This window comes from Prinia subflava, chromosome 4, assembly GCF_021018805.1.
Source record: "Prinia subflava isolate CZ2003 ecotype Zambia chromosome 4, Cam_Psub_1.2, whole genome shotgun sequence".
Lineage (NCBI taxonomy): Eukaryota > Metazoa > Chordata > Aves > Passeriformes > Cisticolidae > Prinia > Prinia subflava.
In genome coordinates, this window is record NC_086250.1 from 1 (window position 1) to 113783 (window position 113783).

At 45.3% G+C, this 113783-nt stretch overlaps 5 protein-coding genes, 1 long non-coding RNA gene and 1 pseudogene across 16 annotated transcripts; 3 read left to right on the top strand and 4 right to left on the bottom strand.

Moving 5' to 3' along the window:
* Window positions 1-151: 151 nt before the first annotated feature.
* Window positions 152-3751, bottom strand: LOC134549294 (uncharacterized). Its single transcript, XR_010080051.1, has 3 exons — window positions 3601-3751; window positions 2956-3157; window positions 152-1405 (listed from the first exon to the last, which is right to left on the bottom strand). It is a non-coding gene; the product is annotated as an uncharacterized LOC134549294 (long non-coding RNA).
* A 14829-nt stretch (window positions 3752-18580) lies between these two features.
* Window positions 18581-29765, bottom strand: LOC134549480 (mutS protein homolog 4-like). Its single transcript, XM_063395022.1, has 10 exons — window positions 29291-29765; window positions 27849-27985; window positions 27337-27440; window positions 26393-26517; window positions 25357-25557; window positions 24063-24181; window positions 23423-23551; window positions 21767-21941; window positions 20053-20141; window positions 18581-19705 (listed from the first exon to the last, which is right to left on the bottom strand). The coding sequence occupies exons 1-10, from the start codon at window positions 29628-29630 to the stop codon at window positions 19520-19522; spliced, it is 1605 nt and encodes a 534-aa protein (XP_063251092.1). The 5' UTR covers window positions 29631-29765; the 3' UTR covers window positions 18581-19519.
* Window positions 29766-32438: 2673 nt separating this feature from the next.
* Window positions 32439-37402, bottom strand: LOC134549485 (uncharacterized). 3 transcript variants are annotated; one of them, XM_063395034.1, is made up of 4 exons: window positions 37328-37402; window positions 35695-35836; window positions 33032-33325; window positions 32439-32638 (listed from the first exon to the last, which is right to left on the bottom strand). In XM_063395034.1, exons 1-3 carry the CDS (start codon window positions 37385-37387, stop codon window positions 33033-33035), a joined length of 495 nt encoding a protein of 164 aa, XP_063251104.1. In that variant the 5' UTR covers window positions 37388-37402; the 3' UTR covers window positions 32439-32638; window position 33032. The 3 variants fall into 3 exon arrangements, with proteins under 3 accessions (XP_063251104.1, XP_063251103.1, XP_063251102.1); XM_063395033.1 differs by lacking the exons at window positions 35695-35836; window positions 37328-37402 and adding an exon at window positions 35311-35683; XM_063395032.1 differs by lacking the exons at window positions 35695-35836; window positions 37328-37402 and adding an exon at window positions 35299-35683.
* A 456-nt stretch (window positions 37403-37858) lies between these two features.
* On the top strand, window positions 37859-55011 carry LOC134549484 (zinc finger protein 501-like; annotated as a pseudogene).
* LOC134549254 (uncharacterized) lies at window positions 38104-47902 on the top strand. The gene is made up of 3 exons (XM_063394820.1): window positions 38104-38209; window positions 38359-38839; window positions 46671-47902. The coding sequence occupies exons 1-3, from the start codon at window positions 38104-38106 to the stop codon at window positions 46789-46791; spliced, it is 708 nt and encodes a 235-aa protein (XP_063250890.1). The 3' UTR covers window positions 46792-47902.
* Window positions 55012-55140: 129 nt separating the features above from the next.
* DDX11 (DEAD/H-box helicase 11) lies at window positions 55141-70873 on the top strand. Of its 5 annotated transcripts, none has more exons than XM_063395025.1 (26): window positions 55141-55363; window positions 55454-55678; window positions 56165-56251; window positions 56535-56692; window positions 57784-57826; window positions 58345-58452; window positions 58972-59059; window positions 59525-59727; window positions 60342-60494; window positions 60596-60642; window positions 61422-61501; window positions 62667-62711; window positions 62829-62896; window positions 63295-63333; window positions 63791-63914; window positions 64425-64562; window positions 65029-65141; window positions 65480-65552; window positions 65919-66022; window positions 66557-66706; window positions 68604-68672; window positions 68843-68943; window positions 69369-69453; window positions 69903-69939; window positions 70030-70105; window positions 70261-70399. In XM_063395025.1, exons 1-25 carry the CDS (start codon window positions 55202-55204, stop codon window positions 70068-70070), a joined length of 2541 nt encoding a protein of 846 aa, XP_063251095.1. In that variant the 5' UTR covers window positions 55141-55201; the 3' UTR covers window positions 70071-70105; window positions 70261-70399. The 5 variants fall into 5 exon arrangements, 3 of the variants coding, with proteins under 3 accessions (XP_063251095.1, XP_063251093.1, XP_063251094.1); XM_063395023.1 differs by lacking the exon at window positions 69903-69939 and adding an exon at window positions 70542-70873 and having other exon boundaries at window positions 55142-55363; window positions 70261-70415; XM_063395024.1 differs by lacking the exon at window positions 69903-69939 and adding an exon at window positions 70542-70873 and having other exon boundaries at window positions 55142-55363; window positions 64428-64562; window positions 70261-70415.
* WASHC1 (WASH complex subunit 1) lies at window positions 70829-109145 on the bottom strand. 5 transcript variants are annotated; one of them, XM_063395031.1, is made up of 11 exons: window positions 102230-102367; window positions 98056-98209; window positions 82084-82195; window positions 81244-81390; window positions 76534-76670; window positions 75472-75607; window positions 74188-74392; window positions 73545-73709; window positions 73213-73371; window positions 72540-72608; window positions 70831-71973 (listed from the first exon to the last, which is right to left on the bottom strand). In XM_063395031.1, the coding sequence occupies exons 2-11, from the start codon at window positions 98202-98204 to the stop codon at window positions 71822-71824; spliced, it is 1431 nt and encodes a 476-aa protein (XP_063251101.1). In that variant the 5' UTR covers window positions 98205-98209; window positions 102230-102367; the 3' UTR covers window positions 70831-71821. The 5 variants fall into 5 exon arrangements, with proteins under 5 accessions (XP_063251097.1, XP_063251101.1, XP_063251099.1 ...); XM_063395029.1 differs by lacking the exon at window positions 102230-102367 and adding an exon at window positions 109031-109145 and having other exon boundaries at window positions 70833-71973; XM_063395030.1 differs by lacking the exon at window positions 102230-102367 and adding an exon at window positions 108886-109017 and having other exon boundaries at window positions 70833-71973.
* Between the last annotated feature and the right edge of the window lie 4638 nt (window positions 109146-113783).

Below are 113783 nucleotides of genomic sequence, written 5' to 3' on the forward strand. Positions count from 1 at the left end.
AAACCAAACCAAACCAAACCACACCAACACAAAGAAAACATGAAGAAAAAAAAAAAGTTTTCAAATAAAATTTCAAGTAAAACACAGAAAAAAATAAAATTAAAAAGTTAAAAAGGAAAAATTAGAAAGAAAGAAAATAAAAAGCAAAAATTAAAAGGAAAAAAATAAAAAGGAAAAAAGTAAAAAGGAAAAAAAAAAAAGGAAAAAATAAAAAGGAAAAAATAAAAAGAAAAAAATTAAAAAGGAAAAAATTAAAAAGGAAAAAATTAAAAAGGAAAAAAAATAAAAAGGAAAAAATTAAAAAGGAAAAAATTAAAAAGGAAAAAATTAAAAAGGAAAAAAATAAAAAGGAAAAAATTAAAAAGGAAAAAGTTAAAGAGAGAAAAAAAGAGGAAAAAATAAAAAGGAAAAAAATAAAAAGGAAAAAATAAAAAGGAAAAAAATAAAAAGGAAAAAATAAAATAGGAAAATTACAAAGGAAAAATTACAAAGGAAAAATTAAAATAGAAAATTTTTTAAAAGAAAAAATTTAAAAATACAAAAAGACATCACTTATTAAAAAAAAACCCTACATAAAAAATTCAAAGTAATTAAAAATAAAGAAAAAGTATAATCAACTTTACAAAGAGATTCATTATGGCAATTCAACACTTAGCAAGTTTCCCTGGAAATTTACAGACTTGTGGGCATATGGTGCTGAACAATGCCTGATTTACCAACATGAAATTGGTACATTTCCTTGGCAATGTGCCCTGAGCAGTACAAAAATTCCAATCAGCATGGAAAATATGAAAAAAAAAAATCCTTTACTAAAATGAGAGAGAGGAAAACCAGCAAATCCAAGGAACAAAGAACATCTAAATCCCAGCTTGCCTGGAAAACAAGCTCAGGAATTTCTAACAAGGAAAACTTTTGCAGCTTTGGAGGAATTTGGTGCAAGTTCATGGAATGATGATTTCAAATCTGCTTCCCCTGCTCTGATTTTAAAGGGAAGCGGCATTAAACACGTCAAGTTACTCCTGTCCAAGAAGGATCCCTATTTTGTGTGAGTAACAATCCCAAGAAACTCCAGTCTTACTTGTATTTGACATCTCAAAGTCTCAGCAGAGTTGGGAAGTTTCAATGAAACAAAAGAGCCACAATGCCTGGAACAACAAAATTCTACTTGGCCAAAATCAGGACATTTATTTACAAATCCAGGGAGGAGGAGGAGGAGGATAACACCAGGAACACACTCCAGCTGAAAGTCACCGTTTATTGGAAAAGGCAGGAAATAAAATGGACACTCTCTGGTTCTGCTCCAGCAATTCTCCGGGAGTCGGAGATAAAAGTGGGAACCTCAGACCGGGACAGGGCATTCCAGGGGCTCTGCCTCGCAGGGGCTCTCTCCTCTTTTGCCAGCTGCCTGCAAGAGGAAAAACAACGGGAGTCAAGTGTCAAACCTGGGCAGGATGTCCTCGGTTGAGGCAGATGGAACAGGCCCCCCCACAGAGTGAGTCCAGGCCGGGTGCCGGGGAGCTCCGGCAATCGGGGGCCGCCCGTGGCACCAAAGGGCTGGAAAAGCAGCCCCGGCTGCCCGGGTTTGGTGCCGGCACACGGCAAGGTCTGGCCACAGGGGCAGCACTCAGTGCTGGGACCGCAGGAGAACGGCCCAAAGCCGGGTCCAACATCCAGCAGTGCAGGCAGCACACCCCGGGAGAAACTCAGGGGGGAGAAGCCCCCCGGATGCTCCCTGCACACTCCACGTTCCCGGCCTTTGGCAGCTGTGCCAGGGCCTCCCTCAGAACACCGACCTCACCGTGCAGCTCCTGCTAAATAGGAGAACCTGGGGAAACCACGCAGAAATCCAGGCATTTCCAGTTCTTGAGAGCCAAAGCGGCAGCAAAATGCGTGCAGACTTCGTGCTGCCGCACGAAGGGAAAACAAACCCAGTGCCTCCCACAAATTCAGGTTTATTAAAATAATCCCGGTATATTTTCTCTTTCTTTGTTCTCTTAGGCAGTGGGTTTTGGGGCTTTTTAGTGGTTTTTATGGTTGTTTTGTTTTGTTTTCGGACCCTGAGTCTGAAGGTACTGGTTCTGCTCAGAACAGTTCATTTCCAAAAAGCAGTGAAACTAGGAAAGGTGCTTCCAAGAAAAACGTGGCCTAGGAGACACATGCAGCTGGGTTCCACAGTCCCAGTCCCCCTCCCAAAGGCTCAAGATATTTCTGTACTTGCAGCACAGGACTAGGAATCGGGGTGAACGCAAACTGGTTTGCTGGCTTTTCTTCTGCCAGAGATACAGAGCGGAGCTTTCCTGTTCCTCGGTTTCTTTTGTGTGGTAGCAGGGGTAATTGCAAGTGCTAAGAAAGTGATCAAAAATATCCATAAGCCTTCTTATAGTGATTAAAAATATCCATAAGCCTTACCATAAGGTAAACTCAAGACAATTGCTGCTGCCTCTATTTATCTGTCTTTTGAGTTGCTCACAAGGTGATCCTTCGCAAATGCTGGCGCTGACAAATCCAGCAGATAGATACAGCAGCCCCAGAAGTATGTGTGGGCATTTGTGAGGAGTGATGTGGGCACTTGCCCCCCAGATTCTCATCCGCACGGGAAATAGATGGTTTGACAGGAACAGATCCTGTCTCAGCTTGGCCAGTCCCAGCTGTCTCTTACTAAAGAGTCACAGAGACCAGGAATGCTCAGGCAAGAGGTAATTCCTCAGATTTGCTGGATGTAAATTTGGGAGAAACATGGTAACTCATAGCTTGTACTGCTGGAACTCCCTCAAGATCCAAACCACAGGCTCTGTTCTCCTGTGTGCTGCTACCAGTGGGGCAGAGTGGGGAAATTCATTCTGAGTTTTTGGAGAAAACTTCAAATCTCACAGTAAGTAAGTAAGTAAGTGCTAGGTAGTGTTAGGTAACAAAAAAACCACAAACAAATCCCAAACCCAAAGAAAGGGCTCAAACCTGATCTCAGCAATTCTTTCCATTCGATTCTCTCCTCGCTTCTTTCATCCTGTGAAAGCTCACCCGGCTCTAACATTCTCTGTCCACACAGTAACTCTTTCCAGCCTTGGTCAGTGTCAGAGCCACACACTCAGCTTTGGCTGGACAACCTTCAGCTTCCACAGTCCACTTCCTCAGACTGTTCGCTCCCAACTCTTCCTACCTGCAGTCACAAGATTTTAGTAGAGCAAAACATCAACCTGATTTACCATGATTCATTTATGATTACTATTTCAAGATAAAGTTACAGCAAAAGCATTAAGTCCATTTCCACAGGAGGCAGAAGAAACATGGCTAAAAGTTAAATGAAGATCTGGAGAAGTGAATCAGAACGAACTAGAAACAACTGATCCAATTTCTGAGACAGCCAGAGGAACCTAATGCTGTGCTTGATAAACAGAAAATGCTAACTACCAAGAAAACTGAAGGAAAAGTGGCTAAAAGTCTTGCAGAGCACAAGACAGCAATTACAGGAAGCAGTCCAGTACATGTTACAATGCACTGAATTGCTCTGAGTGGAATAAGCTGTTCTGCAGAAACCATTGAAGCATATTAAGACTTCTCAGAGGTGATTTCAACAAAGAATGATGTAAGGTTAAATCTCACCCTGTGCGGCACCTCTTGCAAGACAGCTGGGCTTTCAAGAGTAAGCGGCTCCTCGTGAATGCGAGCTTGCTTTTCCAGGGTTCCTGGCCTACAGCTGAGATGCCACAGGTTACATCAGGTTACAGAGCACTTCCCACTCTGAAGCCAAAAATCCAAATACAGCACTCCTTCAGAACCCTGAGAGATAGCCCTGGATTCTGGGAATACGGGATACAGTGAAAAATGGCACCAAGACACCAAGAACAGTGCAGTGCTGGCAGGCAGAAGCAGCATCCCTTTGCCAGAAAATGCCATTCTGCAGCCAAGTTAGTGCATGAGAGAATTTTACTGCCATGCAATAAAAAAAGTACTCTAGCAGTGGAATGAAGAAAAAAATCTCCAAACCCTGTCCAGAGTACCAAGGGGAATATCCACAGCAATACAGCAAAATAAATGGGAACTTCAGAAAAAAAAAGAGACATTAAAACCAGTCCAGATGAACAACCACTGTCTATTAGGACAATGCCTGCACAAAAGGACTCTGGTGCGGAGCCTTAATTGAGGATACAGTTTTTAATAACCCCTTTGAAGTGCTATAAACCAACTAAACCCAAGCACACTTTCATTTTCTGGACAGATTTTAAGACAGCTGAGTGAGAGTCTCAAGCACGTACTCAGTTGTCAGAGTTGCCTTTGCCCATCTTAGCAAGGACAGAGCAGATGTGGCCAGCACAGGGCAGAGCCACCCCAAGTCCTGCCCGAGCCCCTCTGGCCACACTCCCTGCTGATCATGCGGACCCCTAACAGGCTCCAGCCAGGCCTCTTTGGTGCTTGGTTTGTGAACTCTTCCAATCAAATGCGAAGGAACCCTCCAGTGCCCTGGACCTGGTGATATTTTCTGGGCTGGAATGCAACTTCCCACACAAAAGGCAGGCCAGGTTGGTTTGTTTTGGTTCTTTTTCTAGGATGTGCCTTACACAGGTGATGTTCCCTACAGCTGAGCACTGGGATGCCAACAGCACCAATACAGAAAACCACCGTGGGACAGAGCAGCAGAGGACGCTCCCTCCAGCCTTGCCAGAGATGTAACAGGAGCACCCTCAGTGCCATGCCTGGTGAGTGCAGTGGAGCTGGCAGGCTGACCCATAAACATTCTGCACTTACCTTTCAACAGAGTCAGTACGGACACAGAACAAATCCCTCTTGCAGTCGAGATGCCTTGAGGCGTGCATGTATCTGCTGCCAAGGGTCCTGGAGCAGCCAGAGCAGAGTAGGGTTTCTACCATGCTGCAAGCAAGGAATAACATTTATTCAGAAGAAAATAAAAGGAGGCACCTCTCCCCATCCCTTTTCTTAAAAATAAAAAAAAAATTTTAAATCATGCATTAGAACTTTTTAAACCTTTCATTCATGCTTTACACAGTATAAATGATGAGCACTCATCTTTTAGCCTGAATTTGCATCAGCTCCTCAGGCTGGCTAACCTCAGCAAGACCAAGACCATCAGAATCGCTGAATTGTGGAAGGGGCCTTCAAGCTCACCCCATTCCACCCCCGGCCCTGGGCAGGGACAGCTTCCACTATCCCAGGGTGTTCCAAGCCCCGTCCAACCTGGCCTTGGGCACTTCCAGGGACACAGGGGCAGCCACAGCTTCTCTGGGGAACCTGTACCACGGCCTCACCACCCTCGCAGGGAAAAATTTCTTCCCGACATTTAATCTAAAGCTGCCTCCCTTGTCCATCACTACATGTCCTTGTGAGAAATCCCTCTCCCTTAGGCCATACGCGGCTTGTACAGCCCACCCCAGATAAGTGCTCCAGGGGCTCTCGGGCCACACGAGCGCTCCGGGCCCTTTGCCGGGCTTGTCCCGAGCGCCGGGAACCCCCGACTCCCCCGGGACTGTGTCCAGCCAGGCCCGGCCCTCACCATCCGCACTCTCCGGGGAGCTCGGAGCCCTTCCGCCCCGGGTCCGCGGCGACGCTGGCGGCCGCAGCTGCGGCGGGAGGCAGGGCAGGAGGCACGGCGGCAGCGACCGCGGCGGCACGGGGGTGGCAGCGCTGGTACTCACTGCGCAGCAGGATGGGACCGCTGTCCTCGACACTGAACCCCAGGTGCGGGTGTCGCCCACGGGGCGCCCGCAGCCGGCGCACATGAACACCATGGGCGTGGGGGCCGCGTCCGCCCGCCGCTCCTGCTGCTGCCGGGCCCGGCCGGCGCCCGGCTGCAGCAGCGACAGCGAGCGCTCCAGCTCCGGGCACAGCGCCATCGCGTCCCGGCCGCCCGCCCGCCGACCGGCCGGCAGAGAGCCCGACAGCGCCTTGGAATCGCCCGCCGAGAAGGCGGCAGTGACGGCGCACACCGCCCCGGGACCGCCCCGGGACCGCCCCGGAACTGCTCCCGTTTTTTCTTCCTCTTTTTTTTTTTTTTTTTTTTTTTTTTTTTCCCTCTTCCTTCTGTCAAACAAAGAGGAAAGATGTCTCGAATACACCTGCAGCAGAGCCTTGGTTCGGCCGCGGCTATAGGGTCCAAACCGGGCGAACTCGGCGAGGTTCGGCGGGGCTTGTTCGGTTCGACTCCGTTCCAGTCGGCTAAACGCGGTTGGGTTCGGCTGTTATCGGTTGCACTCGGCCATTTTCGGCCGTTCAGCTTAACTCGGCCGATCTCGGCAATGCTCGGCTCTTTTCGGCTGTTCGGAAATCCTCGGGTGTTTTCGGCTCTTCGGCTACACTCGGATCTAACCGGCACAGCTCGGCTATTACTGGATGCAGTGCCTTAGATTCCGCTCTTCGGGACAGCTCGACACGGTCGAACCGCACTCGGTGCCGCTCCCCGCGCTCCCGCAGCTCTGCTCGGCTCCCTGAGGGCGGCGCGGGCCGGGCCGAGGCGCCGCACGGGCAAGCGGGGCCGGCTCCCTTTAAACACGCAGCGCTCGGTGTTTTCCTGCTGCCGAGTCCCGCGGGCGGCCCGGCCATCGCACGGACACGGCCGGGAGCGCGGAATCGAACAGGAGCTCCCGGGCAGTGACTGCACTCGGGCACTAAGAACCAGCTTCCAGCCCGGGGCCCCTTGGGGCCGGGCACGGGGCAGAGCTGCAGTACCGCGCTGTGTCCACAGGGCGGCAGCACCGCGGCCCGGCCCGGGGCTCCCCGCCCGTCGGGGACACGCAGAAAGGGACCCCCCAAAGAGAACGTGCACAGAAATCCCCTAAAGAAACGCCCCGAAAGACACCCGGCCACCGCTTCAAAGACAACCCCTGCCACCAAGCCAATTCAAACCAAAAAAACCCCCTCTGTTTTAAGCTCTATTCCATGATTTCTTTACATTTATTATTTTAATATTGATAATTACCATGTCTTTTTTCTAGTCATATCTATGGATATAATATATAGACTACTGTATATAATATAAGTAATGAGAAATATTATAGATTGCATTTACTTACGATATTATTTTTCATATTTATATTTGTTTTATTATATATATTCATATTTTTGTACTTAGTTTTTAAAATTCGTGTTTATTGCTGTATGTTTTAAACTCTATTAATTCAGTAACCTAAACACGACAGCACCCCAATTAAGCAGAATTACATTAGCCTGGTTTTCTAAGGGAGAAAGTGGTTTTAAATTAAAATAATATTGGTATAATTTCTCTTTCTCTGTTCTTTTGTGGGGTCGGTGGATTTTTTTTTTTTTTTTTTTTTTTTTTTTTGTTGTTGTTTGTTTTGTTTTGGATTTCTTTGTTACTAAACAATGAGAGTTACAAGATCAAGTCTACTTTGTTTTCTCGCTACCTGTGAAATACACCTCGACTTCAAGGTAATGTTCCTGATCCTGTAAATGGCTACAATGAGAATTGTTCGGGGGAAAAAGGAAAAAGAAAAAAGAAGGCCCCTTGGTCTTTAGAGCTTTCTCTGTTCAGGATTTCTAATTTAGCAGAAAATACAGAGATTTCTCTAGCTGCACTCTCAATTCTATCCGGACGTGGAGTGGACATGGATTTCATTTGTCACCTCCTCTGTTCCCACCAGCCAAACTTCTACATACTTGGGCTATAAAAAAGTAGATAAAAGAGTAGAGAGAGAGGAAAAAACCAAACCAAACCAAACCAAACCAAACCAAACCAAACCAAACCAAACCAAACCAAACCAAAACACACCAACACAAAGAAAACATGAAGAAAAAAAAAAAAGTTTTCAAATAAAATTTCAAGTAAAACACAGAAAAAAATAAAATTAAAAAGTTAAAAAGGAAAAATTAGAAAGAAAGAAAATAAAAAGCAAAAATTAAAAGGAAAAAAATAAAAAGGAAAAAAGTAAAAAGGAAAAAAATAAAAAGGAAAAAATAAAAAGGAAAAAATAAAAAGAAAAAAATTAAAAAGGAAAAAATTAAAAAGGAAAAAATTAAAAAGGAAAAAAAATAAAAAGGAAAAAATTAAAAAGGAAAAAATTAAAAAGGAAAAAAATAAAAAGGAAAAAATTAAAAAGGAAAAAGTTAAAGAGAGAAAAAAAGAGGAAAAAATAAAAAGGAAAAAAATAAAAAGGAAAAAATAAAAAGGAAAAAAATAAAAAGGAAAAAATAAAATAGGAAAATTACAAAGGAAAAATTACAAAGGAAAAATTACAAAGGAAAAATTAAAATAGAAAATTTTTTAAAAGAAAAAATTTAAAAATACAAAAAGACATCACTTATTAAAAAAAAAACCCTACATAAAAAATTCAAAGTAATTAAAAATAAAGAAAAAAGTATAATCAACTTTACAAAGAGATTCATTATGGCAATTCAACACTTAGCAAGTTTCCCTGGAAATTTACAGACTTGTGGGCATATGGTGCTGAACAATGCCTGATTTACCAACATGAAATTGGTACATTTCCTTGGCAATGTGCCCTGAGCAGTACAAAAATTCCAATCAGCATGGAAAATATGAAAAAAAAAAAATTCTTTACTAAAATGAGAGAGAGGAAAACCAGCAAATCCAAGGAACAAAGAACATCTAAATCCCAGCTTGCCTGGAAAACAAGCTCAGGAATTTCTAACAAGGAAAACTTTTGCAGCTTTGGAGGAATTTGGTGCAAGTTCATGGAATGATGATTTCAAATCTGCTTCCCCTGCTCTGATTTTAAAGGGAAGCGGCATTAAACACGTCAAGTTACTCCTGTCCAAGAAGGATCCCTATTTTGTGTGAGTAACAATCCCAAGAAACTCCAGTCTTACTTGTATTTGACATCTCAAAGTCTCAGCAGAGTTGGGAAGTTTCAATGAAACAAAAGAGCCACAATGCCTGGAACAACAAAATTCTACTTGGCCAAAATCAGGACATTTATTTACAAATCCAGGGAGGAGGAGGAGGAGGATAACACCAGGAACACACTCCAGCTGAAAGTCACCGTTTATTGGAAAAGGCAGGAAATAAAATGGACACTCTCTGGTTCTGCTCCAGCAATTCTCCGGGAGTCGGAGATAAAAGTGGGAACCTCAGACCGGGACAGGGCATTCCAGGGGCTCTGCCTCGCAGGGGCTCTCTCCTCTTTTGCCAGCTGCCTGCAAGAGGAAAAACAACGGGAGTCAAGTGTCAAACCTGGGCAGGATGTCCTCGGTTGAGGCAGATGGAACAGGCCCCCCCACAGAGTGAGTCCAGGCCGGGTGCCGGGGAGCTCCGGCAATCGGGGGCCGCCCGTGGCACCAAAGGGCTGGAAAAGCAGCCCCGGCTGCCCGGGTTTGGTGCCGGCACACGGCAAGGTCTGGCCACAGGGGCAGCACTCAGTGCTGGGACCGCAGGAGAACGGCCCAAAGCCGGGTCCAACATCCAGCAGTGCAGGCAGCACACCCCGGGAGAAACTCAGGGGGGAGAAGCCCCCCGGATGCTCCCTGCACACTCCACGTTCCCGGCCTTTGGCAGCTGTGCCAGGGCCTCCCTCAGAACACCGACCTCACCGTGCAGCTCCTGCTAAATAGGAGAACCTGGGGAAACCACGCAGAAATCCAGGCATTTCCAGTTCTTGAGAGCCAAAGCGGCAGCAAAATGCGTGCAGACTTCGTGCTGCCGCACGAAGGGAAAACAAACCCAGTGCCTCCCACAAATTCAGGTTTATTAAAATAATCCCGGTATATTTTCTCTTTCTTTGTTCTCTTAGGCAGTGGGTTTGGGGGCTTTTTAGTGGTTTTTCTGGTTGTTTTGTTTTGTTTTCAGACCCTGAGTCTGAAGGTACTGGTTCTGCTCAGAACAGTTCATTTCCAAAAAGCAGTGAAACTAGGAAAGGTGCTTCCAAGAAAAACGTGGCCTAGGAGACACATGCAGCTGGGTTCCACAGTCCCAGTCCCCCTCCCAAAGGCTCAAGATATTTCTGTACTTGCAGCACAGGACTAGGAATCGGGGTGAACGCAAACTGGTTTGCTGGCTTTTCTTCTGCCAGAGATACAGAGCGGAGCTTTCCTGTTCCTCGGTTTCTTTTGTGTGGTAGCAGGGGTAATTGCAAGTGCTAAGAAAGTGATCAAAAATATCCATAAGCCTTCTTATAGTGATTAAAAATATCCATAAGCCTTACCATAAGGTAAACTCAAGACAATTGCTGCTGCCTCTATTTATCTGTCTTTTGAGTTGCTCACAAGGTGATCCTTCGCAAATGCTGGCGCTGACAAATCCAGCAGATAGATACAGCAGCCCCAGAAGTATGTGTGGGCATTTGTGAGGAGTGATGTGGGCACTTGCCCCCCAGATTCTCATCCGCATGGGAAATAGATGGTTTGACAGGAACAGATCCTGTCTCAGCTTGGCCAGTCCCAGCTGTCTCTTACTAAAGAGTCACAGAGACCAGGAATGCTCAGGCAAGAGGTAATTCCTCAGATTTGCTGGATGTAAATTTGGGAGAAACATGGTAACTCATAGCTTGTACTGCTGGAACTCCCTCAAGATCCAAACCACAGGCTCTGTTCTCCTGTGTGCTGCTACCAGTGGGGCAGAGTGGGGAAATTCATTCTGAGTTTTTGGAGAAAACTTCAAATCTCACAGTAAGTAAGTAAGTAAGTGCTAGGTAGTGTTAGGTAACAAAAAAACCCACAAACAAATCCCAAACCCAAAGAAAGGGCTCAAACCTGATCTCAGCAATTCTTTCCATTCGATTCTCTCCTCGCTTCTTTCATCCTGTGAAAGCTCACCCGGCTCTAACATTCTCTGTCCACACAGTAACTCTTTCCAGCCTTGGTCAGTGTCAGAGCCACACACTCAGCTTTGGCTGGACAACCTTCAGCTTCCACAGTCCACTTCCTCAGACTGTTCGCTCCCAACTCTTCCTACCTGCAGTCACAAGATTTTAGTAGAGCAAAACATCAACCCGATTTACCATGATTCATTTATGATTACTATTTCAAGATAAAGTTACAGCAAAAGCATTAAGTCCATTTCCACAGGAGGCAGAAGAAACATGGCTAAAAGTTAAATGAAGATCTGGAGAAGTGAATCAGAACGAACTAGAAACAACTGATCCAATTTCTGAGACAGCCAGAGGAACCTAATGCTGTGCTTGATAAACAGAAAATGCTAACTACCAAGAAAACTGAAGGAAAAGTGGCTAAAAGTCTTGCAGAGCACAAGACAGCAATTACAAGAAGCAGTCCAGTACATGTTACAATGCACTGAATTGCTCTGAGTGGAATAAGCTGTTCTGCAGAAACCATTGAAGCATATTAAGACTTCTCAGAGGTGATTTCAACAAAGAATGATGTAAGGTTAAAACTCACCCTGTGCGGCACCTCTTGCAAGACAGCTGGGCTTTCAAGAGTAAGCGGCTCCTCGTGAATGCGAGCTTGCTTTTCCAGGGTTCCTGGCCTACAGCTGAGATGCCACAGGTTACATCAGGTTACAGAGCACTTCCCACTCTGAAGCCAAAAATCCAAACACAGCACTCCTTTAGAACCCTGAGAGACAGCCGTGGATTCTGGGGATACGGGATACAGTGGAAAATGGCACCAAGACACCAAGAACAGTGCAGTGCTGGCAGGCAGAAGCAGCATCCCTTTGCCAGAAAATGCCATTCTGCAGCCAAGTTAGTGCATGAGAGAATTTTACTGCCATGCAATAAAAAAAGTACTCTAGCAGTGGAATGAAGAAAAAAATCTCCAAACCCTGTCCAGAGTACCAAGGGGAATATCCACAGCAATACAGCAAAATAAATGGGAACTTCAGAAAAAAAAAGAGACATTAAAACCAGTCCAGATGAACAACCACTGTCTATTAGGACAATGCCTGCACAAAAGGACTCTGGTGCGGAGCCTTAATTGAGGATACAGTTTTTAATAACCCCTTTGAAGTGCTATAAACCAACTAAACCCAAGCACACTTTCATTTTCTAGACAGATTTTAAGACAGCTGAGTGAGAGTCTCAAGCACGTACTCAGTTGTCAGAGTTGCCTTTGCCCATCTTAGCAAGGACAGAGCAGATGTGGCCAGCACAGGGCAGAGCCACCCCAAGTCCTGCCCGAGCCCCTCTGGCCACACTCCCTGCTGATCATGCGGACCCCTAACAGGCTCCAGCCAGGCCTCTTTGGTGCTTGGTTTGTGAACTCTTCCAATCAAATGCGAAGGAACCCTCTAGTGCCCTGGACCTGGTGATATTTTCTGGGCTGGAATGCAACTTCCCACACAAAAGGCAGGCCAGGTTGGTTTGTTTTGGTTCTTTTTCTAGGATGTGCCTTACACAGGTGATGTTCCCTACAGCTGAGCACTGGGATGCCAACAGCACCAATACAGAAAACCACCGTGGGACAGAGCAGCAGAAGACGCTCCCTCCAGCCTTGCCAGAGATGTAACAGGAGCACCCTCAGTGCCATGCCTGGTGAGTGCAGTGGAGCTGGCAGGCTGACCCATAAACATTCTGCACTTACCTTTCAACAGAGTCAGTACGGACACAGAACAAATCCCTCTTGCAGTCGAGATGCCTTGAGGCGTGCATGGATCTGCTGCCAAGGGTCCTGGAGCAGCCAGAGCAGAGTAGGGTTTCTACCATGCTGCAAGCAAGGAATAACATTTATTCAGAAGAAAATAAAAGGAGGCACCTCTCCCCATCCCTTTTCTTAAAAATAAAAAAAAATTTTAAATCATGCATTAGAACTTTTTTAACCTTTCATTCATGCTTTACACAGTATAAATGATGAGCACTCATCTTTTAGCCTGAATTTGCATCAGCTCCTCAGGCTGGCTAACCTCAGCAAGACCAAGACCATCAGAATCGCTGAATTGTGGAAGGGGCCTTCAAGCTCACCCCATTCCACCCCCGGCCCTGGGCAGGGACAGCTTCCACTATCCCAGGGTGTTCCAAGCCCCGTCCAACCTGGCCTTGGGCACTTCCAGGGACACAGGGGCAGCCACAGCTTCTCTGGGGAACCTGTGCCACGGCCTCACCACCCTCGCAGGGAAAAATTTCTTCCCGACATTTAATCTAAAGCTGCCTCCCTTGTCCATCACTACATGTCCTTGTGAGAAATCCCTCTCCCTTAGGCCATACGCGGCTTGTACAGCCCACCCCAGATAAGTGCTCCAGGGGCTCTCGGGCCACACGAGCGCTCCGGGCCCTTTGCCGGTCCCCAGCGCCGGGAACCCCGACACCCCGGGACTGTGTCCAGCCAGGCCCGGCCCTCACCATCCGCACTCTCCGGGGAGCTCGGAGCCCTTCCGCCCCGGGTCCGCGGCGACGCTGGCGGCCGCAGCTGCGGCGGGAGGCAGGGCAGGAGGCACGGCGGCAGCGACCGCGGCGGCACGGGGGTGGCAGCGCTGGTACTCACTGCGCAGCAGGATGGGACCGCTGTCCTCGACACTGAACCCCAGGTGCGGGTGTCGCCCACGGGGCGCCCGCAGCCGGCGCACATGAACACCATGGGCGTGGGGGCCGCGTCCGCCCGCCGCTCCTGCTGCTGCTGGGCCCGGCCGGCGCCCGGCTGCAGCAGCGACAGCGAGCGCTCCAGCTCCGGGCACAGCGCCATCGCGTCCCGGCCGCCCGCCCGCCGACCGGCCGGCAGAGAGCCCGACAGCGCCTTGGAATCGCCCGCCGAGAAGGCGGCAGTGACGGCGCACACCGCCCCGGGACCGCCCCGGGACCGCCCCGGAACTGCTCCCGTTTTTTCTTCCTCTTTTTTTTTTTTTTTTTTTTTTTTTTTTCCCTCTTCCTTCTGTCAAACAAAGAGGAAAGATGTCTCGAATACACCTGCAGCAGAGCCTTGGTTCGGCCGCGGCTATAGGGTCCAAACCGGGCGAACTCGGCGAGGTTCGGCGGGGCTTGTTCGGTTCGACTCCGTTCCAGTCGGCTAAACGCGGTTGGGTTCGGCTGTTATCGGTTGCACTCGGCCATTTTCGGCCCTTCAGCTTAACTCGGCCGATCTCGGCAATGCTCGGCTCTTTTCGGCTGTTCGGAAATCCTCGGGTGTTTTCGGCTCTTCGGCTACACTCGGATCTAACCGGCACAGCTCGGCTATTACTGGATGCAGTGCCTTAGATTCCGCTCTTCGGGACAGCTCGACACGGTCGAACCGCACTCGGTGCCGCTCCCCGCGCTCCCGCAGCTCCGCTCGGCTCCCTGAGGGCGGCGCGGGCCGGGCCGAGGCGTCGCACGGGCAAGCGGGGCCGGCTCCCTTTAAACACGCAGCGCTCGGTGTTTTCCTGCTGCCGAGTCCCGCGGGCGGCCCGGCCATCGCACGGACACGGCCGGGAGCGCGGAATCGAACAGGAGCTCCCGGGCAGTGACTGCACTCGGGCACTAAGAACCAGCTTCCAGCCCGGGGCCCCTTGGGGCCGGGCACGGGGCAGAGCTGCAGTACCGCGCTGTGTCCACAGGGCGGCAGCACCGCGGCCCGGCCCGGGGCTCCCCGCCCGTCGGGGACACGCAGAAAGGGACCCCCCAAAGAGAACGTGCACAGAAATCCCCTAAGAGAAACGCCCCGAAAGACACCCGGCCACCGCTTCAAAGACAACCCCTGCCACCAAGCCAATTCAAACCAAAAAAACCCCCTCTGTTTTAAGCTCTATTCCATGATTTCTTTACATTCATTAGTTTTATATTGATCATTACCCTGTCTTTTTTCTAGTCATATCTATGGATATAATATATAGACTACTGTATATAATATAAGTAATGAGAAATATTATAGATTGTATTTATGTCTATTCATGATATCATTTTTCATATTTATATTTCTGCTGTTATTATATCTATTCATATTTTTATATTTCTGTACTTATTTTTCAAAATTCGTGTCTATTTCTGTATGTTTAAAACTCTGCTAATTCATTAACCTAACACGTCAGCACCACAATTAAGCAGAATTACATTAGCCTGGTTTTCTAAGGGGGAAAGTGGTTTGAAATTAAAATAATATTGGTCTATTTTCTCTTTCTCTGTTATTTAGGGTGGGTTTTTTAATAATATTATTTGTTTTGTTTTGGATTTCTTTGTTACTAAACAATGAGAGCTACAAAATCAAAAGTCTACTTTGTTTTCTTGCTACCTGTGAAATACACCTCGACTTCAAGTTACTGCTGCTGATCCTGTAAATGTCTACAATGAGAATTGTTAGGGGGTAAAAAAGGAAAAAAAAAAAAAAAAAAAAAGAAGGCATTTTGGTCTTCAGAGCTTTCTCTGTTCAGGATTTCTAATTTAGCAGAAAATACAGAGGTTTCTCTAGCTGCACTCTCAATTCTATCCAGACTTGCAGTGGACATGGATTTCATTTGTCACCTCCTCTGCTCTCACCAGCCAAACTTCCACATACTTGGGCTATAAATAAGTAATGAAAAAAAAAGGGGCACAAAGAAAACATGAAAAAAAAAATTTTGAAATAAAATTTCAAGTAAGACACAAAAAGAAAAATAAAAGGAAAAGTGAAGAAAAAGGAAACGTGAAGAAAAAGGAAATGTGAAGAAAAAGGTAAAATTTACAAAGGAAAAATTTACAAAGGAAAAATTAAAATAAAAAAAATAGAAAGAAAAAATAGACCACATCCCTTATAACATCTACATACAAAATAAAAGTACACAGTAAATTATTAAAAACCACCTTAAAGCCACTAAACAGAAAAAAATTTTAAAAATTAAAAACTGCATCTAACAAAACACCCAAAGCTCCACCAGGCAAGCTGGCCTTACCAATCTGAACCCTTACATACAATAAACAAAAACAAAATCCCAATAATACCTTTCAGAAGTCTATTTTAAAAAGCTACTTAACTTAATTCTACCTCAAATACAAACAAATCCATCTTCTCTCCAAACCCAAATGACACAAAATAAATACCAAAAAATAAAACAAAACACTACATAGCACCAAAGAATGTAATATTATATGAAAACCACATATATATCTTCATTTAGGAAATAGCATAGCCATTTATATTCTCTACATTTAACTGTACCTATATATAAGTGCATATTTTTGTTTATAATATATGATTTTGAGCATTAAGCTGATGCTACAAAAGAAAATACAAAATGCCCTAAAATGATATTAGAATACGGTATCCTCTATCATCCTCCCCCGAGTTCTCTCTCGACTATATTGTCTAACACAAAGAAACCATTTTTTTACTTTTTTAAACGAGCATCCCATTTGTTTGCCAGAACCGCTGCTCCTCCTGAAACGATCGCGCTCCTCCCCCGGCGGGCAGGGGCGGCCCCGCGCTGGGCGGGGAGCGCCGGGCCGGGCAGAGAGCTCCGAGCCGCGGCTCCCGCCCGCCGGCCCGGCACGGCCCGGCTCGGCTCGCTTGGCTCCGCACGGCTCGCCTGGCTCAGCACGGCCCGATTTAAACCCTTCAAATGCTGCCAAAGCTGAGCTTTCCTTCAATTTAAGCCCTGAAACTGAGGCAACAGCAAGTACTCACCTCACCCTAAACCAATACAATGGCAAATAAATGTATTCTCCTCTTCAATTTAATCCCCGACAAGAACAGAAAAGGAGCTTGTTTCCTCAAATTAAATCTCTCCAATGATGGGAAAAGGGAGATTTTTACCTCAATTCAAACCCTTTAAAAAGAACAACAACAGGGCTTTGCACCCACTTTAGACCTTAGCATGATAAAAAAAGCGGGGGGGGGGGTTTCTCTGGGTTGTTGTTTCCCTGAGATTCTCCTTGGGGTTGCTGGCCTCCAAGGTACTAAGGGTTCCCCCAAGGTTGCTGTCCCCTGGGAGTTTCCCCTGGGTTGCTGTTCCCAGAGGTAATAAGGTTTTCAGTCTTCTCTTCGCCCTGGGTGTTTCACACCGAAGCCAGAGACGACAAGTTGAGTCCAGCAGTTTGTGTTATCAAGCTGTTTATTCTTAATTATCTATCAGTTCTTGTCCAGCTTTGCAAGGCGTCCCCAGCAAAGCAAGACACGCGGCTGGACCACCCCAGGTCAGAGAGCCCTGCACCTTAAGTACAGTATCTTCAACCCAACCACTGTCCGAGACGTATTTTTTATTTACAAAATTTTACCAATACCTACTACCTTTACTAACATGTCAGTTCTACTCTAAGCCAATCTCTAAAACCCAACTCAGCACAAGATGGGGGACGAGAATAAGAACAAGGAGGACAAGGGACCACTCCCCAATTCCTCCATCTTGCCTCTTCAGCCCCATATACTAAGAATCCTAATTTCTATATTTATATTCTATAATAAACCATCCACTACTTATTTTAAATTCTTAGCATTTGTGATTCTTCCTGCATGTGAGTGTTCACTCCCATGGACAGCTATCAGAGTCAGTGTCCTCCTGGGATCTGTGTGGGTCTAACTGACCCCCCTGTACAGATCCCAGACCCCCCTGTACAGTCTCCAAACCCTCCTGTACAGCCTTCAAATCCTCCAGGGTGGCCAGAGGAATATCCTGGACTCCAACAGGGGTTAACCCTCAGTTCAAACCCCAAATACAACAATATTTTCCCCCTTCCATTTAAAATAGAACACAGGGATTCCCTGTCAACTGATACCCTTAACACCCTAGAAAAGCCAAGTTTTCCTTCAACCAATACCCTTAAGATCCCAGGTGAGTGGAGATGCCCCCCACTTTAAACACACGATACCAGAAGAGGAGTTTCTTCCCTCTATTTAAACTCCTTTGGTTCTCATAACCCCCATCTTTTTCTGGGGGCACCGGGGAGGGATTTCCAACACGAAACTTAAAAGGAGAAGATCCCCCTCTCAATCGCAAACCCACACTGGCTCAGCTGCTGCTGCCCTGTCTAGCACAAAGGTTTGGCCCCCATCATCTCCTTCAAGCAATGCCCCACACCCAAGTGCATCCAGCTGCTCCCCCAGACCCAAGGAGAGGCTCTCACTGTTGCTCCATGAGACAGCCCCGGGAGCCCACCATAAGCCTCTCTCTTCCAGCAGCTCCATGCCAAAGTGAGTTGAGACAACCCCCTCTTAAAGCAGCCCCGGCAGGAGCCGCCCCCTCCTCACCGTCACTGCTAATACCTGTGGCTGCAGTCTCTTCTGGGGCTGCAACGCACTTTGGGGGCAGGCAGAGAGCAGAGGCAAAGGTTGCCAGAGAGCCCTCTCTATTCCCTTCACAGCCTAAGCATCTGTTCTTATGGTTTCAGGCACTTGATTGGTTCATTCCTAGATAAAAATGTTATGGCAATATTTTCAAAACTACTACTAATGTTTAGTCAGAGTTTCCTACATTCCTGTATACAATAGAGTGGATAGAGAGAGGGTTTCTTTCCAAATGAATTTAGCGATTAATTCCTATTCTTTGGCAATACCTATGAAACAAAAAAACTTGACAGGTTTTAGTATTCTACACCCACCCCTCCCTGTAAATTTTCTGGCAGCTTTGGGATCCTCTGGGAGAGGGCACCCAGCACGACCCCTCCTCATTCCGCACTCACTGGCTTCTCCATTGCAGCGTGGCTCCCTCTCTTAGAGAGCACCAAATACTGCCCCAAAAGACATCAGAGTCCCCAAGTCTCCACCCCCTCCCCTTCAGCCTTTTTTCCTCACCCCCCCAAAGAAAGCACAGAATGAGTCAAGCTGCTTGGGACAGCAGCACGGCACTTTATTCCAGCCCTTTCCACACGTACATCCCCCCAAAAAGGGATTCTGCTGCAACAAGAAAGGGAGGAAGCCCCCAGAAGGGCTGAAGTTCCTCTCCAGCCCCGCTGTGGCGGGCCACCAGCCGCCCCACGGCACGGGCCAGGGACGCTGCCACGGCTCTGGCTCAGGCTCCACTCCTGCGCTCGGGCCGGTGGCAGCAGGTGGTTCCTCCCTTCCCCACGACGCTGCTGCTGCTGCCCCCGGGAGGCTGCAGCACCGGCATCCCGATCTGCGCTCATGGACCCATCCAGTCGTGGGATGGGAGCACCAGGGACGGACGATGAGAGGCAGAAAGAGGGAGTGGGAGCAGAGAGGACATAGGAAGAAAAGGAAGAACAGGGTGCAGGATGAAAACGATTTTAAAAATCGAAACAAAGCGGATGCGCAACATGGCAGAGAGGGATAAAATAGGAACAGGCACAGGGAACGAGACACAAGGATCCAGTGGGAAACAATGGCACAGGGAGCGTCGAGAATAAAACAGGAATAAGAACAGACAGCAAAAACTGCTTCGAGGCAATTTGGACACAGTTTTCCCTTTTTGCAGTCTCAGCTTTCTTTTGGGTCATGCCTGAAATTCTGAGTTCCTTAGTATTCTGCCCCAGTCCTTCCCTCTCCTCTCAATGCTGCTCTAAAATGATGGAAATGATACAATTTACTGTCAAAAAGAATTGTGTTCCTCATAGAAGGCAAATGCTTTTCTTCCAGGTATGTCAGAGAAGAGAGGGAACCCATAAAGGATATGGTCTTCCATTACTGAGTGTAATTTAGACTAAGAATTAAAAACATAACACGACGTGAAAAGACAGTACTAATACTTTGGGGAAAACCAGCATCATCTTGCAGTCATAAAAGTTAGAACAACAGTCTATGTTATACATTACTGTTGCTCATAATTTTTTCCAGGTGTAGGACAACTGGCTTCATACTTTTTCTTCAGGGCTTTCAAATATACACGCAAACTGTCAGGGTCCAGTCGAGAATTTCTGGCAGTCTGAACCACTCTCATTGCTAACTGGTATGCAGCTCTCTGTTTCATCATCTCAGGAGTGCTTTTCTGCCTGTGCTGTTCTTAAAAATATACATACATTAAAATATGAAATAAATTATGTTCCATTATAAAAATACCAGTATTACCTATTTTTTACCTGTTTTTGATCTCACAGTTCTTGGGCTGCATACGAACATTACATCCAATACTCCTTTACCCTAAGGGTCACTTGGGTTGTCAGCTAACAGGGACCTTCAGTATAACAGGGACTTTCAGAACTGGTTCCAGAAATACTAAGTTTAATGAAAACTGTTTTCACTAAAACAAAGGCAGTGCTTATCCTGTATCCTTACAGAAACTGGAAATACATTTGAGTTGTATAGAAACTGTAAAATACAGCATTATAATTTTCTACTACGTACCAAAATTTGTTTTGCAATGTGATTTGTAATTTCCTTTGCATCCAAAATTATGGATGATGGTAGGGAGGACACTTCTGCAGCTTTTAGTCCTAAACATATAAAACACAAATCAGGATTTTTAATGTAATTTTTATCCTTACCTTCCATTTTATGTCTTCCAGAATTAACTTCACCAGTTTTTCTAAGGGATAAAGATTTAACTTTTACTAAAATAATATTGGTATTGTTTTTCTTTGTGTGTTGTTTTGTTTATGTTTGTTTTCGAATTTTTTTGGTTAATAAACAATAAGGTTTGGAGAGTTATGAACTAAGACGTCACCTTTGTTTTAATACTATCTTTGAAATACACCTCAACATCAAGTTACTGCTGGTAATACTGTAAATGGGTAGAATGAGACCTATTAGGAGGTTAAAAGGAAAAAAAAATGGCACCATGGTGTTTACAGCTTTCTCCGTTCGGTTTTTTAATTTGACAGAAAATACAGAGGTTTTGCTAACTGCACTCTCAATTATATCCAGACGTCTAGTAGACATGAATGCCATTTTTCAACCTCTTTGCTGCCAACAGCCAAACTTCCAGATACTCAAGGTAAGAAATAGATATTTTTCCTGCCCTAACATGATTTTTTAACTTTTTCCTTTGTTTGTACCCCAGGAAAGTCTTTGGTTCATTGGGTGGTTTAATACAGCAGGTTCAAAAATGAAAAAGGGTCATGAAGAGCCCTTGTACCCTTTCTTAGAATGTTGCTCAAGTAAGGTAAAGCCAAGACATGAACACTGAGTTTCTAAAGGTCTCCTGCTCTCAGAGATTACTCTCTAAACATACGATTCTTCGGAGTTAGGGGTGGCATAGCATCTAAAACTGCGCTTGTGGCATCAAAGTTTAACTTACTCTAAAATTCTGATCAAGAAAAGTTTTAAGTCCTATTACTTGAAGTTTAACTGGAATAATTTCTAGTCTTAGGTTAACAATAGCTTGCAAAAGTCATGTGCAGCTGATTTCCTCTTGATTAAATATTACCTAAATCAAGGAATCAACATTCAAATTTAGTATTTGGAAACATACAGATTTCTTTAAATCTTTGTCACTCACTCTTTTCTTCTTTCTGGACCCACAAGTAATCAATCTGTACAATCTACACTATAATTTATTCTATAGTTGAAAGAAAAGTAAATCCACTTTTCAGAGAACACTGATGCTTTTGCAGACCCGCTCAAAATTGTCTTAGCCTAATATTCCATAAAATTCCTCTCCTTTTTTAAAGAAACTTGCTTCCTTTTTGCTAATCAAAAAGGGCCAATCTGCTGTTAACCAGTCATATCACTGCTTATGACAGACACATCTTTAAATCTCTCCAGCACATTCATTCACTTCCCTAAGTGCAGATTAAATGAACTCAAGTAGCATATGCTCAGACTCAACTCATTCAAACAGACATGAACCAGGGAGATACTAACATCAGTAAGATGTTTTTTTCACAACCAAATATCATATAAGTTCTTCATACTACCCGAAACTACTATCTAACTACATGGTTACTTAAAACACACAATTATTTGGAATAAATTATAGATCTGGAGATCCCTGTATCTCTCTGAGAGACACAAACTCAGGGGAAATCTGTCATCAGAAAAAATAATGTTAGATGCCTAATAACTTAAATAATATCTTGTGCAACTTTTGCCAACTGTAAGTCACAGTGGAATCCATTACCATAGTTCTTTTCCTCTGTGTATCCCTTAGAAAGTGTGTAAGTGTAAGCAATTTTCTCCTTATTTCCAGCACTGCTTCTCACATGTTGCACTTCAAAATGGTAGTTTTCCACGTTAGGATATAAAGCGTCTATATGACATAGTTCCAGGAAATGTGTAGCAAACAGTGTAAATGCCTACATAAGGAAACAAGAAAGAAAATTTATTTTGGCAACGATCCAGAAATAAATTATAATAAATAAGAAAAATTAAATAATCTCATAGATGTCCAGGTTTTCTCCAAAACATCGAAAAGCTGTCTTTACATTACTAAAGCAAATTAAAATCCTTCAGTGATGCATTCTACCACTGGCAAGTACACCTTTTCCAACTGTTTCTCCTGTTCATTTCTAAATAGAAGGAAAAAAGTATCAGAAACAAAAGAAAAACCATGATGATTACAAAATCTGACTGGTGTGGATTGGAATGACTGTCAAACGGTTGTTTAATTCTCTCAAGGAATTCTTTATCAAAAGTACAAGTGCCAGAAAGTATCTGAGCTTTTCAAACCAAAAAACCCACAAAAGGATGCTGAATAAACTCTGAGGAGAAACAAACACCTGCACACTCAAAAGGTATGTAACAGCCATCTGAGGTTGATCCCATAACTAGCAACAGATGTGAAATTTGGGTTTCATCTAAAATTATCTTCCAGTTTTCTAAACAACTTTATAACCTCTGTGACCAATTCATAAGTTGTGCAGAACTACCACTGTACTTTGAAAAGTAACCACCAGGTAGAGAGGTTCACTTTTAATATTCAAGGATAAAGCAAAACTAAAACCAAACTAAAAGCAAAATTAAACTAAAGACTGGATTATTCTCTTTCTAGACAGAATTACAAGCTTGCAAGTTGGAAAGATATTGTGATCAGTGTACTGGTTTTAGATGGACTGGAGTTAATTCTCTTCATAGCAGCTTGTGTTATGTTGTTTTGGATTTGTGACCAAGACAGTACTGATAACTCACACATGTTTTAGCCACTGCAGAGCAGCATTCGCACAGCACCAAAGGCTGTTCTGCTCCTCCCAGCAAGCAGGCTGGGGGTGTTCATGGACCTGGGAAGGGACACAGCCCGGATGGCTGACCCAAACTGACCCCAGGGATATCTCACACCATACTACACCACCACAATAAAAACTGTGAGGAAAGAGGAGGAAGGAGGGACATTCAGCGTTGTGGTAACAGTCATTGTGAGGAAACACGGCATTGCAGGAAACAACTGAACATCTGCCTGCCAATAGGAAGCAGTGAATGAATTCCTTATTTTGCTTCTGCATATGGTTCTCTTTACTTACTAAACTGTCTTTATCTCAGCCCACAAGTTCTTGTATTTTTACCTTGCTGATCTCTCCCCCACAGCAGTATGGGGACCAAGCAAGCAGCTGGGTGGTGTTTAGCAGCCGACGGGTTAAACCACAACAAGTGAACAGAACTGCAGCTTATGTCCTCAAGTTTCCTCTATCACTGTAATTCTTACTATGCACCGGTTATGAAAAATACCATATTTAGCCAAGAAATCTTTGCAAATGTTAAATTATGAGAAAATACTGTATATACTTTCAGGATGACAAAACAAGGCTTAAATTTGTTTCAAAACAGAATTAAACAGAATTACCTTTAAGTTCAACAGATATTCACAGGCAGCATAACAAATGCCAATACCTTCTTCGGCACTGGTACCTCTGCCAAGTTCATCAATAATGATGAGAGATTTATCATTAGCATTTTGTATGATGTACGTTATCTAGAAAAATATTCACAGTGTTATCATTCTTATGTGTTTTATTTAAAAAGGATTTTTTTTGTTATTCAGATGGAACATAATGCAGAAATTTTTAAAAAATCTCTTGAGATACAGCAATTTTACCTTTTCAAAGCTTTTAAACAGCTGTCAATTCTAATCAAGCAGACTCACACTACAGCACTCTCTTTTCCACTGAACTTACCCTCAAAATGGTATCAGTTTGTGAGTGGAAATTCAGAGAGCTCAGGCCTCTACAAATGACAACTTAAAGTTTAAGCAAACCCAAAAATGTTACCAAGTACTATCCAACAAAGCACTGATTTTTTACTCAGACTGGAATATCTTTCTATTTAAGAGATGCCTGGGTTTCTACGGTTTATCATAAAAGGGGTGAAGGCTGAATTTTTGACTATTTTTCAAAGTACACTTTCTCAGTGGAAATACACTAGTACCATTTCTATTAGCTTAACAGTAAAAATGGGCCTTGGACTTGGACAGCTGTATTTCATACCTCTTTCATTTCCTTCATGAATGTTGATGCATTTGTTTCAATATCATCATCCATACCTATTCTGGTAAAAATCTGCTCTGCGATTCGAAAAGAACAATACTCTGCTGGGACATAAGAACCTACAAAGCAAGTAAAATACAAGTTTCTCTCATCACTAGGACATTTGCCTGAATACGGCACTGAGAAAAAAAAAACTTTTACACTTGGTTTTTGTGCACATCAGAAAATGCATCTTACTTGATAAAGTTTGGTAAGATTACATTCTACCATTAATTTATGGTAGAAGAAAAGAAAAAAGTTATTATAGATATAGGATAATTAAAGCTTATCAGTGAAAGCTGTAAGAAATCATATGCCTGAAGCTGTTGGTCAGTCTGAAGGGATACAGAAAAAAACAATGAACTCTAGGATTGTTTTACATTTCTGTGGCCACTGGTTTGCTAATCCCGAGAAACATTAGTTTCCCCAAATCAAGATTACGTTGCCCTTATAAGACTTCAAAGCATAGAACTTTTACTGAATAGGAAAGAACAGGAACCTCTTGCCAAAAACTTCCCAGTTTGCTTTATTCATATTAAACTCATGTTTTTGAGAGCAATTCCTCAAGAACTTGCAATTATTGGGGACTGAACCCACAAATGCATGATGGATAAATTTTATACTCCACTGCTAAGTAGCTTCATTCTATAGAGTTGACTTTTGCTACCAGACTAACTTCCAAGAAAAAAGTCATGAGGAATTCCTGAACATAAGGAGTGAGTCTCAGTCAGACTTTACAAATAGTTGGTTTCCTTTTATAACTTTAGTAACAGAACCTTGCAGTATTTGATACGACTTTTATCTAAAGCAGTTGATTATTTATCTATTCATTGTACTTGTCTAGAAACATGTTTCTCTATGTAATTTAGGCATGCTTAAGGTCATGTGTTTCTTCTGGATGACTAACACACGTCTGACCAGCATACTTGAAGGACACTCACAATCAGTCTAGCAGAAGGTGCTAGATTGGGTTATGGTGCTCCAAAGAACTAAGGCAGGTAACTGTGCTCCTCTGAAGATAGACTGGGAAGGCTTTAAGATTTACATAAGTAAGTTTCTGATGGCAGATGAAAAACCTTACAGTTGCCTCTGTCAGCAACACAAGAGCTGACAGAAGAAAATGGGCTACCTGTTATTATTTTATTTAGACATAATGTTATTCTGGAAGCTAAATCATTCAACTTTATAAATATTTTGAAGGGGGCGGGGGGAAATGTGCTGCAGAAGATGATTAATATTGTATACTCTTACTCACCAATCTGTGCCATAATTTGACAGAGAGCAATTTGTTTCAGGTATGTTGATTTTCCACTCATATTTGGTCCTGTAATAATGACAAAATTGTTGCCCTCTGTCAGGTATGTGTTGTTAGACACAGGTTTTTCCATAGCTATCTTTTCAAGAATGGGATGCCATCCCTGCTTGATTGCTAAAGTATCGGTAAATTCTGGACGAACTAAATGAGAAAAAAAGATGTAAAACACTGAGGAGTTAGTGTGGGAACTTTTACATTATTAAACCAGTATGTTTTGAAATAAAGTTAATTCTTCCAGAGCAGAGCTCTTGGGACGAATTACCAGCCACTTTCAGGTACAGATTCTGATTACCATTCAAGCTTTCATGATTCAAGACTACAGAAAGAAACCCATAACTAAAACTTTATTTCTAAATTAACATTCTGTGGTTTTGTTCCCTAGTAAGTAGAGCTGGACTCCAGTAATAAAACCACAAAGAGCCAAAGTATTTTTATAAAGTACAAGGGTTGTAGACTCCTGTTACTTCCACATATGTACCCTGTATTTGCATGGTAAACAAGAAAGTAGCATTCTTTCTATTTTTGTTATATGCTACCATATTGATTATTTGGGAATATACCATGCCTACAAAAGTCTATTTGATGCTGGAACTCTCTCTATGGATTTCTGTCAGAATACAGTTATTTTCTGAACCGATTACACATGGCTCCTCTTTATCTACCAGCATTAATGGAACAGAAAAACGTGTAAACCGAGAATGTCCATACACTTCACGCTTTTGAACAGAATATGCTTAAACTGTTTATTTTGACAAGAGCGACTGGGAAGGCTTATGGCACCTAACTAACAGAATTTAATTTGGATGAATGGAAGCAGAAAGAACATCAGCATAAAACTAGCAAAGACAGACCAGAGACACTCACCTAAAGACTACTGAGATACAGAAAAAGAAATGGAACCAGACAAAACAGCCTGGTTATTCTCCATCAGAAGGGTCTTTACCTGGCCCATAACAGAATCAAAGAAGAAACTTACCATAATCAGAAAGAGTGCAGGCGTGGGCAAACGAAAGCAGCATATCCAGCAAAGACACAATGTCAGACAGCTTGTATAAGCAATGAATGTGTTCATAGATCTCATTCAGTAGTTTACACACTATTCTGAAGTAAGACACTGATTTAGCCGTTGCACAGCACATCCTCAATTTATACAACTTACAGAAATAAAGAAACTATAATGTTCATACTGTATACATTAGGATAAAATGTCACTCATAAATCACAATCATGTCCCCCAGATGCGAGCAAATGTATAAATTTCTTTGCAGTAAAGATCTTGTGCCATCATCTCAGCTAACATTCTGCTCATCAGACACAACACACATACCTCAAATACAACAGCTCATATGAAAGCTTCACACAGAGAATGAACTAAAAATGTAGCTATGGGATCAAGTATGTTTTATTAACATGTGAAATGTGACTCTAATTCCCTTAGATTTACATGTTAAAAAACCCCTACATGGTTGCTAGAAAGAATTTCCATTCAGCTGACAGGTAACCTTACACTTACTAAGTTATGAATCAGAGAGGAGAACAAGATCACACGCAAGGACAAGATACAGAAATACTTCTACTCTAAATATAAGGAACTGACTAAAACTAACAAATCTGATTTTTACTGATGCAAAACTAATGCATTCATTGTGCCATTTTGTACAGATAATTCACCCATTAAAATTTTATATGATGACCACTTCTATTAATAAATGCCAATCTATCTGCAATCATGTTTAATACAATACACAATTTATGGGTTCTGTTTGTCTCAGGAGTACACTTGAACAGTGTTGCTTTAGACTATTTCTGTAAGTAACCATAACTTAAAAGAAAGATAGCTTTAAAATCCCATATAATTAGCTGATAACTGGAGAAAATGAACATACTTAGCAAATATTAAATAGTTTTAACAGGTCTTACAAATAGGTCATGTGATAGATTTCTCTCAGGGACTCCTGACATCTTTCATTCATTTTTATTAAATCAGCTGAAGTGAAGCTGTATGTGTTTTTCATTTTCGTGATCTATGGGGAATTGAAACCAGTAATAAGAGCCTGCCTTATTATCAGAAGGAAAACCAGCTTCTATAAACCAAATTATGAACCATATGGGGAAATAAAAAACAATGCCCAGTTTCATTTTTACAATGTAATTTTCTATGAAAATTTCACTTAAGATAACAATTAGCAAGATATGCAACTTTATTCTTACACAAAACATAATTGCATGTACTTACACACTATTGATTATATAACTGAATATAGAGTAGTTATAAAAACATCCGAATTAAAACTTCATTTACTTTTAAATATCTTCACTGAAATTATTTTTATTGTTATTTACTGTATAATGTATACTTTATTATTAATGTATTACATATAACAAATGAAGTATACAAATATGTTATGCTAAAACGTATTTTCTGCAGATACCTTTGTAAATTCTGAAGGAAGCTGGCCATTAGGTAATGTTGAACAATCAGCATTCATCTGGATAAAAAATCCACGAGCAGAGCTGAAACTTGTTTTCATTGGTAGGCTGTACTTTTCTGCAAGTTGCGTTATCATACCTACATACCACATACAAAGATTTAACCCAAATTGTATACATTCATGTACCCCCCTCCCCCTCACTCCCCACTTGTGCTGGTACAAAGTTGGAAACTGTTAATGGAAGGTTTCAGAAATACAAAATCTGTATTTTTCATGATGTATGAATCTGGGATTAGAATAAAACAGAAAGACAGGTGCTAAAGTTTCTGATGCTCTTTTATGTTTCCAACTACAGACTAAACTAGGATGGTACTTTAGCTAGAAATCAACAATTTATACTGAAAAAAGGAAATCAGTTTCAGAAGAAATTTTTTCTTCTATTTTGACAGAATGATAAACAGGAAGGTTACTAAAACAAAATAATGCACATCATGCCAAAACTCCTTTTGTTCGTATTTTCTGACTTTTAATACCTTCATCCACAGATAGATAAGGACTGCTTAGAATATAAAGAACAAAGAACTCAGATATTTTAAATGAGGAAGTTAAACGAAAGAGTTACATGTTTTATGCAGAATGTTTTAGGTGGAGTAATTCTGTTCTATTACTTCAACTTTTTTGCACTTTAGGAGGACAAGGACTAAAAAAGCTTTGAATATAGGAATCACCATACAATTATTCAATTTTATTAAAATAAAACTGAGTTTTTATCCAGAAACGGAGCCAGAGCAGAGTAGGGTTTCTACCATGCTGCAAGCAAGGAATAACATTTATTCAGAAGAAAATAAAAGGAGGCACCTCTCCCCATCCCTTTTCTTAAAAATAAAAAAAAATTTAAATCATGCATTAGAACTTTTTTAACCTTTCATTCATGCTTTACACAGTATAAATGATGAGCACTCATCTTTTAGCCTGAATTTGCATCAGCTCCTCAGGCTGGCTAACCTCAGCAAGACCAAGACCATCAGAATCGCTGAATTGTGGAAGGGGCCTTCAAGCTCACCCCATTCCACCCCCGGCCCTGGGCAGGGACAGCTTCCACTATCCCAGGGTGTTCCAAGCCCCGTCCAACCTGGCCTTGGGCACTTCCAGGGACACAGGGGCAGCCACAGCTTCTCTGGGGAACCTGTACCACGGCCTCACCACCCTCGCAGGGAAAAATTTCTTCCCGACATTTAATCTAAAGCTGCCTCCCTTGTACATCACTACATGTCCTTGTGAGAAATCCCTCTCCCTTAGGCCATACGCGGCTTGTACAGCCCACCCCAGATAAGTGCTCCAGGGGCTCTCGGGCCACACGAGCGCTCCGGGCCCTTTGCCGGTCCCCAGCGCCGGGAACCCCGACTCCCCCGGGACTGTGTCCAGCCAGGCCCGGCCCTCACCATCCGCACTCTCCGGGGAGCTCGGAGCCCTTCCGCCCCGGGTCCGCGGCGACGCTGGCGGCCGCAGCTGCGGCGGGAGGCAGGGCAGGAGGCACGGCGGCAGCGACCGCGGCGGCACGGGGGTGGCAGCGCTGGTACTCACTGCGCAGCAGGATGGGACCGCTGTCCTCGACACTGAACCCCAGGTGCGGGTGTCGCCCACGGGGCGCCCGCAGCCGGCGCACATGAACACCATGGGCGTGGGGGCCGCGTCCGCCCGCCGCTCCTGCTGCTGCCGGGCCCGGCCGGCGCCCGGCTGCAGCAGCGACAGCGAGCGCTCCAGCTCCGGGCACAGCGCCATCGCGTCCCGGCCGCCCGCCCGCCGACCGGCCGGCAGAGAGCCCGACAGCGCCTTGGAATCGCCCGCCGAGAAGGCGGCAGTGACGGCGCACACCGCCCCGGGACCGCCCCGGGACCGCCCCGGAACTGCTCCCGTTTTTTCTTCCTCTTTTTTTTTTTTTTTTTTTTTTCCCTCTTCCTTCTGTCAAACAAAGAGGAAAGATGTCTCGAATACACCTGCAGCAGAGCCTTGGTTCGGCCGCGGCTATAGGGTCCAAACCGGGCGAACTCGGCGAGGTTCGGCGGGGCTTGTTCGGTTCGACTCCGTTCCAGTCGGCTAAACGCGGTTGGGTTCGGCTGTTATCGGTTGCACTCGGCCATTTTCGGCCCTTCAGCTTAACTCGGCCGATCTCGGCAATGCTCGGCTCTTTTCGGCTGTTCGGAAATCCTCGGGTGTTTTCGGCTCTTCGGCTACACTCGGATCTAACCGGCACAGCTCGGCTATGCAGTCGCTTAGATTCCGCTCTTCGGGACAGCTCGGCACGGTCGAACCGCACTCGGTGCCGCTCCCCGCGCTCCCGCAGCTCCGCTCGGCTCCCTGAGGGCGGCGCGGGCCGGGCCGAGGCGCCGCACGGGCAAGCGGGGCCGGCTCCCTTTAAACACGCAGCGCTCGGTGTTTTCCTGCTGCCGAGTCCCGCGGGCGGCCCGGCCATCGCACGGACACGGCCGGGAGCGCGGAATCGAACAGGAGCTCCCGGGCAGTGACTGCACTCGGGCACTAAGAACCAGCTTCCAGCCCGGGGCCCCTTGGGGCCGGGCACGGGGCAGAGCTGCAGTACCGCGCTGTGTCCACAGGGCGGCAGCACCGCGGCCCGGCCCGGGGCTCCCCGCCCGTCGGGGACACGCAGAAAGGGACCCCCCAAAGAGAACGTGCACAGAAATCCCCTAAGAGAAACGCCCCGAAAGACACCCGGCCACCGCTTCAAAGACAACCCCTGCCACCAAGCCAATTCAAACCAAAAAAACCCCCTCTGTTTTAAGCTCTATTCCATGATTTCTTTACATTCATTAGTTTTATAGTGATCATTACCATGTCTTTTTTCTAGTCATATCTCTGGATATCATATATAGGCTATTGTAATAATATAAGTAACGAGTAATATTATGGATTGTATTTATGTATATTCATGAGATTATTTTTCATATTTATATTTCTGGTTTTATTATATATATTCATATTTTTATATTTTTGTACTTAGTTTTTAAAATTCGTGTCTATTTCTGTGTGTTTTAAACTCTATTACTTCAGTAACCTAACACGTCAGCACCCCAATTAAGCAGAATTACATTAGCCTGGTTTTCTAAGGGGGAAAGTGGTTTTAAATTAAAATAATATTGGTATATTTTCTCTTTCTCTGTTCTTTTGGGTTGTTTCTTTTTAATGTTGTTTGTTTTGTTTTGGATTTCTTTGTTACTAAACAATGAGAGTTACAAAAAAAATAGAATAAAGAAAACATGAAAAAAAATTGAAATAAAATTTCAAGTAAAAAACAGGAAAAAATAAAAAGTTAAAAAGGAAAAAATTAAAAAGAAAAAACTAAAAAGGATAAACTAAAAATGATAGACTAAAAAGGAAAAAGTAAAAAGGATAAACTAAAAATGAAAAATTAAAAAGGAAAAATTAAAAAGGAAAAATTAAAAAGAAAAAATTACAAAGAAAAAAATTACAAAGAAAATATTACAAAGAAAAGATTTAAAAATACAAAAAAAACCCACTTATAAAAAAAACCTAAATAAAAAATTAAAAGTAATTAAAAAGAAAGTAAAAAGTAAAATCATAAATATAAAATATAAAAGTAAATTAAAAATTGAAAAATATAAAATCAGAAGAAACATTAAAATATTTTTAAAAATACAATACAAAACAAGCCATGAAAAAATAAAACATAATAAAATAAAATAGCATGAAAAACATACAACAACAAAGGAATTCAATAAATGCAGGTCTCCCCTCCTTCCACTGTCTAACACAGCTGCAGGAGTGTTCTTGACTGTGATGCAGGGATAGGGAAAACAAACCCAGTGCCTCCCAAAAATTCTGGTTTTCTAGACAGCCCCCAGTTTTACTTGGAAACAAATTCTATTCAAGCTAGAAGCTCACCTGGGATGAACATCCAAATGTGCCAAGGCAGCAAAGAACCATCCCATTGTGCCAAGGAACAGCAATTAGGCCAAGGGTTAAGTTTTACCAGGTTTCATGGAATTAAAAATGCAGTAAATTCAACTTTAAAGAGATTCATTATGGCAATTCAACAGTTAGCAAGTTTTCCTGGGAATTTACAGAGTTCTGTGTATATGGTGCTGAACAATGCCTGATTTACTAACATGAATTTGGTAAATTTCCTTGGCAATGTGCCCTAAGTAGTACAAAAATTCCAATCAGCATGGAAAATATGAAAAAATAAATATTCCCTTACTAAAATGAGAGAGAGAAAAACCATCAAATCCAAGGAACAAAGAACATCTAAATCCCAGCTTGCCTGGAAAACAAGCTCAGGAATTTCTAACATGGAAAACTTTTGCAACTTTGGAGGAATTTGGTGCAAGTTCATGAAATGATGATTTCAAATCTGCTTCCCCTGCTCTGATTTTAAAGGGAAGTGGGATTAAACACGTCAAGTTACTCCTATCCAAGAAGGATCCCTATTTTGTGTGAGTAACAATCCCAAGAAACTCCAGTCTTACTTGTATTTGACATCTCAAAGTCTCAGCAGAGTTGGGAAGTTTCAATGAAACAAAAGAGACACAATGCCTGGAACAACAAAATTCCACTTGGCAAAAATCAGGACATTTATTTACAAATCCAGGGAGGAGGAGGAGGAGGATGACACCAGGAACACACTCCAGCTGAAAGTCACCATTTATTGGAAAAGGCAGGAAGTCGGAGAGAAAAGTGGGAACCTCGGACCGGGACAGGGCCTTCCAGGGGCTTTGCCTCGCAGGGGCTCTCTCTCCTCTTTTGCCAGCTGCCTGCAAGAGGAAAAACAACGGGAGTCAAGTGTCAAACCGGGGCAGGACGTCCTCGGTTGAGGCAGATGGAACAGGCCCCCCCACAGAGCGAGTCCAGGCCGGGTGCCGGGGAGCTCCGGCAATCGGGGGCCGCCCGTGGCACCAAAGGGCTGGAAAAGCAGCCCCGGCTGCGCTGCCCGGGTTTGGTGCCGGCACACGGCAAGGTCTGGCCACAGGGGCAGCACTCAGTGCTGGGACCGCAGGAGAACGGCCCAAAGCCGGGTCCAACATCCAGCAGTGCAGGCAGCACACCCCGGGAGAAACTCAGGGGGGAGAAGCCCCCCGGATGCTCCCTGCACACTCCACGTTCCCGGCCTTTGGCAGCTGTGCCAGGGCCTCCCTCAGAACACCGACCTCACCGTGCAGCTCCTGCTAAATAGGAGAACCTGGGGAAACCACGCAGAAATCCAGGCATTTCCAGTTCTTGAGAGCCAAAGCGGCAGCAAAATGCGTGCAAACTTCGTGCTGCAAAGCAGCAGGTGTGAGCAGACGCAGGCATTCGCTCCAGAGGGGACACGAGGATCCCTCCAGCAGCCAAGATTTCTCTCGGGCTCTTCCCACTGCTCTCGGAGGACACAAGCAGCAGTTTCTCCCTGGTGTTCCCCTTCCTTTCCATCCATCCAAAGACTTCTGTCCTCCTCAAACTCCCTGTTCGGGAAGAGAAAGAGCAATGTTAGCATCACACAGGCTGTGCACGAGGGTGTGAGTGACTGAGGCGGCATCCCCAGCTGCCAACCCACTGCTGCTGCCTCTGCATTTCTGAGTGGTTCCTCGCCACCCTGCCCTTCCCAGCACCATTCCCTGCGTGCCATGTCCACAGACACCTCCTCCTTAAGACAGCTAAAAAAGCCACTGAGAAGAAAAGAAAGAAGATCAAAAATCAATTCACGTGTTCCCAGTCTAGGGAGAAGGAGGGAGGTCTAAAACCTGCATTTATTTTAGAACGGTAGAGGAATTTTTGAATGACCTGGAGTGTTAGTGAGGGGCAGCAAAAGCTGATCAACTCCTTTATTAACTTCTTAGCAGCAGAAAGATCTATACCCAGAATCACCCCCAAAACTTCAAAAGACCTGCTTCTAACCAAACAAAAAGCCAAAAACCCGTGTCTTTCGAACTATATAAATTCATTAACCAAACACATCAGATCCACAGAAGTTTGAATCCTTACGCTAGTCCCATCACTACCTACAAAATCAAAACCTATTTCTCTTACTAACATCATTTAAAAAATCACAAATTTTAACTGTACTAAAAACTAAAACCACCTAATTAAAAATAAATTTTAAAAATCCCATTTTAACTACACCAAAGCCCCAAACATGCCAAGCCAACTTCCTCCAAATCAAATATTTGAAGTGCCAAAAGCCCTCAAACGTCCAAAATAACTATGACAAAAATGCCCTCTCCTCTCCACACCACCGGGATCACATCAAGCAAATCAATTACCCTCTTCCTCCAGCGCTTCCAGACGAAAAATCAAAATCTCCCTAAAATCTTTAAAACAGTCACAAAGTAGCCAAGAATTACAAACTTGAATCTCATTACCAAAAACCTCAAAACAAATGCAAACTAAAAAACTCCACCATACAACCAAATGCCAGCAAACAAATCCCACTGCACTCTTTTCGCTAACAACTCCTCTCCTAAAAATGGAACAAAAATGAAAAACAACCATAGAGAACCCCACATAACCAATCATAAAAATAGTAAAAAACATGAACCAACTTACTAAACTCAAAACTCTACAACTGACCCTAAACGTGACTAAAAAACCCCTCTATCCCTACACTTACTGAAAAAATAATAACCAATACTCTATAAAATTAGCCAAACTAATGAACAATATGAAAAAATCTAGACTACTAAAAAAGAAGCATCACTGCCCCCAAAAAAATACCTAAAACTCCATCAATACCCACCTTCCCAAAAATAAAACTAATATAAATCACCAAAACAACAAACAAACCAAACTACAGAAATAGAAAGATCAGAAATAAACCTAAAATAACAACACAAAAAAACCCCCAACATAACAACAACAACAGCAACAAAAAAAATCCCACAAAAAAACCAAAACCCATCTCAATAACCCCATAATGCCTCAAACCATCCAAACAAAAATGCCACCTCTTAATACACGCAAAACAAAAGGATCAGTGGAACCATAAACAATACCTCCCACATTAGCTGCAACTATACAACATACTGCAATCAAACAAGCCAAAGAAACAAAGCCCTAATAATACAAGAAATCAAAATCCAATTCAAATATTAATATACCCTAACAAATGAACTACAGCTCACTACCTCCAAACCCACCAAAACCTACACTACCTACTCACCATAATAAAAGCCACAAGCACCACGAAATCAATAAAAACCTGCCCTCTACCTCAGGCTACAGCCCATGACACCAATGTAAATCTTAGAAAACATCTCCTTGAAATATACACAACCTGATCAACACCTCCATTAAGAAGCATAACATTAAATCAATAGACCACATCCCTTGTCACGTCCCATGGCCAGAGTCAAACTACACAGTGAAAGATCAAACCCCACCTTAAAACCACAGAACAGAAAAAGCTTTCAGCAATGAAAAACTGCATCTAACAGAACACCCAAAGCTCCACCGGGCAAGCTGGTGCTCGGGGTCCCGCGCAGGCAGCCGGGAGGAGAAAGCCGGGGAAGGGGGGTGTGCTGTGGTCCCGGTGTTTCTCCTGCCCTTTTGGGAAGGTGGCTGCCCCGACGACGAGCCGCCATCTCGTTTGTGGCAGAGCCGAGGCCCCCGGGTGTTGCCGGGCTCAGGGGCCTGACCAAAATGTCTGCCGGAACCGCACCGCGGCGCGGCACAGCGCGCACACAGATCCCTCGCACCGGGAAGCGCCGCGGAAAATTGTTCCCGGGCGGCGCCGTTTACGGGGTCGGGCGCAGGCAGTTGGGTCGACGCCCATGGGTGGTCCTTGGTTTTTCCCGCCTTTTTCGCCGCCATCTTGGGAAGGTCGAAAGCAGCTCACCGAGCCGCCATCTTGAGCAGGGCATTAGGTGACTGCCCCTGCTTCCGGCCGCCATCTTGTTTGTGGCTGAAACCACTTCCTGTTGGGCCGCCATGTTCGTTGTGGCACCACCGACGGCGCCCCCGGTTTTAAAGGGGGGAGCCTGACAAAATCGAGAAAGGAGAAATTAGAAAGGAAAGAATTAGAAAGGAAAAAATTACAAAGAAAAAAAAATTAAAAAATTAAAAAGGAAAAAATTAAAAAGAAATAAATTACAAAGGAAAAAATTAAAAAAATAAATTACAAAGAAAAAATACAAAGGAAAAAATTACAAAGAAAAAATTTAAAAGAAAAAAATTTAAAAGAAAAAATTACAAAGGAAAAAATTACAAAGGAAAAATTACAAAGGAAAAAATTTAAAAGGAAAAAGTACAAAGGAAAAAATACAAAGGAAAAAATTACAAAGGAAAAAATACAAAGGAAAAAATTACAAAGAAAAAATTTAAAAGAAAAAAATTTAAAAGAAAAAAACAAAAAATGAAAAAAATTACAAAGGAAAAATTACAAAGAAATAAATTTAAAAGAAATAAATTTAAAAGAAATAAATGAAAAAGGAAAAGTTTTTAACAGAAAAAAAATTAAAAGGAAAAACTTACAAAGGAAAAAAATACAAAGGAAAAAGTTACAAAGGAAAAATTACAAAGGAAAAAATACAAAGGAAACTTTAAAAAATACAAAACAACTGCAAACATAAAAATAGAACATAAATCTCAATAAAAAATTAAAAGTTATTAAAAATAAAGTAAAAAGTGAAATCATAAATATAAAACATAAAACTAAATTAAAAATCGAAAAATATAAAATTAGAGGAAACATTAAAAGATTTTTTAAAACAGAAAACAAAAACACATGAAAAAATAAAACACAATAAAATAAAATAGCATGAAAAAAAATACAAAAACAACAACAAAGGAATTCAATAAATGCAGCTCTCCCCTCCTTCCACTGCCTAACACAGCTCCAGGAGTGTTCTTGACTGTGATGCAGGGATAGGGAAAACAAACCCAGTGCCTCCCAAAAATTCAGGTTTTCTAGACAGCCCCCAGTTTTACTGGGAAACCAATTCTAGCCAAGCCAGCAGCTCCCCTGGGATGAACATCCACATGTGCAAAGAACCATCTCACTGTGCCCAGGGAACAGCAATTAGGCCAGGGTTTAAGTTTTACCGGGTTTCATGGAATTAAAAACGCAGTAAATTCAACTTTACAGAGAGATTCATTATGGCAGTTAAACACTTAGCAAGTTTTCCTGCTAATTTACAGAATTCTGTAAATTCTGTTTATTTGTATGTATATGTAAATATGTAAATATAAATATGTAAACAAATTAACTGTTACCTCTGTCACTGCAGCATACCTCAGCCTCTTACTTACTTACTGCTGTCATTCAAAAAACATGCTGTATGTCTTTCAAAGGGAACAGCCATTCCTGCATTCCCCCTGGGAAAAAGTACCTGGCTGAGCACAAGGAGTGCTTGCAGGAGGTACTACAACAGGTATGATGGTGGAAGGTTAAAAAATATAATTTCCATATAAGTTAACCACGGGGTTAAGTTGAGGTATGTGGGGGGGGGGGAGGAAAGTAGAGAACGTACAACTGGAACTTGACGCAGCTCGGCTTTGGAACAAGCGTCAGGTTCTGCAACCAGCTCCATGCTATTGTAATGACGAATCAAGTGTGACTGTAGCCCAGGAAGATAATTGAGAAGCATTGTTTTAACCACATCAAGTGTGGATCAGGGTAGAAGCGTAGGTATGATTTAAGATAGTAACTAAGGAATAGGATAATCAGTATCTAGGGGTGGAGGTTAGTTAACATGTGTATAATTTAAACTGTAAAAATCACAAATCGACTCTGTATTCTTGGGCACAAGATTTGGGCGTATCATCGCCCCTTTGTCCCCACGCGCAAATAAAGAACCGCATATGATCGCCTTCATGTGGTTATGTTTTCCTACGCTAACAGGTAGATTTTGTCTGGGATGGATGGATCCTTTCCTGTGGCATAAGCTGTACATATGTGTGCCCTGGGATGTATTATGCTGCATCTGAACACAGAAGCTTCCATGGTGACTGGAGTTTCAGAAAACCTTTAGAAGCAGGAGCGGAGTGAAGCTTCCAGTCACCTGAAGGAAAGTGGCCCCATGGAAGAAAACACCATCCTGTCACCCCGCTTGTGACAGAAAGCAGCTGCAGGCTTCAGCAGTGATGCTTCCCTCCCCGCCAGGGCCTGCAGGCTCGGTAAAACCCAGCCAGCGCTGGGAATCGGCGACAAGGACCGCTGGAAGCCCAGCTGGGTGGTCTGTGGAGATATGAACTACGACCAGGGAGCTGACGATGCTCCCATCTCTAGAGAGCCTCGGTACCCAACATGACGCGGCTCCGTGCCCGGCCGTCTCCCGGCCACGACCGCCGGGGAAGGCGGTGGGTGCATCCCCGGTGCCCCTCTGCCAAGCGGGGCCCTCCCTCCGGGGGCGGTCCCGCGCAATGCCCGGGCAGCGCCGCCGCCGCGCCCCCTCCCCATCCCCGGCGGCGGCGGCGCTGGGGCCGGGCCCGGCCCGCTCGCGTGAACGCGGCCGAACAGGAGCAGCCGAGCGCGCCGCCCCTCGGCCCCTCTCCCGGTGAGTGCGTGGGGGACGCGGCTTCTTCGCAACAAAAGCGGGGCGGCGCCGGGCGAGCGAACAGCCTGCGAACACCGCCACGGTGCCGGGGAAGGAAACGGGACGGGTGCTCCGCGGGGCCTCGGTGGGGCCCGGCCGCCGGGTAGGTAGGAGGGACCTACGCCAGCCGGGGCGGTGCCGGGAGCGGCTCTCCCGGCCCGCAGTCCCGGCGAGAGGATGGTCCAGGAACGCGGCACCGGGCCGCCGCTTCGTGCAGGGCCTGGCCGGAGCCATCCGAGTGGGAAATCTCCAGCCATCTGCTCGTGGCTGCCAAATCTGGCACCCAAACATGTGGGCTGCCAGCCAAGCCCCGAGGGTGGGGATGGCAAAGCAAAGGCCGCTGCCAGAAGTGCCCCCGCTGCTGGAGCTAGGGAAGCTGTCGTTGGCCGGGGAGCTGTCATTGCCCAGACAGCTGGATGGGGGCACAAGCCATGGTGCCTCAGGCAGGTGTGAAAAAGGCATATTGTGTGTGTGGCTCTACGCAGATATTTACTATATGTAATATGCTAGGTAGAAAAGTTATGCAATATTAACATTTTAAATAATATAGTAAATGTAGTTTTTAACATTGAATCTAAGTAAGAAGTGTGTGTAAGGTATTGTCCTTAGCTCAAGAGCAAAGAGAAGATAACCCAGAGGTTTCTACACAGAGAGAACAATTACAACAAGCCAGACTAAAAACCCCTCTTGGATGTTTCAGAGGGAAAGATACATATCTCCTCGAAACCACCCTGGTCAAGCCAGACCATGCATATCTCCTTGAATCCACAAAGCTATCTGGTTAAGCCAGACTCCAGGACGCCAGGGGTTTTGCAAAAGGCTCGTGGCAAACGGGCTTTTCTTAGATAAAGTATGCATATTCATTAAAGTTGGTCCTCAAAAATAGAGAGGCTTCTCTCTAACGGGGCCCTTCTCCTTCTCAGCCTTTGTCTGGGAGGGAGGGGGGACGGTAGACCCGGGCTACCTACTTTGCTCTTATTTGCCTCATTATTTGTCCTGTCTCTGAAAACTTTTTAAACTTTTATTATTGTATTAATTTTTTTTGTAACCAATTTTTATTCTTTATTAAATTTTCATAAATTTCAAAAAGCGAGTTATTGGCATTTATCACAATTTGGTAGCAGAGGATGGTTAAAATACCCCACTGTGGGTGCTGTGAGAGGGTTAGAGACCAGGGAGACGCGTCCCGCCTGCATTAGGCGGCCTCGGCTCTGGTCCTCGCAGAGTACCCCAGAAAGGGGTAAGATCCAAGGACAAAAGGAGGCAATAAGGCAAAGAGAAGGGAAAGAATTCCCTAAAAACCGCGGTAACCAGCTCCTAACATCAAAGTGTACACGAAGAATAAAGACCCAAGAACAACGGAGTGGTAAGAATTGCTGGGATTGGGGGTGGCAGCGTTTGGCGCGGAACGGGGGCTGAAAGTGTGTGCCTGAGAGGCGGGCTGGGGTAAAACCCAGACCTTCCAAGCGAGAGCGGAGTCCCCTACGCTGCGGTTCCGTTGTCCCGCGAGGGAGGCGGCCAGCACCGGGACGAAAGTGAATGGTAAAAAGGAGTGAAAGAACCCCCCGGGAAGAAGTGTGTGAAAAGGGGACCCTAAAAGCTTTTGCTGGGTTGAGGAAAATTATTCCAAGAACACCCAGGTTATTTTAATAATCGGCTGGGTTGAAGAAATATTCCAAGAACACCCAGAATTTAGCTGGGTTGAGGAAAATTCTGAGAGCACCCAGGGTTGATAACCAGCTGGATTGGAGGAAGCAATTCTGAGACATCCAGGGTTATGTTAAATTCTGCAGAATCTATGAAATAAACCCAAGAGCACCTGGGGTTGGGAAGGGAGAACCCCCAACACTGCCAGATTGAGGGTTTATGAAGGGCATTTTCTGGCCAGGTACTCTTAAAGAGTGTAAAAGTGTGTGGAAAGTAAAAGGTACCTTGTAGTTGTGATTGTTTTGTTGTGTATGAGATTAAGTGAAAAATAGAGTGGAGTGAATGTGGACGAATGAAAGTATAGAAAGTGTAGATTTTTATTTTATTTTAAGCTTTATTATAGTTCCTCAGAGAAGGTAAATTGTATTAAGTAATAGTGTGGGAGAAAGGAGAAAAGTAGTTTTTGTGGGGGTAAAGGGAAGGTAAACAGAGACAGGGATGGGTAGAAAAGAGAAAATTTTGAAAGAAAAGGGATAGAAGTCTAGTGGGGAGAAACCATCGACAGAGATATCACCCTAAGATCGTCCCTTGGGAGTTGCATTGCCGGCTCCGGTGTTGGTGCCTGTCTCAGTCCCTGTGCTTGCCCCAGGTTCTGGCTTGTCGCTTGTTTCTGCCCCAGTTTCTGTCCCAGGCACGAGTCCGCTGTTCGCAGCGGCAGCCCAGCCGGTTTCCCCCTGCCCCCCCTCGCTGTTCGCAGCGGCGGCTCAGTCGGGACCGGCACCCCCCCGGTCCCTCCGCCCGCCGCTTCGAGACCGGCTGCCGCTTCTCTGCAGCGACGGTACCCGGCCCCCACCCCGGTCCCTCTCGCTATTTTCCCGCAATGGCTTTTTCAACCTCATTCCCGGTATTTGTTTGTTAGTTTGTTTTAGCAGCGCTGAGCGTTGCCGCCACTGCCTTACTTTTTGTTGGAATCGGCGAGTACAGTCGCCATGAGCCACGTGGGGGGGTGACCGCGTGGTGGCTTAGCCGACCCTGGAAAAGCCCCCCAGCTGCAGCAGCGGCGGCAGGTCCCCCTCCCCTCCCCAGCCGCGGTGGTGAGTCCCCCTCCGCTTGCAGAGCGGGGGGGGGGGGGGGCGGCTGGTTCCTTCACCCTTCCTCCCAGCGGCGGCGGCAGGTCCCCCCTCACCCCCTCCCGTTCGCGGCGGCGGCGGCGGGGCAGCGGGCTCCCCCTCCCCCCTTCCCCCCTTCCCGGCGGCGGTTCCTCCGCTGTCGGCGTGTGGCGGGTTGGTCCGGTCCCTAGCTGCCTCAGTAGCGATTCCAGCTCCGGTGGTGCTGGGCGACTGCCGGAGGCGGCTGGGGCCGCCAGCGTGGGCCATGCAGGAGAGCGCGGCCACATGGAGGAGACCGGAAATTGCTTCCCCTTCGGGAATTCCGGTGGCAGACCCCGCCCATGCCCCGTCCTTGGAGGACCAAAAAGTCAGTGATCAGTCCTCCAGAGCTCCCCACTTCCTGTTGGGGAAGCCGTTCCCTTGGAAACCGCAGTCAATACAGATCTTCTCAGGAAGAAAGGGAGTGGGCAGAGAGGGACGGTGGCCGAGCGCTTCTCCTGCCGGGAGTAGGAGGACGAGCGAGGCTCTCGTCCCCGGTGGCGGTGGCGGAGAGGGGCGGCCGCCGCATTCCTGCACAGCCGTGCCATGGCAGAAGGGTGCCCGGTGGAGGCGGCGGCGCCGAGCCGCGCGTGGGACGCGCAGCTCCCTGCCCGCCCCTCCTCCAGCTCACTTATCAGCGCCCGCAGCTGCTCTTTTCCTTATGACCGAGTGACTCGGGTCTTAGAAGTTTTAAAGATTTTTTTAGTGTTTCTCATGCGCTGGCCTTCAGTTTCTCTCAAATCAGTAGCCTGTAAACTCAGACAGCGTGCACACGTGTTCTGGGATGTTTTAGGAAAGACTTGTGGTTTTTTTTTGAGAGGAAAGGAGACAGTGTCTGAAGCTGTGCTTTTTTAAATGACTGCTGCTTGATGTGCTAACATTTTTCAAGCGTTTTTCACTTGATGAGAGAGAGCTTGGCCATGTGAAGTCAGTGTTTAGTGCTTTTTAAGTGTCTCTTCTACAATTGATGAATGGATGTAGAAGGAGGAAGAGTGAAGAAAGGGAAGTATTAGTGTTCACTGGATTATTTGCTTAGTCTATGTTATAAAATGAGATGTGTAGAAAATATTTTGGAAGGTGCAGACAGGAGGAAGAGTTGGAATTTGTGGAAAGTGCAATAGCAAGAAGAATTTGTGTGGTAGATATTTCAGGAAGGCATGGTGTAAGTAAAGATGCAGTGGAGTGGTGGGAGCAAGAAAAGAGTTTTGCCTGTCATCAGGGATGCGGTGATATAGAGAGATACCAGAATTTAGATAAGAGATGTTTTGTTAGTCCCAGGAACAAGGAGTAATTTGTTAAGACGAGAATTTCAAGTGAAATTAGGAATAGGAGTGGTTCCAAAAGATGAAATAATTTGGCAGACCAAGAAGCTAAGGTGCAGCAGAGAATGAAGCTAAAAGGGTCATGTTAATATTAACACCAAATAAGGAAAACTGAAAATTCCAGAATTTAGTGAAACAGAGGAAAAAGAATTGAAAGAGATAGGAGGTAAACCAGATGAATCAAAGAAATGGAAACTTCTTGATAGAAGGCAATTACTTAATAAAGTACTTACTAGAAAAATATTAAAAGACATGCATCAGAAAACTCACTGAGGTACCCAAGCTTTGTGTGATTATTTCTTAAAGAACTATGGGTGCATTGGGATTTATGGGGTAGCAAAAAGGGTAACTGAAAGATGTATAACTTGTCAAAAGATAAAATAAAAAGATAATGAAGAGAACTACACTGGAAGGTAAGGAATTAGCCCTTAGACCATTTCAAAGTATCCAAGTAGATTTTACAGAACTTCCTCAAGTTCAACGATGGAAATATATATTAGTAATAACAGACCATTTAACTCATTGGGTGGAAGCAGTTCCCACTGCCAAGGCTACTGCTAATGTGGTAAGTAAAACCCTTTTGAAAAAAAAAAAAAAAAAAAAAAAAAAAAAAAAAAATTAGTCCAAGATATAGAATGGTTAATAAGAAAGACTTGGGCAGAAGAACACATTTTATGCCAAAAAGTGTTACAACAATTAATTCAAAGCTTTGGGGACCCCAGGCCCAGCAGCTCTGGCTCTGTAAGAAAACCCTAGCAGAAGCGAATGAATGTCTTTGTCCCCAAGAGGGAAATCCCAGAAGCCCCAGGGTGTCCTTGGGGAAGTGTTCCTGAGTTCTGCTTCTGTTTATTATTAATGCTAAGGTTGGTGTTGTTTGTTAACCTGTGTATACACACCAGAAAAGAACTATTATTATAGTCCCATATCTTCACCTGAGAGCTCCCTAATTTTCAAAATTACAATAATTCAGAGGGAGAGAGTTGGAATTCTTCATTCCAAGGGTGGCTCCAGCCTTCCCTGGCAGACACCTGTCTTTCAGACAAAGACAGGACCATTTTTTTTGTTATCATTTAGAACTTAGTTATAATATACTCATAACCGCATTTTAACATTGTGCAGCTTGTATTCCAAGATTTTGTTAAAACCTATGATCAATTTAATATGCTGCCATTTCTGTCGGCTATATGGTGCACACACAGATCGATTATGTTGTGCCAAAATATTATTCAAAGGAATTATAAATTGCACCATATCAAAACTGTTGTGATTAATATCTCTAACTCCAAAATGAGAAGGTCCTTTTCAGGTATTGCTGGCACTGAGGCTGCGATCTGGACCAGGGAACGAGGGTGGATCCATGCCAGCAGAATCAAAGGACCTGTGGAAAAGCCTAAGGAGTGGACAATATCATCGGAACCGGGTGATACGAAATTAACCCTAAAACGGGAATGAGAGGTGATGAACTGGGGAGATCCACATGATCCAGGAAACATACACAGGATCACACCAGACTGGGAAGCTAGACCGAGTTTGCACCAGTGGTTTCAAATACCACCTGGGAAAACTTTGAGACACCTCCGGTACCCTCCCTGGGGAGGAATACTTCCACCACAGACAGGAGGATCGGGATTGTTTCGGACAGAAAACCCCTGTGTTTTTGCCTTAGCCTGTGATTTATATAAAGAGGAGGGGGAATTACAACCTCATACATTGCCAAGCCAAATACCCTGTTTGATTCCCCCAAATACTGGACATGCTGGTTGGTGTAAATGTAAGTGTTTGAGCTGTGGGAAAATTGGTACTGTAATTCACACAAACGACGCTCTCGTTGCATGAAGTGTAGAGTGTCACCTGAGCCCCCTATCCAAGAAGAATTTGAAACAACTAAAATAATAACTTTGTTGTGTGGATGGGAATTATTAGTGCCTGTTGAACGAGAGGTGGCTGAGGAAAAGTGGGAGACCACGGTTAAGGAGTGTCAAGAACGATTTGCCTGGAAATTAGCTAAGAGAAAGTGACAATAGAGGAGAGGGCAAGACCAGATTGGCCTCTATAATCGCCACTGAGAAGATCACATACACCTGCTGTGGGCTGCAACCCCATAGGCATGGGAGGTGGGACTATAAGCCATACTGGACCTCTCCTGGTTCTGTCACTCATTTTCTGGCTCTTCCCTTTTGGGATGCCGACCAGGCCATGCTACAGGTGTTACCTAAAACTGTGTATGGAAAGACACCGAGGCTCCTTCTTTATTTCTCACACTCATATCAACAGTCACTGTTATAACCCTTCCAGATTAGGAAACTGCATGTACAATTGGAAAAGTATTGGATTGCAGAGAATTTAGGGGGAAGTGAATATGCAAAAGGGGAGAAATGGATGTGTTTCACCCACATTACTGAGAGTAAAGCAAATGTTTTGGTAAAAGAACAATTGATAGACAAAAAAAAAAAAAAAAAAAAAAAAAAAAAAAAAAAAAAAAAAAAAAAAAAAAAAAAAATTAGGCCAACACCACCACCTAAACCTGTACCAATTTCACTTGACGGTTTGTATAAGAAATTGGAACAACAATTAGAGAAAGAAATAGATATTTCACGGATGGGTAAAAATCTGTTTGTAGAATTGGGAGAAAGAATAAGTAAGGAACTTAACGTAACCAATTGTTGGGTCTGTGGAGGGGCTTTGATGTTAAAAGAATGGCCATGGAAAGGCAGCAGCTTAGGCCCAATCGAGCTCCTTAAGTGGAACCAAACAAGTATAAGGGGGAGAAAATCGGCCAAGAGGATGGATTTTAAGTTCAGTAGTCATAGGGGAGGAATGTCTTTGGTGTGAAGGAAAAAAGTTCCTTCATGAAGTAGGAAAAACCCCTTGTAAAAGATACAAGGTTAGTAATAGAACCTCTGTATGGTGGATCCCAGAAGAACCTACCATGTACTGGACCCAGAAAAAAGAAAAAAACGGAAATTGTGAAAATAATAATAAAATCAGGTTTTTTTCAATGTAATGATACAGAAAAAAATCCTTATGTTGGCATCCCAGAGATTTCTAAATTTTGGGAGAATATGGATAAGCAAAAATTGGACTATGGGAAAGCTCCAGACGGTTTGTTCTGGATATGTGGGAAAAGGGCATATCCAAAACTTCCCTCTCAGTGGAAAGAGAGCTGTATTCTGAGAATCATACAGCCAGGAATTTTTCTTTTTTGCCTAGACCTGAAGGGGATCAGTTTATGAATATTTCCCCCTTGTTTGATCCCTTGTTTTATCAGATTAATTACTAGTGTAGTTCAAGGTATGCAATTAGTAACCTTGGATTAAAAGATGGATACAACAAAAACGGTACAAAAGATTATAGTATTAAGGAAACAAAACAGAGTAGAAGACCCCCTCCAGGAAGCTAGACTGATTTATGAAGAAAATGAACATAGAAGAGATGCAAGAGAGCAGTAAATATCCGCTCGAGCCAATTTTATTATAAAAAGAAAGAGGAGGGATTGTGAAAAAGGCATATTGTGTGTGTGGCTCTACGCAGATATTTACTATATGTAATATGCTAGGTAGAAAAGTTATGCAATATTAACATTTTAAATAATATAGTAAATGTAGTTTTTAACATTGAATCTAAGTAAGAAGTGTGTGTAAGGTATTGTCCTTAGCTCAAGAGCAAAGAGAAGATAACCCAGAGGTTTCTACACAGAGAGAACAATTACAACAAGCCAGACTAAAAACCCCTCTTGGATGTTTCAGAGGGAAAGATACATATCTCCTCGAAACCACCCTGGTCAAGCCAGACCATGCATATCTCCTTGAATCCACAAAGCTATCTGGTTAAGCCAGACTCCAGGACGCCAGGGGTTTTGCAAAAGGCTCGTGGCAAACGGGCTTTTCTTAGATAAAGTATGCATATTCATTAAAGTTGGTCCTCAAAAATAGAGAGGCTTCTCTCTAACGGGGCCCTTCTCCTTCTCAGCCTTTGTCTGGGAGGGAGGGGGGACGGTAGACCCGGGCTACCTACTTTGCTCTTATTTGCCTCATTATTTGTCCTGTCTCTGAAAACTTTTTAAACTTTTATTATTGTATTAATTTTTTTTGTAACCAATTTTTATTCTTTATTAAATTTTCATAAATTTCAAAAAGCGAGTTATTGGCATTTATCACACAGGGATCCGGCAGCTTTGGGCACCTTCCAGGGAGAGGAGAATGAGTTGGTGTGGTGGAGTGAGGCTGGGGCAGCGTGTGCTCTGTTAAGGATGCTACCCGCTAAGGACTGTTCCAGGGCTTGAACATCTCCCATGTGTGACCTGCCCTCAGCCTGGGGAAAATGACAGTTGCCAAGACAATGGCGGACCAGTGATGTTGAGATCTTCTTTCTAAGGACTTCCTTCAATGGATAGACACAGATTTTTTCACACTATACTTCACTCAGCTGTGTTTGTGTCACTCAGCAGTGTAAAGGGAACCAGTATCCCAGACCATCTCTGCAGGGATGTTGCTTGGTGTGGTGCATCATTGAGAGAGCTGCCTTTGACCCCTTTCTCCTCACAGCCCTCGGTGGAACAGATAACAAGAAGGCCTGCAGAAGGAAAGGTGAATAGGGTATTCTCACTTCAGTGGTGGTCTCCTGAAAGCCAAAACCACTGGAGCTTAGATTGAGTTTGAGGTAACAACATCTCCTACTGAGTGGAGATTCAGAGAACCAGAACTAGTTCTTGGAGAGTTCCAGCTGCTTTTAGCAGCAAGTGCAGACTCCAGATGGCTTCACACAGTTTTACTTACGAGCGTGGTCAGTGTTTAGAAAAGAAACAGCACTTCAGCCAAGGTTCCTATAAATCAGACACTCTGGTTTTTTGCGAGAAACAAGAGGAGGCTCTTAATATGAATATTTATCCTGTGTGTTTCATAACAACATTTCAGAAGTAGAAATGTATGTTATGAATGTGGGGTTTGCACATGATGTCAACCATGTGCAAACCCCACTACAAGGTGCATGCTGGACCAGCAGTTCCCTTGCAGGATAAGGCCTTCCTGCACTTGTAGAGCACCCCTTGTATATCTGTGTATGTATATTCACACACATATTTCCAAAGAAGGTTCTTTTAATGCTTTTGAGCAGGAGCACCTACATTTAATGAAGAAAAGCCATCATTCTCCCATGACATCCCTTGAATGACACAACAAACACCATTAATGGTGAGCAAACAGTTTTTACAGGAGAGAATGGCATCTTTTCAATACATTTACTTCCAAGAGGATATCATCTTTTTCTTTGAATCCTGAGCAATAGCATTTCCCATGGCTCTATTTCCCTATACACTTTGAAGAGATGGCTTTTCCCATGTGTTTACCACACTGTTGAGCTGTATCAGTTGGTTGGTGACCGAGACACATTTGCGTTGTTCAGGGCCACCAGCAGGCTCGTGGCAGCCTTATGCAACTCTTCCTCCTTCACTGTCTTCCCAATGGACATCAACAATCTCATTGTCTGCAGTGAAGTCTGCACCTGGCTGTCCACTATCCTCAGGAGGAGATCCTCGATGTCACTGTTGGGTAGCTGTCCTTGCTGTTGGCCACTGGCTGACACCTCTGTGGCTTGCGGGCTGGAAGGATTTGGTTGTGTGCTCGCAGGTAAGGAGGTGGGGATCACAGTTGCCTCTGTGCCAGCTCTGGAGCCAGACACTGGAGACATGGGGGGGACTGGCTGGGGACTGAAGCTGCTGGATGACATGGCATTACTGCTCGTGATGATGTTGGTGCCTGCTTTGCTGTGCTGCTTGGCTCTGCTGTGTCCTGGGCACATGGTCCTCTGTGGAGGAGAAAACATTCCTCTGGAGAGCCTTAGGAGCAGGCACCTATGCCTTGTTCTGACTGCACAATCCCATCTTTCCCATTTCCTACTAAGAGGAGCCCAGGAAATCAAAATAAATCTTCATATCCTTTCCTTGTCAAGTGTCCCCATAAGTCTCTCTTGGGACTCTTTACTCTCTTTTTCTAGCCTACATGATTTCTCCTTTCTTCTGGAGAAACCTAGATTGTCTCAACTTGGTTGGGAATGAGAGCTGGAGAAGAGGGCTGAGGTGGTCCTCAAAGGTTCATTTTCTTGAAGAATGCATTCTGCAGAGTCTCCTTCTCAGCAAGTGGCTGCAGGTGCTATCTGTGTTAGCTAATGATCTTGGTGTGAGTGCCCCTGGAAGGTGGGCTGCCCATGGCTCTCTTCTATCTTCCCTGTCTTTTAGCTTTCTGTTTTCCCACTTACTCATATTCAGGGCTCTCTCTTTTGCCTATTAATTGCCCAGAGCACACCACAGTCTTCAGGAAATAGCTAAATAACTCACCTTAAGGAAATACTTTTTCATAATACAGCGATAAAGAGAAAAGGTGCAGAAGTTGTGGAAGAAAGGATTTCCTGGCAATTCGGAGCATATGGGCCCTAGAAAGAGGCAAATAAAGACACAGACCCAGTGATAGACTCCAGTTCCGGCCTCCCCCTTAGCAGTAACCTTCCTGTGGAGTGACATCCCTCCATGAAAAACCCTGTGTCATTTGGGAACCTTTTGAGAGACTGCACTGCTTGGTCATCTTCATGACCCAAGGGGTGAGAGGAGGCTGGTCCTAGGGACACACGTGGATCCAATCAATTGTGAGAGAGGATGCCCATGAGTACATGCCTTCTCCTCACTGCAGGATTGCTACCCACGTCTCTCCCCGCTCCTTTTCCTCCCCAGGTCCTGAATGTTTCCTCTCCCATTGATCAGGGCCATGCAGGACTCCTTGTCCAACTGCCTGCCCTTGGGAATCATGGTTGGATTGAAGTCCCTTTACCTGGAGGAATGACTCCGTGGTTTTCATACTCATCCAGTCTCTGGACCAGTGAGTTCTTGCAGCCGTACAGTTCACGAAGGTGGCAGACAGTGCTGGCTTGGATGGTGATCCGCAGGAACTTGAAGAATTGGTGGTATTCCTGGTCAGAGAGTGGTGTTCCTGGCTGCTGTGCCTTCGTGTCCCGAGGGCCAGCTATGCACCCCCAGCCCAAGAGCACTGGTGGAGAACAGAGTGCAGGGAGTCAGAGGGAGAAGGAAATGCTATGCACAGCATGTTTGGAAGTGCTGGAGGGCTGAATCCAGATCTCTGTTGCCCTTTCTGGGTGCAAGATCCAGCACAGGAAACTACATTAACAAGCTAGAGATGGAAGGTCCAGACCTGATGAAAACTTGCTTTGCCCATGTTGAAAGGAGTGACAGTACGTGTCTGAGGGACCTTCACCAAAGCTCTGGAGATTAAAATCTTGAACTGGGAGAAATGTCTTAGAAGTCATGGCTGAAACTGAGGATATTGCTCTGTTGTTGGGGCTGGAGCAAGTAAACTGTTTTCTTCCAAGATTTTTAGCCTCTGCAAACTCTCTTCATCTGGCTAAATAGGTGTTTAACCAAGGTCTTCTCTCAGACCTCTTTTTCCTGCTTCCCCTGTTGCTTTACTCGTCCCTCTTAGCTTTATGGGTTAACTCCAGACCTGTGCCTTAGTGCTCATGCCTGGTTTAATGCACCCAGCTGTCCCTGTCGTGGCATCTCCAGTCTCCACTTCTGCTCCAGTGTATGCCCACTGCATCCAGCTCTGACTCCTGCCTGGCTCTTAGGTCACTCTGTGGCCTTCCTTGATGAATAAAGTACCAACTCCAGTGGTGAAAATTACCAAAGTTATAAGCCCTGGGATCTTTGCACCTGAGGCACTGGAGGGTGCTTCATGCCTTCCTTTTGCCTCCAAACTGCCCAAGCTGAGGAGCAATGGGGAGGGTGCAGAGCAGCTGGGTCAGCTGCCCTTCCTCACAACTGGATTTGGAGGAGAGACATTTCCTACTCACCAGACAAGGCCAGATAAGCCCACAAAACCATCATGGCACTAGGAGTGGTGCCTGTGACAGTTGGGGCCCACTAGCACTGCTGGAGGTGTCACCTCTGCTGCTTTGCCACTGATGTCACAGACACCCATGTTCCAAACGCTCCATCCTCCACTGCTCCTGCTTCCTCTCTCCTGTCCCTCGTCCTGCTGCCCCCTCCCCCAGGCAGTGCTTGTGCATGAACAGGTGTGTGTGACTCTTTCTGCTCCCTGCCAGCCCTGTAAAATCCATCTGGAAAGAGGCAGTCAGACGGCCATTTTTCTGGAGCACAGGACAGGAAATTCTGCCTTTGGGCTGCTCCTGTTGATAATGTCTGAGCAGATCAAAATCTTGTCTCTTGCCCAGATCTGTGCATGCTTGGCTGATGAATTGACTGGATCCACAAAGCACTAAACAGGGCTCCAGACCATAGCAGAAAATGCTAGGAAGAAAGGTGATGGAGAGAAAATGGTTTGAGGAATTGATACTTTTCTTACACAAAATTCATCAGGAGGCATTTTTGGTCTGGAAGTGCAGCAGGAAGAACATCCAGACACCTGTGAGAAGGCAGCAAGCTGTCAGGCAGCTCTCTGGACTTGTGGTTGACCTGTGGTTGACCTGTGTGTGCGACCTGAGCTGGCCCTGGTTATTGAACCTGAACAGTGGTGTCACAGTGTGCATGGCAGGACAGACAGTGACCCTGACTCATGTTTCTGGGCATCATTTTACTATGGTCTAGGTTACTTTCAGCTCCTAAATACTTATCCTCCTGTAATCTCTGCACTCCTCCTGTAAGCACTGCTACCATGACAGGTATTTATTATGTCTCTTTCCTTCCTCTGATCAGGACCTGCAGTCCCCAGCTTGGCTTTCACCTTTTGGGTAAATGAAGAGAAGCAGCTTTTTAACCAGAAGCGGCCCAGCACTGAGCCAGTAGAGAGACTGCTCACAAGGTGAGAAATTGCATGGAGCATGTCTGGGAAGGGAAGAGCTGAATGCTGAAAATTTGGGGTGTACCATGGTGCACACTCCACACTCACCCTGCCTCTTCTGCTCCCTCAGTAAATAGACTCTGCTTCCAGGAAGAGCTGTAGGCAGAGTATGGCAAAGATGAAACACCAGTCCTGGGTTATCTCATACCCTTTCAAAAAGACCCTGTCCAAAATAAAATCAATCTTGTGTATTTTTTGGCAAAGAATATACTCATAATGTTAAAAGACATAAACCAAAGTGTGGCTTTTTCTTCTTTTTGTGCTGACAGTATTTGACAATATTTGTGTCAGTTTGCTGCTTTGAGGTGCTTTTGAGTACCTTTGTTTGTACTGCAAATGTTTTTCAGCCCTGAGTGTTGTAAACAAAGCTTTGGGGATTGGTATAACCAGTGTAGTGGTGTCTTCCAAAATCTGCAGATCAGGTGAAACAAAGCCTGAGGGGTATAATCTGCTGCATCACCTCCTATTCCATGTAACAGAATGATGTTCGTGTGTAAGCAGTACTCTCCAGCTCATCTTGCCTCACACTCTGGCATAAATTTCCAAGGTGTGTGTCCAAAGGAGTATAACTCATGAAACAACTCCAAATGCTTTAGTCTAAAGGTTAATAAAACAGTTTATCATTCCACTCAGTTGTCTATCTGTTCTGTGGATGAAATCTAGGTACAATTAGCTGCAGAGCTTTCTTTTTAAGGAAAAAGGCTATGACTGGAAGGAAGAAAGGAAATACGTAGTCTGCTGGGTAGGGGTGGATGTTTCTGTGGTGTTGGCTGATTTCTTCCATGATCAACCATGAGAATATTGGCTGAAGAGCAGTGATTCACAGGCAGCAAGAGGAGAAGCAGCTGAGGTGGGAATTATTAAGGAAAGCAGTCATGATGTTCTTCTAACCTTGCTAGACATGGGAACTTGAAGGCAAGCAAGTGACATGTCTTGCCCTTTAGGGCTGTAATTTTGACAGAGGATCCCCTTTGCAGCCTGCGCTGCAGTGGTCTCCCATCCTTGAGTCACATTCCCTTCCCACTCACCTCAGTCTCCATGCCCTCACTATGCCCTGAGGAGACACCAAGAGGCTGTATCCTGTGCTGTCAGCTCATGGTGGCTGACGTGCAGCAGGTCCTGGTGATCTCCCTGTCTGGACTTCCCCTTCAGAGAAGCAGGGAGTTATTAACTGCTAGTTCCTCTGTTCACTTCTGCAGGTGACAGGACCATGGGTGACATGCAGAAGGGCAGCCTTCATCAGGAACTTCGTCAAGAAAGTTCAATGAGAGCTGAACTCCATCTGTTACCCTCTGGAAAGCTCACAGAAGATTCTCTCCAGGAGGCCGATCAAGGACAGGACCACAAGCAGGAGCTGGAAATAGAAAGTGAGATGGAGGCATGTTTTCCAAAGAGATGGGGAATGGTACCTCCTTATGGGATAGAAGTCTGGGAGTGCAAGGACAGCGGTAAAGCCCACATCAGGAAGGCTGTCCTTGCTGGGGACAAGTCAGACCTGCCCATGTGTGAGAATGGTGCCATTTGGATTCAGCAGTTGAGGGAAAAAACCTACAAGTGTCCCGAGTGTGGGAAGAGCTTCAGCTGGAGTTCATACCTGAGCCAGCACCAGAGAACCCACCTGGCAGAGAAACCCTTCAGCTGCCCTGAATGTGGGAAGGGTTTCACCTGTAATTCGGACCTGATCAAACACCAGCGGATCCACACAGAAGCCCCACCAGTGCAGCGAGTGCAAAAAGACCTTCAGCCAGAGGTCTAATGTGATCAGGCACCAGAGCACTCACATGGGAGAGAGACACTATCTGTGCAACGAATGTGGGAAGAGCTTCAGACAAAACTCGCATCTCATCGTCCACCAGCGAAGCCACATGGGTGAGAAACCCTTTAATTGCCCGCAGTGCGAGAAAAGCTTCAGTGACCGCTCCTCCCTGATCATACATCGGAGGGTCCACACTGGAGAGAAGCCCCACAGGTGCCAGGAGTGTGGGAAGCGTTTCCGGGACAGCTCAGTCATCATTCGGCATCAGAGGATTCACACAGGAGAGAAACCCTACGATTGCACAGAGTGTGGGAAGACCTTCCAGCAGAGCTCCTCGCTTGTGACCCACATGCCAACACACACGGGTGAGAGGCCCTACAAGTGCTCCCAGTGCAGGAAGGGCTTCAGCCAGAGCTCGGCGCTCACCACTCATCGCCGGATCTGTGGGGGAAAGGCCTTGCCTGTGTGCCAAGGCAGCCTCCTGCCCAGCCCCTTCCAGTGCACTGAATGTGGCTGAAGGTGCAGCTACCAGCCCACTCTGGCCGAGCATCAGAGCCTGCACACCAAGGAGCGGCCCTACATCTGTGCGGAGCGTGGGGACAGCTTCCGCCAGAGCTCAGCTCTCAACGTGCAGTCGAGGATCCACCGTGGCAAGAGACCCTACAAGTGTGAGGATTGTGGGAAAACGTTCCGGCACAGCTCGGGTCTCAGTGCCCACCTGAGGATCCACATGGGAACCAAACCCTACAAATCTGTCGAGTGTGGGAAAACCTTCCGGAAAAGCTCAACACTTAAACTGCATTTGAAAATCCACGTGGCCAAGAAACCTTATAAATGTCTGGTGGGTAGAAGAATCCTCACTTCCTGCTCACTTCTGCCATAAGCCTGGAGTGGACATTCAGAGCAGGAATATAAAGTAGTTTTAGGGGTACCTGAATGCATGGTGAGAATCATGGTGGGAAGAGACTGACTGGAGACATGGTATATCTGGTGTTAGGGCTGGGTGCTTAACCCCAGAGACACAAAAGCCTTCAGGAAATCTGGAAACAGGGAGTTAACTCAAGAGTTGAGTGCTGGGGGTTTAGGAAGAGTGCCAAGAGCCTGAGGAATGAGCACCACTTCAGGGTACATAGGGACTGTGAATATATGCTAGAATAATAACTGGGAGAATTGGGCTTGTAAAATACAGCTAAGGTAAAGATCAAAATAAATTTTAAACCAGATTGGTTCTGACTCAAAACTTTGACTTGTTAGACACTGTAGCAGTCTTAGGAACTCTTCTTTCTATTACCTTCCCTTATTTTTCATGAAGGTAGTAAGTTTACACAGTGTTTGACAAGGCATTTCCAGATCTTTTCAGAGTAAGACTTTGGAGCTGAACTTCAATCTGTTTGTCTTTTCTTTCTATTTTCCAAATATTACATGGGACAAAGAATTCCTACCTCATAATAGCTAGGTAACACAAAACTCTAATGGGCTGTTCCCAGAAAACCTGGATGCAGAAGCACTTCCAGTTGAAAGGCACTCTGTAGCTTCTCCCAGATTTGATTTGGTGTTGCTGATTTGAACTCCTTCCAACTTGGGACATCAACAAAACATGGACAAAAATATGGCCTTCTATTATTTAACCCTAAAAGAAAGGATTTGCCCCCATATGTCCTAGTCTGAACTGGTACATGTTGAGTTCTCACTGCTGGTCCAGAGACTGATTGGAATTGTCTTGTTCTTTTTATGCCACTCTTCTCTAGGTCACTGTTGTTTCCAGAGTATTAACATATACAGTTCGGCATTTAAGGACTGCGTATTACATAAACCTCTTCTATATTGCAGTGTTTCATTACACACTGTGCGTTTCCATCCTAAATAAAACTTTTTTTTTTTTTTCCCCCCCCTCTGTAATGCAATTTTCTCTCCCTGCCTATGATGGGAGGGAATGGGGAAGAGGCGTGAGCGGCGGGCCGGGTGTGGGAGCTGGGCAGGGGGCGGTCTGTGCGGACAGGGCGCGGGGCGGCCCTTCCGTCGCGTCACGGGAAGGGGCGGGGGCGGCCCCGGGGCCCGGTTCGAAGCGGGGCGGGATGGAGAGCGGCGGAATGGAGAGAGGGGCGGCTGCGGGCCCTGCGCCGGTCCGGTTCCCGTTCCCCTACACTCCGTACCGCATCCAGGAGCAGTTCATGGAGGCGCTGTACGACGCGCTGGAGGCCGGCCGGGTTGGCATCTTCGAGAGCCCCACGGGCACGGTGAGGCGGCGGGGCCAAGCCGCGGCTGTGGCCGAGCGGGGCCGCGGCGGTGGCGGCAGCGCTCCTCACCTTGTTGGCTCTCCGTGACAGGGAAAATCGCTGAGTCTCATCTGTGGGGCCCTGTCGTGGCTCCGGGACTGGGAGGAGAAGCGGCGGCAGGAGGAGGGGCGGCTGCTGGCGCTCGGACCCGGTGGGCAGGATGGGCTGACCCCGCAGCAGGCACAGCCTGACAGCGCGGACACGGCCGGGCAGCCGGACTGGGTCACGGCCTTCGTGCAGAAGAAAGAGGAGCGGGACATGGTGGACAGGCTGAAGGTGGAGAAGCGCTCGTGTGTAGAGGACGGGGTGATAACGCGGAAAGGATCGGGAGGGCTGACAGCACATAGTCACAGAATGGCTGAGGCTGGAAGGGACCCCTGGGGGTCACCTAGAACAGCCTCTCTACTCGAGTAGAGTCCCTAGAGCGCGGTACTCAGTGTCCAGGCGGCTTTTTTTAGCATCTCCCGGCAAGGGAACGGTACCAGCTCTCTGGGCAAACTGTTCCTCTATCCTGGATGATGAGTGGAAAACACGTGACGCAAATTTGGTGGTGGCGTGTCTTTGCCTGCAGGTTGCCTAAGACAGGAAACTATATTGCTTTGAGCAGAGTAACACGCAGTAGGTGAGCAGTCCGGGAGAACGGCACTCTGTACTGGCAGTTTTGTTTCCGTTAGTCTTTCCTGTGCGCGGAGCATAAGTAGTGATACCAAGGGTTGAGGACTAAATACACTTCATCCTGCCTACACTCTCCCTTTTTTGCAGGAAGAGCAGATTAGAAGGAAAAAGCGAGAAGATCATCTTGAGAAAATTCGGTACAATGTGTGTTTAAAATACGCAGCAAAGAGGAAGGTGAGTTATTCCACAAAGATCAGAACTTTCTATTTTGGTTACCTTCAGTAATGTCTATTAGTTCAGCAGGCCTTTTGCAGAGAAGGTCCTTTATGTTTCCCCTTCATAACTGTCCGTGTGAAAAAAGTCTTTGGTTGTTGGTAACAGCTGCCTTCTGTGGGACTGAACAACTTCAGTCTTCTGTGGCGGACTGTGCTGTCTTCTGACCTGTCCATGCCATAAAGCAGCCCCTGTGCTACTCTCTTTTTATATGGGAAATACTGTGCCTTTATGTTCCTTCCAGAGATGTGAGGAGGATGAGGCAAAGCGCCTTCTTCAGCTCAGCAAGGAGGCTCTTTCAGAGGGAGCTGGGGAGGGTGCTCTAGACCAGCTGGATCACAATGAGGAGGAGCTGATTCTTGCCGAGTATGAGAGCGATGACGAAAAGAAAGTGGTATCTGGGTAAGGACAAGGGACTGATGGGATTCCATGCTAAGGAAACATCTTCTGTTTAATTTTTGTCTTGCCCCGATAAAAGAAGTTGTGCAGATTTTATTAAAAAGTATTTTTCACCTTTTCGAACAGTGTAAGGAGGTGGTTGTTCTGGGGTTTTATTTAATTGGTTGTTTGGGGGGATTTTTTTTTTTTTTAAACTTTTGTTAGACTGATCTGAGTGACTTCAAGTGTTTTCTTAGGAAGTGCGTCTTAAAATGTGTGGTGGTGTCCTGCCTTTATCCATGCCCAGCTTCCCAAAGAGTGCCTCTGGATGCTGAGTGAATGACTCGAGATCAAGTTCCTTGTGTTAGAAAAGCAGAATAGAACTCAGGACACCAGAGGAAGCTCTCAGTTATGCAGATTAGCACTGGGATCTTTTGATATTCTAAAGGCAGAGATCTTCACATTTCTGAAGACCAGAACTTTGGCATGAAAACCTCATGCAGATTTTTGTCTCATGCATTTGCTTTATGCAGAAAGCCAGAAGCCATGCTTCAGCACAAAAAGTCAAACACATTTAAATTACAAATGCACTAATTACTGTCTAGATCCATCTGTCTTAAAAACTGAAGAACACTAGGCTACTTTTTTTATATGTAGTTAGTTTATCAAACATTAAACTGCTGTTGCCTTTGAGGAGCTCTATGGCAGCTGAATGCTTTCCTGAAGCCTTTCTTTATGCAAGATCTGGAGAGTGGTAAATTGCTTCTAATAGTAAAGCTTCACAAAAATAAATAAATAAATAAGCTCACAAAAGAAAAGTATAGCACTGATTATCTTATGCCTGAGGCTTAGAGGCCCCTGAATCAAAAGAAAAAAAAACATACTTGAACTTGGAAAAAAGGCACAGCTCAGGGGAGATTTTTCCTTTAAAGAGAAAGGTTTGACACACATTGTTCTTAAAAAAGTTAGTTTTCCTTTTACCACCTGAGAAGTTCTGAGGCTCGTTTTGAGATGACTTAATCATCTCTCTTGAGACCTCAGTCTTGTTGTGGAGCATCATTTGATTCTTCTTGGCAGTGGTCTGCTGAAACTGTTTGAGCCTTCTCTTTCCTTAGGCTGGAAGAGGATGATGATTTAGAAGAGGAGCATGTGACTAAGGTGAGATGAGGAAATTAAATAGTGCCACTTCATAGAATAGTGTAGGAGTGAGCAGAATTACGGCTTCCTTGCACCTTTCCAACAGAAAGTACAGAAGAATTTTGGAACTGGCTTCCAAAACCTGCCAGGTTTGTTGATTAAGACAGCTAGTTCTGCTGTGCTCATCTTCTTCTGGCCTGCCTGAGCAGCTTGCTGTGCTAGCACTGCCTAGTTTTTGCTGTGGCTTGCTGTAAAAGCATACAGCAATACATAGTTTTTTATTACTCTCCCATGGTGAGTTTTGTAGAGAACTTGGAAAATTAAATGGAAGCAAAGGCAAATGCAGAGGAGAAAAGAAAGACGGGGCTTTTGGCCTCATCAGTTTTAAGGTGAACTCGAACATGTGCCTTCCCTTGTGCTTTTGAATGCTTGAGCAAGGTGAACCTTGTTGAAGTGCTTGGCTGCTTCCTTACAGGATTGGTCGTAGGTAGGGACTGGCTTCCGTGTTCTTGTCTTCCCTTTGTTCTTCCTCACTGCAGATCTACTACTGCAGCCGCACTCACTCCCAGCTGTCCCAGTTTGTGCGTGAGGTGCAGAAAAGCCCTTTTGGCAAAGACACGCGTCTGGTCACCTTGGGATCCAGGCAGGTACGTGGCGGTGTTCTCAAGGGACCCAGAACATATTGCCAGGAGCTGTGTGGGTCCACAGAAGTCACCTTGGGGACTGGCTGAGTCTCCTGCTGAAAAACTAAAGTAGCCATGGGTCACAACACAGATCTGTGTGATGTACATTTTTCTGTGAACTCTGTTTTGGTCATATACTCTTTGATGTAAAAAAAAGAATATGCTTTACCTTTCCTAATATGGAGTATTACAGATGTCTGAGTCACTGAGAAGGGACTCATCATAGTAGACTAGTACTTCTGGCAGCATATTTTAGAAGCTGTTGTGTAGCTGTGAGCCTTCTTTTTCTCATTTTTTTCTCCTAAGTTTCTATGGGTTTTGTAGCAGTTAGTATGTACAATGTCTGACTGATAGACTTCTCTTTTTTGGAATCAGGCCTGAGATTGCTTTAAAGAAAATCTTCTGTTTTACAGCAGAGGGTGCTCATGGGGGCACTCAGCTGTGAATTGACTCCCTTCCTCTTCCTCTTTTTGCACGTGCCAGAATCTGTGTGTGAATGAGGAGGTGCGACGCCTGGGTGCTCTCCAGCTCATCAATGACCGCTGCATGGAGATGCAAAAGAACAAACATGGTAGGAATGCTCCCAGCCTGGGGAAGCAATAAAAAAGGTGTCATGAGAGCATGGAGACAGTGGGCACTGCCAGTCAGTTCTAGCTAGAGTAGTAGGAACTTGGACATGCCAGGTTGGAGGAACAGGAATCCTTGGTGCTTTTCCAGATCTCCTGGCTATGCTTGAGATCAGGATGAATTTTATGCATGTCTTAAGCTGGTCAGAACTTCTGGTCAAGACGGAAAGATACTTGTGTTGGTTAACTCAGTACTAGAAATGTTGGAAGATGTCACATGCTAAATCTAACTAGAAAGAGGAGTGTCCACCATGGAGATGGAAATGTTACTGCTGAATAATTTTAAACTAAGTGATATGTCAGGAATACAAAGGACAAAGCTTGCTTTGAAATCCATGAGGTTATGCAAAGTGGTTGTTCTAGGCTGTTGTGTGTGTTGGTAATAGCTTTCTTTTGATTTCTGCTGTTAGAAAAGAGGAGCGATGAGGAGAATGAGGGGAAGAAGAGACGTGTGAGTCGCACCGTGTGCCCATTTTATTCCTATGAGCAAATGCAGCTTCTCCGTGATGAGGTTTTAGTGGAAGTGAAGGATATTGAGCAATTGGTGTCCTTGGGAAGGGAGACCAAAGCCTGCCCGTATTATGGGAGTCGATTTGCCATCCCTGCTGCCCAGGTAAGGTTTTAGTAAGTAAGGTAAGGTAAGTAAGTTTAGTAAGGTACCAGTTTTAGTGGCATTAATGCCAGGCACTCTAAGAATGAACTGATGGCCTGCTCCCTCTAGTACTGTTACTTAGATTGGGGAAGTCTGTAAACAGGTTGTGTTTCTCTCAGCTGTAGTTCTGCTCAGAAAGCAAAGGAAAATGAGAATTCCCATCAGAAGTTCATAAGGATGCTGTATGTCTCAGCATTTTGAAATACTTGAACAGTTCAGCAAATGTGAGGCAATACTGACACACAAGTGTACTCTTAGCTCTTACACCACTCTTCTTCCTTGCTGGATTCTCTCTGAAGACATGCTTTCAGTGCTGCAAAGGAGCTTAGGAGCTGTGGAAGGTAACTTGAGCCCATATGCAATTTTAGCATGATCATTTCTCTTCATCTTCCATCCCAGTGCCCCTCGCAAGCATGCGCTCCTGGTTTTGTTCCTACCTTTCCCATAATAAGAATAAGTCACTTGGCTGAATTCTGCAAGGCCCTCTGCTCTGGGAGGTTAATGAGTGGTTGTAGAATGCTTTAAGTTTGTAAGGATGAAAGCTGGAATCAGGGCAGTGTGTGCTTCTCCTGTAGCTGGTGGTGCTGCCCTATCAGATGCTTTTGCATGAGCCTACCAGGAATGCTGCTGGGATCAAGCTGAAGGACCAGGTTGTGATCATTGACGAGGCCCACAACCTCATAGACACCATCACCTGTATCCATAGTGCCGAGGTCAGTGGCTCTCAGGTGAGTCACATCCTGGCCTGCTAATGGAGAGGGAAGTCGTCTTCAAAAATGCCTTTTCTTCTCTCCTTTGTAACAACAGCTTCTGCTTTCTGTTTGTGTAGCTGTGCTGTGCCCACTCCCAGCTGTTGCAGTACATGGAGCGATACAGGTGAGGATCTTGGGGGAAAACAGCTCAGCAGAGGTAAGGTCTGTGGATGCCTTGGCTTGCCTTGTGCCTGCAGGGTCTTTCTTGCTTTACCCCAGTGGAAAGTTACTGCATTGAGAGTTCTGCAGATGAAAAGACACTTGCTTCATTATCCCTGTCTAGAATCCGTCTAAATCACACTCCTGGAGCTGGCATTAAGCAGTGAGAAGGGGATGCCCTGAGGATTCTGTTTTCCCCTTATACGCTCAGGTCCTTTCTCAATATTTTCCTCTAATCACTTACACTTTGTGATGCAGAGTTTCAAAAGATTCAGTCTTTCACATCTCTCCCTTAGTCTTTCATGTGCTGACTGGCATTATGGTAGAAACAGGAAGCTCTGAGGAGGAGGAAGCTGTATGTAGGTTTTGGCTCTGCATCTTGCCATCCCTGCAGTGGCTGATTGTTGTGTTCAATGCTAATAACTCTGACTTTTTGGAGCATTATTAGCAACAGGGTCTTTCAGGCATCACTGCCACTGTAATAAACCAACTATAATTAATGTGCAAGGAGAAGTGCAATGGTAGAACAGTGGGGGAAGCATGGGTAAGTGCTTTGGGATGACCTTGGGCAGGATATCCAGAAGACTGTGCTCTGTCACAAACAGGGAGAGTGAACTTGAGAAGAAATCTTAGTTCCTGTCTCTCCAAAATGAGGAACAGTTCAGGTATTTGTTTCTGCAGCTCAGCTGCTTCAGTTAGTCCCTGAAGAGGTTTTAGGGCCTAAAGAGGTCTCATTTTTCATAGGAAACATTTGAAGGCAAAGAACTTGATGTACATTAAGCAGATCCTATATTTACTGGAGAAGTTTGTGGCCATGCTGGGAGGTAAGCAAACCTCTTGTGTCTCCAGGGATACTGATAAACTCTGAGCTAGTTAGTGCTTCCTCAGGACACTGTCCGCCTTCCTCCTCTGCAGAGATGGCAGGGAAATGTTGTTCATGTACAGGTTCAGATGCCAGTAGTTTTATTTCTGAGGCTGGTTTGTATGTGAGGAAGTTGACTGGTGTCTGCTTGAACCCTTCTCTTTGTTTCACTAGCTGAGGAGTAGTAGCAGATGACATTGTAATTGGTATGGGCAGTTTCCTTCTCTTTCTGTGTGGTTTTGAGATACGGTTGGTGTGGGGATGATGTGAGATGTTAAGTGAGGAATACAACAGATGTATAACAGATGTATAACAGTGTAGCACAAGAACTGCATGAAATAAATCTCTAGGTCATCTGGTAGCAAGGCCCCTGTGTGTGTCAGCATGCATCTGCAGAGTGAATCTTTCTTGAATGGTGTCTTTCCTTTGTGAGAAAATACTACTTTGCTTTGTTTTTCAGTCCACAGGAATTTGCAGGGCTCCTTTTCTCCAATGATCTGTTTGCTAGATCTTAGTGTGTCTTGAGGAGGGCATGTCCTAAGTTCATATAGAACTTCATCCATGCCAGGGGAAATGCAGCCCTTTGGGGCAGGGGCTGCAAAAGTGAGATGTGAGATGGGGTGTTAAACACTAGGACACAGAATGCAGTGAGTGGTAGCAATTAATCCTGTTCTGGCTGTTGGGCTCTGGGCATGTTGGTCTCCTTAGGTTTCTCCCCTCCTCCCAGTTGCCTGTCAGCCTCTATGCTTCCCAGCTCCCTGCTCCTGCATTGAGGAGGGGTGAGGGATGTGTTGCAGTCCCTTTGCTGTGTCTTTGCAGCACAATGACTACATAGTGTGTGGGCATTTCTGATCACCCACCCTACCTGTTGCTTCCTGCCACAGAAGGAATGTAGGTGGTGTTCCTTAGGATGCAGCAGCACATTTGTTCTACAGTGTAGGGCTACTCTACAGGGCAAATTAAAACTGAGTGGGGAGCTGGTGTTTTGTCTGTATAGCTATGTTTTGCAGATGTGCAGTTACTTCTTGGGTTTTTTGTGCACTGTACCTATCAAGCTCAGTCTTTAGTTTCCTGCTTAATTTTGAGATAGATTCAAGCCTTCCTTGAATTGGTTTCATGCTTTACAGGTAATGTGAACCAGAATCCTGGATGTCAGGCAGTTTCCCAAACAGGTGAGACTGAAGTGAACTGCTGGAGCTATTAGTCAGGGACATGGGTGTGGGCAGTAAGGGGTGCGGGCCCAGCAGGAGATAATAATTTCTTTTCTCCTTTTCCCTCTTTTCTTTCAGGGACAGTACTAAAATCCATCAACGACTTTCTATTTCAGAGCCAGACTGACAACATCAACCTCTTCAAGGTAATGCAAATGTCTCTTAGGGCACAGGTGGTGGTGACTTGAGATTATTTGGCATGTGTATGAGAGCTGGAAGTAGAGACAAAGCCCACATGGCAGAATCTGCTTTCTAGCTGTCTGTAGGCAAAGCTATACTGTAAGGGCTGTGGATGCAGAAATTTTGCTACTCCAGTAACCTAACTACCCCCTTGAACCTCCAAACACAGCACCTTAACACTGTGTGTTTCCAGTCCGGAATGCCATTGTAATAAACTGTTGTCTGGCTGGTAGCACCCACGAAGAGCTGTGCACCTCTCCCCAAATGTACAGCAAGTGACAGCCTTGCTGGACAGAGATCAAGGACAGCAGGACGGGAGAAGGGGTGCTGAATGCCAGTTCATTTTCCTGTCTTCCGCCAACAGGTTCAGCGGTACTGTGAGAAGAGCCTCATCAGCAGGAAGGTACTTGCCCTGTGGTTTCATGGTCAGCAGTGTTCCAATGCTGTTTCACACCTGGAGTTTGAGATGGAAGATGCAGCAGCTTGGTGGGAGCTTGTCTTCTCCATGCTGTTATGCAAACAAAATGGTGTATAAAAAGAACTATATGGGCAGATTAACTTTTGCTTGTCCAGAAGAGAAACATACAATGTGGTTTACCACGGTATCCCAATTCTGTGCTGCTTGGCCTCAAATCTGCCAGCCAAGTAGGCTGCATTGCACTGGAAGAACAGACATCAGACACTTGTTTTGCTTTTGATTCAGTGGGTGGGAGAAGGTAATGGGAGCTGATACATTCTGATCAGGCTGGTTTGTGAACACCTGCTAAGGAACTTAATCTGTGGTAGGCAGGCAAACCTGCCTTTATTTTCTCTGATTCTTGCTGTTGGTAGTCTTACTCTTTCTGGCTTCTGCTTGGCAGCTTTTTGGGTTTGTGGAGCGTTATGGGGGCCCTGCCTCAGCTGTAAAGACCAACAAGGAGAACCAGAGGCTGGCTGGTTTGCAGAACTTTCTCCTGACCCTTCAGCAGGGATCTGATAAGGAGGGTGAGTTCAGGCATCCTCTCCTTGTACATCTGTGAGCAGAGTGAGGATGTGGAACCTGCATCTTGCTGCATGAGGAAAGAGGGGAGGCAGATTTGCAGAATGAGAGACTGAAGAAGGTGTCCTGCCTGGGTGTTTTTTAACAGGTCTCACTAGCTGACCTAGGCAACTGTACATTGGATTAGTGAGGTCCCTTTCAAGTTTAATAATGTAATTCCATGTTCCCACCACATGCATGCACTCAAGCTTTGTACTTTCGTGATCTGCTGGCTCTGGGAGCTGAGCTACTGTCTGTAATAGCTCTGCTTAGTGGTGCCATCCACAAAAACCAGATCTTTCTTTTACTTTTTTTTTATTTAGCAATGAGACAGAATTTGGGTTTTCCCTTGTAATGGATCTTTGTTCTCTGCCTGCTTATGTAGGCCAAGTATTCTGTTCCTGTCGAGCATGTTTTGTGCCTGTCTTTCGAAGTGTGGCCAAAGTTGCCTGCCTCTCCTTTCCTTTTTGGGCCAGCAGGTGCCCCCCAGAACCCTCCCATGGAGGCTGAGCACGACCAACTCCGAACTGCCTCTCCACTGATGCAGATTGAGGGATTTCTCTCGGCCCTCACAAATGCAAACCAAGATGGCAGAGTCATTCTCAACAGGCAAGGTACTGGAAAGGGTGAGCTGGGGAGAGGTGGCAGGAGTCAATCACAAGCAGGGTACTTCACTGGCACTAAGGGAGGAGACATAAGCGTCTGTGGGGAACCTGCAGCAACATTTGTGCCATCTGTGATGTAGGCTGGCAGGCTTGGTCTGTCTGAGGATGCTTATGACCCCCAGGGAATTTTTGACCAAGGGCATTGGGGCCAGGGTTTGCAGAGGTCTGCTTCCACTTTGGATGTCAATTTTTGTCCTGCAATTTACTGCGCCTGTTGTACAGCTCCAGGGTGATTAGGAAGCAGAAGGTAACTTCCAGGTTGGCACTACCTGCTGCTGCCTCTGTCAGTGTTGCACAGAAAGTCTTTGCTTTGAGAGGTGGGGACCTGCCAGAATGCCCAGGTCAAGAGGGAGAATCTCTCATATCCCTGAGTACGTGTCACAGCTAGCTCCTGAATGCTGTTCTCTCTTCCCAGGCACAGTTGGTCAGAGCAGCCTCAAATTTCTCTTGCTGAATCCAGCTGTCCACTTTGCCAAGGTTGTGGAAGAATGCCGTGCTGTCATAATTGCTGGAGGCACCATGCAGCCGGTGAGGGAATAAGGATGCTGGGGTCTCAGGAGGTCGGTGGTGCTATCTCCAAGCTGGAGTGGAAAGAGAGCAGCCAGGCTGAGCTTGTGGTAGGTTAGAGTTAGCACGGGGAGCAGTTGGAGGACCTCGTGATGCCACTGTCGCTTTGCAGGGCCAGGGATCCCACAGGGACCACGCCACGGGGGTGTTTGCGGGAAAGTCAGTGCCGCTGTCTGCGGGCAGAGGGCGCTGCCGCTCCCCTGTTGGGTCCGGCTGGGGCTGCCCTTGGTGCTGGTGTTGCCTGTGTTGAGTTTTTTGGGACACTGGTATTTTACTTGTCTTTGATTTGTGGATCTTAGGTGGCTGATTTCCGAGAGGAGCTGCTGTGCTGTGCTGGTGTGGACCCTGCCCGTATCGTGGAGTTCTCCTGTGGTGCGTGTGCAGGGCTGGCAGGGAGGGCTCAGCAGCTGCACGGGCTGCAGTTTGCTTTTAGCACTATTCTGTCAGCACTCAAAGCAACGTGGCATCTTTTCTAAAAATCAGGGTAGCAAAGGGGGTGTGAGTTCCCTTTCACTCTGAGCTTCCCCTGTGGCCCTGACTGGTATTTGCAGGCAGTGTGCCATGCCTTCTTCCCAGGGGCTGGGGGGATGGAAATTGGTGCAGCTGAGTGACTTAGGCACTTTGGCTTGGCCAAGCAAACGTCTGCCTCTGTCACTTGAATGCAATTAGAGTTCTTCAGCTCATGGGGTTTGTGCCAGCAGTAGTGATGTTGACTCTCAGTACTTGTTTTTTTTCCAGGACATGTGATTCCTCCAGAAAATATTTTACCCATCATCCTCTGCAGTGGTCCTTCCAACCAGCAGCTGGAGTTCACTTACCAGACCAGAGACCTGCCTCAGATGGTCAGTTTGTCTTTGTTCCCATCCTTGGGATCTCTTTATTGCTTCACATGGTTATATGTCAGAGCAGGGTACACTCTCTGTTTAAGCGATGGGCTGAGCAAAAGCCTTGGCAAGGGAAATCCCAAACCACAGGAGCAGCTGCAGGTGTTTTGGCACCTTTTCCTTCTTCCTGTGGCAGACCAGTTAAGCACCCAAGGCCAAACACTAGGTCTGCCCTGCCCCTGCTGAATCTCAACCACATGTGCTAACCAGCTCTCAACATCTGTGCTATTGGGACAGCTTCCATCCACTGAGGCAAACCCTCTTTTCTTGAATGACCATGGCTCTAGAGCCCTGGCCTGGGCTAGGGAAGAAGGCCAAGCAGCGAAGAGCTTTTTAGTGATGCCCAGCTCCCCATGGGAGTTCTCACAGACCTGGCCTAAGTCTCACATTTTTTCCTCCCCTAAGGAAGGTGTGGTCCTGGGATTGAACAGAGTTGGAGCAGCATTAGCTGGGGTTCCTGTCAGCTGCAATATGCTCTAATCTCTCTTGCAGATGGATGAGACAGGTCGAATCCTTTGCAACCTGTGCAATGTGATCCCGGGAGGTGTGGTGTGCTTCTTCCCCTCCTATGAATACGAGAAGCAGGTGTATGGACACTGGGAGAAGACAGGGCTGCTCTCCCGCCTGGCAGCCAAGAAGAAGGTGACTGTGCAGCCAGGGCAGTTGGTATTTTCCATGGAGGTGTCAAAAACCAAACAACTCCATATGCATTCCAGGCCTCTCTCCGAGTTGTTCCCATAAGTCTGCACAGCAGAGCAGAATGGATGTTTATCCAGCTAATCCCTCCAGTAACGAATAAATGACACTTCCCGGGTGGCTGAGCACTGAGCTGCGATCTAAATGAGATTGATTGCAGCTATACATTCTTGAAGTGCATGGTCTGTGTAGTGGCCGTGGGGGCATACAGTCTGTGCTTTCCATAGCCAGCAGGCTTGTTCTCTTGTGGCTGGGGGAGCTGTTCAGGTTGAGCTCCTACAGGGAATTTGTTTCTCCAAGGCTCATCTGTGTGTGTCTTGAGCACAGACCAGCACAGCCAAGGGCTAGGCAGAGTGAGACAACACTGTAGTTCGTAAGACAAATGGCATTTTGCTATCTGCTGTAAGCAGAGATGAGAACTGAAAGACTAATAGTGGTGACTCCTGTTGAAGGAGCAATGAGAAACATTAAATAGGGATATCACTGCAAGTATATGATCTTTGCAATGACTCTCACAGGTAATTGAAAGCTGGATTAGAAGTCAGGCAGTTCAGGCTGCGGTGCAGGGATCTTGGATCGTGTGCCAGGGGAAAGAAAAATTACATACACCCTGGTTGTGACTTCTGTTTTTTACCAAAAGCTAAACAACTTACCACAGTCTCAGACATTTCACAGCCTTCATGATTCTTGGCATTCTGGTGCACGGGGCAGCCTTTAGGTTTTTTGGGTGGAAGCACCGTGCTTCATTTTCTCTGTGTTTGTAGTTACCACTCTGAGTGCCTTTCAGGTATGTCCTGTCAGGGTCTCAGTGCTCTCTCTGGTTCCTCCAAGGCTTTTGGGCGACACACAATTTGTTCCAAATCTCAACTCCAGTTCTTGTTTGGCCTCTGCAGTCTCCAGCAAATACGCATTAGCAAGGCAATTGGGTATAACTGCAGTAAGTGTGACTTCCAGCTGCCCACACACAAGATCAAATCTTAGCAGGGGCCGGTTCAAGGCTTCCCTGAGGTTACTGTGGTGAGATCACACTGAGATTATATATAAGTTACACAGGGAAAGTTAATTTAAATCAGAGGCTTAAATAGCTACTTTTCAGTAAGTTGCTTTTGGCTTATATTTGTAATTGCCACTTATTTTTCTACTGAAAGACTGATTTTTGACTGGTAAAATTTGATATTACTTCTTGCTAACCAAAGGAAAACACATTCTGTAGGTTCTTCACTGTTACAGAGAAGACAGGTGTTAGACCTCTTGTTTAATAGGAAAATTACTTGTGTTTTAGGCCAAGGTACAGGACCTATAAAAATACAGCTTAATTAACTGCAGAGGTTTTCAGTAACTAATTAAGTGTGCTAGAATAACATAAAGAAATATTACTTTATTTATGCTTTGCATGTAAAGTTAATTTATTCACTGGGCAAGGGAAGCCACTGCTTGGAATTAATTGATGATTCAAATTGATTGGTCCTGTCCCTGTCCTCCAAGATCTTGCAGCTGTAGAGTCTCCTGACCCCAGAGAGTCTTGATTCATAGGTGCAAGAGGTGCACATTGCTTTTCTGCCTCTCAGCTCATTTTAACTTTTTGCAGTATTGGACAAGTCTGTCAAAGCTGAAAGGGAACGTTGGAGGGGCACAAGCGGCTGCTGCTCCCTTCAGAGCCCAGAAAAGAGTTGTAGTGCATTTTCAGGGTGGAGGGAAGGTACTGGTTAAGTTAGTTTTTCAGGCAATTTTCCCTTCCATGACCTCAGTTACATATGCTGTTTAATGGCATGGGGGTAAAATGATTTGCTTTCTTTAAACTGTTTGCTTCCTATTGCTGTAACTGATGAACTGTGCCTGACAGATCTTTCAGGAGCCTAAGAAAGCCAACCAGGTGGAGCAGGTGCTGGTGGAATATGCCAAGTGCATAAAGGTAAGCTGAGTAGGCAGGCTGGTGGGAGGGTGGCAGCCCAGGCGCTAAGAGAAAGCTGCAAAGGAGAGCACTTTTAATAAGGAGAGAGGGCTCTAGCCTAGGTGTGGGAGGGTTTCTGAAGCACAGATATCTTTCTGCCCTGGTTTAAGTTGCTGGTCCCTCTCCTGCAGCGCTGCAGCCAGACAGGAGGACAGATGACAGGGGCCCTGCTGCTTTCTGTAGTTGGAGGCAAAATGAGTGAAGGGATAAATTTCTCCGATGACCTGGGAAGGTAAGGTGACTGCTCCTTGGAGAGCCAGCTCTGGCTTGTGGTGTAGCGCCTCCAGGCACGATGGGCACATAAGTACTTGCACAGATAGAAAATCCTGGGGAACATGTGTCTTAGCTGATGCTTAATGCAACAGGAGGGTCTGCTGGATGGTGTAAAACCCACCTGTCCAGGCCACTCTTCCCGGGAATAATGCAGTTAGGCTTGCTGTGCTAGATAATCCCTTGTTCCCTTGTTCCCTTGTTCTGGCACCCTGAATCCCTCTGCAGTTCTGTTCAGCACAGGCTTGTCAGACTGCTGTGCTTCATTGCTGCCTTTGGTTTGCAGGGCTGGCTGTCTTTCAGGGGTGCAGTGACCTCTAATTTATCAGTCTACTGGCAAAGTGCTCTAGGATGAAACATTAGGAATAATGCAGTCCTCCCTTGCAGGTGTGTGATTATGGTGGGAATGCCTTACCCCAACATTAGATCTCCAGAACTCCAGGAAAAAATGACTTGGCTTGACAAAACAATGGTAAGAGCCACTTGCACCTCTGTCTCTTTTAACTCTGCATTATAGTACTAACTTCCCAGCACACGAGTCCCAGAGCTGCCTTCAGAGGTTTTATTTTCTTTGAGCTTGCCCTCATCTCCCAGACGGTGTGGTACTGAGAGCACAGCCTTCTCCAAGGTGCTCCTGAACAGGTGGCCCTAAACACCGGGAGGAAGTTTGCTGGAGGGAAATGCCACTAGGACTTGCTGGCAACTCTTGAGTTCCAGGGGAGCAAGGACCTTCGACCCAGAGGGGGTGGCAGGATGGTAGAGGCTGCTTGTCAGGATCATTTGTCCCTTCTCATTGCTCACTGGAGGTGCTGTTCCTGTGGACAAGATTTCTGCCTTCAAGGGGACCTTGGGTTGGCTTTTTGTGAGTGCTCAACAGAGTTTTCTGACTGCAGCCTTTCTTCTGTATCTCCTTACTTTCAGCTTATGGTCTGCCTGGCCACCCGCTCACCCTGCAGGGGTAAAAGTATTTACCTCACTTTGTCATTAAGACTCCCCAATTTGATTTACATCTGTCTTGTACTCAGACTTGCCTATTTCTTCTTTCCAGCCCAGAGCTGCTGGCCACGCACCAAGCAGAGTGCTGATTGAAAACCTGTGCATGAAGGCAGTAAACCAGTCAATAGGTAATTCATCTTTCCTTAGACAGGCTGGGGGATACAAAATACACTGAAGGAGGAGGGTAGAAAAAAAGGATGAATTACAGATGATGGGAATGTGATCATTCTTATCTGGGAACAACAATTGACTGGGCCATTCTTTGTTTTTATCCTCTGTACAGGCAGAGCCATTCGCCATCAGAAGGACTTCGCAAGCGTCCTGCTCCTGGACCACAGGTATGCACGTCCTGCCATCTTTAACAAACTGCCCCAGTGGATCAGGGAGAGGACTCAGGTGAAACCTGCCTTTGGATCAGCGTTTGCTGAGTTAAGAAAGGTCAGAACTCATCTATCTTATGTCCTGCTACCAACACCGTTACCCATTGTCCTCATCTGGACCTTTTTCAAGCCCTCCCTTTAAAGCAAGGCCAAGGACAAACTGCCTGGTTTTGTGTGTTCCCAGTTTCATCGAGGCAGGTTGGATGCTTTGTGACGTGGACCAGAGAACAGATGATATTCGTCAGTGTGACTAACACCTCTGAAGACTAGGTAAAGTAACACAAGTTGCTGCTTTTCTGTACCGTGGACTTCGTAAAATCTCTGCCTTCTGCCTCCTTTGTGGATGTTTGCTGTTCGGTATCTGAGTGTTATGATGGTGAGACAGCCTTCAGCACCACAGCCAGGAGAGAAACTGGCTGTAGGTCTGAGGCAGGTGAAGAGAGTAGGAGCAGGCACCTACTTGTTTACAGTTGTTAAGGTTTTATTTAAATTGATTAAATACTTTCAATAAAAACACTCAAGTATGGCGAGTATTATTTAAGTACACTTAAGTATGGGGAGTAATTATTTTGACTTGAACACACAGGGTTTTTCCCATCAACCACCAAGTGTAGGAGGCCTGACTGACCAGTGCCATCACTGAGCTTTTCATCGTAATTGTAAACTAGCAGGCCACTAAATTATGTCATATGTTGAAATAACACAGAGTGGTAATGGAGCAGCTGTGGGTAACATTTCTTCTCGCCCTCTTTCTACCTTGCTTCAAGCAACCAATAGATTGAAGCAGTTCATTCTTTCAAGGGTAATAAAGATATGGCTGCAATACAGCACTTCTTTGATAATGCTTAAGCACAGGATTGCTCTGCTTTTTTAAACCCCTAAGCTTCTGAATTCAAAGTAACTTTTAACTTTCCTGGGGTTCTTTCCAGGGTTATGGGTCAGTGCTGGAGAGCAGCAATAACACCAGGCCACATAATCCCTCAGCTGTTCCTACCTACTTCTGTCATCCTGAGCAAGTCTTGTCCCAGGAGCTTTGTTTGCTTCTTTTCCAGTTTCAGCAGCTGGATGCTACCTCTCCAGGCTCTTCACAAGAAGTATGTACTTATAGCACAGAGCTGTTACCCACTCTGTGTATGTTAATTAGCCGCACAGGGAAAGAAACAGCTGCCTCTGAGAAACTTCCATTGTGAGTCACCTGCCCCTTAAGTAGGTCCAAACCCCATGGTCTGCACAAGCTCTGCCTTCAGGGAGGGGAGCATCTGCTTTTAGCAGCTGGTGCCCTCCAGCCTGTGGCTGCTGATGCTGGGCTGTAAGGCTGGACACCTGGGCTTTCCCTTGGTACAATCTTAATTGATGATACTTCCCACTTTTACCAAAGTGTAGGCAGTAAGGACCTGCTTCCTTCAACTTCATGGAAATTTTTCAGACAGCAACAGTTTCACACTAGTACTCAATGGATGCCATCTATGACTCCCAGTCATCCTCATCCTCCTCACCTACGGGCTGCTGTGGGGGTGGGAGGGGTGGTATCGAGTCCGACATACGAGCAAAGGCACCAGCAGGACTGCCAGGAGCATCGCTGTTCCCAGAGGCTCCTGGTCCTTTCCCTGAAATACCTGTGACGGAAGGAAATCACCAGTGAGTGACACCTGGGGGCTAGAGACCAAAGAGATTCAGCAAATGAGAGGGGGAAAGCCATGCTCTCACCACCAAGGTAACTAGAACGGCCAACACGTTTAATGCTGCCACAGACTTGTGACAAGGTCTTGTTTAACTACAGCTCCCCCTGAGCAAGTCCCTGCTGTCGTGCTGAGGTGTGACCTTCAATCTAAATGCCCTAGGAACATTGCCATGGCCTCAGGGCATCTCAAGTGCCCATACAGGTAGTGGGCCCAGCTGCTCTAGCACTGGATTAAAAAAAGAGTCTGCTGTCCCTTCTTCACAGGTAGCTTTCATGGTTCATCCTCTGGAACATACAAACCCCTCTAGTACCTCCAGCTGGACCTGAGGTGGAGATTCCTCTGCTCATTCCCTGTAAAGGCACTCCTAACTATACTGTGGTACACTGCCCAGGAAAATATCTGGTCCTGTTTCCAAAGCTGTGGCTGACACAATGCAGGAGCCAGGGAGTGCTCTCCCTCTTTCCTAGGGGAAAGGAGCAGCCCACATTGCAGGACAGTACCTTTGCGCCTCAGCACCAGCTTGTTGAAGAGGTCTGACATCAAATCTCCACCTTGTCCCGTAGCTCTCACTGAAACAGAGCAGAACTAGTCAGCGAAGAAAGATTAGTCTGAGCCAAGCACTATGGCAAAAGCATTTCCCTGCAATACTGCCTTCGGAGTAAAGAAAAAAACTCCAAACCTCTAATTTTGTTTGACACCCCAAAGCTACAGTCCATTTTCAGGTCAGGTAAACACTCTAGGCACAGCAGGGTTAATGGCATCTTCTAGGGAAAACCAAGAGTGGAATTAATTCAGGGGCTGGGCATTTGCAGTCTCATTCTGCCAGAGCAGCTCCATCAATCCCCTCCCCAGCTACCTCATCCAAGATGCCTAAACAGGTTCAGCCCTGTCCCACCTGGCTCCCAGGGTTTAATTTGTGTGTCTGGTCCTGAGCACCACATGTGAAACTTCTCCACAAGCCCTGAGAGAGATGCCCTTTGGGCCAGTGGGGTTCAGCAAGTTCACATAGCTCTGCCTGAGTGGTGAACACCTGAGACCTGTATGAGCCTGTGAAGAGAGACAATTCCTTTCTGCTCTGTAAGTTCACTGTGCTCCTGACTTGCCCACCTGCCCCCAGACCCACACCTCCCCCAGCTGGGCAAGGAAAAGCAGTTCTGCCGAAGAGCCCAGCACCTTGTTCTTGTTCCTTCTGCTTCTTTTTCTCCAGCTTCCTCTCCTTGACACTGCGAAGGTTGGCCTTCCCAATGCCCCCGGCCTGGCGGATGGACTCCAGGAGACTGGCACGCCCAGTAGAGGGGTTCACCACTTCCTTTGGGGCTCCTTGGACTGAAGCTGCAGGGACAGGAATGACAGACAGCAGCCATGGGTCAGTGCACCAGCCAAATTCCCATGGGAAGGGCTACTCCAATACCTTGACAGCGTCTCTTCCCACTGCAGCTCTCCCCCTCTGGTGGAAGCCTGGGAAGGTACAGGCTGGTGCAGCTGTGGAGGAGCCCAGCCCTTACCTGCAGGCACGGTGCTGCTGCTCTCCTCACTCACTGTCTGAGCCGGTTCCGAGGGTGCTGCAGGCTGGGGCAGGGGTGGTGGAGGAGGCACCACAGTTGGCACAACAGGAGGCGGTGGGGGAGGCGGAGGGGGAGGAGGTGGCAATAGCTCAGCATCTTGAAGATCTGAAATATGAAAGAAGTTGTATCCAAAGAGTCCCAAAGGATGGCACATTGAGTTTCAGCTCAGAGCTTCACATACCTCAGCAGCAACAGATCAGAGTCCTCAGCACCTGCAGCAGAGCACTCCTAGCCAGTGCACCACTTAACAGCAGGCAGGGCCAAGGCAAGAGTCTGAGATTTCCTCCCCAGCTGCATCCCACTTGCACAAGGGCATCCTATCAGACAGACACTCACCAAGTCCTTCCACACTGCGCTCCCTCCTCCCTAGCCATGCAGAGAGAGGGGGAAGGAGGTAAAGGGGCTGCAGTCACGCCAGAACTTGAGCAGGTTTCACTCAGGCCTAAGCCAGAGGTGCAACATCCATCATCAACCCAACATTCATCTTAAAATTTCTACCAAGGGACTTTCTGCCTCATCTCCACTTTCTAGCAATCCCTGCCTTCCTCCTTCATAGGATCCTGGGATAAGGGATTGAAAATACCTGGTTGCAAAGGCTCCACTGACTCGGTGTTGAAAGTGGGCAGCTCTGGAATAGCACTGCTGGGGGCAGAGGGTGCAATGCCAGGGCCCAGGTCAGCACTGTACATGAGATCTGCAGCAATGCCAGGCAGGTCTGGCAGGTAGGAGGGCACATCAATCTCAGGGACCTGGCCCAGATCTGGCACGTAGAAGTAATTTTCAGCGACCTAAGAAACCCAAACCAACAAGGTAAGGCAGTGACTATGTGCTTGCTGCAAACAGGGGCACTGCGGAGAACAATGCGGGTAGCAGTCAGCAATCTGGGCTGGTGTATCTTGGTACATCAGCTACCCCTACACCTCTGTGCTCAGAAGCTACCTCCTGCAGACCAGGCTTGGGAAAGGTAGACTGCACGAGGAGAAAGTGCAGGACTCTTCTTAGTTTCGTAGCAGCAATTGAATCCTGAAGGGTTCATGCACTAACTGCTACAGCCTAAATAAACCAGTCCCTTCTTCTCCAGAAGAGGACAGTGTCTGAACCACTTCAAAGATTAAAATGCAGAAGCACAACCCACTAGTTACAGGGGTTTGCTTTTGTGTTTAACACACAATCAACAGAGTAGTGGTGCACTGTGAATGTGCACTGTGAATGAAGAGTTTGTTCACTATATATATACATTATATCCTCCAGTCCATGATGAGCAAATGATTCTCAGGCTCCTTTTCCCAGCCCCAAATGACACTCCAGCAAAGCCAGGACAGCCCAGGTATAGCCTCTATAAGCTGTCAGGTACCAGTCACATGTTGGTGTGCTGCCTGCCCCATGTGCACACCAAGCAGAGCCCTTTGCTCAGTCTGGCTGGCCCTTCTGTTTGCATCAGCAGGCACCCCTTCCCAGCAGGAATGACGGGGATCACACTTCACCCCAGGGACCTTCTAGCAGTGGCACCTCACTCACAGAGTCCACATGAGGTTCGGGAGTTTGCACAACGGAGCTGATCAAGTGATATATCCTCCAAACCCCCCTACAGCCCCGAGGTCAAGCAGCAAGGTGAGTCGATATCCCATTACTCTCATCACTCAACAAAGGCTTTAGCAGAGAACAAGCCTGCCAAATGTGAGGCTTTTGTCTCACCCATCAAGCTCACATCAGGACCTCAAACACAAAACCAGGCAGGGCCTTCTGATAACCGAGGTACTCTGCAGCCCTGTAGGAGGCTCTTGTCCTGCTTTCTCACCACCCTAGAAGCCCTTTCTTTTCAGAGAGCTGAGTACAACCCTCCCAAGTGTAAGCACCTGCATCTCACCTGTTGATCCAGCTGTCCCCTTTTGGTGATGGAGAGAGGTGCATCAAAGAGCTTCTCTTCTGTCTCTGTTTCCAGAGCCACATGGGTCTTGGTCACTGCTCCAGCCAGAGGATCCAGGAACACATACTTCTTGTACCTATGGGCAGGGAACAAGTATTTTAGTGATGCTGCCTTAATAGCCAAGGCCAGAAGAAACAGTGTACACAAGAGGGCCTTGGAGGTGGAGACCTGACTTCACTCACAAAGATGGAACATGTTAGGCCTTCCAGGTTCCTACTTTTAGCTCAATTTTCCTGCATTTCCCCTCCGTAACCAGGAGGCAAGCAGCTTCCTACCCTACCAGTGCAGCCTCCAGTCTAATTCTAAAGCAAAGCCCCACTGTAGTGCCACCATGACCAAGCTCTCCCCTTTCCACCACCTGGCCTGAAACCATCCTAAGTCTGCAGCAGGACACCAATGACTTGTCACTCAAAGTCCAGTCACTCCAGTCAAAAAGGAGAAATGATCCATGGCTCAGGAGAAGAAAGAGAAGGTCCAGCAGCTGAAAGCTCAAGAAGAGCTTAAAGTAGCTCTTCAATAAGAACAGAAGGAAGAACCATGATGCAAAGCCCAGTGGGAAAGGAAACTGCAGGGAGGGAGGTGGTGGAGACATTAAAGCAGCAAAAGCAGTAAAGTAATGCTGTGAGGAACTGTCAGGAGAAGAAGCAGTACCTAGGCTGGCACATAGGGCAGAGAAGGGCAGGAGTGACAACGTATCTTAAGGCTGCAGAGGAATTACAGAGGAACAAAAGGAAGAACTAAGCAAAAGAAAGTGCAGAATTGGGTTGAATCAGGTGAGTAGAGGATCAGGTGCAGACCAAATAACTGCTTCCACCCAAGGCAAAGAGCGGGGAAGGCAAGCTTCTCAGCTGGAAGCCAGCAGAGTCCTATGCTGTCCTATCAAGAGCCCAGTAGGTAACATCCCCAGGAAAACAAGCAGTCACTGCTACCCCTGGGGAAGGGAAAGCTTCTCTGAGGACAAACAGGGGCAGGTGAGCAGTACAACACTGCTCCAGCTCTCACAGGTTCTCAGTGGTATTGAAGAGTAGCAGGGAGCTGAGGGAGCTGATGTTCCTGGGAAGGCTGCCAAGGCCTTCTTCTGCATCATCCTCCTGGTGAATTTTGGTGCTCACGCACACAGGGAAATACTTGAGCTTTTCCTGCAAGAAGACAGATAAAAGGTGGTAAGACACTAGAACCACAGCTGCTGAGGCAGCTCTCCCCAGCCACCACAACCCACACTGCTGAATGCACTGTATGGTCTGGGAACTCTACTGCTCCCTCTCTACCTCCCTTTGAGCTAGGAAGCACAAGGACAACATTGCAACCCCATGCTCGTGACAACTGTCAGCAGCTCAGACTCAGGGAAAGTGCTTTTGGTGCCGTGGATGGGTGATACTGAACATGTGTTACTGTGGCAAGGATCCACCAGAATAAAACCACCACTCCCGCTCTATAGTCAGAGGTTGGGATCAAGCACCACAGCCTAAAAGGCTTTTGTTACAGTGTCCAATTACATTTTCAGGCAGGCAGAGTTTCCCACAAGTCTCTATTACCTCCCCTCTTTTGCTTCCGCTTGATGTTTTAAGAGCTGTGATTGCACTGGTGGGGTATGCAGGGAAGGCAAAGGAAAAAGAGGTCAGGAAAGAACAGATCTCTGCACTAGGCAAGAGATCAGGCAGAAAGGAGTGTGCAGGGTGGAACGTGTGCCAGATGGTTTTGCAAAGCCTGAGGGATTTGCAGGAGTTTTCAACTCTAATGAACTGAAATCTTCTCTCTCTTGGTTCTAAAACTTCATGCATAATATATAGAGATCCCTTTCAAAAAGGACTTATTACATCTGAACAGCCTGACTTTTATAGAGCACAGGAATTGCCATCCCACATCAGACCAGTGTTTCAGCTGGCGTGACAGTGCCTGCTGCCACATGCTCAGGGGGATGAAGCTTAGCCCCCACAGCACTCTGTTCTGTAGGGAGGAAAGGCATCAGTTCCCGAACAGAGACAGTTCAGGATGAACAAACCTCCACCTCATACCCCTCCGCAAACCCCTTGTCAGCCTCTTCACAACTCTTCACTGTTCTTCACACTTAAGGCAAGCAGCAGCTACAAGGCAGTAAGTCTTCATACCAGGAGAAAGCAGAGCACTTTGCCAGGTTAAATAACTGGCCACACCTCTGGTTTTCTTCTGCCACCAGAGGATGACCACTCCAAACACTGTCCACAGCATCCTACTGCCTCACTACTTCCAGCATCCCTGCACCACCCCATTCTCTGAGTCCCTCTTCCCTCCTTGTACTTGTATGGGAGAAATGGAGACCACTCGTGGTTCAGCTTTAAGACCACATCTCAGTGACACAAGAAGTTCCTGCTGATTGAAATTTCAGTTTTGAGTCTGGTAGCCAGAAATCCAAGGAAATGGCTTAGTCACAGTTCAGTTAATCTGCTAAGAGTTTATATGATGCTCTGAGACTATAAAATGCTATAAGAAAGGACCTGTAAAGTTTTGATTCAATTCAGGTTCCAACTTGTGAAAAATGCATTGAAATTAACACCTTGAAATTAACACCTATTTTTTATAGAAGCAGATAGGCAAAAATATAGAAATTCTTATTTAGAGATTGTAGAAGCAGAGACTCAAAAATAAAAGTTCTTTTGATCATTAATATTCATTTCCCAATGTTTAATTTTTTAAGCATGAGGGAGTACTGACTTTTTTTTCAGGAACTGTTCAGACACACTTAGCCCTCAAGTCATTTACTTTTTTTTTTTATTTTTTATTTCTCTCTTTGTAGATTTCAGTTAGCACTGGAAGATTATGCATCACTTTAAGGGTGTAGTGAGAAAGCAACCATTACCTACATTTACTTACAAACCTCATCTAAGGCAGTTAGAAAAGCACTAAGCATGAGTATTCCAAAACGTGAAATATAATCCTTTTAATTTAAATGTCATCAAAGTGCTAGTCTTACTCAAATACCTAGATCTGTTCTGAAATTTGGAAAAACCGCACACTGTCAAAAACATCTGCAACTGTGAATTCCACAAGTTAAGATGCCATTTAAAAATGAGTTTTCGTACAGGAACATTAAGCTCTTAAGCCAAAGTTTGGCAACCTTGACATACTGAAGTCATAGTGGGGTGCTTGAATGCTCAAACACGCCATCCTGGGGTCTAGCTCCAGGCAGCATCATATCCCCAAGGACACTGCACTTTCAGGCACTTTTCTTCCTTGGAACCTACAGTTAAAAATATATAAAGTCACTCTGGTTCTTCAGTTTAACCAAACACACACTATTACAAAGGGAATTGGTGTGACATACCAGAAATCGCACTCCCCCCACACCAGTGGAGTGCTGAGGCCATGTGGGAAAGCACTTCAAGACGAGCAAGTGACAAAAACCTGGTTTAGCCTCCACATGCCTATGGTAGGCTCTGGGAGAGGCAGAATGGGCTCTGGGGGAGGCAGAGTTCAGAAGAACATGACAACTTACTGACACTTTTGAAGCCTAGCAAAATTAGTCCAGCAGTGGATGGTAACTTTTGCTTGGACTTCTTCCAAAGCCCAGGCAGACCATATCTCCTGCCCTGTTTTCCAGTCTCCTGAGTGGCACGTGCAGCACCCAGACACAGCTCCTACTACAAAGGCAGTGAGAAACCAGTGCCTGGGAAGTTCCACAGGGCTGCAGCCAGCTCCCTGTTGAGCCCGGCCTTGCCACTACCACTGCAGTGTGCAAAGCAACTGGTTTTCCAAGCTTACCACAAGCACTGTGTTTCTGGCACTTACCCACTCGTACCTTACCAACCTAAATAGCATCCTCTAAACATCTGAGTTTTCACTTCCTTCGGATGGAGAGGGCAAGAAGAAATTCCAAGGGGGAAGCATTTAAAATTAACTGTAGAACCACGCACATTTGCAACTCAGCTGCTTACATGCCAGAGCAAAAACCCTAAAGGTTGAGCACAGGCTGCCACCACTTCCCCTCAAACTGACATGAAGAGTGTTTGCTTTCCTGATGAGTTGTTGTGTGCATGTGTGCAAGTGGAGTTTAGCAAAAGCCACTGCGACTGCTCGCAGCAAAGAAACTCTCATTAGAAGTGAAAACAGGCAATGAGCCTCTGCTGAAAGGCCTGAATAATTGAGGAAAGCATAAATGCAAACATTAGACTTCTCCCTGTCACATTTCATTACTGCAAGTCACGTCAGACTCTGTGCTCAGAAGGGCCTGTCCCCCTGGAATGTGGTTGGAGCTTGGCCACACTGAGCCCCACTCAGCACATCAGCCCCTCCAGCCTTCACAGCTGACAGCAGCATCCCCCATTCCCACAGAGGAGCTGCAGGAGCTCCTGTGTGAGCTTGGCAAGAGTGACAACTGCTGCATGAGGCAGACTCAGCAAAGCCACAGAAAGATCGATAGTCCCAAAAGAGGATCAGAAGATGGGTCACAGGAGGTGAGCAACAAATATCCCCCAGGGCCTGAAATAAAGTCCCTGTGGTGATGGCTGCTTTAGTCACAAAGGGCAGAACACAAAGGGCAGTGGTACAGAGATTGGGACTGGAAGAGGTGGCATCTCAGGCAGATGGCTGTGGGGAATGGTGCGTGGAGCCAGCCACCTGAACAAACACACCGTTTGCTCTTTGTGGGACACTGCTTTTTAACAGCTCAATCCCTTCCCTGTGCAAGGGGCTGTACTTCGCACCAGCACTTCAGGGTGGGAGCCCTTCTCCCTGTCCACTCCCTGCCTGCCTCTGCTCCCCACACTCCAGTGGGATGGGGCCACCAGACAGACAGCAGCACTCACTGGCCTCCCTGCCAGACACCAGCATGTCCCATGCAGCTCTGCCAGTGCTACTGCCAGGACTGGAGGGAAGCAGAAACCCTGCTCCAGTTTGCCAGCTGTCCATTAGGCCAGCAATCCTGCTTCCTTGGCCTGGCTGAAATATTCATAACTACTTTACTGAGTGAGATCTCAACTCCATTAACACTCAGGAAATTTTAGCATGATAAATTATTCAGTGGCAGCTTTATTTTTGGCCAAGTCACACAAGGATGAGGAAGGAAGTCTCTTTAGGGGTGGATAGCAGGGAAGTTGTCAAATTGATCCTTAACCTGCTAGGAACAGCACATCTGTATGATGCTGCATCTAGTAGCATCTGCTACTCCAGACACAGCACGTATATGGCAACCTTTAAACTTTAAGCATGGCAACTCTTCCTCCTCTCCTCCCAATCCAGGGACAATGTCCAAATGCAACGATTTCCTGGGGCAGAAAAATGCCCTAATGAATGACTCCTTTTTCTCCTGAAATGCTCACAAGCCTTCTTACCTTTCCCCACTCACCAGAAGTTGTATCAGAGCCTTCAGAAACTATTTCTGAAACTACTGGGAGCTTGATCCCAGCTGCCCTGCTATGCACAGCCAAAGCCTTAAACCCAGGCAGCACCACCCATCAAGACCGCTGCAGGAAACAGCAGCATTTCAGGAAATGGAAGTGCTCCAGAGACCTGGCAGTTGACAGCCACCCAGACAAGGTCTTGTAGTGAGATGGTCCTCTCCAGCTGGCATCTCCACAAGCTTCCCAATCTGACCTCACACTCTCCCCACCGACAGCCAAATGAAAATATGTTCTACTCCTAGTCTATGTTCCAAAGCACTGTCTCACTTTATCAAAGAGATTAACAGCCTCCAGATTCTCTTTGCTTGTCCTTCCCAAGGTCTGTTCTCCTCCTTACCTGCAGAGCTTTTTCATCCAGCATTCGGTGTTTGCTCTGAATCTTGTGTCTTGGCCATTTCTGTTTAGCTGGGTCTTCTGCACCAGCAAAAACTGAACTGTACTCCTGCAGCCGTTCAGGGGCTGGGTACTTGGCACTGGAAAATACCTACAGAGAAACAAGGAGGGACTGAAAAATCCCAACAACTACACAATCCTATGATACAGAAACACATGGAGAGGAGTAAAATGCAATCTGTGTTGACAGTGGGAATGGACAGTCTTGGAATCAATAGGCTCCTAAGGGCTATGTGCAGAGACCCAAACATGCACACGCTGCCACTTCTGAAACTGGAATTGCCAGAGGTTTTCTCTCTCTCCAAATGTACTAGGACATTACTGGCAAAAAGGCTTCCACTGGCAGGAAAGGAGTTGGAAATTCTTTATAAAATGGAGCGAGAACAGGAAAAGAATCTTACATGGCTCAATGGGATTTAAATGCACTAAAGGGAGGCTCTCTGACAGCGGCTTTCATTGAAATAAGTGTCTACGAGGCTGAAGTGAGGGTGTTAGGCTTAGCTCACCACATGTCCTTTCTCTTTCTCTTTCTCAAGAAGCAGCTGGGACAGAAACCTATAAAGGCTACGAAGAGCCTCCAGCTGTGTGGCTCATGGGTCTAAAATTCATCAATTGGCCAAATCGGGAATGGGATTCTCACCACAATCCTGCTCAGCAGCAAGGCACAAAGAGGTGAGTGGGCAGCAGCTGCAGCAGCCGAGCACCTTTTCTTCTCCAGAGCTTACATCAGGAGTAAAGTACAAAGGAAGAAAAGAGGCCATGCAGCCTTCACTGAAGTCACTACCTTAATAGCCTTCTTGCTGCCCTTTATCTTTTCAATCTTCGCCTGGGCAAGTGTGACTCTCTCTCCAATGGCCTGGAGCTGAGCCCGGCTGGCCTCCACCCGCTGAGAGATCCTAGGAGGCAAGAACATTTCTCAAGCTGAAGAATCCAGAATCAGTGGTTTTTTGTTTTTTTTGAACAGCCAGCTCCCAGGCCCTCAGAGAAGGATGTGAATTTCAGGGGACCAGGTTGTTTCACAGTGCAAAACAGTGCTGATTGAGACACGCTTGTATCCATCCTACTGAGAGCTTTAGGTTCTCCACCACGAAGTAGGATTAGTCCATGACTCACAGCATGATGTTCCTGTGGCTGTTTGAGGCACAGAAAGATGGAAAACTGGCAACAGACACAGTGTTGATAACACAGGGATGATATAATTATTGCTGAGCAGAACTTAGACAGAGTCAAGACCTTTTCTGCCTCTCACCCCACCACAAGGAGCTGGGAGGAGACACAGCCAGGACATCTGATCCCAACTGCCCCAAGAGATGTTCCAGACCATATGGCATCACGCTCAGCATATAAATTAGGGAGAAGGTTGCCTGGGGTCCACTGCTCAGGGACTGGACAGGCTTCTTTAAGTTGGTGGTGAGCAATTGTTTTTATTTCCATCACTTGTCTTTCTTGTGTTTCATTTCTCTCTCTTTTCTTGTTATTTTCCATTACATTACAATATTATTATAATTACATTTTATTTCAATAATTTAACCATTCTTATCTCAACCCATGAATTTTCTCACTTTTACCTTTCTAGTTCTCCTTCCCCCCACCCTGCAGGGAGTAGGGTGAGCAAGGGACTGTGTGGTGCTTAGTTGCCAGACAAACCATACCGTACCGTACCATACCTAACCATACCATACCTAACCATACCTAACCATACCATAACCATACCATAACCATACCACTAGATCTGCATCAGAATGCTTTGGGACTGTGGTGAAAAGCACTCTGTGGCAGCCGGGGAGAGCAGTCAGTGGTTAAGTACCACTGCATTCACATTGTGGTCATATTTCTTTCCCACGTGGCAGCCAGGGGCACGACTGAAACCGCCTCCATGCCGTGCACAGCGGCTGCTGCGCTGCTGAACTGTCACACAGGTCCAGCCAGAGGTTATGAGGGATGCTGGGAGCAGGCATCAGCTACAGGTAATGATGGAGTCACCTTCCCAGAAGAGCCCTCCTTCCCCATGCATAACCAGCAGATTCTACCCAGCTACAAGGTCAGAAGCTGAAAAGTCTTCTGAACTTTCACCCCTCTACAGTGAAGCCAGGGAAGACTACTTTTATGGCTACATAACCCACTAGGGGAGAGAACACTCCACTTCAGCAGTGTTTTGTAGCAATGAGTTCCACTGGATCATTCTGTGCCTGTAAAAAGCAATCTCAAATATTGTATTTAAATTTTACTAAGAGTCTCTCTTTGCTTTTGAGGAGAGAGTTCTCATGCTCTTTTTCTACTCTGTCTAATTCCCTTCAGTAATGAATTTGAGATCAGCAGTGATTCAAGATTCCCAATTTCAAATTGTAGCAAATCCATCTTTTCCAGTATTTTCACTTTGGGCAGTCCATTCTCTATTATAGTACAGAAATATAAAGGCCCCCCCCCTCAGTGTAGGTAGTGAAAAACAGCAAGTACAAGCAGCCTATTCTCCTTTTACCATTCCGAAAAAAACCCCTCACTTTCTCTAAACAGCTTCAAGGATTTCTGTTTGTTTATAACCACATTCTCCTCTTCCTGGAGGCAAGAAAAAAATCCTTCCTTATGCATACGGCATGATAGCACACAGCCTGTTTCTACCTTATTCTGTTTGGAGTGGGAGATGAGCAAAATTGAACCTCATGAGATTCTCCCTCTCAGAATTATTCTCCATTACCTCATTTTATTTTAAACACAGTCTAACAGCTTGTATTTTGTACCAACACCGAGTACAAATCTGTTCATGATTTCCTTCCCACATCCTCCCTCTGCCTCAGTGAAGTAAGTCCACATCACTTATACACTTGATAGGTTCTCAGAGTAGTTTCTGTTGTTCCTTTCAGTGTGCATTTCCTAGCACCTGTCTGCAGTAAATTTCAGTTGTCATAGGGCTGTCCCATTGCCTTGTTTTGTTCAAGTGTGACATGTCTCTGAAGGACCTAAATCCTTCCCAGCCGCTCTCAGCAAATTTTTCCACCTAACAGTTCACCTCTTTTCTAGAGGTTTCATAATTGTATTGATTGACACTATTTCCAGTACTGCTCCCTAGGGGCATCTGACTATTTTTACTTCTTTCAAAGCTGAAAAAAACTAATCATTTAATTCTGCTTTGCTGCTCTCCCTCAAATCAATGATGCAATTTTCTCTCTCTACCTGAGAGTAGACCTCTCTCCTAGAAGAACTCCACAAACTTTCCTGAAGCTCCAAATAAAAATGAGGTATCAATTGCCTTTTAGCCAGTACACCCTGCTGACTTCCAGACATGATTATCAGGATCTGACAAGGCACATGTTTCTCTCCCAGAAGGAAGTGCTAAGCAAATAATTATGCAGGCTCAGGCCTGGAAACCAGTAAGTGCTCTCCTCCCTTTCACTTCATGAATGTGAGTGAGTCCAGTGAGGCAAACACCTCCCTCACTCCCTTTCCTGCACCACATTATCCCCAGTGCTTCACCAGGCACCAACCTCTTCCCTTCTCTTCCCTCTCTCAAAGAAAAAGTAAAAGAAAAAAGAGGGAAGACATCCCCCCCCACTGGCCACCAGATATCATCAGTGAAAGGCGACTGCACCAGCCCGCTCCCAGCACAAGCTGGGGAAGTTGTCCAGTGCCAGCTCAGGTGTTTCAAACCACGATGGATGTGCTGTGAGGCACTCTGTACTTTCTCCTTCTTTGTGATCTCCTGCTCTGGGATTTGACAGGCCAAATCCCACTGACTTTATGAGATCTGCCAAAAACCTTCACCTGAGGTTGTACAAATGCAGGCCCACAACACAGAAGGAATACATACACATCTACAGAATTAATTTATTGTTGCTGAACAAGATAACTTGGAAAAAAAAATTAAATCCCCTCAATCCAACTAATCCAAATTGCATCACATGTACAGGCTCCTAGAAGTGCATGACTGTTATGCACTAACTGTTCAAGACACGGCTGTATGTGTTAGTTTACAAGAGACAATATACCATATCCTTACTGGAAAAAATACATGGAGAAAACCTCCTCATGTTTGATCGACTTTGTCTACTGCTGTGGAAACTGAACTTACTCAAAGGACTCAACCAGTTTTTGCAAAGAAAGGAAATAGGAAGGAAGGGATGGAGGGATATGGCTGAGGATTTCAGGGGCAATGCTGGAGGAGAGGTGGCATTCAGATCTTAACCTCCACTAAAGGGAGGACAAGGACAATCAGGAGAAGAGGGATTAAGTGTTAATAAAATGGCCCAATATTGCCTCTCAGAATCCACTGCTCAGGCAGCAAAAACCACCATGAGCATCTGAATCTACCCCATGCCTATTTTCTCACTCACTGCTGTGTTATTTTGCTCTCGGTGCTCTTTTCCACTTGAGAAAGGCCTTTAGTTAAATTCAACACGACTATGGAATTGCAAAGGAGCAGGAAGCTACAGTGACAGCCCCTCCCTTTCAGCAGGATGTGCTTCATTCAGCACAAGTGAAAGGGGGGGGTCTGTGGAAAAAGGAGAATACATCACCTACCTTTAAATGCTGGGCACTGAGCCAAATCAACTTCCCCCTCTTAGCGCTTTTCTTTGGAGAAGCAATACACGTGGCGGATTAAATCTATCTAGTGGATTATCTCTTAATCCATACAGGCTTTTTTTGATCTAAGCAGATATTAAAGCCAACGTTTCAGCTGCTTTGATTCAAGCTTTCACTTTCTCTTGTCCCTCTAAAATATTTTTGCCCTCAAGCCCTCTGCACTTCACCCCCAACTCAGATCTTGTTTCTCTTTTGTCCTAAAACCCTCATCCTTCTGCCTTTAAGCCACTCTCTACTTTACAGGCAATTTTCTCCAACACCTACAGCAACTTCCAGGAATACCTCCTCACAGTTCTTGGGAACCTCTTGAGGGCCTCTCTTGCTGGCCCCCTATCCTCTGTCCCATCGGCAGCCACAGAGCAGATCACTTCCTCTTATTCCATTATAACTCCTCTGATAACATACTCCATTCAGATGGCTACTGAAAGACTTCCTCTGCTGTGTCTGTGTCTATTCATGGTAGAAAAATTACTGTTTCCTCACTCCCACAGGAAAAAGATTTGAGGCATTAGGAATCTGGCATCCAGGACACTGGATACTGCCTGACAGCACTGGCAATAATGCTACACTTGCATGCGAGTCTCCAAGCAGTTCACAGTGCCAACGAAAAAAATTGTGATTTTTATCATCTGTATTTGCTGTGGATCAGGCAGTATCAGAAAAAAAGCTTAAAATCAGGGAGGGTTTAAAGACAGGCCAACAGATTCCAAGAAAGGTGTCTGTGAAAGACAGAATTCAGCTGTAAGGAAGCATCAGAGCAGCCAGAGACCCTTTGTTCTCTATGCTGAACGTCCATGTCACCCTAAAGTGACAGGAATGACAAAACTTCTGAAATGGGAGAGGATAGGCAAGCTGCACTCCAAGGTGAATGAGAAAGGTTAGGCAACAGAAACTGGAGCAAACCTCTCTAGAATACCAAAGAACTTAATTTTCATGTCTGAAGTACAAAAGTAAGCGATCAACCAAGGAGAAAGAACATTACAGAGCAGAATGAGAAATGAAGTTGCACAAGAGGATAAGGCAGATGAAGTATTAAATTACTTTTTCCTTAAAGGAGGACTGTACACATCAAGGCATATCAGGCTTCTGGACACCTCTCAGCCCAAGCTCCAAGTCTGACAGATAGCAGGGGGATGCTTGGCATTGCTGTTCTAAAGTTCAGGGTACATATAGTAAATTTATTCTATAAAACTTTGGCTTCTTGCTTAAAAGTCAAGCCACTGGGTTTTTTTGTGTTTTGTTGGTTTTTTTTTTCTTCTACATGACAATGTGGTTTCATTAAATTTCTCCCTTACAACAGGAGGCATGAATAAAAAGGGATTGAGTTCATGGTTGTTGTATTTACTTTTATTCTCAGACTCTCCAAGCAGCTGATGCTGGAGCAGGGTAACAAGGGAAGAAAACTGTCAAAAAATGAACGCTGTGAGAAGCCCACTCCCACTCAGTACTTCTGCCTGCAGCTGGCAACGTCTCAGGATCGAGATGGGGAGAGCAAAGAAAAGTCTAAGACACTTACGGTTTACAGTGATCCAGGGAAGCATTCAAAATCAGCTCACAAAGCCAATTCACCTCAGAAGTTTGAAAGGCAAAAAGGAAAAATACATACTCTTATGAAGAGTCAAACACATTCAGCCACTCATAGAAAGATCAACTTGTTTGCTTTCTGCTCTTCTCTCTCCATATTTAGGCAGTTTTTAAGGTCTTACTTCTTATCTGAGTAAGTGTAATCAGAAACTGTCATCATACACCATCTCTGACAGAAGAAGTCCCAAGTGAGTCTGTGTAATCAGTGTTCCTTCCTCCATTAAGAGTTTGGGTATTATACTAATTAATGTTTATCTCACTTTGATTGCTCCTCAAGCCTGATTTGCAGGTGTTTCAGTATTTGCATATTGCCCTGTTCTTGTGATGCTGAATGCCTTTGCAGATTGGAGAGTGATCAAGGTTGCCAGGTTATGCCTCAGCAGGATCCAGCATATATCACTCTTCACAGGTCACATTCTCACACAAAACCCATTTCATTTTGATTTTAAATCTCTCATTTCACAAGGCACTCTCACTACTGTGAATTAAGTTTATGCAAAACTGGAAACTTAGAATTTTGACATAACATCACAGCACCCTTCTCTCTCTTCCCTCTGCAGCTTGTTTTCCTCTCTAGAAAAGCAGCTTCTCTTTTTCCCTTCATAGAAACAGGTAACAAACAAGTTCCTCTTTAACCTGCCAAGCTTTTTACTTGCCTCGTACCACTGACTGGTCTGAAAACAGATGTGCTTTTGTTTTTTTACAAAAAATATATACTAAATAAAAAGTCAGTGTATACTAAGCAGAAAGTCTGTGTTTGCAAATGAAGTACACCATTAAATCTTTAAGCTATACAGGCTACTTTTGGTCAATCTACTTCTCCATTAACAGTGTTAATATACATATACAACCCAGGTTCTACCATCAGTGACAACTTTTGGGAAAGATGACTTTAAAAACTCCATTACTTCCAAAAGAAGCAATGGAAAAAGTGGTTCTTTACCAGTACTGCTGGAGTTTCACAGGTGACATTTTGAGTTCCTCCACTGGCAGTGGAACTGCTTCCCAAAGCAGCAGCCATAGGAAGAGTCTTGAGATATTAGGTATGATGATAGTATAGAAACACAGAATCATAGAACTGTTTGGCTTGGAAGGGACCCTTAAAGACCATCTAGTCCAACGCCCTGCAGTGAGCAGGGACATCTTCAGATGATCAAGTTGATTAGAGCCTTGGCCAACCTGGCCTTGAATACTCTGAGCAACCTGTTTTGGTATTTTACCAGCCTCACCACAGAACATGTCTTCATTATACTTAGTCTGAATCTACCCTCTTAATTTAAAACCAGTACTCCTTGTCCTATCACAACAGGCTCTGCTAAGAAGTTTGTCCTCATCTTTCTTAGAAGCCCCTTTTAGGAACTGACAGGCTGCAATAAGGTCTCCTCGCAGTTTTCTCCAGACTGAACAACCCCAACTCTCTCAGCCTTTCCTCAGAGGAGAGGAGTTGTAGTAACTGATACCAGTACTATAACTAGTAAAAGTTACTAGAAAAGTATAGTAACTGGTTTGTTATCTTTAGAGTTTCCACTCATCATTGCAAAAATCTTGTAAGTATCTACTCACTGAAGCTCAGCCTTTTGTAGTAATAGCCTTAAATGTTTTCAGTTTTGTTTTTCTTTTTTTTTAATCACTTGTGAAAGGAGGGCTAATCCTGTTTGGACAAAATTTTACAGGACTGTCAAAAATAAATTTTGTTTTCATGTTGCTTGAAGTAATAGATCTTATTCTGCAGATAGCTTGAGAAGCTGTTTTGGCACCCTGTAACCTTAAATTAATTGACTGTGTGTACACAAACATTAGGTTTCTCATTTTCCCATCAAAGCTCCATTCTCAGAGTAGCCAAAGATCTTCCTCCCTGTCTGTCCCCACTGAAAAGAAAATGTGTATTAATACAGAGTCACAGAAAACAAACAGTGGAGAAATGCCCAGGTGACCCTGTTGGGAACTATATCTTGGGTAGGGAGAGTTAATGTCTTTAAAAATATCTGAGATTGCTCGGGATCATTGAAATCATGTCTGATTCTACACAGACAATATTTCTGTTACACAGGTCACTCCTTTTCGACATTATGCTCCAGTTTCCCTACCAGCAATAGTTACAGGAGACAGATCAGCCTGGACTGAAATGTCTGATCTGTGTGCTCTCCCAGGTGGGGCTGCAAGAGAAATTCATAAGCCACCAGCCAAAAATGCTGTTTCTTCTGAGCTTCACCTGAAGGCAGCAACAGCAGGAGAGGAGCACTGACAAGCAGCCACCCCAGCCCTTCTAGGCTGTGTCTCACTTGACCAAAGATATATCCCCGTGATCGTGTGCAAGGAGTGGCATTTGCAGAGCCTTCCTCCCTGCTGGCCAGGCAGTCAGGAAGTTTCTCTTTATTCCTCGCTTTCCCCCATACCTTCCAAATGGTTTTAAATCAGTTTTCTTGACAAAGGTAAGTAGTACTCAGTTACACACACATAGCAAAAAACAATGACGTGATCATCCCTAAAGGTCTTGCCCTGATGCAAGGCTGAATATATCAGGACAGCTGAGCTCCCACTCCTTCACTGGGATGGAGGTTTTTCACACCATGACAGCACACAGCACAAACACCGCTCTTAGTCTTGGGTGAGTTGATCTCACCAAAACAAGCCACTGTCATCAAGAATAAGAATGCTGAGCAAAACATACCTGCCTCCAGAGCAGAAAGTGATTCCTGGTGATAGCAGTTCACACTCTCATCGTTCTCTAAGAAAAGCACTGCTTTTCTTTGCATTTAATCAAATTTCCTTAGAACTTCATAGCTGTTCACCCAAAAATCTCCAAGCAATTTCCAAGTGTTAATTTAGTCTTGGTTGCTTGTGAAACAAAGAGTGGAATAATTTCCTCCCTGGAATGAAGAAAATCTAGGGAAATTCACAGTACGCTCTCAGCAGATCACATTTTCAGTTCATAGTTCACTAACTTGAACAATTTTGCACTAATTCACAGGATTTACCACATACCTTTCAGTACCTGCTTAATTTTCCATTCTACTGAGTTTAAGACCACCTGTGCAAATTTATCTGCCTCTTTCAGTGTCTCCTCATTGCCAATTCCATCCCACTGTTGCTCTCCAGAATAAACTACAGCCAGCAAGGAATGACACAAAATACTGACCGTTCTCTCACCACCACCACCTCTTTCTTGGGATCCAAAGTGTAGCCTTTACCCACATTTAAGACACACAAGTTTACAAGTAAAGGTTTTTGAACAGACTTAAAATTTTCTCCACTTCCAAGCAGCTGATGGCAATCACATGAATCTTTACCTGCAGATCACAAGTTGAACCCTTCAGTCTCCTTTTCAATAACACATATCTAAAAGCTGTAACTTACAAGCTAATGCCAACTTCATAAAAACTGCTGTCCTGCACAGCTGGACTTGAATATTCAAGAGAAGGAAAGCCCAACCAAGACAAAGGACTCGCAACCATAAAATGTCTGTTTTAAGACAACTACACTTCATGTCTTCTCAGAACTCTTACTTCCTTTCTGACTTTGATCACATAATAAGGGTCTGCCTCTGTGGTCTTCCCTCACTGTGCTGACCTGTTGAAGATGTAATCAGATACTTGGTAAATGACCAAACTGGCCTTTGAAGCACGATTGGGAATATCCAGGTCATTCTGGTTTGCACTCAGATTCTGGTTTCTGCTTATCATGTTTGTTGCAGAGATCCCTGCACTTTTCAACAGCTCACATCTCAGTGAAATTTCTTCTATTGCCTTGCACTGAATGCTTTTGCTCAGCAATGACCCTCTTCAGCATTCTGCGAGGGCGCTACATCTAAATTTTTGCCACAATTAAAACAAGTCCAACTACATAAGGCAGACTTTCTCAGAAACACCAGGCCTTCACCAGTTACAAAACCTCCTTGCTAACTTAGCTTTTCCTTTTCTCACCCTTGCTTTCAAAGTGAACTTCTCTTAATGGATCCTCCTCTTTCGAAACAGGCCTCTTTCTCTTAAAAGAAAGATTTCTTCACATATTTTTTTGCAAATGAAGTTTTTTATTTAATAATATTTGCTCTTCAGAAACAGAGGTTGTTTAGTGCTACTTCTTCATTTTCCTACAATCAATTGCAGTCACACTCAAATCTCAAAACGCATCTTCTATGATATGCCCATCAACAACCTAATCAGTGTGTGCTTCTTCAACAAATTAGAACAACTCTATATGACACCTTATCCATCTAACACCTTTCCTGAGTGATTACAGCACTTTCTTTTCAAACTACCCAGTCACTGGGACAAAACAACAGAGAGGACTGCACAGTGGAGACCATGAATTTCCTTGTTTCTTGCTACTGAGCCACTGGAGTCTTATATGTATGTATATATATATTGGAATGCTATATATATGTCACAGATTACCAGAAGGCTATGCCTACTGCACTCACATAGAGCAGAAGTGCAGCAGCTTTACCTCCTCCTCTAAAAGGAATGTCTTGTTATGCCTCTTAGGCCCATCAAGCATGTTTTCAAATTCAGCTTTGCTGGTCAATCTAAAACAAGAGTCTTAGAAGTAAATTAAAATGCAAATACATGATTTTATAATGCCCATTAATCCAGAATAAGGATCATATCCTTGGATAAGTTAAGAAGGAAATCGAATTCACCATGCAGTGCCAGGGAGAGTAGGGGATAAAAATTATTAATGGCACAGCATGGTGAATTCCTTCAATAAAATGTTTGTCTGGCAGCTTTAGAGGAGGGGATGAAAGTTACTGGAGCCTAGGTTGAAGAATTTGGATGGTAAAGCCTAAATTTGCCTAGGTTGAAGAATTTGGATGGTTAAAGAGAAACCCCAGGTGGGTAATTTAAGTTCTGGAGAATTTAGGTGGAAGAAAAGCAGAAACTCTTTCATTAGCACCTACAAACGGGTCTCCTGTCTCTGTAAGCACCGCTCTCTCTCAGCTGTCAGTTGCATTTACACCTAAACCCTTACAAGGAAAACCTGACAGCACCACAGCAAGTCAGAAAGATGCACCACGGAAAGGGAATTTAATGCGCCAGTCAAGTGTGAAGAACAGACTTTTGGCACTGGTGTTCCTCCCCCAACTCTCCCCTCAGTGTGCACACTCCCATAGGAGTGAGCCTGTAATACACATCTCAAGCCACTTAGTGTTATTTTCCAGACAGTTTTCTCCATGCTGGATCCCTAATGGAAGTCATGCCTGTAAAACAAAATGACTTGTTTGAATCTCTTCCTCCAGGGCTGACCGAGTACTCAAAAGTCATCCAAAGGAACAGAAAATTACTGTAACACATGTGAGTCTCCAGTGTCTGAAGCTGGTTGAGAAGGTAGAACTATCACTTTGTGTAATAAAAGAACAACATGGCACTTGTGTCGGGAACAGTGGGAGTGGGAGAATCCAACAATATTGCCAAAACTGTGGGCTAAGAATAAGGGAACACTTCTGCTGTGAGGCACACACTGATTTGTTAAGATTTGCTTCTCCTTGCCTGTGTCCAGAGAGTAATAGCCACATCCACTTGCAGTCAGGGACTGGGGATAAAGGAATTACTCTCTGGATGGGGAAATTCATAAGATCTTTGCCAAAACCCTTTTATTTAACAGAGACTTATCACTAGACAAAATTAGCTCCCAAGAACTTGAAAGCTGCTACTCAATATTGAATTTTCTCCAACAAGGAACAGAGTATAAACACGAGACTTCACTGTCAGTGTTAAAAAAAACCCGCGAACTAAAATAAACCAACAATTCATATGTACTAAAATTACCTTAGTTTCTCCTTACTGTTTGCCTTTCCTATTGCACATGCCATCTGTTTTAAAGCAAACTGTCTCTAATTTCCACAAGATACTCCACTACTGCTGTAAGAGTAGAAAGAATCTTCTCGAGCTCCTTAAGGTCTGAAACTGTTGTGTGCCTCCTGCCTGTTTAGCAGGTTTGAGACCAATTCCAGAAGTAGAAGAACACCTCTCCTGCAATTTTGCACAGATCGGATCCCAGAAGATCTTAAGCTTAAGGATTTTAGCAGCATCCGGAAATAGCTGTGACCTGGTCTCTTGCAGAACAGTCACACTCCCTTTGCCTCTTTAGGGAGGTGTAGGATGCCTGAGAGTGCCAGCTGCTCCCAACCTTCCAAGCATGCTGATCACATCCTTGTGTCACCTCCTAAAGTCTTCTTCCTACAGTCTAGGAACCTGCCTGAAGCTACATCTTCACGAGGTGTCAAAGTTAGCTTCCAGAGGATCATGGCAACCGTAACAAATGAATGGTGCCTGACAAAGTGTGTGCTACACTTAAAAGGAAAATAAATCCACTTTACTTGGGCATACATCTACAAGAATAACAACTAGCTGGCAAAATGTCTTCCCTGTACTCCATTTCTTCATGCCTGCAGGACATTCCACTCACTCTTTACCTCACTGCTTCTGCTTTATCTTCTTGGCAGCAAATGACTGCTCCTACAGCCTCTCAAGAGAGGTATCTGAAACTAGACCTAGCATGCTCTTTCAGATGACCTCTGGGACAACTTCAAAGTGCTATGAGGCACTTTGTTGTTAAACAAGAGTCACAACACTCTCAAATTATCTAAGGAAAAATTGATTCCCTGTGCTACAGTGCGTCTCTTGGTGTAAACTCACCTGCATGGTGAGCCATCACAGTGGACAGCTCTTCCCAGAAAGATGCAACCTTTGCAGCCGGCAGAGGAACAAACACAATGCAGTGTTCAAGCTCCATGTGGCATCCCAGAGCCCCACTGCACAACAAAGTGTACAGTACAGCTTGCAGCAAGACCTTTCTTGGCAAGTTTCCATTCCACAGACCTCCTAAATTAAATACATTTACACTCATGTATTCAGTCCCTCACTTCCTCTGTGACTAATCACAGTAGTAAGTTAAACAAGCAGGGCTTTAAAGCACCCAAATATACCTCATGATTAACATTTTGGTGGTATTTTCAATTTCAAAACTACTCACATCTCAGCTCTGCTCCTGTCCTAAAGATCCCTTAAGGCTCTGCTGCCCAGACAGCTATTCCTTACCTTCCTTATCACAGCCTTACCAGATTTCTTCCCCACCCCTAACAGCATTTCCACAGTGCTTTTGTTTTCCAGCTACGGTTTTCAGAAGTGTGGCTCTCAATTAAACTTTTGCTTAATATTACAGCCCTTTTCAAATATGCAATATGAAATTCGTTCAAATCCAGCTGGGGAGGAAACAGGATACACTGGTTTAGCAAAGTATTATTTCAGACAAGGAAAAGATAGTGAATAAAGATTTTAAAAAATAACAACCAGAAAATCTTCCATAAACTGAAACAAAGAAGTACACGGATGGGAATTTTTGTACACTGGATAACTTGGGACTGGATCACAGGCAAAGGAAATCAGGACCTTGAAACCAACCTTCCAATCCCAAGTATTTGATTTCTTTCTGCCACTGTAACACTCCATGAGGTAACTTGCAAAAGCAATTCTGCACAGATCTATTACTCTAAAGTGAACACTTTGAATAGCAAACAGACAATATTGGGGACTATTAACATTTCCTGCCAACACAAACTCCCCAGAAACTGAGAAATCCTGAAGGACAAGCCTACCTAACTAGAGGGGCATATCAGGAAACCTAAACCCACCACTTTATTTCAAGTACTTATCACAACAACATTCCTGTAAAATATTCCAAAGCACATGATTCCAACACAAGCTCCCATATTTTCTCATTACCAATACTGGTAATGAGGAAAAAAATAGATGAAAGACTACTGTTAATTGAGGGTTTAAACTGGTCATCCTACCTCCTGTGGCCTGTATCAAAAACCCTTCTTAAAAGCTCAGGAGTTAAATTCAAATAGATATCATGTCAGATTGGCTATGTTAGAATATTTATATTTTATGCAGTATTAATATCTCAGTAACTACAGGCAGTGAATCTGATCTTTACTGCAGCTTCCACAACAGATAAATGACTTGGATTCAGTTAACATACACAAGCTTTAAACTTCCACTGCTTCAAAGCGTAAACTTGCAGCCTCTTGGTCTTGTCAAGGCACTGATATCAGCACCAAGAGGACAGGACTTCCTCAGAGGAAGGCACCACTGCACAGCACTGGCCTAAGACACCAATCTCTATTGCCCAGCAGCCAAAGCTGAGAGCTTTGATGTTCCCCATGTGGAAACAGTCAAGTGGGTCTCAGCTCCTGAGGGTTAGGGGTATGATGGAGAGGGATGCTGAGCGGATGTATCCAGTCCTTCTCTAAGTGACTCCTGATTGCAGTCCAGGCCTGTGCTCCAAGGCTAGGCCCGGTGGCGATGCTCTGGGTCTCAGCCATAGTTTACCTGTGGTTTTGCACCCGCACATCCCTTGATTGTCTATGAACTAATGAACCCTGCAGTGTCTCATTCACCAAGTACCTTGCCACAGTTAATAGCAAGGAAGTTTCTTTGAGAATGATTGGAAAGAAGAGAGGTTGGCAGAGAATTGTCTCATGGGTTATTTCCCAGATTGCCTGAAAAGGGGGGAAGAGGAGGAAAGCTCCCTGTATTTTCTTATAATTCCCTAAATGGAAAGGTATCTTTCTTGTGTCATCTCGACATGTAAATTTTAAGACTTCATACTCAATTGTCATGTCAGCAACAACTCTGTGCAGAAACTTCAATTAGCTGAAATGGAAACAAAGATCTGGTGATGGAAATATTCCTTTTTTCATAGAGAGTAAGAGACACTTTCACTCCACCTTCAACAAAGTACAGATTGGCTTGCCACTCTCAAAAGCACTGTACCAATCCACCGGCTCCCACAAAACAACCTCAGAAAATCTGCATCTTTGTAGTACTGAAGTAATGAGTTGGACACACTCAGCCAAATCTCCCACAGCGAACAAGTTTCCTCTCCATCAACACTGCAAGCTGCTCTTTTCGTAGATCAAAACAGTCAGCTTCCCCAGATAAGGGAGCTGCTTCCTGGAAATGGAAGGCAGAGCTGCCTTATCTCAGCAAAGAGAAGATAAAAGGTCAGTTTTCACTAAGTGGCAAAGTTCTCACCTTGAAAGCTTTGCTCCTTGATTGACGTGGAACAACCAAGGTCATGGAACTTCTAATCAGATGTCTGCATAATCACTAAATTGCTCTTAATTATATCAGAGAGCCAAGACCTCAGTGGAAAGGCAAAGCAAACAAAGAAGCCAATGAAGCCTCCTCTGTTGCTGGAGAAAATTGGTAATTAAAAGTCATGAGTGCACCAAAGAGTGAGGGAACAGCATCACAGTCACTGCTCAGTACTCAGGAGTGACTTGCATACAAAGCAGCAGGCTTGTCTCCCTAGGGAAATTACAGGGTATTGTGTTAGACAGCAGTGAGGACAGGAAAAACAGGGAAAAATAGAGACAAAGAAAGAGCAACTCCTGTATTATCAAGAGCTTCATTTACCCCACAGAGAGAGACAGCATTGCCAATCAGGCCCAAATTTGAGAAGTGCTTTCCACATGTTTATGGCAGCTCTACAATGCCTTCTCCCAGCCTTAGATCATGAAGTGTTTCCCTACTTTGAAGAGCTTGTGTTCAACCTAATCCAGCCCCCACGCAGCCCTTGCCCAAACAAAGACTATTCCAGAGGAAAACCTTTATTTCCCTCAATAACCTGAGCTCAGCCTTAGAGACTGCTCCTTCTCCAGAGGCTACCCTTTGAAGTATCACCATCAGAAATCACAGAACTTCACTCTGCCCTTAAAAGAACCTTCCAAAACTCAAAGACAGAATGTCGTGACCCTGCTCACACCATAATAAACTAGATAGTCATGGGACCTGCTGAAATCAAAGCATGTGCTTTTACTAATTAGACTGTGAGAAGATAAATGCTGATCTGCTTCCTTCCCAATGACACCACACACCATCTCAGAGAGGTGAGATGTGAAAGATGGCACTGGACAGAAAAAGGCACCATGTTATCTACCATCATTTGCAAGCAAACACAAGAATCTCTCTGATCTGCTATATACAGTCTTACAGATCCAATCCTAAAGGTGATCATATGCAAGAGGTGCCAATTCTGGACCAAATCCTTGAAGAGATGGACTTTGGTGGATTATGATACCATGGCAAGAAATCCAGTCTCACTCAGGGCACTCAGCCCTTCCAACACTCAAAACGAGAAGTGTGAAACCAAAAACCCAAAGAGAACAGTTTGTACATCACAGAGATCAGAACAGAGACATTTTCTACTTCACTGCTTCAAGTACAATGACTCAAAAAGACATATCTTCAAGATATTTTAAATAACAAAACCTCCCCTTTCATATATGAGCAAGAAGGAATAAAGGATAAGTGCGGCAAAAGCAGTAATGCAATTTGTGGAAGCCTGCCATTGAATAAAAAATTAATAACCAACCATCTCCGGCTAACTGCAGCCATTTCATTATACTTAACTTTGACAGACTCAAATCTAATAAACTCATATTGAAGTGCATCTGGTTCTTTTTCATCACTTTTCTGAACTTCCACTGCTTACCAATGCAGTGCCCTTTCACTGCTGCAACCTAATCACAGCACTCCATTTTGTAATGCTGAATGCTAAGCACCCAGCCCCCAGGAGAGCACTTTACCTGTTGAAGATATCGCCTGACACCTTTTGCAGATACTGAAGAGCATCTGCCACCTGCTGCACAGCCTCCTCCCTGCGTAGATCCGGCTGGATCAGGGGCACTGAGTATGTCTGCCCTTCCAAAAAGTGCTTCTGGCCTACTGTGGCCATGGTACCTAAGGGAAAGAATAAACAGGTCATTACAGTAAACACACTGCCATTTTATCACAGCAGTTATTCAGGAACTTCTACTTTGTGCTCCACTGTTTTAGGAAAGCATTTGCAACAGAATTGGTGAGCTGAGGAGAAAGGCACAGCTAATAAGGCTGACATATTGGACTTTTAATATATTCAAGGCAGCTACAGTGAAGTGGGAATCTCTTGCTTATCTGAATGTTCTTGGAAACCATAATTATATTTTAGCATGCTACTTAACAAATCTCTGCTCATATTGTGCTGAAAACAAAGACCGGAGTTAGAAGCAAAGTCAGTTCAGAGTGACAACAAGACTCATCAGAAATCACCCTGTCCACTCCTCTCTTTCCTCATATTCCTTGTGGATATATTTCAGGTCATCCAACTCTTATCAGCATCTTACACTTCTGCTCCAAGAAACACACCATCAGGCCCTTCCAGGAACAGAAGCCACAAAATTACAAGGCATGCATGTGTGCACACCCCCGTTGCTCCAAGTAGGTTAATGAGAGTTCTTCCATTCTGAGATTCCCAGGAGCTGTTTGTTGCTTCTGGTGACTGGATTTTTCCTTAGTAACTATCTGGAAATAAGTCTCCTTATTTTAGAATCCTTTCACACCTCAAGCCTGATCAGTCACCAAAATGTTTTGGTTGTGTGCCACACACCAGAGCCGTATGCACACTTTTGGAAGCAGCTGGGCCAATACCACCACTCTATAGCTCAGCCAGGAGAAGGTCACCCATCATCCATGTTTCCATTCTGAGCCTTGCTCACCTCTCCCTCAGCAATTCCCAGAAAGTTTGCCTTCCATGTCTTTACTCACAAAAATAACAAAAAAGTTCCTGGAACTTGGAAGAACATAAAGAGAAAAAGAAATCCATTTCTCTGAGCACATTAGAAATTGCGAAGTCACAAATACATTACTGTTAGGACACCCTGAAGAATGAACAGAGTAGATTATCCATACAGTTTTCTAAGCCAAATTCTACTGCTAGGTCTACACAACTCCCTTCAAACTTGTTTTGTCCAGGCCTCTTCTCGTTCAGGCTGTAAAACCCACAAACTTTACAGGTGCTCCTTACAGGGTTTCATCACACAGAGCTGCGTACATCTATATAAGAAAATATTCATTAAGTTGAGGAGAAGCAAAACAAAGGAGGATGAAAAACCAAGGTATCAGAAACAGACAGGGATATCTCAGGATGCATCACATTCCCTCTGTGGTACTTGAAAGTCTGCAGGAGCTGAATCAGAGAGCAGTGCTGTGTGCAACCTGCATCCCTGGCTCTGTAGCAGTGCAGGCTGAGAATAATGTAGAAATACAGCCCACACTGAACAAATTCACAAATCGGAAGAACAGAGATAGCCACAACATAAAAAACCAGTTGAATATGTGAAAATTACAGGGGTCTTCACACATTCTTTCAATTCCCTATCTTACTTCACAAAACAAAGAGATTAACAGATTAGACTTGCCTGCAGTCATTTCAGTATATTTAAGAAACACCATCCACCCTCTCTGAATTTTTCCTTTAAGATGATACCACAGTAGGGTAGGAAAAGCCTTCTGTAAATGTGATGTGCCTGTTATCAAGAGAGTATTCTTTTGGGATGTGGGGTTTGCTGAATTGTTTTGAGGTTTTTTTGGTGGAGGTGGTTAGTAATGAATCACATAAGATGTAAGGGCATGTAGAAGCCTTTCCACAGTTAATAAATTTGCAAGATCAAGCTCAGCCATTAGAAATCTGGCTCTGCTGCCAGTCTAGGAAGCCTAGGCCTGTTATGTTTCATTTCATGCATCACTGGCAGCAGACTCTGTATCTGCACTCTTTAGCGGCAATGTATGCACACTGATTAGTCTTCTTGACTGGGCCTACTCTGCAGACAGGAAATAATTATTTAGAGCTGTAAAACATACAAGTTAATTTGAGAGGACTACAGCTAATTTTGAGACAGCAGTTTTTGATCTGCTGACCGCAATCAAGCTACAACACTTTTCCTTTCAGATCTACTGTCACCACGGAATTGACTGTCACCACAAAATAAAACAACCAGATAACACAGCAAGGATGTGGTTATGAGTTACTCTGGCCCCAGCAGCAAAAGAAGTTTATAATGCTCCCTGCCACTGGTCAAATCAGTGCTGCTGATGTTTGGGATGCTATTTTTAACTCAAATCAGTTCAATGACCCAATTTACCACAGCCAGATAAACAGCTGTAATTGTCCAGTCATGAAGCACAGTGGAAAGCAGGGGCAATAAGGAAAGTTCCGAAACTTGTTTCATTATCAAAACCATTCCTGTGTAAAGGTAATCCCGAGAAAGCCAAGATTTCACCTCTTGAGGCCAGATGAGATTATACAGCCCCAATATGACCTTTCAGTCTCACCAATCCTAATTCTCCTAGTGTCCTTTCTAAAAGCAAGCTCAGCTCAGCTGCTGACGGACAGATGCCCCCACTCAGGAGCAGCGCTCCTCTAGCTACTCCCAAACCATTTCTTTCCCTGCAGTCAGAAGCTATGGACTCTCCTTCAGGTCCCACTGCTCCCTTGCAGAGAGAGGAGCACACAGGACTGGGAAAGCAGAAAAATCCCTGGGTGCTCCTGCTCACAATGTCACAGTCTGTTGGTAAATGTCACCTTCACAGGTTCTCAGTAAAGACTCTCAAACGAGCTTCAGATTCTCACTTTTCCTAAAAAAAATCACAGCGGAGAAATATGACAGACTCTGGAAATTACTGCCAGAGACGGATACAAGAGACAATTCTTTCTGTGCAACAGAACAAGCTGGAGGCCTATAGCAAGGAGAAGGGAAAACAGCATCAACTAAATGACTAGACTTGGGCAAAACCCCATGCTACAGCTGCTATTTGTTACCTCTTAGGACCAAACTAATTGGTGAAATAAGCCAGTTTAACAAAAAACATGAGTAAGGGCCTCACCACATGATTAGAACAAAAGGAGAATAGCTTCACACAACAGGGAGAAGACTGCAGGAATAAGGAATATTTTCAAAGAGAAAATTCAAAATATTCCCAGCAGAAGCCAGGAAGGAAAGCAAAGACTGAACATCACTCAGTAAGACTGACTCTTTCTTTATCTCAAACTCCAGTGCACTGAGAAGGAAGCAGCACATTTTCTTACCATGCTCCACTATCAGAATTAGTACATAAAAAAAACCCCAAACAAACAGTGAGTGCTGCATGTTAAAATACGTCAGCTCTTCTACCCTATCATGAGTGCCAAGTCTTCATGTAACGTGAACAGCAAAGGTGCAAATAAACTGCTTATATCTTACATATAGAAGAGACTTCCAGCAAAGCAACAAACTGGTTCCAGTATCGCTCCAAAATCTTACAGAGGGAGCTGGCATGTTCCTGCAGGAAGTACAGTATGCTGGAATTGTGACAGCTGACATGAAATACTCTGATGCTACAGTGTGAAACGGACACACGTGCCCAAAGAAAGGATGAGTCACAAAAAAAGATGTGAGATCACCCAAGAGATTTAATCATTAGTGGTGTGACCACCAATGGGTCACACAAAGCAGAAGAAATAGCAACACAGAACATTTTTTCGTGATCGAAGAGCCTCTGGAAAAGAGCTGCAGCATCTGGAGGCTCCAGCCATTTTTTATTCAATTATTTTTTCTAAGTCAACTTTCATGATGAAGACAAATATGCTCTGGTGTTATATAATAACCTCATTTACCTTATTAAAGTGAAAACAAAGAGAAAAAGGTTGTTTTCTCACTGCACCACCTGCTTCCAAGTGCTATGTTCTGATTTGAAGCTCCGACTAGAGGGAGCTACTGACTGCTCAGATTTGCACTTCTGCCTTAAGCTGTCTGTGGCTTTCACCGCAGGCCAGCCATCCAAAGCCTCTCACGGCTGGGGCCTATTCCTCCGCACTCAAAGCTGTTCCCTCCCTCTCAGTTCCAACACTCACACGGGCAAAAGCTGGAGGGGGAAACACAATCCATCTCCAACAGATTGTCTCACCTTCCTGAAAGACGTAACCCAGGACAGACACAGGCTGAGCACTCCAGGGTTTTCAGGCATTTGGAACCAACAGCTGGGCTTACTGTTCACTCGCTACAGCCAAGTCTAATACTCTGAGGGACACGTGGAGCTCTGCCCCTGGGAAAGGAAGTATACAGTTCACTCCTCTGGATAAGGAGAGAAACACTGCATCAACTTTGCTCACCTCTCTCCATAACAGCAAAACTTATGTTAAGGCAAGCCCAAAAAAACTTGCTACAGACCAGAGTTTGTAAAAGAAGCAACTCTTCCCTAAGTTCTTAAGAAAATACTGCTCTATGGAGGATTGACCACTGGGATGATTATCCAAAAATTAAACAACCCCATAACCTTAATATATGTTAGTTTTTCAAAGGAATAGAAACAAAGGCAATACTAAAAAATAGCCTGGCTGCCCTTAACACAGGCAAAATGTAAAGCTATATACAAGCACTTACCAGACGTGTACTTTGATGAGAAAATAAAGGAAGAATAAGGCAAGCCATCAACAATACCTGCTTCCTTAACATGTTTCAAGAAACTAAAAAGAGTAGGCTCAGGGGAGAAGAGGGATTAAATACTTTGAAAGAAATCAGTGTGTATACTTCAAACTACAACAGCTGCTTTGGCAATTACTGCGCTGCTGCTTCTGGAAAGGCAGCAAGAACTAGAGGCCTTTAAATCCCACAGGCAGTAACAGCTCCAAAAAGAAGTGAAAGGCTATCTCTAACCCTATGTCTCTCTTTAGTAGGATCCTAATAAAAGGTCAGTGCCTTGTAGCCACCTGTGAGCACACAGGGATCAGCAACATGCAATAAAACACACGGCTGCATATCCCTCACCACACCCCACTACCCCACCACCACCAGGATGGTTCCAGAGTGGGAACAGACCAAGCCAGAAATGAACCACAGGTTAAGATCAAACACACTCAAAAGATGGAGCAGACAGGCTCTGGGCATAGCTTATCAGAACGTGCTGTCTCCTCTGACAGAGGAAAGTCACATCCACAACTTGGTTAACCATTACAAGTCACCCCAAATTCCTCCCTGAGAGTAATTTCTTACATGTAATACTTTCTGCCATGTTTACCTGGACAAACATTTTCCCATGGTCAAATCTGCTAGCATGCTCAAGTCATACTTTGATCTGGAGGCTTACCTAGAGGCTATCCCAACAAAATACCAGCATTAAATCCTCCAAGAAAAAAATATAAAAAGAACAATATAAAAAGTTAATTATAACACCTTGCCCTCCACAGTTAAAGCACACTCCTATGAGTTTACAAGCTGCAAAACCAGAAAGTTGTACTTTAAAAAGAGACTTGAAAAGCAAAACATGTCATTGCATATGCTCTTCCTGTTCAGGGGCACAAAAAGGCAGTGCATGCACACACACTCACACAGAAGTAGACACTGAAACAAAAGCTAGAAATTGCTCAAATGCAGCATAGGAGCCTCCATACAAGTCCTATTATTATGCAGCATACAATCATTCTGCCCTGTGTTGACATTCATGGGAGAGGATGAAATTTAGTTCTTCAGCAGAGCACACAAGAGGTAACTATCCTGGATAAGAGAGCAGGATGCATTTCCAGCAGTGAGATGAGGAGTTCACCACAGTCCCTGCGCTAATCCAACTTTGGGAAGTTAAGAGGATGAAAAGTCTATTTATATTTTTTAATTAACCACCTTCTACAGTGTTATTAAGCAGCAATCAAAGATGCAGATGCTACTGATTTGACTGGTAAGAAAGTACACTGTGCTGAATATTAAGGAACTCTGCCCCTATAAATAGGTCTAATCACCATCTGAAGGCTGGAAGGCAGTGATGAAAGAAAGCATTAATAAGACCTTAATTAGGCCCCATAGCAGGCTGTACTCCACCAGGGTGCTCATGTTACTAGACGTTTCTTATAGTAGCACCCTCAAACTCCATTGTAGATGTTACTGCTTTGGTCTCAAGACCTCTAGTAGCTATTTTAGGCAAGAGTGGGGTTTCTCAGTCTTCGGAGTGCTTGGCATCAGCTGGGATTTTGCCTCCCAGTGCTACTTCCAGAACAAAGTAACTCCATTCCAGCTGTCCCACCCTGCCCACTGTCAACGGAGTGAATTAAACTGAGGACCTGTGGAGTTCCTCAGACACAGAAACTGGCAACAGGCAGGAAAGTGAAAAGCTTGAGAAACCATCATTCTCCCTCCCTCTTAGGAACAGGAGCACACCACAGCCCAGTCTACATCACAAGGTTACTTTAGCCACAGCTGTGAAAGCCATTTCTGCTCCTCTCCTCCAGCTTTAGAGGATACTTACTCAACCTCAATCTTTCAGTCTATCCTTACAGTACAGCATTACCTCAGAAGAACACCAGCAGTGAAAGGTCTGCGTAGAAAATGAATCCCACAGGGCATCTGCTGCTTCCACAACTGCTCATTGTAACGGGACTACCTGAACAGCCAAAACCTTTTCAAAAGGAGTCAGCCTCACATCACACCATGGCCCTTCAGAAGCAGAAGAGCACTGAGGAGCCTGACAGTCAGCAGGACTACCTGAAGAAAAGCACTGGCCTGTCAAAAATCTGCTTTGGAAAGTGTGAGCCCAGTATTTAAGGCACCTCCTTCTGAAGAAGCCAGAGCCTGTTAAAAAAACTTTGGTTCGGATACTTTGCTTTGAAAGAAATACGAGCTGTGGCAGTGACTACAGGTGAAATCTGGAGACTCCCCCTTACCCTAAAAACTACTCAGAACCACTTAGATGTGTTGGTTTGTCACATACTGCCGTATTCCACTTCGGCTTAAGAGAAAGAATCAAAATTTGAGATCTCAGAGCCCAGCTTTACAATAGCATGTGGCAAGTCCTTGGCAAAATACCTGACATTTAAAGATGGATTACATACAACAAATTATTTTGACTCTCCAGAAGAGAGAATGGTGTTACATTTTTTTTAAAAGACAATCTGAAAAGTAGAGACTTAAACAAATTTGGAGGTGCACTTCAATCCTGCCAGCTCCATAAGCTAAGACTCCCTCTAAGCCCTACTGTCTTCAGGACAATCCCCTCAACACAGAGCTCTGTTTGGTGAAACACATCTCACTGCATCACCTTGCTGAGAAAGCCCTGTCCTCTAAGCACAGGCTGAAATTGATTTCCTCCAGCTGGATACATAAAGCTCATTTTGACAGGTAGATGTCGATTTCTGGAGTTAATCAGATAAACCCCTCTGCAACTGCCACCTTTGGCTCCTCAGTAATGGACACAATCAGATGCTGTAATGAACAATTGATCTGATTCCAGGGCAGCATATACAACTGCCCACGAATGCTGTGCTAATTGCCTGACTTTATTATAAAGGAAGCCTAAACAAATAGCTTACTATTTCAAATACACCTACTATACAGACATCATAACTGAAGTTAAGAATCCCATTCCAAACATCCAGGCACAGCCCTTTCTTTGATTTCCTAAATGAGGGCACTTTAGTTTTGTATGCCTCAAGTACACAGAAGCCACTGGTCATGCAAAGTCCTCTAGAAAGCCATTTCTCTGCAATAAGTTCTCTTAAACGATGGAATTCCAAAACACGCTGACCAGAATGATGCTGTAGAGCTTCCTGCAGAATGTCTGGAGCTTCCCATTCTCACTATCAGACCACAGCAATACTTACTTCCAGAAACACAGCATGAGGAAAGGAAAGGAAGGACAGGAAGAAAATCCAGCTAGTGTTCCCCTCTAATTTTCTGATGCAAAACCAGCTCCACCCTCCTGCAGAGGGACCTTAGCTGCAGATCTAACCCCTGCCACATCTCACTACCACAAACCATAACTCCCAATGTCCTGCTTTTTACCTCCACATTCAGTACCCTCTGCCCAAAGCTCTGGAGTCTTACAGCCCCCAGGCTCCACATGCCTCAGACATTCAGTTGAGGAGACAACACAATCGAACCAGCAACCAGATCAGTTCCTGCCTGTTTTATATACTCAAAAGCAAAGGCAATGCTTGCATTTCTAGAAGATGTCAGGAGAGGAACTCACTAAATAAGGAATGTCTTCAAGTCTGTTCACATTTGCTAGAAGGAATATCCCTACAGAGTGGCCTGATTGACAGGAGCTGATGAAAAGCTGGGTCAAATAAATGACACCTGGATGGACTATTTTCTGGGAAAGGTTATCTTGTGATGGGGTCCAAGCAGAGCTGATTAGCTGCAGAAATTGCTTTTCTGAGTGATAAAAATTATTCCTTTCAATCTCTTATACCACAGCCATGGGAAACATAACAATCTCAGACATAATCCTCTTCTTCCTCTGCACATTACCTTTAATCTAAAAAAATGTTATTAAAAAAAAAAATCTGCCTTGCTTTCAGGATTACTTCAATACTGTTTTCCCCAGCCCTCAATTTCTGCCCTTCCCTTTCACTCCCCAAGCTGAGCTTGGCATGACCACAGCCACCTGGTATTACCCAGATGCCAGATTGCAGCCTAGTTCCCAGGGATTATCTGCTTTAAGTTTCCTGGTCCATGAACTCCTGAGCTGAGAGAAGAAAACAGCACTTTGTATCTGAAGGAATGAAGATTTAAAACTCAGTTTAAATATCTGGAGTGATAGAAGAAGGACAGATGCTAAGAATAGCCTGTGCTGCTCTGGGAGTGCCTCAGGGCTGCTGAGGTGTGGCTGTTTCTCCCCCATTCAAAGCATCCCAGGAATACAGAGATATATCAGGCAACCTCTACATCCCAGCTTTGCTACTCAGACAAGACCAACATAACGAAATATCAGGAGAACTTATCAGCCAACCTTCCTAAAATAAAGTCTAAGCAAGAGACAGTTGACTGGTGCACCTCCGATTCCCAGAAAACTGTCATGCATAAAAGCCACAAGGACATGCCAAAGTCACTTCCAGGCCTTGCCTCTGGCAAGAGCAGCACTCTCCGCTTCCTTTTACTGCTCCAGGAAGGCTCTGCACTTCAGGGGAGTGCCAAGGAACAGGGGCAGTTGCAGCTTCTACCTCATCTACTCGACAGGTCAGCCTCAGCCCAGTCTGCAAATCACAGCCAGCAACACCAGCCACACAACCTCCGTGAAATAAAGAGGCTATTCCAGGCAAACTCCCAGCTGACATTTGCCTCTATCACATGAAATGCCACAACCACAGTCAGCACTGTCCCATGCTCCTCGTTGGAAGCTCCACTGTGACTTGCACAGAGTCAAGAATTAGCCTCCTCTGCACAGGGATAAAGAGCTTCCTCTTTGGAAAGAGGTCTTTGGGAAAATCCAGGTGCTATTCAACCATTCAATATCTGAACCACATTTAATAACCAAAAAAGAATTTAAAAAACCCCAACAAAACAAAACAACCAAACACCAAACAAAAACAAAACAAAACAAAAAAACCACCAAAACACAAAAACCCCACAAACAAACAAACAAAACCCCAAAACCAAAAAGGAGGGGGGAAACCTTATCACAGGATTTCCTGTTGATTACTAAAATAAATACTGTCAATGACCATCACTGCTGGATGTGAATTCACAATGTTCCCTACATCCATCAGCATCCTTTCTTCATGTGCACAGCTAAGTCTAGTAGTCCTGTGGTGTTCTTACTGCTGGCTAACTCATTCTTTATTTCAAATACAGAAAAAGGTTATTCCAATACTTGTAATTTTCATATCAGCATTTGGGTTCACTTGCAAACACTGACAATATGGTTTTATTTGACAAATCATTACAACCACTGGCCTGGGAGTGTACTTGGAATAGTACAAAACATCCAAACCCCATCACAAGCCATTAGCCGACTTTCTGAGGAAAAATCACGTAACGCACAACACAGAGTCTCGTGTCTCTCTCAGACACCTCCTTCTCTTTTTTTTGTTCCCCTCTTCAGGCTGCAGCACTTCCCGTCTGTCCCTACAGGGTACCTGATTGATACTGAAAAGAGGCATTGCCCTTGCCATTCCCCGAAACACTACGTCGAGCTCAGGAATCCTGTACGTCACGGCCAGCTTGAGAGGATGCCATGCTCCATCACTGCCTGGCAGATCTCCCAATTCACGTCATGGCTCAGCACCGAAGCACCACATAACAATCACAGAATGGCTCAGGCTGGAAGGGACCTCGGCGGGTCATCTGATCCAACCCCTTGCTCAAGCAGAGGTCTCCTAGCGCACCCAGCACAGGACTGCACCCAAATGGTCCTCGACTATCCAGTGAGGGAGACTCCACAACCTGTCCGGAAAATGTTTTTTTGATGCTGAACACACCCAGCTCCCTCAGCCCGCCCTCACAAGAGAGATGCTCCAGTCCCTTAATCAACTTTGTCGCTCTCTGCTGGAGCTCCCTGAGTCACGTGCCCTGAGGAGTCCAGAAATGGACACAGCACTCCAGGTGTGGCCTCACCAACACTGGGAAGAGGGGCAGGATCACATCCCTCGACCTGCAGGCAATGCTTTTCGTAACGCGCCCAGGATAAGAAGAGCAACGAACCATTTTCCAACTCTGCTGTCCCTCCCTAACAGGCGCTGCCCAACAGCTGGCGGGGTTCCCGACGAGCAGCGCCTCTGGCCCCCGGACGTGACAGGCCGCAGTCCCAGCACAGCCCTCCACGGAGACCTCGCTCGGGTCCGGCGGGAGGGTACCCACCGGAGCCACGGCTGCTCCCCGGGGCCGCTCCCGCAGCTGTTCCCCCGCACCGCGTCCGGGTCGCCGCGGCCCTCCCGGGGCTCTGAGGGGCCCGGGCTCGGCCCCGCCCCCGCGCGCGCTCCCCACCGCCCCGCGCGCTCCTCACCAGCCGCCCGCGGCCACGCCCCGCGGCCCGAGCCGCTTCCGCCCTCGAATGCTCGTTACTTCCGCCCGGCCAGGGCGCCCCCCCGGGGCCGCCGTGTGAGAGGAAGTGACCGAGCGGGGGAGCGGCCTGGGCGGGGAGGGCCCCCCGGGAAGGGCCCCCGGGATCCCCGAGTGCCGCTCCCGGCGCTGCCCGGGGCACCCCGCGGTCACAGCGGTGCCCCAGAGCGCTGCCCAAACACTCCCGCAGCTCTGGCAGGCTGCTGCTGTGCCCGCTGCCCTGGGGAGCTGTTCCAGTGCCCAGACACCCTCTGGGGAAAACCTTTCCCTGCCGCCCAGCCCAGCCCTGGCACAGCGCCAGGCCGTGCCCTCGGGTCACAGGTCACCAGAGAGGAGAGCAGGGCCTGCCCCGCTGCCCCTCTCGGGAAGCTGCAACTGCAGTGAGCTCTGCCCTCAGCCTCCTCCAGGCTGAACACACCAAGGGCCCTCAGCTGCTCCTCCCAGGCTTCCTATCCAGACTCTTCATCATCCTCGCGGCCTTCCTTTGGACACTCTCTAATAGTTCCAGCCCCACTTCCACACCTGGCTGCTTCTTTGCTTCCACATTATCTGGCATAGAGTATGGAAGAATCTCTGTCTCACACTGCTCTGCTCATGTTTAGAGTTGGGCAATTTAAACGGTAACTTAAATATAGAATTTTTAAGAATATTGTACTAGTTTGTTATTGTATTGCTTTCACGCTTCCCTTTTCCATTGCAGCAACCAAGGTCTCCCAGCACAAATGCTCATGAGAAATGAATTGCAAGAGTGCATCTGTAAACATTAAACCCACACTTTTTATAAAGGGCTTTGTGCTGCACATGACAGAGGTATTTGAATGCTTTTCCACTTCAGGATCAGAGACAATTTCTCAAAATTTAAGTAAACAGTTACAACTTCATGGCATTTGAATAGCAAATACCAGCTTTCAGATGCACCAGGGAACACCTGTGATTGATATGTAGCATTAAAGGTGGTGCACAGGGGAAAAAAATAAGGCAAGCCTCTTCAAACAGGGAATGCACTTGAAGACATCAGCACCCACTCATGCATACTTAGCTCAGGGGAAAAGGGTAAATTCATTACATAAATTACCTGTTGCAGATGGTTTGCTCGGTTCCACGCCTTTGCAGTGGGAGGCTCAGACTGAAGTGAGGGAGTGGTGTTGGACCCAGTGGAGTTGTAGAGGAGATCAGTAACCACCAGCAGCAGGGGCAGCAGCAGCTTCCGTTTCAGAGCCTGCAGGAGGTGCAGTTCTTGCCCTTGTGATGTTTTTGTGATGGGCCTGGTAAGACCTATGAGCATGGAAAGCATAAAGGCACAAGGCCCGAGCACTAAGGACCAGGGTAGGAGCTATTGAAACTCTCTATGAGAAATGGAAAATCCTGCCAAAAACTCAATGCAGATAAAAAATCAGATCTATCCGAGTCTGAGCAAGGAGTGCGTGTGTGGGTGTCAGGACCTGTCAAAAATAAAATGGGGAAGCGGATGTAAGAAGCAACAATCCAATCTATTCTTACCCATTTTTATTTATATTCTGCTGATGGAAAGCCCACTAAATGCTTTTTGCTGCTTGGTGGAATCCAGTTCAAACCATTTACAAAATTCAAGAGAAAGCAAGAGGTGATGGCAGGCTGGCACAGTCCCTTCTCATGTCCCCCTCCCAACCTGAGGAAGAGGAGCCAGCAGGTTTGCAAAATTCATCTTTAAAGGACAAACAGAGAGCTAACAGAGAGAGAGAGAAGAGGAAGACTGGATCTAAAGGCTGGGTGGGCAGAGCAGCAGGGATATGGCAAGTCCTAGCTGAGAAGCAATGGCAGGGTAGCACTGGACTGGATAAAGCACTCGCAAGACCCTGGTAGTGGGTCAGAGGCTGCAAATGGTTGTGAACTCCTGAGCAATGCTGTCATATATGAAACTTCTTGCAGACAAGATCTGTCTAAGCAGGCACAAGCAGGTGTGGACAACAGCACAGAAGGAGTCTGGAGGCAAATCAGGAGAGCAGCTGCTTGACACAGTATTTAATTCAACTGCAAAGACACCAGTCTCCATCCAGCTGCATGGCTTAGCTCATGGAACTGGCTGGTGGAGATGGAGCAACACCATTTCCAGCCAGTGGAATACTGGACACAGTTTCTTTTCTCTCAGAAAAATGTTTACTGGATACATTTCATAACCTTTCACGGGCTATTTTTGATGGTCTGTAGGACAGGACCCTGTTAGTTCAGCAAGAGTCACTCTCAGGGAGCCGACTGGCACCTGTGACCACCAACCTCACCCTGCACTGCCTTGCACTGCCAAATTTCAGCCAATGAAAAGTCACACACAATATCTTTCTCCTCCAACAAAAGGAGCACTACTGTCTAGAGTCTTCTTCTGTCTGTTGGCTTTTCCATCACTACAATATTCAAGTGCTTACACCCTGTCCTGAACTCTTGCAGAAAAGCATTTTTTCCCATAGGCTAGAGCCATTGCAATTATGTATACACAAACCAATCACTCATCCATTGTTGTGTCACAGACACAAATTTGTGTGCAGCAGCCAACTCTTTTAGATTCACATTGTATTTGAACTCATTTTCACATTTCTGAAGCTGTATTTTCCCACTAGAGTGCTTTTTCTGAAGTAAAAAATACTAATAAAAAAGGCCAAACCAAAACACTCAACCTTCAAAACATTAAATTGACTTGATTTTTCTTTTGTTATCTTTTACTGAGCCAAGTCACCTTGGGCAGGTAATTAGTGCCTCACTTTTCTTGCTAGAAAAGGGGAAACAATCATGTTTTTCCATCTTTGATTTTTTAGGATGGAAAATATTGCTGCTGAATATTTATTATAAGGTTTTATACCAAAATTTAATAAAATAAAACTCAGAACCTGAAGGAAAAATGTAAAAAGCGAAGTGCTGATGTGGTTGTGTTTTGAAGGTGTTGGAAAGTCTTGTAGTCTGTTGAACAGCATTTGTCAAACATTCAGGCAGAACTGTCTGAGTTGCTTTTGCACCAGGTCAGAACAGAGATCAGCTCTTACTCCACACATCCCTCTTGTTTGGGGGTTTTCAGATCTGAGGGATGTTTTGCTATTCCAGTTGGATGTAAGGTTGAGCTTGCCTAACCTTTAGAATTGTTTGGAGCTCAGATTTTGCTTCAGGTCTCACTCTAATGTTTTGCTTGCAGCGTTGCCTTAAAACAGGCAGGAAGGAATTCTGTCTCTTGTTCTGTGTCTGGTGACAATTAGCACCTCGTCTAAATATACACTAAGATCAGTATATGCTCAACAGATGTTGAAACGACACAAAACTGAACAGTCTTCTGTCATTCGGGAGCAAAAAGTAGAAGAGGAAGTACTTTTATTTCCCCATGGCATATAGATGCTCTAAGTATAACATTAATATCTGTGTTACCTCTGAGGTATTCTTACTGCAGGGGGATAAAATAAGGCCAAGTGCAGCCCCCTTTCCTTTTGCACAAGCTTTCTTCTGACTCAGGTATCTGGAGACGCTTCCTCAGAAACATGTGGCTTTCCTCCTCCCCTAGCAGTGGGGCTTTGGGGTACAATGCAGTGCAGTGGAACAAACTGGAGCCTGAAGTTGATAGAAATACCATACCTGTACCCCTTCTTGACCACTCTTGTTTCTCCTCCTCTTCAACTCCTTCTGCTTCTACACTCTCTCCCCTATCATCCAAGCCTACTGCTCAGCCCTGGAGTCACAACTTTAAACATCCCTCACTGGCATCACATTACTTGTTTGTCATGAGTGCCAGAGCCCTTCTGATGCCCTGTGCCTGCGCTGCCCATCGGACTGTAAGTCCTCCAGGGCACAACGTGCCACAGTGCTTCACACAGGGCTCGGGCTGAAGCATTCAGGCAATGCTGAGAACCATTCTCGCCCTCTCCCAATAAACAATAAAAATGCAACTTCTTCAGTGCACACATGAATATAAAATGGCTCTTGTATTACTGGCACAGGTTAAAATGGTACCTCTTTGTACGACTGCACTGAACTCATGTGTGACGCACCTTGAACTGGTTGGCAAGGAAAAGCTGGACTGCAAAGTTCTCTGTCTTAAGTCACTGGGAAGGCTCTTAGCTGTGAACTCCAAAGTGCCATTCTTCACATTGCATCTACACAATTTTGCATGCTCACAGTAATAACCTTTTTGTTGACCTAAAAAAAGCGCATGGTTCTGAAATAAAGGTACACCAGCGAAACAATGGTAACAAAAAATAGACCGCAAAGAGTAGAAAGTCCCTGGAGAGGAGCACAGATGAGGACAGTGTTCTGTGCACATTCTTTTATTCTGTGGCTCCCTTCCACGCTGCCAGAGCACCCCCAGCCCTGAGAGTCCTGAGTGGGGCTGATCTTGCTGCCCACATGAGATCTGCGGGAGCACGGCACAGTGGTGTGGCTGCGGGCTAATGCTTTTATTTCTGTAATGTGTATTCCTGGGAGCATGGTAGCAGGAGATAGGGATCAAACCCATGCTTCTTGCATAACTGAACAGAGCATTCCTGCCAGGCTACCTGGCAAGAGATCAAACCTCCCATACCAGACTTTTCTAAAAAAATAAATGAAAGAGAAATATTAAGAACAGCCATGGCTAAGAAAAAAGTAACAGGTATTCTAAGGTCATCCATTTAGCCGTGCTCCCAACAGGCTCCAATTACTTACTTTGTTATTTACTAACGTTAAATCAACACATACAGGACTCACAG

Excerpts from the sequence above, each read along its gene's own strand:
- LOC134549480 (XM_063395022.1), bottom strand. The coding sequence starts at position 29,630 with ATGGCGCTGTGCCCGGAGCTGGAGCGCTCGCTGTCGCTGCTGCAGCCG. Across the intron at positions 26,518-27,336 it reads ATCTATCACATGACCTATTT|AATAGTGTGTAAACTACTGA; the intron begins GTAAGACCTGTT and ends GTCTTACTTCAG. Across the intron at positions 21,942-23,422 it reads AATATCTGTTGAACTTAAAG|GCATTTACACTGTTTGCTAC; the intron begins GTAATTCTGTTT and ends TTCCTTATGTAG.
- LOC134549485 (XM_063395032.1), bottom strand. The coding sequence starts at position 35,669 with ATGGCGGCGAAAAAGGCGGGAAAAACCAAGGACCACCCATGGGCGTCG. Across the intron at positions 33,326-35,298 it reads CTTGCCCGGTGGAGCTTTGG|GGAGTTTGAGGAGGACAGAA; the intron begins GTGTTCTGTTAG and ends CTTCCCGAACAG. Across the intron at positions 32,639-33,031 it reads AGCAGGAGCTGCACGGTGAG|GCAGCTGGCAAAAGAGGAGA; the intron begins GTCGGTGTTCTG and ends TTCCTCTTGCAG.
- LOC134549254 (XM_063394820.1), top strand. The coding sequence starts at position 38,104 with ATGACGCGGCTCCGTGCCCGGCCGTCTCCCGGCCACGACCGCCGGGGA. Across the intron at positions 38,210-38,358 it reads GGGCCCTCCCTCCGGGGGCG|TGCGTGGGGGACGCGGCTTC; the intron begins GTCCCGCGCAAT and ends TCTCCCGGTGAG. Across the intron at positions 38,840-46,670 it reads AGCCATGGTGCCTCAGGCAG|GGATCCGGCAGCTTTGGGCA; the intron begins GTGTGAAAAAGG and ends TTTATCACACAG.
- DDX11 (XM_063395023.1), top strand. The coding sequence starts at position 55,202 with ATGGAGAGCGGCGGAATGGAGAGAGGGGCGGCTGCGGGCCCTGCGCCG. Across the intron at positions 57,827-58,344 it reads AAGAGGAGCATGTGACTAAG|ATCTACTACTGCAGCCGCAC; the intron begins GTGAGATGAGGA and ends TCCTCACTGCAG. Across the intron at positions 70,416-70,541 it reads CGTTTGCTGAGTTAAGAAAG|TTTCATCGAGGCAGGTTGGA; the intron begins GTCAGAACTCAT and ends GTGTGTTCCCAG.
- WASHC1 (XM_063395027.1), bottom strand. The coding sequence starts at position 98,234 with ATGACCTGTTTATTCTTTCCCTTAGGTACCATGGCCACAGTAGGCCAG. Across the intron at positions 81,391-82,083 it reads GCAGCAAGAAGGCTATTAAG|GTATTTTCCAGTGCCAAGTA; the intron begins GTAGTGACTTCA and ends GTTTCTCTGTAG. Across the intron at positions 71,974-72,539 it reads GCTGGTGCTGAGGCGCAAAG|GTATTTCAGGGAAAGGACCA; the intron begins GTACTGTCCTGC and ends CTTCCGTCACAG.